Source organism: Salvelinus namaycush, chromosome 27 (assembly GCF_016432855.1).
Source record: "Salvelinus namaycush isolate Seneca chromosome 27, SaNama_1.0, whole genome shotgun sequence".
Lineage (NCBI taxonomy): Eukaryota > Metazoa > Chordata > Actinopteri > Salmoniformes > Salmonidae > Salvelinus > Salvelinus namaycush.
Window position 1 is genome coordinate 31,425,032 of NC_052333.1, and position 144,179 is coordinate 31,569,210.

The following is a 144,179-nucleotide window of genomic DNA, read 5'->3' on the forward strand; positions in this document are numbered from 1 at the left end:
CTTGAAGAATATAACTTATAAATGCCTCATGAACTTAGTAAGTACAACTGTCTTATCCCATCGTAACCCAAAATATTATGATTTGACGCCGTTGTTTATGTTTTGTTGTCATTTGAGCCCATAGCTTCAAGTTGCTGTCAACCCTTTAACAGTTTCAGTGAAGGCTGAGTTGAATAGTACATTTATATAACATTCACTCAGGGGCGGACTTAGTGATTTGAAGGCCCTTGGCAGAGGCCAGTCTGAGCCCCCCCCCCCCCCCGCGTTCACATACGAGATAGGAAATGTGCCACGTCCTTAAATTATCCGCCAATGATATGATGCCCACCAGCCCCACCTGTCCTCTTTAAAAATATATAAAAGGACTGAACTCACTGCAGCGCACACACCTACCCGCCCAATACTCTGCACCATGTTAGTGTTCCTCTGTGTCGTCTCTTTCCTTAGCCTTGCTTTGGGTGCTACTGTACCAGACCAGGAGGAAGAGCTATTCCAAAATTCCTGCCTCATGGGCTGGTATGACTTCAATGGACGTTGCTATAAGTATGTTGCTTCACCAGTGGTCTGGGCTAACGCTGAGTCCTACTGTGTGTCTGAGGGAGCAAACCTGGCCTCTGTGCACAGTGAGTCAGAACAACAGTTCATCTTAACCCTGATCAAGAGTTTCGACCCTGCGGAGAGACCAACCTGGATCGGGCTGTCTGACATCCACATGGAGGGGAGATGGATGTGGTCTGATGGGTCAAAGGTAGACTTTACCAAATGGTATGAAACACAGCCTGATGGTGGAGTGACTCAAAACTGCGTAACAATTCACTATTCAGGCCCAAAGTGGTTTGATAGAGAATGCAACAACAATTTGTACTCCTTTGTCTGTGCCAAACGTCTCTGCAAATGAGCTGTCTTTGGAGATGGAGGGACTGTCCCTGTCTGTCCTGAGACTTCCATCCTGTAGAAGAAACCTGGTTTTCAATAATAAATAAACATGTTTTATTGAAAATAATGTTGAATTGAAAATCATTGAAGATGAATTGTAACTAGAACTGAAAAGGGTTTGTGTTTGTTTCAGCTGTCTTTTTCTTGTGTCAAGAAACCCTGCACCAAAACTTGGCACAATAATTATGAGAAGAACACAGCTGGGTTATGTGGCAATACCCACTTTTCTAGAATGGCTGTAGTCCTGCCTTTGAATCACAGCTTATTCACACAAAGGTTATCCATCTGCAAGTGGCGATAAATGTCAATAAAAAAAGAATTACTAGCAAAGGAACTAAAATGATCCCGATTGGTTCTCATTCGCAAGGTTGAAAATATTAGCAAAACGATAGCAATACAACACTTCTTCACATCCTTGCAATGGATGTTTTTTGGATTACGATCAAGTAAGAAAGCAGTAGTTAGCCATTTCAGGCATTTCTAAGCAGTGTCCTTCAAAAACATTTACATAACATACACTCTGAGATGGTGAATGCGCCACGTCCTTAAATGATCCGCCAATGTTATGATGCCCACCAGCCCCACCTGCCCTCTCAAATAGATAAAGGGCAGGACACACTGCAGCACACCTAACTGTTTATCAGTCCCAGCACAAATAACCAGAGCTGCAGACCTCAGAACCATCTGAGAGAGAAACGTGTGTACCATGTTTGTGTTCCTTTGTCTTTCTCTCTCCTCAGCCTTGCTTTGGGTGCTGAACATGACAATCCCGTAACTGACCAGGGTGAAGAGCTCCCCTCAGGGGACTCGAATGCCTATGGAATGTGGTTTTCGAGGCATTTTCAGTTACGAAAGTATTGTATTTCCCACCAAAATAACACGACCTTAGCCCAAAAGTTCAAATATATACCAACGTATGCATTTATAGGGACATTGTTGCAGTTTAACATGTTATACAGAAGCAATATTTTACTTCTTCCTTGTTGGGGAGAGAGAGAGTGTTTTTTATTTTTCAATTGGGAGCATTATTTCGTATCAATAGCAGCGAAGGGATGCAATTTACAATTTCCTATTTCGAATCAGAAAACAAGACAATACAACATCTTAAATACATATAAATCAAATTATTATATATATTATAATGTCTTATAAATAATCCTAGTGCTGATGATAAGGTGGATGCTTGTAGTGGAGTTAGGATACAGTCAGACAACAAAGTCGCAGTAGGCATGACTAAAGTGGCAGTGTGCGTTGCTCACTGGTTACAAAATGTTGCAAAGGGGAGAAACCATCTCAGGGTAGCAAAATACTGACATCCCCATGAGAGACAGTTAACCCAATACGCTTAACCAAAGGGGTTGAGTCAGTTTATGTGTCCTAATGAAACCACAGTCGTCCATCTCAGTCGCCGTGAGTGACGACACATGCCGAGCCAATAAGCCGGTGAGTAAATAAAACCCTGCTGAATTGCTCCTATTCCACCTAAAGAATCGATCGTCGTCAAGGGCAACAAACCGGTACAGTTGGGGGCCCCAAGGTGTGCTCTCTGTTTGGATTAGTGGGTTGTCAACAGTGGCAAGGCCACCACATCCATTCTAGATGTGCATGGTTCGCTGGGGACCTGTATTCAACGCGACACCTGAAGTGTCACTACGGCTATTACAGTGTGTGGCAGTTGTGTGAATGGCTCTTTTTAGCTATAGCAGTCAGTCTTGTAGTGAAGTATGCTTTGAGCGATCATGCATATGGTTGGTTTCCGATGAGGTGATGCTATATGAAAAAGGTATATTTGTGATGATGTTTCAGGGCAGCTCGACCAACCAGATGGTGAAACAAGGGTAAGAGACTTTTATTTTGAGATTTCAACTAGTATTTGAACTCAGGCCTGGGAAGAACGTTACTGTGTGAGAGAAATAAGAATAATATAAATCATTCTGAAAACGTGAACATGTGGTCATTGAGGGAAATGGAACAATCATAATTCGGCTACCACCATCTACCAATGACAGACAAATTAAGTTTGTTTTGGACCTCAGACAGGCTTGGAAGGCTATGCATGACAAACTTACGCACATTTAAACCACCACTAACCTTAAACTCAACCAATTGTAATTCCTTGCCAAAACTTAACCAATCACACTACTTGCCCGAAACTTAACCAATCACATTAATTTCTGCTATCGAGGAAGAGCCGCCCTTATAACAAAGCTCCAATTTACAACACATCGGAGAGACATACTGTGTTTTTTAATGAGGAAGCGTAGTGGGGGGATTAAGAAAGTGTTCCTGAGAGCGACTTCTCTCAGCCTGTGTCTCAAATGGCACCCTATTGGATTGCCATTTGAGACGCAGGCTCGGAGTCTCTGAGTCCTCTTCCCTGGGAGAGAGCAGCAGTGATCAGATGCTTTACCTTCGGCTGTCTGGAGGCGAAGTGAGCCTATTGATTAAGCTGTAGTTGCGAGTGTGGGGCGGTTCGTTATTTGTCTTTGCTGTAAGCTTTTGAACCTTGCCTTTTGTGGGCTTTATATCAGTATGTGTGTGGGCAGCTTTGTCTCATAGACTAGACGTAACATAGTAAACGTAAATTCGGGACACTCAAATTAGTATGACATGTTCTGTTTAGTATGGTTACATAAGACAGATAGTTACTTAAGGCAAAAAGAAAGTAGGGTGGTTGAGGGTTTCGAGTTTGAATCTCATAACAGACAACTTTAGCATTTTAGCTAATTAGCAACTTTTCAACTACTTACTACTTTTTAGCTACTTTTTAGCAACTACTTAGCATGTTAGCTAACCCTTCCCCTAACCTTAACCCTTTTAGCTAACCCTTCCCCTAACCCCAACCTTAACCTTAACCCTAACCTTAACCCCTAGCCTAGCAAACATTAGCCGCCTAGCTAGAACTCTCTCTCTCTCAAATATAGTTCAGGCACCAGTGAGGTCAAAGTGAATATCTAAGTACTGTCCTACCATGAGACTCAGCTTGTGATAGACCAACTCATTGCCAAGAATAGGATTACCCATCAGCCCCTTCTCTTGGCATGTCTCTTTGTGATCACCTCTCTATGACCCCTAACCCCCTTCAGTGATGTAGTAATGAGTACGCACACGTGTGATGCATGCATGTGGAGAGATACATTTGCAGACATGATGTGCATTGACAAATATGCAGACACATATGGACACACACAAGTAAAGTAAACACCAAATACATGGACCAATAGCTAGCCAGCTAGCCAACCAGCGAGCCTGCCAGCCAGCCACACAAACGCGCCCACATCGCACGCACGAATGAATGCACACACACACACACACACACACACACACACACACACACACACACACACACACACACACACACACACACACACACACACACACACACACACACACACACACACACACACACACACACACACACACACACACACACACACACACACACACACACACACACACAGAGCCATACATAGAAACATGGCTCTATGTTTTTTTCTGTTTTTCTGTTCTCTCCCCCTCTGTCACCCTCCCTCCCCCTCCCTCCTAGAATATTAATTTGTGCATCTCAGCCTCACTCCTCCTTAACATGACTCAACGCGTTCCCCCCTTCACTCCTTCCTCCTCAGCTCCCCCTCTCTGTCTCTCCATCTGTCTCTCTCTCTTGGTGTAAGATGAATATGTTCAAGAAGAGACGTCACTCTTTCTCCCCTTATTCAGCCAACACCACACGTTCATGTCCTAGTTATTCTAGTCTATTCTATATTAACCAATAGTTTTATGACTATCAACATGACCGAATTCCCCAGCCAATGCTGTCAAAGCACTGAGCCCCATAGGGGAAAAGCCAGTATTCAATGTGTGAGGTTTGACTCGGCGCATAAAAGCAGTCACTGGGGGAGTAGGAGAGAGTCAGAGAGCTCAAGGACTCACCCATTGTCCTCCTGCCTCGCCTCCACACAATTGAATCACTGTCTGTGTTTATATGTATATTGTGGGAGTAAGACGAAGCGAGACGGAAGGAGGGAGGGGCAGAAGGAGAGGAAAAGAGCTGTACTGCATTGCCAGAGAGAGAAAGAGAGAGAGAGAGAGCGAGAGAGAGAGGGAGAATAGAGACATACTAGACACATTTATCACACCGTCAGAAGACACAGAGGATGTTTCCAGTTGACAGAATATGTCAACATTTCTGCTAAATGAGTTATACTTCAATGATTTGGAGTTGGGATATTAATGGCATTGAAGTAACTAGTACTTGCTTGTCATTATTTCAACGATGTCAAGTCTTTCCTTCCACCCCCCCCCCCCCCCCCCCCCTCTCAGACACATTGATTTACTGACTGACTAACTGGGGATGCTCCAGCATCGCGACGCTGCACTCTATCTGTGTCTCTCTGTGTGTGTGCCAGTGGGTTTGACGAAGGTAAGGAGAGAGAGGGAGCGGGCGAGACAAAGGCAGAGCAAGAGGAGAGAGAGAAAGGGAGCAAGAGAGTGAGAGAGAGTGAGAGACGTGCACACACGAGCACACACACACACACACACACATACGGAACGAGACGGGAGGAGAGAAGAGGAGTGGAGAGAATGCCTGGCGAAAGGGTGGCGCTTCCTCGCTTGCTGCTTCCAGGGCCTCTGTGAGACAGACACCATGGGCTGCATCGGCTCCCGGACCATCAGTAAGCAGACCCCATCTTTTTCCCATCTGCTTTCCCCCCAGTCACGAGAGAGATGGAGGAGGGTGGGAGTGGGGGAAGGGGGACTCTGGGGGGGACTCTGAATTTCTCCTCTGAAGCCGTAAGTACGTTTCTATGGAGACGTGTTGGTTAGCGGGGCTCGGCAGCGTACGACTGAGAGGCTAGACAGAGAGGAGAGGTTTTTCTTTTGCATGGTGAATGCTGAATGTGGGGAATAGGGAGAAATGGCAAGGCGACGGCGTGACAATGGAAGTGAAGGCAATTTCTAATGGACTGGAATACGGACCGACTCGGTTGACATTTCAAATGTATATGCCTAATGGACTGTACGACCATGTGCGCATGGAGATAGGTGCGTGTGTGTGTGTGTGTGTGTGTGTGTGTGTGTATGTGTGAGAGAGAGATATACAGAGGGCTCTGAGGAGACAGAGAGAATGAAATATGACAGTAGAGGTTGTTTACAATGATGTCAGGGGAGACATATTAAAGGAGAGAAATAGAGAGAGAGGGGGGAGAGAGAGAGAGAGGAGCAGAGACAGAATAAGGAATGATGTGAAATCCTGTTAGCAGTGTCTGCATGGTGTACTGTTGCACATATAAATAGTGATGAAGAGAGAAAAAAAAGGGAAAGAGGGAAGCAGAGAGAAAGAGAGCAGACCTCTGAATTTCATGATGGATGAAGGGATCGGCTCGAGGGATGGATGGATGAAGGGAAAGTCATGAGGAAATTGACTTAGTTTGACTATGTGTGTGTGTGTTCGCACTCCCTCTTGTTAAACCGCCCTCCTGCCATGACTTAGAGCTAAGGTAACCGCTGGCTGTGTATGAGCAAATCGCAAATGTTCCCCTCTCCTCCGTCGGAGTGCGTCATGACCGGCGGGTAATCAATTGAAGCATGTGTGCAGCAGTGCATTTCAGGTTAGGAGGTATAAAACGGAGACACACACACACACACGAACCCGGCTGGACTATGACCCGCATTGGGATGAGTCAGAACCGATCGCGGCAAACCCAGGTGTGAGCCTGGATGCGCTACACATGTAGGTCAATTGAGCAAAGTCAACGCTGCCAGTGGTTAATACAGCCGGCGTAGCTACGCTGAGGTGTATGGCTCAGACTAGCCTCAGTGCTGATAGTATCATGGAGCATACTGTAGACTGAATGGAATTTCATGGTCTGTGGAACTGGTACAGTCCATCTGGCTGTGACATAGGCAGTGGATGATTTCACTGAAATCGATCCGGCTCCGATGGGATTGGATATTATATAGTGTGTTATACTGTAGATAGTGTAACGGAGATTAACTCAAGCGTGGCGTGTCGTTTGTTTGGATTCATACGTAATGGAGAATGATTGCCCTCTTCTATTAAACACTTCATCAAGCCTTGTCAGTTCCTTCATGAAAACAAACGTGGAGGCTCGCGGTCGGAGATGAATTAAATAAATAAAGGGATGGATGAAAATTTGACCTTTGATTGTCATTGAGCCTGTAGAGGATGTGTAGCACGTGTTCTGACCGTGGCGATGAAAGCCAGCCTGGCGTTTTAGAGACAAATGAGTGTGTGAAATCAAGCTAGGGAAGGTGTTAGTGTGGATGTAGCATTTGGAGCAGGAAACAACACTAGAGTTTTCCCTGTTCGCTGTAAGGGAGTTTTCCCTCTGACAAGGTCTCTCTCAATGTAAAGTCACTTCAAACAAAGATAAAATCACTCAAGATTGATAAAGAAGTAGTTTAGTCAGGTCTCTCTCTCTCTCTCTCTGTCTTTCTCTCTCTCTGGCTCTCTCTCTGTCTCTCTCTCTGTCTCTCTCTCTGTCTCTCTCTCTCTCTCTCTCTCCCTCTCTCTCTGTCTTTCTCTCTGTCTCTGTCTCTCTCTCTCTCTCTGTCTCTCTCTTTCTCTCTCTATCTCTCTGTCTCTCTCTCTTTCTGTCTCTCTCTCTCACTCCGTCTCTCTCTGTCTCTCTCTCTGTCTCTCTCTCTGTCTCTCTCTCTGTCTCTCTCTCTCTCTCTCTCTCTCTCTCTCTGTCTCTGTCTGTCTCTCTCTCTTTCTCTCTCTCTCTCTGTCATGGATTCCAGCAAAATGCTGTAAAATGTGTTTTATAGAATACTATAGTGATACCAATAACAAGACATGGGCATTTAAGTGCATCTTATCACATTCAATTTGCCGTTTGTTATCATGTGTGAACGTAGGTTGACTCGCATCCAACAGCAACAGCCCATTGCTGAGAGCTCCCTTGTTATAATAAGCATATATTGCTATATATAGCTTCTGGTATGGAGTGAGGTTGATGGATGCGAGTGGAGAAGAGATGCTTAAAGTACACATGGGTCAACAGCATATCCCCGTGCAGTCTTTAGCTCCTCTGGGAAACATTCAGAGGAACCATGTTCCCCAGAGGAACCATGCCATGCCAACAAGACACCATGATCTGATTCTACTGTATTCTACTGTTTTGCCAGAGGTATTATTCCAGTGTATTGCGTAGAGTGAGCAGTTACCGGACTGTATTTATTCCTAGACTCCCTTATTTTCTGGGAGGAGAAAACAGAGTTCTCCAACTGTGGTTATTCAATATTGTCTTGGTTTGTTCTGTGGTTATATCGACGGAAGATGGGGATATCAATGTAAAAGTCAGCAGGTTAACATACTTAATTATGGCGCTTCGTAACAGGCCTTATGAGGCAGATTATGCCAAGAGGTTATTCCCTTTTTGTTCAATTGAACAATACATAAACTATGAACGAAAATGCAGTTCATTAAATAAATATATCCATGGCTTTTGAGAGATTCTACATTTTGACCTAAACTTAAAAGAAAATGGTCAGTGGAAGTGAAAGCAATGAGAAATACAACAGAGAAATTGAGGAATTACCCTTCATTCCATGTAGTGTTTTTCTGAGTGTAACCATGACATGTTTCCTGTGACCTTTTCCAAATATCCCTCGGCCTTCATCCATCACATATCTGTAATTGACTTCATTTGTGGCAGTGGCAATATTGGACGCTGATGTCATGTTTTCTCTTCACTCTTCAAACAGAGTTCAATTACTGAAAGCCAATGGATGTAGGCAATTTGCATTTTTTATAGTTTGTTGTAACCCTTTTAAGTAACCCTTTTAACACCGTAATGACTCATTACAGTAAATAAAATAATGAGTTGAAACCTGCATTTAAGGGTGAAATCATGTATTGGAAATATTGATGAATTAGCTGAAACTCTATGATGTACTGCATAGTTCAACATACAAGATACACTGTGTATTATAATGAGGTACTGTATATTTTGAAGTACCAGATCAGGTCTGTAGGTTTTTCAACAACAAAAAATAAGGTGATGAAAGTAGGCCTGATGTAATGCAGAAATGAGAAATAGCTAAGCCTACTCATAGTACCATTAAGTATAATGAAGAGGTGTTGTGTATTTATATTACTAGAATGTAAATTATACAGTGTGAAAATAAACTACTAGTAAATAGACCAACTGGATCATGGAAATGACCATGTCAAGACATGAGTGTGAATATTTCAGGAGAGAAGCCAAGGTCTGCTTATGGATACTGAAGGTGTTGATTTTTCTAATCTGTACTGAAGGTGTTTAGGTTTCTGTATACTGAAGGTGTTTATGTTTCTGTATACTGAAGGTGTTTATGTTTCTGTATGCTGAAGGTGTTTATGTTTCTGTATACTGAAGGTGTTTATGTTTCTGTATACTGAAGGTGTTTAGGTTTCTGTATACTGAAGGTGTTTATGTTTCTGTATACTGAAGGTGTTTATGTTTCTGTATGCTGAAGGTGTTTATGTTTCTGTATACTGAAGGTGTTTATGTTTCTAATCTGTACTGAAAGTGTTTATGTTCCTAATCTGTACTGAAAGTGTTTATGTTTCTAATCTGTACTGAAAGTGTTTATGTTTCTGTACTGAAGGTGTTTATGTTTCTGTATACTGAAGGTGTTTATGTTTCTGTATGCTGAAGGTGTTTATGTTTCTGTATACTGAAGGTGTTTATGTTTCTGTATACTGAAGGTGTTTATGTTTCTGTATGCTGAAGGTGTTTATGTTTCTGTATACTGAAGGTGTTTATGTTTCTGTATACTGAAGGTGTTTATGTTTCTGTATGCTGAAGGTGTTTATGTTTCTGTATACTGAAGGTGTTTATGTTTCTGTATACTGAAGGTGTTTATGTTTCTGTATGCTGAAGGTGTTTATGTTTCTGTATACTGAAGGTGTTTATGTTTCTAATCTGTACTGAAAGTGTTTATGTTCCTAATCTGTACTGAAAGTGTTTATGTTTCTGTACTGAAGGTGTTTATGTTTCTGTATACTGAAGGTGTTTATGTTTCTGTATACTGAAGGTGTTTATGTTTCTGTATACTGAAGGTGTTTATGTTTCTGTATACTGAAGGTGTTTATGTTTCTGTATACTGAAGGTGTTTATGTTTCTAATCTGTACTGAAAGTGTTTATGTTCCTAATCTGTACTGAAAGTGTTTATGTTTCTAATCTGTACTGAAAGTGTTTATGTTTCTGTATACTGAAAGTGTTTATGTTTCTGTATACTGAAGGTGTTTATGTTTCTGTATACTGAAAGTGTTTATGTTTCTGTATACTGAAGGTGTTTATGTTTCTGCATACTGAAAGTGTTTATGTTTCTGTACTGAAGGTGTTTATGTTTCTGTATACTGAAGGTGTTTATGTTTCTGTATGCTGAAGGTGTTTAAGTTTCTGTATACTGAAGGTGTTTATGTTTCTGTATACTGAAGGTGTTTATGTTTCTGTATACTGAAAGTGTTTATGTTTCTGTATACTGAAGGTGTTTATGTTTCTGTATACTGAAGGTGTTTATGTTTCTGTATACTGAAGGTGTTTATGTTTCTGTATGCTGAAGGTGTTTATGTTTCTGTATACTGAAGGTGTTTATGTTTCTAATCTGTACTGAAGGTGTTTATGTTTCTGTATACTGAAGGTGTTTATGTTTCTGTATACTGAAGGTGTTTATGTTTCTGTATACTGAAGGTGTTTATGTTTCTAATCTGTACTGAAGGTGTTTATGTTTCTGTATACTGAAAGTGTTTATGTTTCTGTATACTGAAGGTTTTTATGTTTCTGTATACTGAAGGTGTTTATGTTTCTGTATACTGAAGGTGTTTATGTTTCTGTATACTGAAGGTGTTTATGTTTCTGTATACTGAAGGTGTTTATGTTTCTGTATACTGAAGGTGTTTATGTTTCTGTATACTGAAGGTGTTTATGTTTCTGTATACTGAAGGTGTTTATGTTTCTGTATACTGAAGGTGTTTATGTTTCTGTATACTGAAAGTGTTTATGTTTCTGTATACTGAAGGTGTTTATGTTTCTGTATACTGAAGGTTTTTATGTTTCTGTATACTGAAGGTGTTTATGTTTCTGTATACTGAAGGTGTTTATGTTTCTGTATACTGAAGGTGTTTATGTTTCTGTATACTGAAGGTTTTTATGTTTCTGTATACTGAAGGTGTTTATGTTTCTGTATACTGAAGGTGTTTATGTTTCTGTATACTGAAGGTGTTTATGTTTCTGTATACTGAAGGTGTTTATGTTTCTGTATACTGAAGGTGTTTATGTTTCTGTATACTGAAGGTGTTTATGTTTCTGTATACTGAAAGTGTTTATGTTTCTAATCTGTACTGAAAGTGTTTATGTTTCTGTAACTGAAGGTGTTTATGTTTCTGTATACTGAAGGTGTTTATGTTTCTGTATACTGAAGGTGTTTATGTTTCTGTATACTGAAGGTGTTTATGTTTCTAATCTGTAACTGAAGGTGTTTATGTTTCTGTATACTGAAGGTGTTTATGTTTCTGTATACTGAAGGTGTTTATGTTTCTGTATACTGAAGGTGTTTATGTTTCTAATCTGTACTGAAGGTGTTTATGTTTCTGTATACTGAAGGTGTTTATGTTTCTGTATACTGAAGGTGTTTATGTTTCTAATCTGTACTGAAGGTGTTTATGTTTCTGTATACTGAAGGTGTTTATGTTTCTGTATACTGAAGGTGTTTATGTTTCTGTATACTGAAGGTGTTTATGTTTCTGTATACTGAAGGTGTTTATGTTTCTGTATACTGAAGGTGTTCTTGTTTCTAATCTGTACTGAAGGTGTTTATGTTTCTAATCTGTACTGAAAGTGTTTATGTTTCTGTATACTGAAAGTGTTTATGTTTCTAATCTGTACTGAAAGTGTTTATGTTTCTAATCTGTACTGAAGGTGTTTATGTTTCTGTATACTGAAGGTGTTTATGTTTCTGTATACTGAAGGTGTTTATGTTTCTGTATACTGAAGGTGTTTATGTTTCTAATCTGTACTGAAGGTGTTTATGTTTCTAATCTGTACTGAAAGTGTTTATGTTTCTGTATACTGAAGGTGTTTAGGTTTCTAATCTGTACTGAAAGTGTTTATGTTCCTAATCTGTACTGAAAGTGTTTATGTTTCTGTATACTGAAGGTGTTTATGTTTCTAATCTGTACTGAAAGTGTTTATGTTTCTAATCTGTACTGAAGGTGTTTATGTTTCTGTATACTGAAGGTGTTTATGTTTCTGTATACTGAAGGTGTTTATGTTTCTGTGTACTGAAGGTGTTTATGTTTCTGTATACTGAAGGTGTTTATGTTTCTGTATACTGAAAGTGTTTATGTTTCTAATCTGTACTGAAAGTGTTTATGTTTCTAATCTGTACTGAAGGTGTTTATGTTTCTGTATACTGAAAGTGTTTATGTTTCTAATCTGTACTGAAAGTGTTTATGTTTCTAATCTGTACTGAAGGTGTTTATGTTTCTGTATACTGAAAGTGTTTATGTTTCTAATCTGTACTGAAAGTGTTTATGTTTCTAATCTGTACTGAAGGTGTTTATGTTTCTGTATACTGAAAGTGTTTATGTTTCTAATCTGTACTGAAAGTGTTTATGTTTCTAATCTGTACTGAAGGTGTTTATGTTTCTGTATACAGAAGGTGTTTATGTTTCTGTATACTGAAGGTGTTTATGTTTCTGTGTACTGAAGGTGTTTATGTTTCTGTATACTGAAGGTGTTTATGTTTCTGTATACTGAAGGTGTTTTTGTTTCTGTATACTGAAGGTGTTTATGTTTCTGGATACTGAAGGTGTTTATGTTTCTGGATACTGAAGGTGTTTATGTTTCTGTATACTGAAGGTGTTTATGTTTCTGTATACTGAAGGTGTTTCTGTTTCTGTATACTGAAGGTGTTTATGTTTCTAATCTGTACTGAAAGTGTTTATGTTTCTGTATACTGAAGGTGTTTATGTTTCTGTATACTGAAGGTGTTTATGTTTCTGTACTGAAAGTGTTTATGTTTCTGTATACTGAAGGTGTTTATGTTTCTGTATACTGAAAGGTGTTTATGTTTCTGTATACTGAAGGTGTTTATGTTTCTGTATACTGAAGGTGTTTATGTTTCTGTATACTGAAGGTGTTTATGTTTCTGTATACTGAAGGTGTTTATATTTCTAATCTGTACTGAAGGTGTTTATGTTTCTGTATACTGAAGGTGTTTATGTTTCTGTATACTGAAGGTGTTTATGTTTCTGTATACTGAAAGGTGTTTATGTTTCTGTATACTGAAAGTGTTTATGTTTCTGTATACTGAAGGTGTTTATGTTTCTGTATACTGAAAGGTGTTTATGTTTCTGTATACTGAAAGTGTTTATGTTTCTGTATACTGAAGGTGTTTATGTTTCTGTATACTGAAGGTGTTTATGTTTCTGTATACTGAAAGTGTTTATGTTTCTGTATACTGAAGGTGTTTATGTTTCTGTATACTGAAGGTGTTTATGTTTCTGTATACTGAAAGTGTTTATGTTTCTGTATACTGAAGGTGTTTATGTTTCTGTATACTGAAGGTGTTTATGTTTCTGTATACTGAAGGTGTTTATGTTTCTGTATACTGAAGGTGTTTATGTTTCTGTATACTGAAGGTGTTTATGTTTCTGTATACTGAAAGTGTTTATGTTTCTGTATACTGAAGGTGTTTATGTTTCTGTATACTGAAGGTGTTTATATTTCTAATCTGTACTGAAGGTGTTTATGTTTCTAATCTGTACTGAAGGTGTTTATGTTTCTGTATACTGAAGGTGTTTATGTTTCTAATCTGTACTGAAGGTGTTTATGTTTCTGTGTACTGAAGGTGTTTATGTTTCTGTATACTGAAGGTGTTTATGTTTCTGTATACAGAAGGTGTTTATGTTTCTGTATACTGAAGGTGTTTATGTTTCTGTGTACTGAAGGTGTTTATGTTTCTAATCTGTACTGAAGGTGTTTATGTTTCTGTATACAGAAGGTGTTTATGTTTCTGTATACTGAAGGTGTTTATGTTTCTGTATACTGAAGGTGTTTATGTTTCTGTATACTGAAGGTGTTTATGTTTCTAATCTGTACTGAAAGTGTTTATGTTCCTAATCTGTACTGAAAGTGTTTATGTTCCTAATCTGTACTGAAAGTGTTTATGTTTCTGTATACTGAAGGTGTTTATGTTTCTGTATACTGAAGGTGTTTATGTTTCTGTATACTGAAGGTGTTTATGTTTCTGTATACTGAAGGTGTTTATGTTTCTGTATACTGAAGGTGTTTATGTTTCTAATCTGTACTGAAAGTGTTTATGTTCCTAATCTGTACTGAAAGTGTTTATGTTTCTAATCTGTACTGAAAGTGTTTATGTTTCTGTACTGAAGGTGTTTATGTTTCTGTATACTGAAGGTGTTTATGTTTCTAATCTGTACTGAAGGTGTTTATGTTTCTGTATACTGAAGGTGTTTATGTTTCTGTATACTGAAGGTGTTTATGTTTCTAATCTGTACTGAAGGTGTTTATGTTTCTGTATACTGAAGGTGTTTATGTTTCTAATCTGTACTGAAGGTGTTTATGTTTCTGTATACTGAAGGTGTTTCTGTTTCTGTATACTGAAGGTGTTTATGTTTCTAATCTGTACTGAAAGCGTTTATGTTTCTGTATACTGAAAGCGTTTATGTTTCTGTATACTGAAAGCGTTTATGTTTCTGTATACTGAAAGTGTTTATGTTTCTGTATACTGAAGGTGTTTATGTTTCTGTATACTGAAAGTGTTTATGTTTCTGTATACTGAAAGTGTTTATGTTCCTAATCTGTACTGAAAGTGTTTATGTTTCTGTATACTGAAGGTGTTTATGTTTCGGTATACTGAAGGTGTTTATGTTTCTGTATACTGAAGGTGTTTATGTTTCTGTATACTGAAGGTGTTTATGTTTCTGTATGCTGAAGGTGTTCTTGTTTTTAATCTGTACTGAAAGTGTTTATGTTCCTAATCTGTACTGAAAGTGTTTATGTTTCTAATCTGTACTGAAAGTGTGTGTTCATGTGATTGGTGAAACTGTCACTTTCTTACATAGGTCTCCTTCAATTACCCAGAAACAAACACACTACTCAACAGTCTGTTGAAGCCTGCTGTAGCTTGTTGTGCACTATTTAGCATCACTCGTCTTGTTTGTTATTCAGTTATATTGAGTGTCTTTGAGATATTGCATTACACAGGAATGCCCCCCCCAATATTGATTTCATTAAAAGTGCTGACAGACTGACGGACGGATGCTCTGTATTGAGCGGAGTACACTCGCTGTGTCTCACACACACCGCATGGCTGATGACGGGAGTTGACTGACGACTCGCAAGGTGACGGACATTGGGCCAAGGTGACTGGTCGGTGTAGTTTGCTTGACAGGTGGTCACGGTTGAGCTGCTCCTGACCTTTAGTGTGGAAGACTGCTAGTGGGCATAGGTGAAGAGGGGAGAGAGAGGGGCTCGGAGAGAGAGGGAAGAGGATGGGAGGAAGGGATTTGGAAGAGAGAGAAGAGTTAAGGTGGAATGGAGAGAAGAAGACAGAGAGAATCATGGGTTGTGCTATAGTTGGGCATCAATGGCTTAGGGTGGCTAAGTGTTAACTTTATCTCTGAGACATACCATTTGAATTAGTAGCATGTAGTTCTGGTTGTTTTATATCCAGTGATTTTTCTGCCATTAATAGTTTGGAATCGTTTTTTACCTCGTAGTTACCCACTGGGAACACCCTGTTTGAATCAACGTTATTTTAATGAAATTACATTGAACCAACATGGAATAGCTGTTGAGTTGATTTCTGTGCCCAGTGGGTATGTATTTTGGGTCCCGTGCTTTTGTAAATTAGGTTGACAGTATTTGTGATATCTCAACAGTTTTTTATCAAAACAATGTAGCGGTGTCCCGCTAGAACGCCCTTCGGCGCTGGTACTGGAGCTGAGGTGAGTCAGACTTTGCCCTTCACCCTGAATCAGTGTCAGGGCGCACGTCAGCCACTGTGCTTCACCACCAAGACGCCCCACTCGGCCCCAAGCGATCGCAAAAGACAGATGATGATGGTCCCAAACATTTCGAACCACGAGATCTGTCAGGAGTGATCGCGGCAGTGTCCGACGATGCTCCCTTCCCCCGCCTTTTGCTTTGACGGCCCTCGCGGCTTCTGGCTTCCGCTCGGTTGGTCACAGTAGGATAAATGCTCCGTAACGGAAGTCGCTCAGTGCAGCGAGCGGCGAGCCCCTGCTATTTCGCCCACTTTGTGAACATAGTCCTACCCTTCCCCAGTCCACACAATTGGTCGGAACAAAGCTTTTTTTCCCACCTTTGTAATTGTACAGTTGTATCATAAGACTCCTGTGACGGTTGAGACCTTACCTCTCCTCTCAAACGGTTCAATATCTGACTCGGATGTTTTTGTTCAACAACGAATGCGGGAAAGAAAATTCTCTACAACGAGACAAATTCTACAGCAAAGTGGAGGAGGCTTAGTTCTCTATAAGGTCAAGAGGTATGTCTGTCTAGTTTACTCCAAGCTGTTAGATGACAGCTGTTTACTCCAAGCTGTTGAAGACCTCTTGACAGGCCAGGGAGACAAGTGTGGGGTTAAGATGAGTGTGTTTTGACCTGTTTTTTATACGCATGTTTTACAGATGGACGGACCACCACACATGAGGTGGTGACATTCACCTTCTCATTCCATTGGTTAAGATGCAGGCTTGATAACATACTATAAAACTCACTGATACCATTAAAATACTGGTCTACTGGAGCGCCCCATCCTCCTCGAAGTTTTGTCCTTTTTTTCTCTACCCCATCTCAGTAAACCCTCCGTTTTTTTTTCTCCATGTCCTCCTTTCTGTTTTTTCTTCGAGTGCTACCACCTGTTCCTCACCCTCATTTCCCCTCGGTTATCTTGGAGTTCCATCAGCTGTAGACGTCTCTGGTGTGTGAATGTCTGATGGAGGAAAACGGCCTCCAGGTTCCCCTGGGTGTCAACTCAGCTGTAGTTAAAGAGAGAAGTGTTTCAATTCAGATCTTAGAACTCAATTTGACTTTCTTTTATGTTGGAGGTTGCTTGTTTAAAGGACACTTCCAAGTGTTAAAAGGGTTCACATTCAGACGGGGCCCTTAGATAGTCATGAAGATGTGTTTCAATTCAGAACTCCCCTTTTGTGATGGATACTGTTCCTTTATGTGTGTTGCCCTTTTAAATGACACTTTAACTGTTAAAAATATTAAAGTGAGATGTTAGGATATAAAACATTACAGACAAGTGTTTTAAGGATTTTGAACTCAACTAATTACTTTTTTCAGCTTATTTCTGTGTGGAGAAGAGGGCACGCAATGCAGTGTCAATTTACAGTATGTGCCAATATAATATTACTTTACTGTATTTTCTGTATTTTGGGTATAATAATATAATATGTCTTACTAATAGTTTAATACTAAATTAAAACGTAACAGTTTTTCAATGCATGATTTAGTAGGCCTACTATCAAATGCATCCTAATGACAATGCAGTTATATACCACACAAAGCTGTCATTCGAGACCTTTTTGAACACAATCAGCAGAGGAATCTAAAGATCGTGGCCAATAATGACATACTAGTTTTTCCCAAATATGCTAACAGCTGATGCAAATAATAATACAACGTTAGTGCTTTGTGTGAACGTCAGCGTAAATGTCCGACAGTGCTATCAGCTCTACTCAGTAAAGGTTGCATAAGGTTGGCTTCATGTTTTTCTCTCTGTTTTTTTCTTTGTTTATTTTCTAGCAGCGGACGCTGTTCCTGTACGGAAAGATGGGGAGCAGGTATGGATGACATTTCAATGTACGTTTTATCCCCCTGAAGTGAAATATCATTTGTCTGGATTTTACACCATTCCAGCTCTACCCTCGAGTGCATTCCTTCTTTATGTCCAATGGATCCTTGAGCCAAGATGGCCATTGAGGATAAGTGTAGTTTCATGTTTAAAAAAAAAAATCTAGTAGTTAAACTGAGCGTGTCTCGCTCACACTGCTCCCTATACTGAGAGTGCAATGATATAATGTTGCTCAGAAATGGTTTATATTGAATTTGTCACAAAGGCCACTGGAGCAGGTCTCGAGAGCCCAAACCATTATGTACTATATATAATCTCCCACTCCAGGGACATAGCATACAATCCATCTCACTCCTTTACCGCTGTTGCTGTTTTGTTGTTCTCTCTTTAAAGAGGCTACAAGGCTGGATTGCAATACACAACGGGGTCTTTTAAAACAACACAAATACCCTACACAATGACAACCAACAAGACCACCACAGATGTTTAAACATGAATAGAGCGTGTAGGCTACATATTCTACTATACTTAATATGCTCTTTGAATATGTTTTATGGGACCCCCATCCCCATTTCTGTTAGATGTCTGACAAGCAACAACAACAAAAATGTTCACCCCATATAGTTCTGGATTTGATGGATGGATATGGATGGACCAGGGGCCACCTATTTGTCTGAAACCTGTCAACACAGCAGTGGCAGCTGAGCTGAGGTAGATGCAGCCAGCAGCCTCGTAACAAATGAGGTTAGAGAGACAGTATGCACTCCTCTGGACTGGCCAGAGCTTGATGGCAACAACAAGACCACTGATGTCTGATTGGCCGATTGAGACAAAAGTGTTTCACCGGGGGAAACCTGTTGGCAGAAATCACTGGGCCTGTTGCTAGGAAGAAGAAGTTCCAAGGACACCGACGCCATGCTGCTCTTGCTCGCCCTTCCTGTTAATGCACATTGTAACCATGATAAATCATTTCTAGTGACGAACCCCACACCGCAAGCCCTCATAAATAAAGAGCAAGCACTGACCACGGTCACTTTTTCCGGTGAATAATTCAACATTTTGTGGGATTCTTTTTATCCATCCCAAGTAAAGCAGAAATCCTCTGGGCGGCTAGCTTGGACTTCATGGGGCTTAATCACTGTGACAACTCATGAGGTGTTTTGTAAGTATTACTATTAAAGATGAACTTGCTGTTGCAATACATGTTCCTATAGAAACGTCTACTTCTGCTCCTCTCCTCCGGCGTTCAACGTTGCCGGAACACTAACCACCAGTCCTGGGACTCATCATTATGATTCACATCTGGACCTCATTACCTCCCCTTTATAGGTCCCTTCCTTTTGTTCATTCCTCAGTTGGTATTGATCCTGTGTTCATGCTATTTTACTTCTGTTACACTGTCTTGTTTAAAAAAAAAATTTACTAGGCAAGTCAGTTAAGAACAAATTCTTATTTACAATGACAGCATACCAGGGAACAGTGAGTTAACTGCCTTGTTCAGGGGTAGAACAACAGATTTTTACCTTGTCAGCTCGGGGATCCGATCCAGCAACATTTCGGTTATTGGCCCAATGCTCTAACCACTAGGCTACCTGTCTGCCAGTTTGTGTTTGTTGTTTCGCTTGATGCAATGCTTGGACATCACATCCTTGGCAGCTGTTTGTGAAGCAGACAGAAGCAGCAGTACTCAACATCTTCCAAGGCCAGCCTTGTTCTTTCTGACAAAACGCAATGGTCAATGGGTTGGGCCAGTTGGGCCACTTAACTGGCCACAGAAGTTGCAGTTTCCCCTGGCAACTAGGTCCGAGTTGACTTCAAGCCTTTCCTTGTTATCATAACAATGGAGTATGATAGGCCTGAGGATGGGTCAGATTCTACACTTTTATGTCTAGTGTATACTCCCGGTTGGTATTAGATAGAACATCGCGGCCACGCCTGCCTTGGGGGGAAACAACCCATGGTTACCTTTGTTACTCCATTGGCTCACAGAAAAAACTTCACATTTTTCAAACACAGTTTTCTTGTTGTCTGCTTGTTTTAGCCAATTACAAAACTACATTTAAGAAAAGCACAACATGTCTAAATACTACTTTTCAACACTGCCTGCTCCTGAGCGTTCTCACTACTTAGAAACATGTAATATTATAGGGCTTCCCTCATGCCCCTTTTTATGACGGCGCTAGCAGCCACTTGAGTGCTAGTTAGCTACCGGCCCGGACATTAAGCTAGCCAAGACCAACAACACAAACATGCAGACTATACTAAACGAGATAAATGTCTTATCTGTGACAAAAATGTTTTCCACACACATAGCTACATGTAGCCTACTTGGACACCGGGTTCCCACAATTTCCCACTCTCCCACGCCGAATAGCCTGAAGCTACAGGGCTCTTCTCGCAGGGTCTAATTCCCTATGTTGGAGCATTTTGAACCGTAGGTTGGGATTTTTGACCTGATTAAGCTATCTTTCTGCATGTTTTGTTATTTCTGTATAACAAAAAATCAACGAGGAAGTTAGCTCTTTTACAATGAGAGTCAATGGAAAATACTATTTGTTTCCCCCAATTTGGGCGTGTGGTCAAGGGTAATTTCTTCTTATGAAGTGAATATCGACTCAAAGTATTTTCCTCACAAGGGGCACCATTTATGTAATGGATTGTCCTATTTATAAGGATGTGTTATGATACTATAAGATATTATTCAATTATGAATAATGAGTTGTATCCTATTATTGCGAGGGAAGCACTACAAACACAAACACTGACATCAATGGTAATAAACAGTACTATTTCGGTTTCGGTTTCCAAAGCCTATGGTCAAGCTGATATGAGAAAATCTATTCACACACAGACAGTGAATTCTCATCTCTATTCTATCCTCAATTGATCAGTATTTCAATCGTCCACCCGCCCGCATCATCCAAATCTCTCTTGCACTTTTTGTATTCCACCTTCTTTACTCAAACGCTTTCTCACGCTTTCTCTTCCTCCCGCCACCCAAATCTTTACTACTTTACGACTACTGGTTTCATCCTGTGTATCTTTTACACACCTTATTTGTCAGTTTTGTTGTTGTTGTTGTTGTTGTATGTGTTCTTCTTTTAATCCTATCCCCTCTCTGTTGCGTTCCCTTTTCCTGGCTCCTCTACAAACATACCTATATCTCTCCTGGCTTTCTTCCTCTCCCCCCTTCTCTCTCTCAGCATGGGCGTGCCGAGTTTTCCTGGGAAGGAATCAATGTAAGTCCTGTGCTAACCTCGTCCTCTTCTTCCTCAGTTCCGCCACGTAGTTTGGCTCTCTCTGTCTGTAGATAAGCCAATGTTTTTTTCCTTCAGTCTCTCCTCATCCCACCTCCCTCCCTCCCTCTTTCCCCATCTCTCTATCTTAGCGCTGCTGCTAATCTACTGTACTGCCTGTGTTACATAGTATCTCAGGCTGGGAGATAACAAGCTGTAATAACCTTACCTCATCTACAGTAGCTAACGCTAGCTGCTAGCATGATGCTCCTTTATGTATCAATCATATGAATCACAGGCCCCACAGGTACAGTACACTGACTGCACAGTGAACTACTACACTACTGTGCTGACTATCGCGGGTTTAACCAAAGTGCTGATATGATTTGTGATGTGTTGGATAATGTAATGTATCTTTTGCTTAATATGGTGGTAGTTGTATTTGATCATTTGTTAAGTAGGATTTTCCCCTATTTTATTTTATCGCATATCTAATCCTCAACCAACAATATTGTTTTACCCCCTCACAACAATTGGTCATTCCTCTCCCTTTTCCCCTCCACAATTATTTGTTTTTTTCTTTCTCTCCTCCCCTCATCCCTTTCTATAGCTCTCTATGGAGGACACTTCCTCCATCCTGCCTCGTCTGAAGAGGAACTCCAACGCCTACGGGATTGGTGCTCTGGCTAAGTCCTCACTGACAGGTGTGTCAGGTGTGTGTCTGTCCTGGTAGATGGTAAACCAGCCCCATGTTGGCTCCAGACAGGAAGAGGAGATGGAGCCAACATGGTCGCCCCTGTGGGTGCCCTTCCTGTTTCACTTCCTGCCTCCCCATTGATACCTAATGCACACATCAATGGCCGGTTATGGGCAATTGATGGAATCCAATCAGATTTTAAAAAATATATAACTTTTAAAGTAAGTGCAGAAACCCCAATGCAACTCCACAGGCATGCTGGGAAATGTAGTGTTTTGTAGTGTGGTATTTGTGGTGGTGGGGATTGTTTATTGTGGTGGCAAGGCAGTTTTATGACTCTGTGCTTGTTTGTGCACAGAGCCATACAACAGTGTTGTGGTTGTGTCTGGTGAAGTTGAGGTACATTTGATTGATATCGTGTTTGTGTTTAACAGTCAGATTATATCGACCTTGGAATAATAAAGACCCCAAAACCACTTTCCTTACTCTCAAAATAACTTTGCATAACATTGAATACAAATCTATAATGAATATTCTTTTATGAATGACATTTGCATTTTATGAGAAGAACAATATTTTTTTAACTCCACTTGAAATAAATAAGCAAGGCTTCATTCATCCCAGTGTATTTGCTATTGCCCAATGGATTCAGTTCACACTCAATTGATTTAATTAGATTTTTACTCTGAATGAATACATCCTTTGTTATCGTCAGATATTTGCACTTTAATTAAGGATTTGCAGTGGGGCCTTTTGAGAATTATGTTTAAAGCAAAGATAACTTTTTTCACATTTTAATTACAAAGAAATGCTTAAAGTCTAATGATTCTCATCTTCTTGATTAATTTGATGAGTAAAGACTCAGAATATTAATGTGGCACAATAAGTTCTGTATTTCACCCTTGTTGCTCACCACAGACGACTGAAAGATTGACCAAGTCAACAAGCCTTGACGAATAAATAGACAGCTTCTAATAATGCTGTAAGCCCCATCTACACCCCCTTCAATCTCCAACCATCCATAGCTCCTGAGACATGCATGAAAGAGGAAGAAGCCCTTTTGTACCGAATTCATATTCGGCTACTGTACCATTGCCTCCCAGAAAGAACACACAAGCCATTAAGCATTTTCCACAGTTCCCAGCCCATTTCACTTCCTGAGCCCAAATCCATTGTGGGAGGTGCCATATTCACAAATTGAATGTGTTGTGAAACAGTGTTCTCCCCCCATCTATTCGTTATTTAGGCGTGTCCCGTTCCATGAAGGATAAAGTAACTAAGCCCACTGCCATGGCCTCGGGCAAAGTGGCTCACATGATCGAATGGCAGAGCTGGAACACACCATCCACTGGGACTGAAGGGGCTGTGGTCACCAAAATCCCAACCTCGCAACGTGAGAAGGAGAGGCGGATGGAGAGCGAAATGTACAGTGAACTCAGTGAAGGAGAAAAGGAGGCCCGCTTCACTGCAGGTAAGAGTGAACAGAAGAACCAATTAAAATTCAACAAATCAACACGTCAATAAATGAGATTTGGAACCATGTATTCTACGCTGTTTACAAAGTCTCTTCCCTTGCTTCTCCCAGGATTAATGGCACAATTTGCCTTATCGGAGGCTACTTTGCTGGGCTGGAGATCTATGGAGGAAGATGGCCTTTGTGCTGGCTCCAAACAAGGCAGTGTGGCCCACCTCAGCGAGACCAACCAGGAGAGCATCACCAGCAGAGGTACAGGACTACAAACATGGCCACAACACACTACAAATAGGGCAGCCATTTTATTAGACCTTTAGTTTTTAAAGTGCAAACTAAATCTCAATGAACAGCACTCACTGAATCTGTTCATCCAATGCCATAGTGCTTTATTGTGAAATCGAGAAGGATGTAAAGGCAACATTTGATAGCATATAGCATTTAAAGCTGAGATTCGCAACAGCGACACTGGCCGCCCCCAGGAGCATTTGTTCATGTTTTTTGTTGTTGTTGAGGAAATGAGCATCCAGCACCGTGGTAAAAAAAAATCGTAGTACAACTTTGTTGTTCTATCGTGCGTGCAATGGTGTGCAATGATGTCCGAGGGGAAGAGACAGTGTTCATTGTTTGAAGTAGCACATTTGTTGTTGTAATATTGCAAAATTTGACATAGCCGTTTCACCGCTATGGATTCCAGCTTTAATGAATGAATAAAAACAAAAATGTATACTAAATTAAGCGTATACTTTTAAACAACAATTTTAGTTCCAAATGCAAAACCACATAACTTAGCTCTTATTTAGTTGAAGAGGGGAAGAGGGGTCGTAATTGACTTGTGAGCTCCACATCCACTCTGTACTGGTCTGTGCTGCTCCATATTTCACTGTCGAAGGCTTCCAGCCACTTTGATTGAGCTTATTTACTCCGGTTTGATTGATGTCCTTTCCACTTCGTTTGACAGGCCGGCTAGAGGTGCATCAGGGCTGTATGAAGAAATGTTGCGGAGAAACTCAAAATGGCCGCTGTGGTGTTTGGTTGGGTAGTGTTGTGTTGTGTTGTAACAGAAAACCCCAGGGGAGCTTGTAGGTTAACACAAATACTTAGCCTTGCTCTCATTAACAGCACCATACGGGCCTATTCTCTGCTATTATCAAGTCAGAGACCAAATAGAATCTGCTTGGTATAGACATTGTAATAACTAAGGCACGGTTTGCTCATCGTCAAGCGAGCTTTCATTTTCACCTTTAGATACGTTGAGCTTTAAGTAAGTTGCCAGTGTATTTCTTGTTGAAATGGTGATACTGCTGTAAATATCTTCTGATATCTGGTGATACTGCTGCTTCAAGGGCCTTTGCTGTAAAGGTAAAATAAGGGTTAAATAAAATAAAAATGAACTCTGTGATGCATCAAAGATCTTTGCTTTGTGCTCTGAGATTACAGTACACACTGAATATACAAAACAAAACACCTTCCTAATATTGAGTTGCTCCCCTTTTGCCCTCAGAACAGCCTCAATTCGTCAGGGCATGGACTCTACAAGGTGTCAACATGGATTCTGGCCAATGTTGCCTCCAATGCGTCCCACAGTTGTGTTAAGTTGACTGGATGGCCTTTGGGTGGTGGACCATTCTTGATACACACGGAAACTGTTGAGTGTGAAAAACCCAGCAGCGTTGCAGTTCCTGACATACTCGAACCGGTGCACCTGGCACCTACTAAAATGTCCTCGTTCAAAAGCAATTCAATCTTTTGTCTTGCCCATTCACCCTCTGAATGGAACACATACACAATCCATGTCTCAATTGTTTTAAGGCTTAAAACCCTTCTTTAACCCGTCTCCTCCCCTTCATCTACACTGATTGAAGTGGATATAACAACTGACATCAAAAATGGATCATAGCTTTCACCTGGATTCACCTGGTCAGTCTATGTCATGGAAAGAGCAGATGTCCTTAACGTTTTGTACACTCAGTGTATATCTTGTATGTAATCCAAAATGTAAACATATACTTCTCCCTTCATCCCTTCCTAACACAACAGACCAGGCGATGCATCACTCCTCAGCCGACGTATGGCCCAACACCTACGTAGCCCAGGGCCTCTACTGCCTTTCCTCCTCTGACGCCTGGGAGCCAATTAGCAACGATCCCTCGGGCGTGGCCTCGCCGGCCGCCTACGTCATGGCAGGTGGTGGAGGAGGGACGCCCGGTGAGGGCTACGGTGAGGTGGACAATGTGGGGGGCTACATCCAGCAGCAGCAGCCCCAACAGCTCACCCTGCAGCAGCAGAGCCAGCTGCAGCTCCAGCAGTTGCAGCAGATCCAGCTGTACCAGCACCAGCAGCTAATGCTCTACCAACAGCAACAGGTGAGACAGACTGGACTGGACTGCCTCATAGATCACTGTCACCTGGTGGACTTAGTGTTTCAGTGTCCTTGAGCTGTTCTTGTCTATTGATGTTCTGTATTATGTCATTCTGTATTATGTTTCATGTTTTGTGTGGACCCCAGGAAGAGTAGCTACTGCTTTTGCAACAGCTAATGGGGATCCTAATGAAATACAAATACAGTACAACGTGGAACTGTCTAACTGACAACCATTGTAAGACAGTAGTATGTTAGCAGTTTGCTGAGACACTAGTGTTATTAGCAGTTGTGATTTTAACATGTAAATCTTGGTGGGGGCAAACTCAAATAAATATAATTAGATGCATGCCAGCAAAGCCACTACACAACACAACACTGAACAATACATTAATTGGACTATAATGGTGACAAACGGTGCCCACAAACTATTATGGCCTACACAAAGCTGTTCCAACAGCAGAGTCCCAACACCTTACAACTGCTACACCTGGCTTTCAGCGGAGCCTTGTCTCGTAGCGAAACAGTTCATTCAGCCTCATTTACGGCCTCAAAAAAAACATAGCTTAAACAAATGTGGTTTCTACTGACAATTGAGACGTACAAACGACGGCATAAGGGGATGACGAGCGGATAAGAGGCAATCCGTAATTTCGACTAAGACATTAATGAGTGAGCTAGGACAGACATAGTCAATATAACTATTTGTTCAGCAATTTTGAAATGTACAGTGACAGAATTCAGAACATGGGCCGTTCTTACAGTATTCTCCCTGTACACCAAATCAGAACAGTAGCATAAATGAAAGCTCTTACAATATTTGATGATGACATTTCTCTAAAAGAGGCTATAGGCTACATGTGCACCACCAAGTCAGAACAATAGGCTACATTATGAGGGGAAAACGGATCAAGTTATTAGGGTGAGGCACATGGGCTACTAAAAAGCTTACCACACGACATACATTTAGTATTACTTTCTTAGCTACAGTATACATATCTCCCTGGCATAATACATAATTTATGCAGCAGCATTCAATACATTTTTGGACTCACCTTGTTGTGCTGTGCTAACTTGAACAGGAACGTGGTGCAGCGGTCTTTCGTGGCCAAATTTTGTCATCAAACTTTGTTTAGAAAGTCTGGCATTCTCTGGATTTATTGTGCTTTCAAGACAACTGGAAACTGAACAAAACAAGGTCAAATAAAATAAAATAAAATGTTATTAGTCACATACGCCAAATACGAGCCCCTAACCAACAATGCAGTTTAAAAAATAAAAAATAAAAATATGAATAAGAACAAGAAATAAAAGTAACAAGTAATTAAAGAGCAGCAGTAAAATAACAATAGCGAGACTATATACAGGGGTGTACCGGTAGAGAGTCAATGTGCAGGGGCATCGGTTAGTTGAGGTAATTGAGGTAATATGTACATGTAGGTAGAGTTATAAAGTGACTATGCATAGATGATAACAACAGAGAGTAGCAGCGGTGTAAAGGGTAGTACATTTCTATCAGCATGTTAAATGTGCAACCAGAGGGAAAAAATACTCTGGACCACCTTTACTCCACACACATAGACGCATACAAAGCTCTCCTTCGCCCTCCATTTGGCAAATCTGAACCATCAAACAGGCAAAGCGTCAATACAGGACTAAGATGGAATCGTACTACGTACTATCGGGTCATGGGGAGGTTTCTTGATTATGTTATTTTTTGTGTCATGAAAAAACTGTGTTCCCTATCTACAGGCAATGGAACACAGACTACACAGTGCAAACCACTCCCTCCAAGCCACACCCAACAGCACCATCCACAGTCTAGGCCTGCCCACTCACCCTCGCCTGGCTGACCTATGGGGCTCTGCGCAGGTGGAGATTGTCGGACACATGAGCGGGCCAATGGCTGACATGGTTGTTGGTGTGGTCGAGACCTTGGGGGAGGAGCCAGAGGAGGAGAGCGAATGCATTCCAGAGCAACAGGAAGAGGAGGAGACTAAGGTGAGCCATGTGGTTGAAGAAAATGTGTTGATTTTAAGACTAATGGTTTTTGTAATGTTTTAGATATCATCAATATTATCATACGCATTGATGCCTAATGGTACTAAGCATAGTCAATATTAACAGCAGGCCTTACAAGTAGGCATGGTTAAAGTAGGAAGAATAGATGTCATTGTTGTAAAAAGGTGTGAGTGTGGTACATTTACTATCATAATGTATTAAAATATTGAATTACTTTGACATATGTAATGATGTTATACAGTGCCTTGCAAAAGTATTCATCCCCCTTGGCGTTTTTACTATTTTGTTGCATTATAACCTGTAATTTAAATAGATTTTTATTCGGATTTTATGTAATGGACATACACAAAATAGTCCAAATTGGTGAAGTGAAATGAAAAAAGTAACATGTTAAAAAAAAATCTACAAATTAAAAAACTGAAAAATGGTGTGTGCATATGTATTCACCCCCTTTGCTATGAAGTCCCTAAATAAGATCTGGTGCAACCAATTACCTTCAGAAGTGACATAATTAGTTAAATAAAGTCCAGTTGTGTGCAATCTAAGTGTCACATGATCTGTCACATGATCTCAGTATATATACACATGTTCTGAAAGGCCCCAGAGTCTGCAACACCACTAAGCAAGGGGCACCACCAAGCAAGCGGCACCGTGAAGACGAAGGAGCTCTCCAAACAGGTCAGGGACAAAGTTGTGGAGAAGTACAGATCAGGATTGGGTTATAAAAAATATCAGAAACTTTGAAGATCCCACGGAGCACCATTAAATCCATTATTTAAAAAAATTGAAAGAATATGGCACCACAGCAAACCTGCGAAGAGAGGGCAGCCCACAAAAACTCACAGACCAGGTAAGGAGGGTATTAATCAGAGAGGCAACAAAGAGACCAAAGATAACCCTGAAGGAGCTGCAAAGCTCCACAGCGGAGATTGGAGTATCTGTCCATAGAAACACTTGAAGCCATACACTCCACAGAGCTGGGCTTTAAGAAAGAGTGTCCAGAAAAAAGCCATTGCTTAAAGAAAAAAATAAGCAAACATGTTTGGTGTTTGCCAAAAGGCATGTGGGAGACTCCACAAACATATGGAAGAAGGTACTCTGGTCAGGTGAGACAAAAATGTAGCTTTTTGGCCATCAAGGAAAATGCTATGTCTGGCGCAAACCCAACACCTCGCATCACCCCGAGAACACCATCCCCACAGTGAAGCATGGTGGTTGCAGCATCATACTGTGGGGATGTTTTTCATCGGCAGTGACTGGGAAACTGGTCAGAATTGAAGGAATGATGGATGGCGCTAAATACAGGGAGATTCTTGAGGGAAACCTGTTTCATTCTTCCAGAGATTTGAGACTGGGACTAAGGTTCACCTTCCAGCAGGACAATGACCCTAAGCATACTGCTAAAGCAACACTTGAGTGGTTTAAGTGGAAACATTTAAATGTGCTGGAATGGCCTAGTCAAAGCCCAGACCTCAATCCAATTGAGAATCTGTGGTATGACTTAAAGATTGCTGTACACCAGCAGGAACCCATCCAATTTGAAGGAGCTGGAGCAGTTTTGCCTTGAAGAATGGGCAAAAATCCAAGTGGCCAGATGTGCCAAGCTTATAGAGACATATCCCAAGAGACTTGCAGCTGTAATTGTTGCAAAAGGTGTGTGGAGGGGGGAGGGGGGGGGGTTATGCACGCTCAAGTTCTTTTTCTTGTCCTATTTCTTGTTTGTTTCACAAGAAAAAATACTTTGCATCTTCAAAGTGGTAGGCATGTTGTGTAAATCAAATGATACAAACCCCCCAAAAATCTATTTTAATTCCAGGTTGGAATGCAACAAAATAGGAAAAATGCCAAGGGGGTGAATACTTTTGCAAGCCACTGTATTACGCTAAGTTCCCTATGGTGGACAGAACGTGTTGCTACATTACACAGACTAACGTTTTAACCACACAAGAATTACAGGAAATACACATCCTTTTTACCTCAGTTTGGTGAATTTAGTATTTTGACACTTGGCCATATATCAAAAAGCCATGCCAACAGGAAGCAGCAATAGTTTTAAAAAATTTATATTTTAGCAATATGAATGGTACATTTAACATTAGATTTGAACAGGATTCTACTTTATCAGGTAAAACTATTGAATGATTTTATGTTTGTCTTGGCTACTACAAGTGTTTTACTTCAAAGTCCTCCAGCCACAAGATGTCGTTCAAGGGTAATACATGGGTTATGGATTTATGATGTACCCACAGGTAGTTCCTCTTGACTGATCCTCACAGTTTGGTAAGTACAGTATAGTCAGTAAACCATCCATTTACTGTTTTCATAGGACGATGAGGTTACGTTAACCTTAGAACCAACTTTGACCCCGTCCCCGCTTAGAGAAGACGCCACCCCGATTGGAGGCACCAGTCCACGACTAGCACGCCCAGAACCAATGGCAGAACGCATACCCTTTGTGGTCACACCCTGCATTGTCCAATCGTTGGAGGAGAAGGACGAAGAGGTGGCCAAGGGGTCTATTGTTGCCGTGGCGACCAATTGAGGGGGATAGTCCGAAAGAGTGACAAACAGGATATACTTATCCATAATCCACCAATCAAGCTATTCTACCCCACTTCCAGCTATTTACCCACTCTGGGACTGAGAAAAAACACAACGACTTTTCCTGGAAGAGAAAGTATTGGATACGACAATGATAAAAGGGAACTTTCAAGACAAATCTGTCATTTTGCAGAAACGTGAGGACTTGTTTTGCAGTAATATTGAACTAATTAATTAAAATTGAAAGAATGGAGTATAGAGAAAGAAAAAGGACATTACAGAGAATCACAAGACAACCAAAAGAAAGTGCATGCTTTTGAAAGTAATTTAACATTAATAGTAAACCGTATACAAAGTAATAATATATACACTACCGGTCAAAAGTTTTAGAACACCTACTCATTCAAGGGTTTTTCTTTATTTTTACTATTTTCTACATTGTAGAATAATAGTGAAGACATCAAAACTATGAAATAACACATATGGAATCATATAGTAACCAATCAAGTGTTAAACTAATCAAAATATATTTTATATTTGAGATTCTTCAAAGTAACCACCCTTTGCCTTGATGACAGCTTTGCACACTCTTGGCATTCTCTCAACCAGCTTCATGAGGTAGTCACCTGGAATGCATTTCAATTAACAGGTGTGCCTTGTTAAAAGTACATTTGTGGAATTTTTTTCCTTCTTAATGTGTTTGAGCCAATCAGTTGTGTTGTGACAAGTTACGGGGGGTATACAGAAGATAGCCCTATTTGGTAAAATACCAAGTCCATATTATGGCAAGAGCTGCTCAAATAAGCAAAGAGAAACGACAGTCCGTCATTAAGACAGGAAGGTCAGGCAATACGGAACATTTCAAGAACTTTGAAAGTTTATTCAAGTGCAGTCGCAAAAACGATCAAGCGCTATGATGAAACTGGCTCTCATGAGGACCGCCACAGGAATGGAAGACCCAGAGTTACCTCTGCTGCAGAGGATAAGTTCATTATATTTACCAGCCTCAGAAATTGCAGCCCAAATAAATGTTTCACAGAGTTCAAGTAACAGACACATCTCAACATAAACTGTTCAGAGGAGACTGTGTGAATCTGGCCTTTGCGGTCGAATTGCTGCAAAGAAACCACTACTAAAGGACACCAATAAGAAGAAGAGACTTGGGCCAAGAAACACAAGCAAAGGACATTAGACCGGTGGAAATCTTTCCTTTGTCTGGAGTCCAAGTTTTCGATTTCTGGTTCCAACCGGCGCGTATTTGTGAGACACGGTGTGGGTGAACGGATGATCTCCACATGTGTATTTCCCACCGTAAAGCATGAGAAGGAGGTGTTATGGTGTGGGGGTGCTTTGCTGGTGACACTGTCTGTGATTTATTTAGAATTCAAGGCATACTTAACCAGCATGGCTACCACAGCATTCTGCAGTGATACGCCATCCCATCTGTTTGGGCTTAGTGGGACTATCATTTGGTTTTCAACAGGACTATGACCGAACACACCTCCAGGCTGTGTAAGGGCTATTTGATCAAGAAGGAGCGTGATGGAGTGCTGCATCAGATTACCTGGCATCCACAATCCCGACCTCAAGCAACTTGAGATGGTTTGGAATGAGTCGGACCGCAGAGTGAAGGAAAAGCAGCCAATAAGTGCTCATTATATGTGGGAACTCCTTCAAGACTGTTGGAAAAGCATTCCAGGTGAAGCTAGTTGAGAGAATGCCAAGAGTGAGCAAAGCTGTCATCAAGGCAAAGGGTGGCTACTTTGAAGAATCTCAAATATAAAATATATTTTGATTTGTTTAACACTTTGGTGGTACCTAGATGATTCCATGTGTTATTTCATAGTTTTGATGTGTTCATTATTATTCTAAAATGTAGAAAATAGTACAAATAAACAAAAACCCTTGAATGAGTAGGTGTTATAAAACTTTTGACCGGTAGTGTAATTATGATTTTTTATAAAAACAAAAAAAGAAATAAAGTAATATTTATCAGTGTGTGTATCTGTGTGTGTGCGTGTGCTTGCATGTATGTGTATGTGAGAGTGTTCAAATGTATGAATGTATGTATGTACAGTTTGTATGTATTTATGTAGGTATTCAAAAATATATATATATTCTCGAAAAACATATTCTTGTCAGCAGTGGTATTGTGTGTGGTGTTCAATAGTTTTACACACAAACTAATCTCAGACGCACGTAACATAAATGGTACCGTAACGTCTTTCAACAGACTGTGGGATGCGACCAACAAGCAGCTTTGTCCAGATTTCTGTCACTGATCATTTTGGACAAAGCTCCTGTGTGACTCAGTAACGCATGGCTCTTGCAACACCAGGGTTGTGGGTTTGATTCCCACAGAGGACGAGTATGGAAAACTACTCAAATGTATGCAGTCACCACTGTAAGCTGCTCTGGATAAGAGTGTCTGCTAAATGACCTTCCCCAAAAATGTGATATAGATCTCAGAAGGGGAGGGGATATTTGGCCCATAGACTTATCTGAAACTTGCAGAGAGAGGGGGGTGGAGCTTCCTCCCCTTGTTGTAGTATATTTCCCCCCCAGAACTTCATTGAGTATCTTACACAAGATTTTACTTATTGGTTTCCGAGATTACACACTCGCACAAAAATGATGGATAATTTGTGACCGTTTCAGGACTACTTCACAAGAGAGGGATTTTAACATATCTTTTTTTGTTGATCAAAATGCGTTTTTGGGCAGAAATGCCTTCTGGAACATGTGAACTTTCATGTGCTTTAATAACAAACTTGTTATACCATCTGTAAATATGAATATAATTGTGAAATTACAAGTCTAGTTGGTTAATTAACAGAAAAAGGCAAGAACCTTCCCGCTAGCCTTGATTGGCTAAGATAATGGATAGGCTGGACATGCCGAGAGATGAGTTCGGATTGGTCTGTCATGTAGCACGCTTCTGTCTATAACATGAGCTGCTTAGTATGTGTAGATAGTCCTTGCTACCACAGCTTTTTTGAAAGATATGTTAACCATGGAGAACTGCAAAACTGTTGCTACTGCTCTCAACAACATTGCTGACCTGAATTTAGCAGGCGCTATCGCCAAAGATCAGTGGGAAAAAGTTGTGATGGACTACTTTCTGCACACGGTCAGTGTGAACCGGACTGACTTGACACAACGGGCCAAACAAGCTGTACAAACAAAACGGAAACGACACAGGATTTCTTACTTAGTTAAAGGGGTTCCAGTCTGCCATGAAGCTTTCATCCATGTAAAGGGTTAAGAGTCTAGTTACATTTTCAGATATTAAGCTACATTTTCGGATATTATAAGTTTCAAATTTAGTCAAAGTTGTTTTCATTGCAAGTTAAGTGTATGGTTAGCTAGCTAGCGAACATTAGCTTGCTGGCTCATTATCCTCTACCACTTCTCTCTCCCGGATCCGGGATCCTCCTCATCAAAAAAGCTGACTAGCATAGCCTAGCCTAACGGGACAGGGATATCATATAATATAATTTTCATGAAATCACAAGTCCAATACAGCAAATGAAAGATAAACATCTTGTGAATCCAGCCATCATTTCTGATTTTTTTAATGTTTTACAGCGAAAACACAATATGTATTTCTATTAGCTAACCACAATAGCCAAAGACTCAACCGCATATTTTCACCATGTTTCTACCGCATAGGTAGCTATCACAAAACCGACCAAATAGAGATATAATTAGTCACTAACCAAGAAACAACTTCATCAGATGACAGTCTTATAACATGTTATACAATACCTTCATGTTTTGTTCAAAAAATTTGCATATTTGAGGTATAAATCATAGTTTTACATTGCAGCTACCATCACAAATAGCACCGAAGCAGCCAGAATAATTACAGAGAGCAACGTGAAATACATAAATACTCATCATAAAACATTTATGAAAAATACATGGTGTACAGCAAATGAAAGAAAAAACATCTTGTGAATCCAGCCAATATTTCCGATTTTTTAAGTGTTTTACAGCGAAAACACAATATAGAATTATATTAGCTTACCACAATAGCCAAACACACAAATGCATTTATTCACCGCAAAAGGTAGCTATCGCAAAAACCAGAAAAAGATATAAAATTAATCACTAACCTTGAACAACTTCATCAGATGACAGTCTTATAACATCAGGTTATACAATACACTTATGTTTTGTTCGAAAATGTGCATATTTAGAGCTGCAAACCGTGGTTATACATTGTGAATATGTAGCATCGATTCACCAGAATGTCCGGAGCTATTTTGGACACTCACCTAATCTGACCAAAGAACTCATCATAAACTTTACATAAAAATACTTGTTGTATGGCAAATGAAAGATACACTGGTTCTTAATGCAACCGCCGTGTTAGATTTAAAAAAATAACTTTACCATAACAAACAGCTTGCGTTATTGCGAGACAGCGCTCGCCAAAACGGCGGAGAATAGGAATCAACATTTTCCACAGAAATACGAAATAACATCATAAATTGTTTTTACTTTTGCTGAGCTTCCATCAGAATCTTGTACAAGGAGTCCTTGGTCCAGAATAAATCGTTGTTTGGTTTTAGAATGTCCTTTTCCTGTGTCGAATTCGCGCCACAATGCTAGCCAATGTTGATAACGTTCCCATTTTCTCTCGACGCAAAGAACGGAAAACTCCAAAAGTCCCAATAAACGTTGAATAATCTGATAAATCTCAGTTTAAAAAACCTACTTTACGATGTTATTATCACATGTATCAAATAAAATCAGAGCCGGAGATATTCGCCGTGTAAACCGAACGCTTATCAGAAGACAATATCGAGGTGCTTTGTGCGCCTTGGTAGACAAAGGAAATTCCTGACCTGCCACTCCAAAAGCTCTTGTTCGACCTCAGATCAAGCTAGACACCCCATCCCACCTTCCACTGCCTGTTGACATCTAGTGGAAGGCGTACGAAGTGCATGCATATCGATAAATATAAGGCAATTGAATAGGCAGGCCCTGAAACAAAGCCTCGTTTTCAGATTTTTCACTTCCTGCATGGAAGTTTGCTGCAAAATGAGTTCTGTTTTACTCACAGACATAATTCAAACAGTTTTAGAAACTTCTGAGTGTTTTCTATCCAATAGTAATAATAATATGCATATTGTATGATCTAGAAAAGAGTACGAGGCCGTTTCATTTGGGCACGATTTTTTCCAAAGTGAAAACAGCGACCCCCTATTGACAAGAAGCTAGCTAACGTTACGTGTATGATCTGTGTAGTAATATTATTAGTATCTCAGAAAGTCATTTGCATTGCTAGTTATAGCCTAATGTTAGCTAGCTTGCTAACATTGAACTTAGTTGGTTAACTTTAGTGTTAGGATTGTGTATTGGAGGCGTGCAGGAGAGGCGAGTCAGGTGCAGGAGAGCAGAGTGTAGTGAACAGGCGCACTTTTTATTCCGGTCAAAATGACAGCACAAAGTAACATAAAATGTGCCCAAAACACGGAACATAGACAAAAAATAATGCGCGTAACAATATCCACAATATAAAAATACACTTAACACAAAACAATCCTACACAAAGACATGATGAGGAACAGAGGAATAAATACATATGAATTGATTGGGGAATGAAAACCAGGTGTGCAGGGAACAAGACAAAACAAATGGATACATGAAAAATGGAGCGGCGATGGCTAGAAAGCCGGTGACGTCGACCGCCGAACGCCGCCCGAACAAGGAGAGGAGCCGACTTCAGCGGAAGTCGTGACAGTACCCCTCCCCCCCCCCGACGCGTGGCTCTAGCGGTGCGTCGATACCAGCCTCGGGGATGACCCGGAGGGCGAGGCGCAGGGCGATCCGGCCGGCGACGGCGGAACTCACGCAGTAGTTCAGGGTCTAATACATCAGCCACCGGAACCCAGCACCTCTCCTCCGGACCGTACCCCTCTCACTCCACGAGGCACTGAAGGCCCCCCGCCCGACGCCTTGAATCCAGGATGGAACGGACGGAGTATGCCGGGGCCCCCTCGATGTCCAGAGGGGGCGGAGGGACCTCCCGTACCTCAGACTTCTGGAGCGGACCAGCCACCACCGGCCTGAGGAGAGACACATGGAACGAGGGGTTAATACGGTAATCGAGGTGAAGCTGTAACCTGTAACATACCTCGTTCACTCTCCTCAGGACTTTGAATGGCCCCACAAACTGCGGGCCCAGCTTCCGGCAGGGCAGGCGGAGGGGCAGGTTTCGGGTTGAGAGCCAGACCCTGTCCCCTGGTGCGAACACCGGGGCCTCACTGTGGTGACGGTCCGCGCTGGTCTTTTGAGCGGGTCTCCTCCGCGCGTCTGAACCACTCGTCCACTGCAGGAGCCTCAGTCTGACTCCGATGCCACCGTGCCAGAACCGGCTGGTACCCCAATACACACTGAAAGGGGAAGAGGTTAGTGGAGGAGTGGCGGAGCGAGTTCTGCGCCATCTCTGCCCAGGACATGAACGCCGCCCACTCCCCCGGCCGGTCCTGGCAATAGGACCGCAGAAACCTGCCCACATCCTGGTTCACTCTCTCCACCTGCCCATTACTCTCGGGGTGGAAACCCGAGGTAAGGCTGATCGAGACCCCCAAACGTTCCAAACGTCGACCTCCGAACGCCGCCTGAACAAGGAGAGGAGCCGACTTCGGCGGAAGTCGTGACATTTAGCTACCTACAGATTCATACTACAGCATTTCATGCATGGTAGCTAGCTATGACAATCTGTTTTTGTTTAGCTAGCTAGCTACATGTCTAAACAAGACTCCAATTCGCCAGATGATTACATGACCCATCAAGTTAGCTACGTGCCTCACATGTGAATCCTTAAAGAGATGGGTGGGCCTAAGGCTCAAGAGGGTGTGAATGATGCTGAATAATTGTAGATAAAGAATAGATCTCCAGTCGGTGTACCAGAACATTCAAGGTCCATTTTCTCAAAAGTGGGGTTACAAGTTTATCAACTTTCAAAGCAGAATTTTTTCCCCATTGTTCCTCAACTGCAGCGTATGATATACCATTTTGTAGCTCTGAGTCTCTACTTTTATCCAATGTAAAAAACACAATTTCAAATTTTGCCACAGACCGAATCGAGGTGGTTGGTCACATATACCATTTAAAGCTCTGGTGGGATGCTTTTTGGCCACTGCATGCCAGGGTTGGGCTCAATTTAGAATTTTGACTCCCATTCAACTCATGAGTTTAAATTCTATTTGAATTGGCCACATCCCACAGGATGTAGAATTTGAACTTGAGTTTGAGTGACAGGAAGTAGAATTTAATTCAGTGCAATTCAAAGAAATTCCACTAAATCATAAAACATGAGTTTCATTGAGTCTGACAGGTCACACTTACAGATACCAAAGAATATATCACTTTTCTCTGGGAAAGTGTGGTGCAGCGGTCTAAGGCACTGCATCTCAGTGCTAGAGGGTCACTACAGACCCTGGTTCGATTCCAGGCTGTATCACAACCTGCCGTGATTGGGAGTCCCATAGGGCGGCGCACAATTGGCCCAGCGTCGTTAGGGTTTGGCCGTCATTGTTTAACTGACTTGCCTAGTTAAAGGAATGTTAAATAAAAATACTCTTTTAACCTTAGTGCTTAGAATAGCCAATTCTATTTTCATGATTGATGTACACAATGTATTTTTGTATAGACTACACCAAATATAGAAGAGACATTTGAATTTCACTGAATTCAATTATATTTCCTTGAATTACTTTTTTAATTGCAATTCTGTATCCTGTTTACTACTTCAATTCAAATTCAATAATTTAATTGTAATTTATTAGACATTCTCAATTCAATTCTGTATGCTTGTCAGCTGGGTTAGGATTTAGAGAGTATACTGGGTCACTCACATCCACCATGGATAAAGGACAACTCAAATATCCCATTAATTCTGACATAGCTGAAAAGTATTAAAAAGGGAACAACATTTATTCATAGAATTTTGGAATCCATTAGTTTCGCCCACAATGCTATGAAATCTGGAGCATTACAGTCCTGTAAACAATATGGCTTTTCTGGTTTCGTTACTGGCGTCTTACTGTAAGCTTCACTACCCTCTGTCTGTTTCTTTATAACTGACTAATTGTTCTGTTGGAGGACATTGTTTTACTGCCTGTAACGTTGATTACAGTAGAAGTGAGAGACAGAAAAAGACTGGAGTGTGGGAGTGGAGCTGGGAACCACTAATTTGTTCACCAATTCATCAATATGACAAAGATGCCTCTATTGCTTTAAGTTAACAGGCATGTTGCTTAGTTTATTCAAAAAGCCTATGTTCATTTAATGTAAGTAGCATTAACTTTTGTTATAATAGTTGTATTAGTTGTTTTGTTCTAAATCCATATGCATTGAATAATCACAACAATAAATCATTTGGCAGATAAGTTTCTAACCTTTTATTAACTACATTAGTCATCGTTTTATACATTCAGAGAAAAATCGTCTCTACAAAAGATAAATAAATACACGACTAAAGACAGATAAACATACATACTGTACATTCAGACATTAAAAAACAGATTGACTAAATATAATAGAAATCCTTTTCATTTAACAGACAGCAAAGATTCCTCTGTCCAAAATCTGCAGGTTTAAAGACATAGGGAGCAACCTGAGAAACTGTTTGAAGTAGAGCGAGAAAGAGCCAGAGAGAAAGAGCCAGAGAGAAAGAGGTTCATTCATAATTCAACTACTTTTCACATAAAACCCTGTGTCATAACCGTGTCTTTTTTCTTCTGTGCTCAGTGGTGTCAGAAGAACATCGGGGTTTGTTCATTAGGGCATGCAAAGAGTAACATTTTACGATGTTTCGCAACGTAAAACAAATATGAGCATTTCTTATTTGCTGAGGTAGTCCCTCCTGTTCCAGTCCATTTTCCTCCATCTAGTGCCTAAAGAACACTCCCCAGTTTTTGTTGGGGGGGGGTAGGAAAATTCACCATCATAAAATCATTCAGCATGTGTTTGTTTTGTGTTATCATCAAGTGAGCGATTAATCTAAATTACAAAGGGGGATGGATGGTGGCTGTTCCGTTTGTAGCCATAGCATTAGTAAGTAAAAAATCTCTAGCATCATTACATCTGAGTTGGCTGTCGTCAGTCTGATTTAACACTGTCATCTATCAACCCAGCATGGTGATCATAGAACTCCCTCACAAGGTGGGCCTTGTTGAATTTTTAGCTATTGAAACACCACCGGTAGCCATTGTCTCCTGTTTAAATAAAGGTGGGTTAAATAAAGGTTACATTTTTAAAAAATTAAACCAATGATCTTTAAAAAGTCAAGTACTACTATGGAGCCCAGATTATTTCTCCTCATGGATTCAGACATCATTCACCGAGAGAGGAAAGACGGAGGGAAAGCTCGATAGTGAGAGAGAGAAAATAAAGGGATAGAGAAAGACTAAAAGAGAAATTCACACCATATAAAAAAAAACAAGTTATAAAAAAAACAGCACTCGTCTAAAAGGCTAGATGGGCTCCTCATCATTACTCTCGTCCTCCTCCACTTGCTGCTCTGTGGCAGCCCGGAGGGCGGGGAGGGGGGTGGAGAAGGCAGCAAGGGGGACGGAGAGGGCGACAGTGAGGGGAATGGAAAGGGGCGAGGTGAGGGGGAGGGAGAGGGGCAACGAGTGGGGTAGCGAAGGGCTACCGTTGCTACTGCTGCTCCCTGTTCCGCTGCTGCTGCTACTACTGCTGTTCACCTCCGCTACCTCCCGCCTCGTGCCCTCGATCCACACCGCCATCTCTTCCTCCTGTGTCGGGGGAGGTGGCGGTGCAGGGGCGTGGGGGACGACGGGAGCGGGGGAGAGAGGGGAGGAGGGTGCGGTGGGGGCTGAGGTTGTCTGGGGCTTGGATGACTTCCGTCTGATGTTGCGGAAGCTGGCCAGGGGGGGGCGTAGCCGGACCCCGCTATGCGTAGAGGCTTCTACGGCCTTCTGGAGCTGGGGGAGAATAGGGTAGTGGGGATAGGGAAAGAGAGGGGACACACAAGAACACAACATTGGATTACATAAAAATAGCATGATAAGTAAGACTCATAAGGCAATAACGACTCAACCCTTACTAAATTGCAAGGTTCAGTCACAAGCAAAAGAGAATGTAAAAACTGTAAAATAGAAAGAGAGAGCGATACAAGAAAGTGAAAATTAGAAGATGACATTTCCTTACCTCTTTAAGTGCCACAACACCCACTAGTTTTCCAATACTGGTGACATAGGCATGACTCAGGCCCAGTAATGAGAAGAGTGTGTGAGTCTGGGACAGGCATAAAAGGTCAGACGTAGAATTAGACCCCACTTCTAACTGCTTTAGGTTCAGCATTCTGCTATGGCTTCTGTTCTGAGCAAATCTCCTATCGGTTGTATTTCAGTTGTGTCTAGACATGATGTCAGATACTGCATCTCCAAATTGGTATGAGTTGGCAGCACTTGAAACCAACCTTGTGCAGTGAGGTCCTCTCCACCAGCTGAAAAGGGGAAGGATCTATTCGGATCTGATCAATTTCCATTGGCTTGTCCATCTCAGCCTCCTCCCATTCTTTGATCTGCACCAGCCAATAAGACACAAGGTGAAGAAACACAACACTGTAATTGGCTATATACACTCTAAAGAGCAACCTTCAACGTCAACTGCCTCCATAAGAGATTTAGGGTTGTTGACACCTTTTAACCTTCTCATGGGTTTCAACATATTAGGCCAGACTCTTTAGACAAGGACAAAAGTGTTTGAAAATGTACAAGGCAGCCTGCTCTAATCATTTGGTATTGCATCAGGGGATGTAAAGTTCTTGGGACCTCACAAGTGGGCCTGAATGAGATCAGTTACCTCTTCTGGTGTCATCGTATCGGACAGGAGAGGGTTGGCGCGAGGCTCCTGTTGAGAGAGAGAAAATAGCGGCGGGGGGGGGGGGGTGTAAGATAAGACATTTCCTGACTTACGTCATGCACACATTTTAGTTGACTCCCCATTTTCTGCGTCCCATAACCTAGCTGATTGTCGCGGTTCCAATCACTGTTCCAATCACTCATATTTGTCTCTTCTAAACATGTTGAGTTATGTACCGTATTTGGTTGAGTACAGTGTCAAGAACAACATGTTTTGTGTGGGCTGCATGTTCGTGGATATACTCTTTTTGTTTTTTTAAGCCTGGTTGTGTGTGTAACAGTATAACTTTAAACCGTCCCCTCGCCCCGACCCGGGCGCGAACCAGGGACCCTGAAACGCTAATAGCGCGTACCCGCTAACTAGCTAGCCATTTCACATCCGTTGCACTCACCCCCCTTTCAACCTCCTCCTTTTTCCGCAGCAACCAGTGATCCGGGTCAACAGCATCAATGCAACAGTATAACTTTAAACCGTCCCCTCGCCCCGACACGGGCGCGAACCAGGGACCCTCTGCACACATCAACAACGGTCGCCCACAATATATCATATTTGCAGTATAAATTGGTAATATGAAAAGTCAACCAGCCATACCAGGCAAATAATAACCATATTTGATATGCTGATTTCCATATGAGAGAACTTAGAGCAAATATGTTTGACTAGGGAGCCTCTCTGAACAATCTCCATTTGCAAGTCCTGTGAATTCATTTGTCACACTCAATTAGATAAAGAAGTGTGATTACATAAAGAACAGAGCCCAGTAATAAGATTCATCCCACGCAAATATAATGGATAAATATTCATATTTCCTTGAAATATGGTTTTCAATGGAACCGCCAAGGAGAGACGCCATCTACATCTCAACGGCTCATTACCTCAGTAATTCATTTGCTGTTCAAATTCTCGACTCCATAAATACTTTAGTGATCATTAGGAAGACCTTGGTGTGCATACAGTAGTGCTGAGCGATTAGTGCTTTTTGAGGTTGGTTTGGTTTTGATTCAATTATGAAAAAATTAATTGAGGTTTTCGATTATTATAATATTTCACATTAAATGCATTATGTGGGTTGAATGCTGTAACAACACAGACTAAAACAATTAATAAAAGTCCCATGATGACAGTGATGCCCATTTCACTGAGTGTACAAAACATTAGGAACATCTTCCTAATATTGAGTTGCACCCCCTTTTGCCCTCAGAACAGCCTCAATTCGTTGGGGCATGGACTCTACAAGGTTGAGTCAAGTTGGCTGGAGGTTCTTTGGGTGGTGGACCATTCTTGGTACACATGGGAGACTTGAGTGTGAAAAACCCAGCAGCGTTGAAGTTCATAAAACCTCTTAATAAGGATCCGCCCCATTTTCAATTTTCGCCTAAAATGACATACCCAAATCTAACTGCCTGTAGCTCAGGACCTGAAGCAAGTATATGCATATTCTTGAAACCATTTGAAAGGAAACACTTTGAAGTTTGTGGAAATGTGAAATTAAATGTAGGAGAATATAACACATTAGATCTGGCAAAAGATAAAACCTATAATTATATATTTTTTGTACCATCATCTTTGAAATGCAAGAAAAAAGGCCACAATGTATTATTCCAGCCCAGTCGCAATTTAGATTTTGGCCACTAGATGGCAGCAGTGTATTTGCAAAGTTTTAGGCTGATCCAATGAACCATTGCATATCTGTTCAAAATGTTGTATCAAGACTGCCCAAATGTGCCTAATTGGTTTATTAATAATAATAATAATAATAATTAATTTTCAAGTTCATAATTGTGCACTCTCCTCAAACAATATAATGGTATTGTTTCACTGTAATAGCTACTGTAAATTGGACAGTGCAGTTAGATTGACAAGAATTTAAGCTTTCTGCCAATATCAGATAGGGGGGGGGGGGGGGGGGACACCAATCCTGTAGAGGTTGGAACACACTCAAACCGGTGCACCTGGCACCTACTACCATACCCCGTTTAAAGGCATTTACATATTTTGTCTTGCCAATTCACTCTCAATGGCACACATACACAATCCATGTCTCAATTGTCTCAAGGCTTAAAAATCCTTCTTTATCCGTCTCCTCCCCTTCATCTACACTGATTGAAGTAGATTTAACAGGTGACATCAATAAAGGATCATTGGATTCACCTGGTCATGTCATGTCATGAACAGGTGTTCCTAATGTTTTGTATACTCAGTGTATATTACATTAGTTTTTTTGTTGTTGACTGTATTATAAAATTCCAAGTCATCTCATCTCTACCACATGGAGCGGACAAGTAGGAGCGCAATGGATTATGGTAATTGTAGTTAACTACCATGTTTTCTTGCGCTTAACTCAGTAGATTATTGGCATGTTGGAAACTAAAACTCCCCACTACGTCGCACAGTTCGGGCTTGATCTGATTTATCTCTAGAGAAAATGTGCATTGAACTCACAGAAAACAACCTGAACAAAATGAAATTATTATAGTTTAACTGAAGTTGGTCAATTACCGAAAAACAACCAACATTGTGGTTATTCGCTCAGCACTAGCATACAGTCACGCACAGGTACAGAAACAGACACAGAAATTCTGTACACACACAGTTATAGACTACCTGTGACTGTACCTCTGCCTGTTTGTCTTGGGAGGAGAATATATTCCACAGAGTTCTCCTAACGGACTGAAGAGGGCCCTTGTCTGAAAAGGACAGATGATAAAAGATTTGATGGACGAGGGTCAAAGTCTTCTACAAAGGTATCTTGATGTTGAGATTGATAACCTAATAATTCAAAGCTGTATAATAATATGAATATGCAATACGCTGAATAATAATAGGGGACTGTTGCCAGGCACCCATAGAAATATTGTTCCAGAGAGATGGTTCAACTCACCAGGAGCTGTGTGATTGGACGAGGGCTCCTGCGGTTTAGGGGACGGCAGGGGGCCATTTCGTTCTTCCTGAACTGGGGTGCTCTGGGAAATTTAACAAAACAGTAATTCATCACATTCACAGCTTGAATAATGACATAATACAATAAGTTCCTTGCCACATGACGCTTCAGTAAGGGTTTTCCAGCTTGCCCCCACAGAAGAACACTTTCTGGTTCCAGGTAGAACTTTGTCACCAAACAAAGAATCATTTTAGAACCCTCCGAATAACCTTCTTGGATGAAAAAGGTTGCATGTAGACCCATGTAGAACCTAGTCCCTGTAGAAGAACCCTTTCAGAACCCTATTTTGCTGCACCTGCGATAACATCTGCAAATCTGTGTACACAACCAATAAACTTTGATTTGATAGATTTTCTAAGAGTGTGTTTTTGATTCCCTATGAACATTTACCCTCTTGGTCTGACAAACCTTATCTCCACTCTCCTCATCGTCTTCATCCACAAAGGCAAAGGATTCCCAGCTGTCTTTGGCATACTGGTTCTGTTCCTGTAAACACTGTTCCTGCCTGAAGATACGCCTCTCTGCAGAGAGCCACCAATCACAGAGAGCGTGGAGCTCTGAGCGGTCGATGGAGCCCAATAAGATCATAGAATCTACGGGGAAGAGAGAGTCACATGACGAACCACTCAAGAAATGATTCGAAGACACTGAAATGTATCCTCACGTTCATGAAAAACGCATTAATTTTACCTGTTGAATCCACTAGTGGTATTGTTTTGAGAGAAATGGAGTCCAGGAGATATATCAACTCCCTGTAGGTGGACTGTAACGAGAGAAACTTCACTTTCCTAACCATGATGTCCTCCACAAAGATGTTGTACTGGCTGTAAGTCAGAAGGAAATGCCAATCATTCATTCATGCTCAACACTTGTGTACTTCTGGTGTGTCTATGTTGAAGAATCAAGCATGCTGAGGAGGCCATATTGACACAAACAACTCATTGTTTTCGCATGGGACACTCAATGCAACTGGGTCCCTCAGAGCCAACATGTCACCTCGGTTGCAGCTTCTCTCTGCACACCTGATGTGTCCAAAGCCCAGCTCAGGGAGGTAAGGCAGTTTCTTGATCTGGATGATGGAGTCGTAGAGCGAGGGCTGCAGGCCCTGGGCCACCATGTTGGCCAGGATCACCGCCACCATCATGGGCAGGATGTGGGAGATCTGGCCCGTCAGCTCGAAGCAGATCACCGCCGTGGACACCGTGTGGGTCACCGCCCCGGTCAGTGCAGCCGCTCCTGGGAGAGAGGAGGGGGAAGAGCAAGGAAAGGGGGGAGGCAGGGAGAAATGGAAGACAGAGGAAGGGGGAGAGAAAGAGAAAAAGGGGAGAAATAAATCATTTTCAGGTGGAAGGGATGTGTAGCTGGATGATCCACAGGAGAGGGAGAAATGAAAAGAGGGGGGGGGGGGTGATGGGTGGATGGGAAAACGATGGGAGTGATTAATGGGAAGAGGCAACACAGTACTGACAGTCGAGGGACAAGTACAGGAGGGAAAGAAAAGATGAGGCATGGGGTAAAGAACAAGGGATGAGGAGGAGAAACATCAGGGACTCGGGGCTGAAAAGCAGGGGGATGACTGATGTACAGAACGGCACGTGGGAATAGTGAAGGAAGAAAGGGAAAAGGGGATGGAATGAAAAGAGCGGCGGTAAAGAGGGGAGGAGGGGGATGTGTAGGGAGCGAGAGAGGGAAGATGAAGGAGATTAATGGTAGCGTATAAGTTTATGGGTCACCGAGACAGCGGAGGACAGGAGAGAGAGAACAGACAGTGACATTTCACTATCACACCAAAGGCGGATGACGGGCAGGCACTGACAGAGAGAGGGAGAGGAGGAGGTGGAAAGGGAGACTGACCAATGACAGCGTACCCTCCTGGGATGATGCGGTACAAGATTCCATCAAACAGAATCCCGTGGGGGAAGAGGGCAGCCATGATCTCCCCTACCAGTCGGCCGAAAGAGGCTCCTGGGGAGAAAGAGATGATGGTGGATATGAGAGGTGGAATGTCATGTTTAAGTTGCTATTATGTTGGCTATCAGACATTTATCCCCCCTCCTGCGACCACTCAATGTTAATTTGTTCTTCTTCTAAGCACTCATCTATCTCTGTGGCTCACTAATGATTTTACACTCTTTATATATGACATCTCATCCTTGAAGGTACACTGATTTAAAAACTACCCAGAATGCTCTACTTCATGATTATCCATGATGCTTTATACCATAGTCATGTACTGTAGGCCTACATTGGATCGCTCGATCAGATTATTTCACCACCGAACGATAATGTCAATTTCCATGAGACAAAATAAAAACTGATATGTAATTTGTGTTCATATTTAGACTAATGACATATAATGTTGCGCTTCTGTTTACCGAGTATGAAGACAGGCATGAAGGCTCCAGAAGGGATGGGCATCGTCGTCGAAACAGCAGACATCCAAAACTGAGACATGGGTGGAATTAAATGACTAACTGAGCAGAATTAATGCATCTTAGTATTTCCACCATAGTGTAGACGAATGATTTGACTTGAAAGGTATTTTTCACATGATAGACTACATTCCCGACCGCTCTATTCAATGACAGTTCTCCAATCCAACAATACCATTGCGACAAGATACAAATCTATTTATTCTCAATGGGAAACGCTAAACATACTGATGCTAACACTCACAGTATTGCACTCTTATCCTCCAGTACACACAGTGGAAATTTCTAGGCAACTATGTCAAGTGTGATACTAATGTATCTGTTGAGGACTACATCTCCACTACAGGGTTCTTCTCTGTAGGAGATTCTTATTCTACTGAGATGAGTGACTCAACCAGGAGTCTGTCATTGTCATTGAGTGACGCTATGTGCAATGTGTGACTATACTGAGAAACACTACTGGGTGGAGAAGGAAAAAAAACGGAGCAGGGGAATGAGGAGGGGTACCTTCATGACGAAGAAGAGGAGGAGGATGACGAAGACGCTGACGTCGGGGTGCAGCCAGGCAGAGGAGCGCCCCAGGCCGGGGGGAGGGGGGGAGCGCCAGATTTGAGTCCAGGTGAAGTTGTCGAACAGTGAGTTGATGCATTCTCTGGGCATCAGCTGCATGTGGCATGAAAGAAGGGAAAGGACGAGGGAAAAGTAATGGCAAGTACTGTTAAAATGTTTTAATGAAACATTTTGTTAAAAAGTGTTAGTGTTAAAAGAATTTGGGATAAATTGTTTTAAACCGTGTAATGAATAGTTTAAAATATATAGAGTGATATTTTTACAAAACCCAACTGTACTGTAGTCAGAACTTGTTCAAAATACTGCAGATGAAGATTGTTTTGTGTGCATCACATATGTCAACCCATAGGCCTATTCAATATATTGCCAGGTTTTTGAAATAAATGCCAATACTGTACTGTGAGCAGAATGGTCGGTTTCAGAAATACCTCTGCATTTTAGCACCGTAGAAACGGGGCACAAGTCAGATCTTAAAAAGGTGCTAAACATTGTAGCTTGAGGGTGAAGATGTCACCACACACAGGTGATTTAAAAACACACCTCATTCGCACTAACTAAGGAGGCTATTTTAAAGGGGTCTCAAAACACATGATTAACCTGGGGCTATTTCTACATAGCTGGGCAAAGAGGCTTCATCAATTAATATCTAGCTAATATTGAACTAGATTCTACCCAGTCCAGGGTTAGCCTGGGTGCCAACTCCTTGTGGAATTCTCATGAGCGCAGAAACATACTGGTACTGGCAGCCAGCCCACTAGGCACAGATGTCAGGGCAACGTCTAGCTTCGATTTACATCTGGTTGAGTTGTCAACTAACTTGAATTCAACGTGAGAAAAGAAAATGACACCATGTGATTGGATTTTGGCTAAAAAAATGTAAACTAAAAACGTAAACTAAAAACGTTGATGACTGTATTCAAATCCAATGAGTTTAACGTTGATTCAACGTCACCACTTAGATGTTTTGGGTTGAAATTACGTGGAGAGCTAACAATTCACACATTTTGGTAAATAGTTGTACTCTTTAGACGATCCTGTGAGTGTGTCTCTGCAGTTACCTGTTTCACGATTGAGAATAGTAGATAAGTCGCATTTTAGCCAAGCATAACAATATTTGTAACACTTTATAATAATATATGCTTATTCATGAAAGTGGTATAAAGTGTTACCGACGTGTTTGAAAGTCCCGATAAACCGGGTCTTCTACAGAGTATAGTCATTTTAACATAGTGACAAACAACAACAACAAAATGGGAAATCTGACCTCTCCAGCCATGAACTGTCCAAATCCAGGGGGAAAGGTCAAGGTGGCTATCACTAAGGTCACAACACCGGGGAAAATCAGTCGGCTGGTGAAAGAATAAGGATTAAAAACAGCCATTCTCTTTCTACTTTCAACTCTACGTTACAACCCTATATCCCTGTGGTTCTTTGTAGCTCAGTTGGTAGAGGGCGCCTGCAACGCCAGGATAGTGGGTTTGATTTCCGGGACCACCCGTACCTAAAATGTATGCACGCGTGACTGTAAATCGGTTTGGATAAAATTGTCTGCTAAATAGGATACACAGTGCCTTCAGAAAGTATTCACACACCTTGACTTTTTCCACATTTCATTGTGTTACAGCCTGAATTTAAAATGTATTACATTTAGATTGTCACTGATCTACAAATTATGTTTTGAGAAATGTTTACAAATTAATAAAAAATAAAAAGCTGAAATGTCTTGAGTCAATAAGTATTCAACCCCTTTGTTACAGAAGCCTAAATAACTTAATGAGTAAACATGTTTTTAACAAGTCCGATATTGAATATCCCTTTGAGCATGGTGAAGTTATTCATCTCACTTTGGAATCACTACAAAGATACAGCCGTCCTTCCTAACTCAGTTGACGGGTAGGAAGGAAACAGTTCAGGGATTTCCCCATGAGGCCAATGGTGATTTTAAACCAGTTACAGAGTTAGATGGTTGGGATTGGAGAAAACTGAGGATGGATCAACAGCATTGTAGTTACTCCACAATACTAACCTAAATGACAAAGTGAAAATAAGGAAGCCTGTACAGAATTAAAAATATTCCAGAACATACAGTACATCCTGTTTGCAATAAGGCACTAAAGTAATACTGCAAAAAATGTGGTAAAGAAATTAACTTTTTGTTCTGAATACAAAGCATTATGTTTGGGGCAAATCCAACACAACACCACTCTTCATATTTTCAAGCATGGTGTTGGCTGCATCAAGTTATGGGTATGCTTGTCATCGGCAACAGAGTTTTTTAGGATAAAAAGAAAAGGACTAGAGCTAAGCACAGGCAAAGTCCTAGAGGAAAACCTGGTTCAGACTGCATTCCAGTCTGAACACAGAGCAGGACAAATACTTACCAAGACGACATTGAATGTTCCTAAGTAGCCTATTTACAGTTTAGACTTAAATCGCTTTGAAAATCTATGGCAAGACTAGAAAATGTCTGTCAAGCAATAATTAACAAACAACTTGACAGAGCTTGAAGAATAATGGGCAAATATTGTACAATCCAGGTGCGCAAAGCTCTTACAGACTTACCCAGAAAGAGACAAAGAGCTGTAATCGCTGCCAAAGGTGATTCTCACATATTACACCAGGGGGTTGTATACTTATCTAATCAAAATATATTAGTGTTTTATCCCCCCCCCCCCACAATTTTTTTTTTTTTTTTCCAATTTGACAGAGTATTTTGTGTAGATCATTGACAAAAAAATGACAAATCGATTTTTATCCCACTTTGTAACACAACAAAATGTGGAAAAAGTCAGTGTGAATACTTTCTGAATGCACAGTATAACCTTTTCAATATAACTGCACTCTATGCCACAATACCCTCATCAAAAACGCCCTGCTTCTCCTCCTACAAGATAACCCCCCTCTGTCTCCCTGTAGGACAGGCCTAAGAACAAGCACCAATTGAACACTTTCAAAGCTGACAATATAATTACCCCGTCCTGCTCTCTGTTGGTCTAATTCCAGTGTTCCCGTCCATAATCTACAGTGTAAATATGTGCAGCTCTGACAAAAGCAGCTGCACTGGTTGCTGCTAAATCATTAATTTGTATTAGAGCGAGTGTGTGTAACTAATTTATTTCTCAGGGACCACAGATTGCTTATAGATGGATCGATCAATGTCTGGGTGATGGTTTGATTTTCTGTTGGTTTTTGTAAAATCTACCAGTCAGCAACAATCATTTATTTGGAGGAGGACAATGAATGATTCTATTCTATTTCTATTCCCATCTAAGTCCCTCTGATCCTCTCCAATTCAGGTGTGCATTTTTCTCAAGTGTCTCATCAAAATACCTCCCCAATCCCTGTAACTCACTGTCTGGTGAGGAAGCGTGTCATGGCATTGGGTTTCCTCATGAACAGCACCACCTGGCGGTTCAGCCAGACGAAGAAGGCCCCCAGGAACCCGCAGGAGATCCTGAAGAGACAACCACCAGGACCTTTACCTCACTCACTCTCAAGGTCCAAATAAGAACAAAAAAGGTACATTTTCTGAAGAATATACACCGAGTGTACAAAACATTAAGAGCACCTTTCTGATATTTAATTGAACACCCCTCACCCTTTTTGCCCTCAGAACAGCCTAAATTCATTGGGGAATGGACTCTACAAGGTGTCAAAAGCGTTCCACAGTGATGCTGGCCCATGCTTCCCACATTTGTGTCAAGTTGGCTGGATGTCCTTTCGGTGGTGGACCATTCTTGATACACATGGTAAACTGTTGAGTGTGAAAAACCCAGCAGAGTTGTGGTTCTTGACATAAACCGGTGCGCCTGGCACCTACTACCACACCCCGTTCAAAGGCACTTCAATCTTTCGTCTTGCCCATTTACCCTCTGAATGACACTCATACACAATCCATGTCTCAATTGTCTCAAGGCTTAAAAATCCTTCTTTAACCTGTCTCCTCCCCTTTATCAACACTGATTGAAGTGAACTTAACAGGTGACATCAATAAGGGATCATAGCTTTCACCTGGATTCACCTGGTCAGTCTATGTCATGGAATGAGCAGGTGTTCATAATGTTTTGTACACTCAGTGTATATGTGCTTGCTTCAGCTATTAATTTAGTTAGTGTTGATCTAGCCTATAGTATATCTATTTCTAGCTCTGTAGTCTAGGAAGCTGAAGCAAGCACACCAGCAAGCAAAACCATTCACAGCATCTCCGTTCTTGTAATAACTACCAACATAAGAGATTCATGGCACATAGACTGAGATTATGCATTCATGTTGGGTTGTGACAAAGAACTACACACAGTGTGGTCACCGTGCCCTCACCACGCTCCTGGGGCCCCCTCTCGACCCTTTCTCTCACCCGATGATGGCAAACGCTGGCAGCTCCTGGAGGTCAAAGGGGAAATCCATGCGGAACTTGGTGCGGAAGAGAGCAGTGATGGTGACTGTGGTGGACAAAAAGACAGGGGAAGAGGGAGATAGAGAGAGTGTTAGAATGTATACATGCCTACTATACAACATAGAAGAAACCAGAAGGCAACACCTAGCAGAATTTCTGTTTTCATTATCATACCGGAATAGGCCTAAATCATTTCACAGATACGGTTCTATGGGAAAGGGTTCCCTCGAGCCAAACATGTTTGTAGACAGCCGCCACAAAGTGTTATGTGTTTACCAAAAAGCTTGCATCCCATACTGATGTCATAGTACATTGACCCACCTGCATCTTTGTTGAACACAGAGAGCACTCTGAATATGAAGGCACTGAAGGTGGCGGCAAAATAACCTCTCCAGTAGTTCCTCACAGCAAAGTAAGTGGACGTCACCTCTATACTGAACAGCACCCCTGGTGGAACGACAGGATCAAAGAAAGACTGGTAAAATATCATTCAGATATGATATTACAAAATGTGGCATGCAGTCAAAGTCTAGATTGCATATTTACTATACACTGAAGGCTTGCTATGACCGTCACAAATCCATATTTTTGTTTAGGCTATTTCAGCACCATGCCTATATTGATTGTCAGAAACGTGACAATTGTTTCAGCTGACTTCGTAGCTTGCTTTATACTAGATGGATGGAAGGTGAATTGAAAGAAAGAAAAGGAATATAGTGTTGTACCTCCAAGAGGGGTACCGAAACAGCAGCCCACCCCAACTGCACAGCCAACTGTGAGGATGTCTGTGTAGCAGTATGGGCTCTACTGACACACAGAGAGAGAGAGAGAGAGAGGGGGGGGGGGGGGGGGGGGGGGGGTGACAGAGAGGTATGGTAGTGAGGAAGGGGAGAGGCCAATAGCGAGAGGAAGGGACAGACAGATTGAGGGAAAGGGATAAGAGGATCCCATACCAGTAAGGTACAGATGGAGGAAAAGAGAAAGTCAATGAAAAACGCCTAAAAGTATAATGCGAAGTGATCTGACAAAACTGTAATGTCCTCATTATTCTCAATGCTGGTCAAGTAACTGCTTACCTGATTGACTCCTGAGAAGAACATCATACACTTGCTCAGCACAGCAGCACAGATGCTGGCTATATGAACAAATGGGCCCTTGGGAAGCAATATGAAGGACAAATAGAAAGTTGTCAGAAACAAGGAAACTTTTAGTGGCTTTTTAGACAGCTGTAATCAGGGAATCAGATGTGAGTGTGTGTAACCCACCTCTTTCCCCACTGGCATCCCACTGCCCAGACCTGCAGTCAGACCAATGACCTTGGCAATAAAAGCCTTGAGAGTCAGATACTCCTTCAGCACTACGCCTCTGAGAATGGTCTTCAGCTCAGGAATACCAGAGCCTGAAAGAGAAAGACACACAGAGAGACACAGACAGAGAGCGCGTGAGACACAGAGAGAAACAGAAAGACAAACAAGGTGGTGAGATGAAAAGAGGTCAGGGAAGAGAAAGAATGACAAAATTGCTGTTTTACAGGAAAAAATATACATTTGACTCAACAACAATAAAAGGGTCATAACTCTAGATAGATAGTGAGGACATCAGTGTGTCAGGCCAGGGCTAGGTAGGTACACAAGCAGAGAGGGGAGAAAAATCAATGGATAACAGATTGCGGGTAACAGGTCATTAGGGGTGGCGGGTGATGGGGAAAGTAAGCAGTAAGCATTGAGCGTGTACACACCGATGGCTTGTGGGGCAACCAGGTGGCAGAAGGAGGAGGCGAACATGATGAGCACCATAGGATAGCTGACCCAGGCCAGGTACTGGAGCAGGACATTACCCCTCAGCTCCCAGTGAATCCACTTGTACACTGACATGGGGACAGAGGGAGGGACAGAGGGATGGGAGAGGAGGATTGAGGAGACGGGTGCAAGTGAGGCATGAGAAGGAATGTGAGAAAAAGCAGGAAGGTATTGGAGAAAATGACAAAAAAACAGAGGGGGGGGGGGGGGGGGGGGGGAAGAAGAGCAAGAGGGAGGAGGAAATGAGGGGGGAGACAGAACACGGGGTGAAGATCAGGGAAGAGGGTGGAGGATAAGGTAATGTAGGTGAGAAGAGAGGAGAAACGGAAGTTGGTTATGACAGGGCAGACACTGACACAGACAGTTACAAAGAAAATACACTTTAAGATGGGGTTTTCTAGGGTTAACTGTCAATCCATCTGGACTGACACATGTCTGTTTCCACTTGTAGACGTTTCTCTTGGCATTAGTGGTATTCTATAAGAGGGGCACTGACTTGTTGAGCGTCACCATGTTTCATTGAAATGTACACCGTAAAAAAAAGCTATTGAGATTCAGTCAAAATGACTCGTTTTGTCTAGCCAAGAAAACTACATTTATATAATGTGTTGGGTTGACCAAAAAATGTCTTAAATTTCAAAACGTATTAAATCAAATTGAGTTGGCAAAAAAAAGTATTTTTACTCAACTTAGAAATTCACAACCATGAAGTCAAATCAACAGAACCAACATAACAGTAGTGTTGACTGAACATGTCAAGTTCAGATGACTTATATTTATTTTGGGGGGCTCATTAGAATAATACCCAGCATGCTTTGCATCCGTGCGTTGTATATTTACATTTGGACATTTAGCGGACGCATTTATCAGTTAGTGCAATCAACGTAGGTAGATAAACAACCTCATGTAAAAAGAAAACAAGAAAAACGTTTCTGTCAGTAGCTTTGTTTCCATTAACTTGCCCAGTGATTTTTTTGTCGCCATTTAGAAAGAAAATAGCTTGCTAGCTAGCCATGTGAACTAACTAAGGCTAACATACAGTCATGTCAGACAGTACAGCCAACAGAGGAAACAGCACAGCTAACACAATCACTTCAAGCTGAAGCTGGAAAGACTGCAAACATCCTGCACTTCGTTTTGTTCGATATTTTTTCAATTTACATTTCTTTGTATAATATCCATAAAAATTATGCAAGCCGATTCATGATTTTCAACTGGCTGAGAAACGCTACCTGCCTGTCTTTCTGTATCGTCCCGACTCGGTCATTACTATGGGACAGCTGGAGATTGAATTTGAATATAGAAACAATGTTTCAGAGACAGACAGCAAGATTTATACAAATCTCCGCTGTCGAAAACTAAATGTTAGTCTAAAAGAAATCTGAGATAATGTGAAGATGCTTTTTATAGTGGAGATCAAGTTTATAAATTGCCTGGCTGGGCTGATGAGACAGTGGATTGCGCAGTCAGATGGAACAGAGTAAATAGGCATTTTAACTTCATAGGTTTAGCGGGTGGTAACTTGTGGAATTGACACCAGCTGGAATGCGGTTTTAACCAATCAGCATTCAGGATTAGACCCACCCGGTGTATAATTGACTAATATTTGCCATATTCTAATAATTCTCATGTGCCAACGTATCGCCACGGTCTGTCCCATGGTGAAAACTGCACTCCTGTAGATCTAAAACAATTGGATGGTGAAACTCGCCAGCCAACCAGAAAAGCAAGTTGAAGAAATTCAGGCACTCTTGAAAGTCAGGACAATCCTTGTCCTGCAAAGAAACATTATTTTTATAGTTGAAAAAATTAGATTTTGCAATCAGTAGGTATTTAGAATTAACTGTGATGTGGAGCTTTATAGTTATGTGGTGACATCACGTGCCCCATGTACCTTCAAATTATTTGTTTATCATCATTTAATCAGAAAACACAGTTTCCATCATCATTTGTCAGTTCGAAAAAATAAAGTTTCTCCTACATCTGCCGTTTCCACGATTTTTTTTGCGACATTGCTTTTGTCGAATAAACCTGGGTCAATGGAAACCTGCCTACTGTTACATTGTAGGTAAAGTGATCTGTTGGTTGGTTGAGTGTACTGTCAGTTTCGAAACTGGCGAAAAAGCTCACACATGAGCAAGAGACAGATGGGAGCATAATGTTCCCCACTGAAATATATTATATCATTTCAAAGACTTAGTCAGCTCTGAAATGGGTAATTTTCAAAGTAGTTGTTTCAACTGGAAGTTAACACAACTTAAGATTTTAAGGCAGCCGGGTAACAAACTTCGGTAAGTTAAAAAAAACTTAGTTTAGCTTTTCTGACTAGCAAATACTTGTCCTCTAGACTTAGGGAATTTGTCAAAACAACTTTAGTAGCTTTGTTAGCACAACTAAAAAAAAGGTATGAAGACTAAAAGTATGAAGTTCATTCAACAAGCTATTAAATCCACATTTGTCAGTTCCACTAACTTTACTAGGTTGAAGAAAAACTTTAACTCCACACAAAATCTGGACTGGACTTGACATGCAATTTTAAAGTAGCCTGGTGACAAACATTTGTAAGTTGAATCAACAAATATTTTTTTTTACAGTGTACAGATGTGTTGTCCAGATATCATTGAAAATTGATTCAGTAGCGGTGCAAGAACAGAGCCTGGAGAGACTCCATCATACAAACTTCACTAAACTCCCTAATATGGGTAATGACTGTAACCATTTCAAGCGTTTTGTAATGTTTGTTTTGCAAGATGATTTTTGCATATCAGGTTACCACGGAACCATTTTGCAACACTTCGATAACCACTCACCCTAACCCTCCGACAATAAGCAACCAGGTGTCTAGTGTAGATCATTATTTATGGTGTAAAAGCATTCATGCAACTGTATGATCTGCCGGTTCAGTGGCTCAAATGTGTTGCATTGTGGGTATTGTAGTACATTGTAGACTCTTGGCGCTGGTGTAGTCCATGGTCCAGCTGACCAGCGCCATTGAGACGCCCAGCAGCACCAGGAAGATCCAGTCCTCTCCCAGCTTGGTGACCAGGAACCTCTGTACCCGCGCTACACAGTCTGAGCAAACAACATGACAGACATGATTCACTTTAACACTGTTCGAGTTCATTTATCACCAGCGACTTGTGAAAGCAAAATTGCAAGATTATGTTATAATACGTTTATAACATCAAATGGTTGTTTTATGCAACAGAATAAGAGGTTGTTAGAACGCTCATCTGTGTGTGTTCTACTGAGGATGGGCATCTGGAAGATTTATGATGCCTTTGGGTGATACCGCATTCCAGAGCATGAGTTAATGTTTCTGTTCTAATGGATACCAGGGAGAGATGACCCCAGGGCCAGACCTTGGTCTCTACACAAGATAACTGTTTTTACAGCAGATAATGTCTGCAGTGAATTATAAGTATCTTTCATACAAATCTTAACCTTGTGACCCATTCCATACATCTGTTGTTTGTGATGTAGACTGAAAGGGGTGTATCTTGGCTATAAAATACCTTTGTACCTTTGTCTCGGGGCTCTCAACGAATCATCTGAGGGTGATTCGTCGACCAGACATCATTATTGTACAGCACTCAATCGATTCACTTTATGTGTGTGTGTTGTACTGACCTGTTCCCTTATTAATAAGTGAATAAAGATTAGTTCAAGTATGACTCTGACTTGTGTGATAAGTTTGTCTCTCCTCATTTGATAGTAAAGAAATTAACCACCACAGACTTTACGGAGCATGGACTCCTCACCTCTGCACTTTGAGTAGGAGCGGCGTTTCTTTATAGACAAAGGGTTGCCTTGCTCTGTAGCCATATGTGCAGGTCCTGCCTCATCCGAGTGATGCCGACCCCTGTGCCTGCTGTGGTGCCCGTGTCCATGTGTGTGACTGTGGGGGTGGCCATGGTGGTGGCTGTGGTGATGGTGGCCATGGCGATGCTGCAGATGGTGACCATGTTGATGGTGGTCGTGTTTCTTCCATTGTCTCTCTGTTAGCAGTCGGGTGGCCTCTCTCCGGCGGCCAGACCCACTCGGGTGCTCGCTGTATTCCCCATACAGCTGAAAGTGACAGGAGGAAGAGAGACTACATTACCCATATGTTTATGAGCAAAGGACAATGAAGACCCGCTGAAAATGTAGTTCAGGTAAGGTTAGAGGGGCAAAAATGTCATTTTAGGAAAATAAGAATAGTTTAAGATATTTTAATTTCACACCGAATGTGTATATTTTAGAGAAAATACATCATGTAGTATATACTATTATTATACATACAGTATATCTACACGTAACAGTTCATATATGTTTACAATATACAGACACTACCGTTCAAAAGTTTGGGATCACTTAGAAATGTCCTTGTTTTTGAAAGAAAAGCAAAAGAAAATTGTCCATTAAAATAGCAAATTGATCAAAAATACAGTGTAGACATTGTTAATGTTGTAAATGACTAGGGTAGCTGGAAACGGCAGATTTTTAATGGTATATCTACATAGGCATCCAGAGGCCCATTATCAGCAACCATCACTCTTGTGTTCCAATGGCACGTTGTGTTAACTAATCCAAGTTTAGTTAAGAGGACAAGTACATTAGTGTGTCTAGCTTGAGAAACAGACGCCTCAAGTCCTCAACTGGCAGCTTCATTAAATAGTACCCGCAAAACACCAGTCTCAACGTCAACAGTGAAGAGGCGACTCTGGGATGCAGGGCCTTAAAGGCATAGTTCCTCTGTCCAGTGTCTGTTCTTTTGCCCATCTTATTATTTTATTTTTATTGGCCAGTGTGAGATATGGCTTTTTCTTTGCAACTCTTCCTAGAAGGCCAGCATCCCGGAGTCGTTTCTTCACAGTTGATGTTGAGACTGGTGTTTTGCGGGTACTATTTAATGAAGCTGCCAGTTGAGGACTTGTGAGGCATCTGTTTCTCAAACTAGACACTCTAATGTACTTGTCCTCTTGCTCAGTTGTGTACCGGGGCCACCCAGTCTTCTTTCTATTCTGGTTAGGGCCAGTTTGCGCTGTTCTGTAATGGGAGTAGTACATAGCGTTGTACGAGATCTTCAGTTTCTTGGCAATTTCTCGCATGGAATAGCCTTAATTGTCACGCCCTGGCCATAGAGAGGCTTTTATTCTCTATTTTGGTTAGACCAGGGTGTGACTAGGGTGGGCATTATAGTTTTTTTTTATTTCTATGTTTTCTGTTTCTATGTTTTGGCCAGGTATGGTTCTCAATCAGGGACAGCTGTCTATCGTTGTCTCTGATTGGGAATCATACTTAGGCAGCCTGTTTTGCCACCTTAGTTGTGGGTAGTTATTTTCTGTTTAGTTTATGCACCTTACAGAACTGTTTCAGTTTTCCCTCTTGTTTATTTTGTTCGAGTGTTTTCTGATCTAATAAAAATCATGAACACCTACCACACTGCGCTCTGGCCCGATCCTCATTACGACGAGAGCCGTGACATCAATTTCTCAGAACAAGAATAGACTGACGAGTTTCAGAAGAAAGGTCTTTGTTTCTGCCTATTTTGAGCCTGTAATCGAACCCACAAACGCTGACGCTCCAGATACTCAACTAGTCTAAAGAAGGCCAGTTTAATTGCTTCTTTAAATCAAGACAACAGTTTTCAGCTGTGCTAACATAATTGCAAAATCATTTTCTAATGATCAGTTAGCCTTTTAAAATGATAAACTTGGATTAGCTTACACAACGTGCCATTGGAACACAGGAGTGATGGTTGCTGATAAATGGGCCTATGTATGCCTATGTAGATATTCCATAAAAAATCTGCCATTTCCAGCTACAATAGTCATTTACAACATTAGCAATGTCTACACTGCATTTCTGACCAATTTGATGTTATTTTATTGGACAAAAAAAAGTGCTTTTCTTTCAAAACCAAGGACATTTCTAAGTGATCCCAAACTTTTGAACGGTAGTGTATATTGATTGTTCCAGATTGTGGGAGAATTGTCATAATGTACAGTAAGCTCCAAAACTATTGGGACAGTGACAAATGTTTTATTGTTTTGGCTCTGTACTCCAGAACTTTGGTTAAAGTGCTCGGGCGGGAGGGGTGCAACTCAATATTAGGAAGGTGTTCCTAATGTTTGGTATGCTCAGTGTATATTACAGTATTCAAAAGTTTACTATTTGGTCCCATATTCCTAGCACGCAATGATTACATCAAGCTTGTGACTCTACAAACTTGGATGCATTTGCTGTTTGTTTTGGTTGTGTTTCAGATCATTTTTGCCCAGTAGAAATGAATGGTAAATAATGCGATTTATTCAGGATTATCCGTAATCATGCATCCACATTAATGTAGAAGTGTTTAGAAACATATTTTATTCTTATTTACAATAAAAGTGACTCCAAAATGACACTATGCATTAATTACCATAAATGTTCTACTGACCACAACACAATGGTAGCATCCACATTAATCCAAAGTGCTGGAGTACAGAACCAACAAACGTGTGTCACTGTCCCAATACTTTTTGAGCTCATTGTATTACGGCAGACGGGGGGGGGGGGGGGGGGCATACAGAAAGACAAAACTCCTCAACATGTTGACCTTAAAATCTCACTGAGCGGAAGCATGTGTCTACATTTGGATGAATTACAGCTGGACAGCATCCAGACATCTGGTAAAGAGAGAACTCCAGCCTGCAGCTCTCCCACACAGACATGCAGACACACGCATAGAAACATGGACATACTTTCAGAAAGACACACTAAAATCATTTCCTGTTATCTAGTAAATCTAATACTACATTACTTGGCTTTTATCATTTTGTAGTTACAATACATAGCTATCACTCAAAGATACATTCTATTACATGAATTTCTTATGAGGGTGGGGGGGGGGGGGGGGGGGGGGGTTGGTAAGCTACTATACCAACCAAAGATCAAGCCAAGACCCAAGGTATGTGATCCTCTATCAGACAAGACCAGCAGTTGGTTGTGGGTAAGTATTTCACACGCTTTGTAAATCATGATCGACACATTTCACTATCAAACTGGAGAGGTGGCAAATATTCCATTCCAATTCTAAATGGAAGACGACATATTCGAATTACTTGCATAAACGGTCAATTAAGTCTACTAATTACTATGATAAAAACACAATCAAAATGGCAGACCATCTTGTAAGGAATATGTTCTCCACTCCAATCTTTTCCACATGAACAGTTCAATGGTCTTCAAACCCATTTAAATAGATGAACCTTTGTCTATGTACATAATGATGGAATAACTTAATGAAGTTTGACACGTGAATAATGTCATAATACTGTATAGTTAATGTGGGCTTCCATGTAAAAAACACTAATTATTTTATTTTATCTATTCTTATACCTGCTGCACGCAAAGTGAAGGCCTACATTGCAACTCCATACTATGGCCTTTTCTCAATTGGATTTACTCAACCTCTGCGTCCTCTCTCCTCCATCCTTTCTCTCCTCTATTTGATAAAAGGTCAAAACTAATCGAGGAGAGGGAACGTGGACGAAAATGCGCTTGTATGAAATGAGACTCTCCTTCTCCACTCGCGCTACCAAGCAAATTACGTTTACAGGGGTGGATCCCAAAATAAATGTTTAAAGTGATAAAAACAAATTAAGTTAGTTGTCCAAGACATTTTATAGATAAAACGACGTGTGGCAGATTACAAAACTCTTTCAAGGACTCCGGTAGGAAACACAACTATCCTTGATTAAGGTGGCTGTCGCGGAGGGGAGGACACTCTTCTGTTTGCCTACTAACGAATTGACATCTTCTCGACCACCTGACCACTAGGTTTCTGGGTCACGGAGGAGGGAGGACAGAGAGAGGGTGGAGGATGGACTTTTGGCCAATTTAGAAAAGGCCTATTACACAGTAGATGGGCATATTGACACAAAACATCCTCCTGAAATCAAACGCACATCAATGTCAATGGGGTGCTGGGCTGCTTGGGACAATATGCAATATGGAGTAGAACCCATACATTCATATACAGTTGAAGTCTGAAGTTTACATACACTTAGGTTGGAGTCATTAAAACTCGTTTTTCAACCACTCCACAAATTTCTTGTTAACAAACTATAGTTTTGTCAAGTCGGTTAGGACATCTACTTTGTGCATGACAAGTCATTTTTCCAACAATTGTTTGCAAACAGTTGTTTATTTCACTTATAATTCACTATATCACAATTGCAGTGGGTCAGAAGTTTACATACACTAAGTTGACTGTGCCTTTAAACAGCTTGGAAAATTCCAGAAAATTAGGCTAATTGACATCATTTGAGTCAATTGGAGCTGTACCTGTGAATGTATTTCAAGGCCTACCTTCAAACTCAGCGCCTCTTTGCTTGACATCATGGAAAAATCAAAAGATATCAGCCTCAGAAAAGAAATTGTGGACCTCCACAAGTCTGGTTCATCCTTGGGAGCAATTTCCAAACGCCTGAAGGTACCACGTTCATCTGTACAAACAATAGTACGCAAGTATAAACACCATGGGACTACGCAGCCGTCATACCGCTCAGGAAGGAGACGCGCTCCGTCTCCTAGAGGAACGTACTTTGGTGCGAAAATTGCAAATCAATCCATGAAGAACAGCAAAGGACCTTGTGAAGATGTTGGAGGAAACATGTACGAAGTATCTATATCCACAGTAAAACGAGTCCTATATCGACATAACCTGAAAGGCCACTCAGCAAGGAAGAAGCCACTGCTCCAAAACCGCCATAAAAAAGCCAGACTACGGTTTGCAACTGCACATGGGGACAAAGATTGTACTTTTTGGAGAAATGTCCTCTGGTCTGATGAAACAAAAACAGAACTGTTAGGCCATAATGACCATCATCATGTTTGGAGGAAAAAGGGGGAGGCTTGCAAGCCAAAGAACACCATCCCAACCGTGAAGCGCGGGGGTGGCAGTATCATGTTGTGGGGGTGCATTGCTGCAGGAGGGACTGGTGCACTTCACAAAATAGATGGAATCATGAGGAAGTAAAATTATGTGGATATATTGAAGCAACATCTCAAGACATCAATCAGGAAGTTAAAGCTTGGTCGCAAATGGGTCTTCCAAATGGACAATGACACCAAGCATACTTCCAAAGTTGTGGCAAAATGGCTTAAGGACAACAAAGTCAAGGTATTGGAGTGGCCATCACAAAGCCCTGTCCTCAAACCCATAGAAAATTTGTGGGCAGAACTGAAAAAGCCTGTGCGAGCAAGGAGGCCTACAAACCTGACTCAGTTACACCAGCTCTGTCAGGAGGAATGCGCCAAAATTTACCCAACTTATTGTGGGAAGCTTTTGGAAGGCTACCCGAAACGTTTGACCCAAGTTAAACAATTTAAAGGCAATGCTACCAAATACTAATTGAGTGTATGTAAACTTCTGACCCACTGGGAATGTGATGAAAGAAAGAAATGCTGAAATAAATCATTCTCTCTACTACTATTCTGACATTTCACATTCTTAAAAGAAAGTGGTGATCCTAACTGACCTAAGACAGGGAATTTTTACTCGGATTAAATGTCAGGAATTGTGAAAAACTGAGTTTAAATGTATTTGGCTAAGGTGTATGTAAACTTCCGACTTCAACTGTATATACGCCCACTGCACCTTTATTGTTTAATGAACATTTTGATCAAGTGGTAAACGGATCTTTATCACATAATTTAGATACTGACGTCATACACCAGACATAATTGAATTTGTGAAACAAAAGCTTTTGTGGGAAACCAACAACCTGTTGAGGGAAGTCTGAAAACCTTCTGATATACAGTTGAAGTCGGAAGTATACTGTATACTACAAGTGCTCAGATACAAACAACATCTGCACAGTGCAGTTGACCTCTAGTCAACAATACCACACTAGGAATCAGTCAGGCCTAGCATTTAGGGAAAGGGGGATACCTCGTCAGTTGTACAACTGAATAGCTTCAACTAAAATGTGTCTTCCGCATTTAACCCAACCCCTCTGAATTAGAGGTGCGGGGGGCTGCCTTAAATCGACATCTACGTCTTCAGGCGCCCGGGGAACAGTGGGTTAACTCAGGGGCAGAACGACAGATTTTTACTTTGTCAGCTCGGGGATTCGATCCAGCAACCTAACCACTAGGCTACCTGGCGCCCCTTTTACGCTTTGGGCTGCCTTTCAATAACCTTTCAACACCTCGTAATTTAGTGTGCATGTACAAGTCTGTCTCTGTGGGTCCTAGAAAGAGTACTGTACGTCAGTCATACACATGGATATGTATACCGAGTAAAATCACCAACATATACATGAGCTGCACACACGCCATGACTTCCATTGGACCAGACATGTCACAGCTCGGCTTACCATGGGATACATTGACAATAAGTATCATACCTGTATCAGCTCTCAGTGTCCAACAAACCTCTTAATGGTTACCAACATGTTAATGAAAATAGGCACTATTATATACACTGAACAAAAATATAAATGTAACAATCAACAATTTTAAAGATTTTACTGAGTTACAGTTCATATAAGGAAATCAGTCAACTGAAATACATTTATTAGGCCCTAATCTATGGATTTCACATGACTTGGAATACAGATATGCATCTGTTGGTCACAAATACTTAAAAAAAAAAAAAAATTGAGGTGATGGCGGGGATGAATGGCCCGAAAATGGGACTCAGGATCTTGTCACGGTATCTCTGTGCATTCAAATTGCCATAGATAAAATGCAAATGTATTTGTTGTCTGTAGCTTATGCCTGCCCATACCATAACCCCACAGCCACCATGGGGCACTCTGTTCACAAGGTTGACATCAGCAAACCAGGCTGCTTATGGTAGAGAAATTAACATTACATTTTCTGGCAACAGCTCTGGTGAACATTCCTGCAGTCAGCATGCCAATTGCACGCTCGCTCAGAACTTGAGACATCTGTAGCATTGTGTTGTCTGACAAAACTGCACATTTTAGAGTGGCCTTTATTGTCCCCAACACAAGTTGCACCTGTGTAATGATCATGCTTTTTAATCAGCTTCTTGATATGCCACACCTGTCAGGTGGATGGATTATCTTGGCAAAGGGGTAAAGAAGAAATGCTCACTAAGAGATGTAATTAAATTTGTGCACCAAATTGAAGAGCAATAAGCTTTTTGTGTCATTGGAAAATTTGGGGAATCTTGTATTTCAGCTTATGAAACCAAGACGTTTATATTTTTATTCAGTGTACATTGAGCCAGACAGAATATGTGGGGATTTTCTTTAATCAACACCCACATAAAAAAATACTATAGTATACTGAAGCAATAACGCACAAAGGATAGTGGTATATCGCCAATATACCACAAACCCCCGAGGTGCCTTATTGCTGTTAAAAACTGGTTACCAATGTAATTAGAACAGTAAAAAGTAATGTTTTTTCATTACTGTGGTATACAGTCTGATATATCCCGGCTTTCAGCCAATCAGCATTCAGGGCTCGAATCACCCAGTTTATAATATGGTAAAAACACTAATATTTACTGTAGTGTTTTTGCTGACTTTACTGTCGTATTTACAGTTAACTTTAGTATTAATACTGTAGTAAAAGAACAGTGGTATTTACTGTAGTATTTACTGTAGTGTTTTTGCTGGCAATACTATACTGCAGTATTTATTGTAGTGTTTTTGTTACTGTAGTATTTACTGTAGTGATTTTGCAGACATTACTATAGTGGTTTAAAAAAAATTATCTTTGACATAGAAGTCGAGTCTCCTTCAGGAAATCTACTGGAGAAATACCAAAAGAGCAAATGTTCCATAACATGTAGGTAGGTAGGACTGGGGTCTGAACGGATAGTTCAGAGCTTCTGCTCTTTTCTATAACCTGTAGGGAACAAAATATATGGTCTATAATTGGCATGTAAGTTTCTCACTTCTGGGTGGCACAAATTGCGATATGGGGAAGGGGAATGGGCAGAGTTAAATACTGTAGAATTTCCTATAGTTAAACAAGTGTAGTGTTTTTCCGGACATTACTGTAGTATTTACTACAGTGTTTTTTGTTGTTGTGGATAATATTGTAGCATTTACTATAGTATACTACAACATTCTATCGTAAACACTACACGATCAAGGGATATAACAGTGGGTAATATAGTATTCGACAGTATATTACACAATTATATAGTAAGCACATCCCGATTGAGGGATCCAACAGTGTGTAGTATAGTATTCTACAGTTTACTACAGTAAGTCCTGTAGTATTCTATAGTAAACTGTAGTATTTTTTCTATGCGGGCACTTTCCCAGCTGTTGTCTGCAAATTCTGTGGACAGGATTTAGTGACCGTGAATGTTTTATAACAGTGTGCTGTTGGACTTGAAGGGCTAAATTCAACACAGTTATCAAATCAGTAGCAGGCTTCAAAGAGACGCGTCCACAAAATCCATATAGCTGTTGGGACCTGTTGGGAAATACTAGCCTCCAGAAAAGAAGTCAGAAATAATTTCAGTCCCCTGTAGTGCAGCAGTAAAGGCTTGTTATGTCACTAGTTCTACTATACCAAGGAAGAAGAAACCTCCCTCCACCAACTCGCCCCTGGCAACTAGTGCAAGGTGGCGTTAGCTGAAACACCAGCCTGCAATTGAGAGGGAAATCCTCTACACACCATACTCAAAAGATAATCATATTAATACCTGAGAGGAAAAAAATGTCTAATAATGTTTTATATAAACATTTGTTTTTATTCTAAGGAATTCCATACTGTATGTTAGATTTTTTTTTTTATCTGGGGGGGAATTTGAGGAAATTCTCCCCCTACAGATTCGTGATGAGGAGAGGCGTACTGCAAGACCCACTCCTTTCTCTTTTGCCAAACTCAAGGCTGTCTCTCACATGCAGGATATACTCTGGCAACACAACATCTTGGCAAACCACTGGGACAGGAAGGCAAATCTCTGATGTAAATTGGAATCTTAAAGACTTCACCAAATATATGTCTAGTAACACACAGAAATATTCAAACATTTACCAGGCATTTACTTAACTAGCATCTAACTGGATCTCACTCAGGACAGTCATGATATCAACTAACAGGTCAATGGATGTAATGCATGCCTATCATATGGCTATTCTACACAGTATACTATACTACTTACTTATTTTACTGCTAATATACTACACAACTTATATGCTAAAGGTTTTGTAACCATTGTAATATTATTACAAAATGGTTAACCTCACCATCAATTTGCTTGCCTATACATTGTGTCAGATTAGTCTTGTAAAGTGTCTGTATCAACACCTTATCAACAAGCTGGTTGATTTAAACGTTCAACATTTTTGAGCAGTCAACCCATTCAAATTTGAAATGATACCCGTGCGCCTGATCTACCCGTTTTATCACATACCATCACGTTGCTGCCCTCCATTAGTCTATTTCAGTCATCCTCTGCCTTTCCCTACCTCTGACCGTCCGTGTAATCCCCCTCTTTCTCCAGATTTCTCCTCCCCTCTCCAAGCCCCTCTCGCTCTCTTCTGCCTCTACACATCATGCACCTCGTACACACTTTCCCTCTCTCCCCCTTTCTCACCGCGTGTAACTCTACTCTGGGAGTTATATTTAGCACCGGTGGGACCCAACGTTCACCGCTGCACACCTCTTACTCTCTCGATCTCTCACTATCTGTCTGTCTGTCCGTCCCGCTGACCCTTAAGGACTTCTGTAAGGGGAGTTTGGTTCGTGTGGACGGACCGCGACACCTGAGCATGTTCGTCAAGTGGAAAGCGAGCGCGTTTATTATAAAGTATATAGAGAGAAATCAACAAAACGCCAGTGTTAGATTTGATCAACTCACTGCAAAACAGATTTAATCTCAAGGAATGTATCTGCTCGTAATCCTCATACCGGCTCTTTTTGTACTTCTCACAATGAAAACAAGTACCTGGACACACCTGTGAGATAGGTAGGGTGGATGAAAATCAGAGATAACAACATGAGAATAGATGAAGACTCCATGAGTGAGTTTTCTGTAACAGCGTCAGGCTGTTACTGATAGTTTCGATAGATCAAATACATAACGGTCCTGTTAAGAATAATCACTGTTAGCGGTTGCAGGGCCCTCCACTGCACGTCGGGCCTGACAATACCCTTAACTGTATTCACAATATTGCATGTCCTCAAGTGACAGCCTAATGGCACCAGAAGAGACAAATATAAGAAGCAATTGTAGTAGCAATAGTATTAGTAACAAATACGAATCTACCCATCTACTTTGCTAATCTGCGCTGTCTGTCTGCCTGCCTACCAGTCTGCTTTCGTCTGCCTATATGCAGGTCCGTCCATCTGCTAGTCCAGTTGTCCTACAGACACATGACATCTACAGCAATAGGTCACATGACGGGGAAGGTTAGACAGTGTTGTGTGTCACCGCTCTTATGTCATATAAAGTCAAATGTAATACACACGAAGGTCTTCGAAAATATCATCCAGTCTTACGGAGTATTAACCACATACATTCTCCACATGTCTGTCAACAACTCTCCACATAACTCTCTATTGTGCCTGGCAATGGCATCTAGTTCAATTGGAATGGGAGGCCCCCTTGTGATCTCACTTCTTGATCCTCCACAGCACAATGACAAGGAGAACAGAAACAAACTCCCGCTCAAAAAAAGTGACACTTCTCAATATAGCCCTGCTCCCCGGGCGACAGTGTAAACACACGGTTATCACAGTCCACATGGCCTGTACTAACACACACAGGTCATACAGTACATGCATACACTGGTGCGCACACAGACACACACAACCACCAGCATGTGGACACACAGGCTAACAGCCTATGACCTTAGCCAAAGGCCCACGGTATAGAACTACCCTGTTAAATACAATACGCCACACCAATTTCCAGCCGGTGTTTCTTACGAATCAAAAAAAAAAAATTACATACTGAAAGTCTAATGGTTTAAGTCCCTCCAGAAGTTTTGGAACACTCTGGACCCCGGGGTCATCTTAGACTACATGACGAGCGGAGATTAACAAATATATTCCACATGCACGATCGGGTTACCCCCTTCCCACACCACACTGCTGTAAACCTAGATTCATCTCCATGGATGAAATCCCACTTACATGCAAACACATTCCTCCCAGGTCTATCTGAGAGCATGGAGAGGCACTTACCACCGTACAATACCAAGGAGGTCGTTGAACAGCCATCTATTTCTACGTAAAAATGCATTATGTTTGTTGGTAATAAATGAAAGGAATTAAAAGGTGGAGAGGATAATGAACAGGTGGCTGAGAAAGCGAGAGAGAGAAAGAGCCAGACAGAGAGAAAGAGCCAGAGAGAGAGAGTTAAGACCCTGACGGAGACTGAAGGTGTGGGGTCCTCAGACACACAGACACCTGTTGCCACAGTCACGGACCTGCTAAGAGGTCTCCGGGACCACCGTTACCAGACAGTGTGTGTGTCCCCATGCTCCCTGTGCACAGACCGTAAAGAGCAGAGACGACCCGTTATGTCATGCAAGAGATTGTGCAAGATTAATGTCAGAGATAGAGACAGCCTGCTGCTGCGTAACGCAATATGAGAGCAAATGGAAAAAGATAAGAGGAGATAGGTAGTGAGAGAGAGAGAGAGACAGAAAGAGAGCGGAAGAGAGCGTGGGAGAAAGAACTGACCAGGGTCTGTTGGTATCTCAGAGCCTTCCTTTCCGACGCATCTGCGGCCATTGACACACTGTCACTGACCCAAAAATAAACCAGCTGTCTGTCTCAGCATTTCCAGCTCTGCGCCCGCGAGTGTGCGCAGGCACACACACACCAGAGACACACACACAGAGAGAAAAACTCTCACGCTCTCACACACACACATTCTCACACAGTGTAAGCGAGCCCTTGCAGCAGATCTCCCCACCACTCGGATTGCCCACCTCTGTCCCGGTAAGCAGTGCGTGTAAACTAACAGATACCTCACACATCCCTAACCTCCCCTCTCTCTATCCCGCTCTCTCCCTCTGTCATTAGATCTAGGCTAATGGCGTACCCACCCTGTTGCCTGGGGCAACCCCCTAAGACTTTGAGCACCTGTTAATTAGAATAGAGGTACAGCAGGTAAAATGGGAAAGACAGAAGGGGAGAGAGAGAGGTTCATTGTTGTGAGGGATGTTCCTCATTGGAGCTGGCACTGCAATATGATGAGGGCATAGCTATGGCACAGACTGTTCTTTTGGCTTCGTGGGTTTGGAGGATTCAGGGTCCAGCAAGGTTCAGGGTCTAGCAACTGCTACTGTCTGGGCCAGCAACTCTACTGTACAGTATTGAACAGTACACTATATAGAGAGCAGATGAGAATTGAGAAAACAGATGTTGATATGCGGTGCCTGTCAAATAGAAAAACATCCGTAACTCTGAAAAATACACTGCTCAAAAAAATAAAGGGAACACTAAAATAACACATCCTAGATCTGAATGAATGAAACATTCTTATTAAATACTTTTTTCTTTACATAGTTGAATGTGCTGACTACAAAATCACACAAAAATTATCAATGGAAATCAAATTTATCAACCCATGGAGGTCTGGATTTGGAGTCACACTCAAAATTAAAGTGGAAAACCACACTACAGGCTGATCCAACTTTGATGTAATGTCCTTAAAACAAGTCAAAATGAGGCTCAGTAGTGTGTGTGGCCTCCACGTGCCTGTATGACCTCCCTACAACGTCTGGGCATGCTCCTGATGAGGTGGCGGATGGTCTCCTGAGGGATCTCCTCCCAGACCTGGACTAAAGCATCCGCCAACTCCTGGACAGTCTGTGGTGCAACGTGGCGTTGGTGGATGGAGCGAGACATGTTGTCCCAGATGTGCTCAATTGGATTCAGGTCTGGGGAACGGGCGGGCCAGTCCATAGCATCAATGCCTTCCTCTTGCAGGAACTGCTGACACACTCCAGCCACATGAGGTCTAGCATTGTCTTGCATTAGATAGAACCCAGGGCCAACCGCACCAGCATATGGTCTCACAAGGGGTCTGAGGATCTCATCTCGGTACCTAATGGCAGTCAAGCTACCTCTGGCGAGCACATAGAGGGCTGTGCGGCCCCCCAAAGAAATGCCACCCCACACCATGACTGACCCACCGCCAAACCGGTCATGCTGGAGGATGTTGCAGGCAGCAGAACGTTCTCCATGGCGTCTCCAGACTCTGTCACGTCTGTCACATGTGCGTGTGAACCTGCTTTCATCCGTGAACAGCACAGGGCGCCAGTGGCGAATTTGCCAATCTTGGTGTTCTCTGGCAAATGCCAAACGTCCTGCACGGTGTTGGGCTGTAAGCACAACCCCCACCTGTGGACGTCGGGCCCTCATACCACCCTCATGCAGTCTGTTTCTGACCGTTTGAGCAGACACATGCACATTTGTGGCCTGCTGGAGGTCATTTTGCAGGGCTCTGGCAGTGCTCCTCCTAATCCTCCTTGCACAAAGGCGGAGGTAGCGGTCCTGCTGCTGGGTTGTTGCCCTCCTACGGCCTCCTCCTCGTCTCCTGATGTACTGGCCTGTCTCCTGGTAGCGCCTCCATGCTCTGGACACTACGCTGACAGACACAGCAAACCTTCTTGCCACAGCTCGCATTGATGTGCCATCCTGGATGAGCTGCACTACCTGAGCCACTTGTGTGGGTTGTAGACTCCGTCTCATGCTACCACTAGAGTGAAAGCACCGCCAGCATTCAAAAGTGACCAAAACATCAGCCAGGAAGCATAGGAACTGAGAAGTGGTCTGTGGTCACCACCTGCAGAACCACTCCTTTATTGGGGGTGTCTTGCTAATTGCCTATAATTTCCACCTTTTGTCTATTCCATTTGCACAACAGCATGTGAAATGTATTGTCAATCAGTGTTGCTTCCTAAGTGGACAGTTTAATTTCACAGAAGTGTGATTGACTTGGAGTTACATTGTGTTGTTTAAGTGTTCCCTTTATTTTTTTGAGCAGTGTATATCTCCAAGAAGTTTAACGTGGCAATATGTAACTTTTTGGGCGACCTGATCCAAATTCACAGAGAAATGTGAGTTATAGATCCATCATTCTACTTGAAAGCAAGTCTAAGAAGCAGTAGATATGTTCTATGTGTGCTATTTCTATGCTTCCCGTTCTTAAGTTTTGTTTTTGAGTCTTTTACTGGCGGTTTTGTACACCAGCTTCAAACAGCTGAAACAACAATATTTTTGGTTATGGAAAATATATTTCAGAGCGGTTTAGATAGTGTACAGTAGAGAATCATTGTACCATCTTGTTTTGTCAAACTGAAATTAGAGTTTTAGCAACCAGGAAATGGCAGAGAGATTTTTGAATAGTGCAACTTTTAGGCAATACTGAACTTCATTAAAAACTTGATTATCTTGGCATTTGAAATTAAATTGAAATGCCCAGAAAGGGGATAATTACATACTATGGTAGAGGCAGGGAAAGCACAGGAGTTTTCACATCACAAGATGTTTTCAGAGCATTTTAAAACAGCCCCTTTAGCACTGATGTTTTGGGTGTTTAAAGTAACTGTTAAGTGAAAATCTCACTTTTAAAAGTTCATATTCTATTAATAACTCATACCCAAATAATGTTGTTGACTCATTCTACACTCGTATTTGTAGCCAAAGCATAAGTTGGAGATTTTTATATATTTATTTAAACACACAAACATGTATATCAAATAGATCATTTCAAAAATGCTTGCTATTTCCTCAGAGTATGATGTCATACACCTGAGTTGGCCAACCAGCGGTCAACATGCATTACTATTTTTTTATGACGAATACGCCGACACCATTAACACAGAAAAGCTGCTTTTTAACATACTTAATTAACATGTTTTGGAAAGAAAACTATTTCACTGATATTTTAAGTAATTAGTAGTCATATTTCATAGAAATATGCAAACACTGGACAGTTACTTTAACAGTTAACAGATGGACAGCAAGCTGTTTCAATGTTTTTTTTCCGATGGTGTTGGAAAACTGGTGAGTGATTACAAAACACAAAAGAAACCCCAACATGCCATTGCAAAGCCACTCACCCTGTATACAGTACCATACCACTGTAAGGCAGGGCAAACTTCCATTGCCTCATTCATGAGCTACAGTGACAGTGCACCAAAAGCCTAATAGTACCTAAGTTACTTCCCCAACGCCCGCAGTGCCTGTGATTGTTGATAGGGGTGGATAGAGCAGTATCACTTTGAGAAAAGTAATGGAAATCGCAGGTGTTGACTGGCCACTTGGAGGCACTGTGAATCGACAACACCTTTGACCTTTGATGGACACCGGTGATTAGGAGGAGACTAAAATAGTTGTGAGGGCATTGCAAACCCACACACCGTAGCACTTTACACAATAAAGGACACACACACCAAAAGTCTAAAAACAGAACTCACCGTGAAGAGGTGATAAGGTTGAGGAGGAAAAGGTGCAGCAAAGGGCAGGGCTAACCTGTGAGAGTTACAAAGCAGAGAAACATGAGGAAAGAAACACACAACAACAGAAGAGAGAGATTGACAGAGAGGCTGGGAAAGTGGGAGATGGCAAATATCACAAACTGGATTTATCACATGGGGATTATAATAGACGATTGTTAACATCAAACGTGATTATACTACTGCTTCTTATGAGGAGTTAATATCAAACGTGAGTATACTAGTGCTTCTTATGAGGAGCTAATATCAAACGTGATTATACTACTGCTTCTTATGAGGAGCTAATACCAAACGTGAGTATACTACTGCTTCTTATGGAGGAGCTAATACCAAACGTGCGTATACTACTGCTTCTTATGAGGAGCTAATACCAAACGTGAGTATACTACTGCTTCTTATGAGGAGCTAATATCAAACGTGAGTATACTAGTGCTTCTTATGAGGAGCTAATACCAAACGTGAGTATACTACTGCTTCTTATGAGGAGCTAATACCAAACGTGAGTATACTACTGCTTCTTATGAGGAGCTAATACCAAACGTGAGTATACTACTGCTTCTTATGAGGAGCTAATATCAAACGTGAGTATACTACTGCTTCTTATGAGGAGCTAATACCAAACGTGAGTATACTACTGCTTCTTATGAGGAGCTAATATCAAACGTGAGTATACTAGTGCTTCTTATGAGGAGCTAATACCAAACGTGAGTATACTACTGCTTCTTATGAGGAGCTAATACCAAACGTGAGTATACTACTGCTTCTTATGAGGAGCTAATATCAAACGTGAGTATACTACTGCTTCTTATGAGGAGCTAATATCAAACGTGATTATACTATTGCTTCTTATGAGGAGCTAATATCAAACGTGAGTATACTACTGCTTCTTATGATGAGCTAATACCAAACGTGATTATACTACTGCTTCTTATGAAGGAGCTAATATCAAACGTGAGTATACTACTGCTTCTTATGAGGAGCTCATATCAAACGTGAGTATACTACTGCTTCTTATGAGGAGCTAATACCAAACGTGAGTATACTACTGCTTCTTATGAGGAGCTAATATCAAACGTGAGTATACTACTGCTTCTTATGAGGAGCTAATATCAAACGTGAGTATACTACTGCTTCTTATGATGAGCTAATACCAAACGTGATTATACTACTGCTTCTTATGAAGGAGCTAATATCAAACGTGAGTATACTACTGCTTCTTATGAGGAGCTCATATCAAAACGTGATAATACTACTGCTTCCTATGAGGAGCTTTGGATGCTGAGGACATAATACCATTACACAATAAATGAGAATCAGCCTTACACAGGGAGCATGCCACGTAGGTTGCCACAATAAAATGTGTGAAGAAATGTACATTTACGGTTAAAATAAAGGGTAAAATACATTGTCGGCTAAAATACAAGGTCCAATATATTGAAACCTAAAAGTTTAATGTTTTGTATTATGTGCTGTGTATGTGTGTGGGTTGTGTGCGAGAAATGCATGTCAAAGAGAAATGCAGCCAGGCTGGTTGAGTGACACACATACTTGTAAAGAGGTGAGGGAGGGGAAAACGGAGAAATGCTGTCAGAATGTGCTTCCTAACAACACTATGTGGAGGAGTGTACTGTGACCGCGACTCATTATAGTTACCTGAGGACAGTGACAGAAACAGGTGACAAAACAAAACACACCCTAAGCCTATATATAACTTGGTATAACCACATCCAGGTAGACAGTAGTAGAGTCAGGTGACTTTCAAGTGTTGAGTTCATCACTTTTCCTTGGATTTATCCTTCATCTAGACAGGTTGTGACCTGAAATAAAGTAAGGTGAGAAGGACATAGCATGCCTAACCAATTTGTTTCTACCATAGTCAACTTGTCGTCTTGTATGATAATTTGGCAAGACAATGATAACATTGTTGAGTAAATACAGGGCCCCCAAGCTAGGCAGCCATGTTGTAAGTAAAGGATGTTATTATAGTATTATAATCCTAAATATGGCTGCATAAACAACACAACTGGTTCTTAAGGTGACAGTGTATTTGATCAATTTTGCCATTTTGAACATTTACATTTTACATTTGCACAGCAGTAACTCTATCCTCAAGCAAGAGGAAAGAGAATTGGCCCAATCTCTGTTGTCTCAAGTTGATTCAAATTGTAGTTCCATCTAAGAAACAAATGTCCAGGGAACTGTCAATGGGACCTCTACTTGTTCCATACAACCGGTTGTTGTTTTATCTCTGTGGTGACAAACGAAAACAGGGGATGCATCTGAAATGTCACCCTATTCACTATGTAGTGGGGCCCATAGGGCTCTGGTCAAAAGTAGTGCACTATATAGGGCATATGGTGCCATTTCAGATACACACAGTCTCTTCCTACTATAGCCCCTAATAATTACTTGTCACATTGACCTGCCCTGAACCTGCCTACTAAATTAGGAAGAGGTTATCAACGATAACATTTTTCAAATGTCATGCCCAAATCATATGGAAATAACTTCAAACAGCAGTGTCATCAGAGAATGAATAGTGACCAATTAAAGTCAGACTGTGTGATGAGACTTAAAAATGGTGTAGTTGAATGTAACATACTGTACTGTACCCAGGCCTAAATACCACCAATGATGCAGCACCAATGCCCCGGTGTCATGTAAAAAAATCTTCCCAGCGTGAAATAGTTTCCAATTGTTCTGATCGTGTGCTGATTGTGACGTCATGCTGTTCAATTTCAGAACTATTTCACGCTGGGAAGATTTTTTACAGCATGACGTCACAATCAGAACTATTCCACGCTGGGAAGATTTTTTACATCACCCAGCATGCCCAACCCATCCAGGGTTTTACGTGATTAGGACACATCCCAAATACCAAGCGTGGTATAACACTAACCTTGCCATATTGTACGCCTCCTGCAGTCAGTGTGATTATACTATAGCCATAGTCACACTACTGTATCTTAAATTGCCTCAGCATCAGATCTACCCAGATACCATAGTTACTTGGGATTCCAATATCTAGAGTTAATCTAGGTTATTCATTCAGAAAGCCATCTCTCTGAGATTACATCAATTATACTAGCACAGTCAAAACATATGTACACAGAATAACGAAAACATGTACCAGGGTTCAAAATAATCACATTGTCATCATTATCGATTGGGGAAAAAAGTGCAAGACATGAGAATTGTATGACACTAGTACAAGTGTACAGTCTTTTTCCTTTTCCTAAAGTAGACATTGACTAACCTAGATCAGGGGTACTAAACTCTTACCCTACGAGGTCCGGAGCCTGCTGGTTTTCTGTTCTACCTGATAATCAATTGCACACCCCTGGTGTCCCAGGTCTAAATCAGTCCCTGATTAGAGGGAAACAATGATAAAATGCAGTGGAATCAACTTTGAGACGGAGAAAATGGACTCCAGATGTCTTTATGTGTCTTGTGTGACAGTCGAAGGTGTTGAATACTCCATGCTGTGTCGTTACAGCCGAGGGCTTTATGAGGCTGCTGACCGGTGGTAATCTAATGATGATATCTGTGTGTTTGCTCGCTCCCACTCCTCAGGATGTCGTCCTACTCTGATGCTGATAATCAGTGTCAACCGGGGGACACCATCTGTGGTAAGTGCTCCTCTCTCATGATCCTTTTTCTCTACTTCTCCTGTGTCGCCTTGTCTTGCACCTTCTACAACTTACACCCACTAGCTGTTGGGTCTCCAAGCCAAAGGTATTGACTAGAAACACTCCATGAACTCCATGGACTCTTTAGATTCGATAGAGCAGTGTTTCCCCACCCTGGTCTTCCAGTATCCCCAACAGCACACATTTGTATTGTGACCCTGGACAAGCACACCTGATTCAACTTGTCAACTAATCATCAAGCCCTCAATAAGGTGTTTGTCCAGGGTTACAACAAAAATGTGTAGTGATGGGGATACTCGAGGACCAGGGTTGGGAAACACTGCGATAGACAATGTTATGGAAATAATAAGGAAATGTTTAACCAGGTTACATTTAGCTGTCCACTGATATATTCCTGGGCCGTTTTGCTGATCTTCCCACCAGTGTAAAAAGTGGGCTTTAACATTCTGTCACAAACTGGTTGTCCATTTACTGAGATTCTATTTGTGCTGACATGTGATCGACATCACAGTCAATTTTTTACACAAGATCTTTGTGTTTTAACCAAACATACATTTCAAGGGGTATGCTATGTAAAGATAATTTGTCAAATTGAATAAATATGGCAATCTGGAGACTTGTTCCCTTTCCCAGCCTTTACCAAACAGAGATGTAGCAAAGGAGCTGCAACCAACACGATGAAGCCACTTCCAACCGTCTAGAAAACATTTTGGATACATAAAACACTACATAGATAGCATCAGACCTGTGAAATATAGATTAGAGGCACTGGGATTTATTAGGTACCAAACGAATATTTTAAAAAAAGGAAACAACTTAGATTTGTCCAATAAGAAACACAAATTTTCCACTGTGTGCCCTAATAAAACACTATACAATATTTTTTGATCCGTTATACAGAGATAACATAAATGTGTTGCATTTGCTGTCACAGTACTCATATCCAGCATGCCCACAAGACAGGCTGGGAACAGCACAGGGTTTGCCACGTTGTCTGGTACATTGTCAATCTACAGAGCAGCACAGGTTAGGGGAAAGATGGTTCAGACTCTCCAGAAGATTTTAAGCAACAAGAAGAATGAATAAAAACCAGACTGTTAACTTAACAATTGGCTTTAAGCATTCCAGTTACTTTGGATGGCGCACTGTAGGTAGACTTGGCCAAACAATCAAGGTGTGGCGCAAACATGTTGTACCACAATCTACACCTTTTTCAGTATGCTATTTCCATTGCACTTAAAGGCCCAGTGCAGTCAAACTAGATTTTCCAGTGCTTTAAAAATATATTTGCACACTACGAGGTTAGAATAATATTGTGAAAATGATGATAATGCCCTTTTAGTGTAAGAGCTGTTTGAAAAGACTGCCTGAAATTTCAGCCTGTTTTGGTGGGATGGAGTTTGGCCTGCCTGGTCACTTCACCAGGTGGTAAATTATTTAATTGACCAATAAGAGTTCCAAACCTCTCTGCCAAACCTCTCTTCCCTCTCCACTCAGACCATTCCCAGACAGTCCAAGCAAAATTCTTGCTTGAGAAATTGCTCTTTACTAAAAAGGTATTTTTGTTGCTTTTTGACCATTTTTAATTGAAAACAATCATAGTAAGTTACTTAATTGTTACCCAGAAACGATTTGATATAAAACCCACTGCATTTGGACCTTTAAATGAAGGCAGTGTACATATTGTAAGTAGCTTACGAAATAAGATGATATGAATGAGGAGCACGAAATCACCCCTGACAAACAGTAATTACGTGTCTGAAATACAGTACCAGTCAAAAGTTTGGACACACCTACTCATTCCAGGGGTTTTCTTTATTTTTTACTATTTTCTACACTGTAGAATAATAGTGAAGACATCAAAACTATGAAATAACACATATGGAATCATGTAGTAACCAAAAAAGTGTTAAAGAAATCAAAATCTATTTTATATTTGAGATTCTTCGAAACCCTTGAATGAGTAGGTGTGTCCAAACTTTTGACTGGTACTGTATTTCAGACACGTAATTACTGTTTGTCAGGGGTGATTTCGTGCTCCTCATTCATATCATATTATTTCCTATTGGCATGTACTGTTCTTGCTACTTCAAGTGTATCCTACTCATGTTTCTGACTATCAAAACAAATGCCAGACCACACCTGCTTGCTTTTAAATGGCATGTACTATAGTGTTGACAGAGACATTACAGAACACAAAGACCACCATTTCAGGGAGACAGACATAAAGAATAGTATTGAAAAATAAGCTTCTTCATAGTCATCCTCAACCATTTCCATTCTATACTTCTTTGGTTCTTTTTCACTCTATTGTTGCCCAATGTGATTCAGAAATATTGTCCTTTTGCAGCACAGGGTCATCTGTAACAGGTTAGACGTTAAGTGCCTTGTCAAAGTGCCCAACGGTAGTAATACTCTAACTCTGATATTGATCTCTCTCGCTCTCTGTCTCTCAGAGATCACAGTGTACAAACAGGAAGTCATCATCGTGCCCATCCTGCTCCTTGCGAGCTTCCTGGTCACTCTGCTAATCGTTCTCCTGATGAGGTTCTGCCCTGGAAAGGGAATCCGCGGACGACCCAGCGTAATCGTAGCCCGACCACACAGTACCAGAAGGTTGAGCAGACACACACAGAGGCAAAGTGCCAGACAGAACCTACAGGGCATTGAGGGTAAGTTGGTGTGCACATTGATGTAATGCCAATGAGCTTTACTGATGAGTCAGCATACTTTTATCTTCCCACTCTGTACAAGTCTTTCTAGACAGATGGGTTGCTTCCGGCAATGTATTGACGCTCCAGCTCAATACTTCTTTACAAGTTGTGTTGTCAGTCGGGACAGAGAGGATGAGTCAGAAATGGGATGCGTGTCATCGAAATGTCATAGAGAAGCCAACATCCTGCCAAGATCTTGTGTCATTGTTGCCTCATTTCAACATGGAAATGTGGGTAATATTTGGTTGAGACGTTGATCAATGAGATTCATCTTTATTCACCCAATCAAAAAGACAAAGAAGTTTGTTGAATTCCCTATGTGTTATCATTATGCTTTCAACCATCTAAAGGTATGACCAAATTCCAATGGAAAAACAATGTCAGATTTATTTGGTTTAGTTGTCATCTAAATGTGTCTAAATCACTGCACTTTCAACCATTTAAAAACAGAACAAAGTTCAAATGGGAATACAATGTCAGATATTTTGCATTTATACAACAACTTAATGTCTTTTCACTGTGCTTCATCTAATAGCACAACCAAATGACCTGGATTGCAGTTAAGATTACATTCAAATACAATAGTGCAAGTGATCAATGCTGCGCAAGATTCTTCACAGATTATTACAGATCTCCACAGACCTGCGGGTTTTGCATGCTATCTTGAACATGCACACTTTCTATCCTTTCATAAGAAGACATTTATAGGCTAACTTCAAACTGTGGCCATGGCTGTGTTACTCATTTTAAGGTTGAATAAATACTGTTACATTACGTTGTCAGATCGTGTATTACAAAAGTAATATTGAGTTGTGTTTGGTTGACAATGCAGCCAAATATCAACATTTTAAAGGATTTCTAAAGCTTGCATAGTTTCATCTGAGCCACTGGTTTAATCCTATTCTTTAACTTTTTTATTTTTGCTTTAGTTAGAGATGTGAATCCAACATTTCAATCAATCAAATGTATTTCTAAAGCCCTTTTTACATCAGCAGATGTCACAAAGTGCTTATACAGAAATCCAGCCTAAAACCCCAAACAGCAAGCAATGCAGATGTAGAAGCACGGTGGCTAGGAAAAAACTCCCTAGAAAAGGCAGAAACCTAGGAAGAAACCTAGAGAGGAACCAATATCTGAGGGGTGGCCAGACCTCTTCTGGCTGTGTCGGGTAGAGATTATATGCGTACGTGGCCGTACATGGTCGTAGAGGGTGCAACAGGTCAGCACCTCAGGTGTAAATGTCATTTGGCTTTTCATAGCCGAGCATTAAGAGGTCGTAACATTATTTGTTAACTTGTCGACTATTTAATAGGCTATTTACTGTATTGTGAAAATTTAATTGTGTATCAAATATCAACATTTGTATTGTAAGGAGATGTATTGTATCTTTTGTGCTACTGATTTAGTCTGGCTCTGATTAACAATGGATATGTTGGCTTCACCTCTCCACCTCAACCAAGAGTCAAAGTTATTTTCTACTTTAAAAAGCTTACATAGGCAGAGACTGATTTTTGTTTTATAATGCATGAGTTGCATCTCTTGGTCTGAGGAATTTCATATATATCATTTGATATATGCGTAATACCCATCTGTTTACCTGCAGCTCCTCCTGAGCTGAACCCACTGGAGCATGAGGTGTTACCGATGAGCACTCCGACCCGGCGTGACGCCCCAGACACCTTTTCTGCAGTACCGGAGATGCCCAGAGAGGGGCAGCATGGCTCTTTCAACCTAGTCACTCCGCTGCCCCTGTCCTTCTTTGTCAAACCGAACGACTCTGTCACCCTCTACCGGGCAAGGATGGACAACAGAGATGTGATTCTACGGACACTTAAAGGTAACATTCTTTGATATACATTGGAGTTATAAAGTAGACGCTCCCATCCAGAGACTGACAGTCAGTGTATTGTAAGACCTTCAGGCTTATGAGAATAAAACCTGACATTTTGGGGATGTTACCTGGTCTTGGTGTCACTATGACATCTTGATTCGATATTCAAATCAACAGACCTAGGCCAACCCATAAGAAAAATGACTACATTTCCCTTCAGTAGCCTACTGCCAGATGTAGAAGGCCTACTGCCAGACACATTTGGTGTGTTTGAGGGGATCAGTTTGAGCAAAGCGAGGCACAGAATCACTAATCTTGATAACATATTGAGTAGTTATGAGGGATGTTAGGTAATTTGTAGATCAGTGATTCTACGCAGTCCAACTGCAATGTAGTAAATCTCAACATGCACCTTTTCTCCCCCAGAGACAGCTGATGCCAGCGAGCGCCAGTCCTTCCTGGGCTTTGCCTCCTTCCTGTCTGAGCTGGGGACCCACTCCTTCCTGCCTTGTCTGATAGGCGTGCTCTCCCTACGTACCCCCCACATCACCGTGATGGAGGAACTGGACCACAGGGACCTGCTGGGGTTCCTATGGAGGTGTCGACAGGTATGGTACTCCCATAGAGATGGATAGAGGACCTCACTTTATATTTATGACCACATGTGCAGCGCCATTGAGGCTACGACCCATAGGAATCCCCACCCAGTTGACTACTTTAAAATGGGTGTAGCATGGTGGAAGCCCTCAATGGCAATGTCCATGCTAAAATGGCTTATATACATCTCTATGGGTACTCCTACATTGCCAAATAGCTGGGGATGTTCAACAGGGAGAACACTGTATAAAACAAGAGTGAAATGAAGAGGTAGCCTACTTGAACTTGTCCGAAGAAAGATTGTTTCACCAAAACGTTTTCCTACAGACTGGAGTATACTGAACATGATGATGATGTGTTAGGGACGGGTCATAGCCAGAGATCTGCCTTGCACAACCTTTACGTAAATCGTGAATTGTCGCCAGGTATGCCTGAACATTCGAGTTGTACGTGGATCTCAAGAGGCTGAGCAAACACTCTGTAATCATATAGACTACAGTGAATATGGACATGACCATTAGTGATAGTGTGAATGGAGACTCACAGTGCTGTTTCTTGGCAGGACACAGGTGGGGAGTCCCCATGCGACATCACAGAGAAGCGTATCTTCACCATGGGAGGACAAGTGGCTTCTGCTCTGGTTGGTCTCTCTCTATCTCGCTCTCCTTTCCATCCATCTCTGTCCGTATGTCTACAATTGAAAATGATAGTTCAAGTTGTGTGCATATGTCATGAAAATGTCGATCTGACGATTCCATCATTCTTATTCAGAACTGTGTAAGCACTTAGTGACAACTGCTGATGTAAAAGGGTTAATGCATGCATATCATTTTAATGTATAAGTAGGGCCAATAGTTTTACCTCATCAAGTTGTGTGTTTAGGAAAAACTCCTGGCCTTACCTACTTGATTCGTCTGTATGAATGGCTTTTACATGCTTGAATGTTCCATAGCCATTGTAAAACACAGCATCCTCTCTATTTGTGCATTCAGGAATACCTGCATGGTCAGAGCTGTATCCATGGCAACGTTGGAGCTCGGAGCGTGTTGGTTGGCAGAGACCTGATGGCTAAACTGTGGGGATTGGGTCCAGCATACCGCAGGAAAACACAAGCAGGAACTCCAGGAGAGCTGGAGAACACTGAGACGAGGAAGTGGCAGGCTCCAGAAGTATTGGCCAGGAGACTTGTCAGTCAAAGCAGTGACGTGTAAGTCGCCAATCTGATTGGACATATAATATGAAAAAGTCATGAGACTTTGAACTTTGACAGTGATCTCTCCAACCATCCTTTTTTGCAGCTGGTCTTTTGGTATCCTGCTCCATGAAATGGTGACACTCGGTAAATGCTTTTCTAAATAAATAATCTATCATTACTGGTCTGTTGAACTGTTACAACCATCACAAACTTTTATCCCACGGATATCATTTTAATCATGTATACGCACCCTAATAATCTAATTTATTCCTCCACTTTGTAGGTGACCCACCATTCCCTAAAGTCATGGCCGGTGATCTTCTCCAATACCTCCAGAGAGGAAAGACCCAGAAGAGACCAGCTAATTGTTCTAACTCACTGTAAGCGACCACATTAAGTAATAATCCGTTAATAAGGACCTAGTATACCACAGAAAACATATAACAGTACTAGTTCTTAGACATTGGTAGAAGTGGCCACAATGATCCCCACAAAACCAGTTAAAATTGGTTACAAAAGCTACTGTACCCTTTTCAGGTATTCCATAATCAAGTCCTGTGGCCAGTTCGCTCCACACGAGCGCCCTGCATTGGCTGAGGTGATCCAGAAGCTTCAATCAGGAGAGAAGAGTGCCAACAATAGGCCAGTTCTTCGAGTGCCTGGGCCACTGGACATTGAGAAGTACCTGCATGAGGCGGGATATGGAGAGGCCCACAATTACACTGTTCTCTGATTGGCTCCTGGGCTTCTTGTTTAAATCAAGGTCTTAAATTCAGTGTCGCTTTTTCACATTATCGTGAAGACTGCTGGAAGAGCGTTTCAAATGTCAAAACACCAAATCTTGTTTTTCTTTAGGTGCCATACTATCCTCAATACAATGTGAGAGACTGAAGAAACACTCAGGTATCAGGACATAACTATACTGAAAAAAATATAAACGCAACATGCTACAATTTCAACGATTTTACTGAGTTACAGTTCATATAAGGAAATCAGTCTATTGAAATTAATTAATTAGGCCCTAATCTATGGATTTCACATCACTTGGCAAGGGGCACAGCCATGGATGGGCCTGGGAGGGCATAGGACCACCCACTAGGGAGCCAGGCCCAGCCAATCATAATGAGTTTTTCCCCATAGAAGGGCTTTATTACAGACAGAAATAATCCTCAGTTTCATCAGCTGTCTGGTCTCAGATGATCCCGCAGGTGAACAGGCCAGATGTGGAGGTCCTGGGCTGGCGTGGGTACACGTGGCCTGCAGTTGTGAGGCCGTTTGGACTTACTGCCAAATTCTCTAAAACTACATTGGAGGTGGTTTATGGTAGAGAAATTAACATTAAATGATCTGACAACAGCTCTGGTGGACATTCCTGCAGTCAGCATGCCAATTGCACATGCCCTTAGAACTTGAGACATCTGTGTTGTGACAAAACGGCACATTTTAGAGTGCCATTTTATTGTCCCCGTCACAAGGTGCACCTGTGTAATGATCATAATGTTTAATCAGCTTATTGATATGCCACATCTGTCAGGTGGATGGATTATCTTGGAAAAGGAGAAATGCTCACTAACAGGGATGTAAACAAATGTATATTTTTGTTCAGTGTATATACAAAACAACCTGCTTTTTCCATGACAGACTGACCAGGTGAATCCAGGTGAACGCTATGATCTTTGATATCAATTGTTAAATCCACTTCAATCAGTGTAGATGATGGGGGAGACAGGTTAAAGAAGGTTAAAGAAGGATGTTTAAGCCTTGAGACAATTTAGATATCGATTGTGTATGAGTGTCATTCAGAGGGTGAATAGGCAAGACACAAAATGTAAGTGCCTTTGAATGGGGTATCGTAGTAGGTGCTAGATGCACTGGTTTGTGTCAAGAATGGCAATGCTGGGCCTCCAGAGTGGCGCAGTGGTCTAAGGCACTGCAGTGCTAGCTGTGCCACTAGAGCTCCTGGTTCAAGTCCAGGCTCTGTCGCAGCCGGCCGCGACCGGGAGACCCATGGGGCGGTGCACAATTGGCCCAGCGTCGTCCGGGTTAGGGGAGGGTTTGGCCGGCAGGGATGTTCTTGTCCCATTGCACACTAGCAACTCCTGTGGTGGGCCAGGCGCAGTGCATGCTGACACGGATGCCAGGTGCACGGTTTTTCCTCTGACACATTGGTGCGGCTGGCTTCCGGGTTAAGTGGGCATTGTGTCAAGAAGCAGTGTGGCTTGGTTGGGTTGTGTTTTGGTGGACGCACGGTAAGGAAGTTGCCGTGATGAGACAAGACTGTAACTACCAATTGGATACCACAAAAAAGGGGAAAAAGATTTTTTTAAGATTACAAAAAAATAAAAGAACGACAACGCTGCTGGGTTTTTCATGCTCAACAGTTTCCCTTTGTGTATCAATAATGGTCAACCACCCAAAGGACATCCAGCCAACTTGACACAACTGTGGGAAGCATTGGGGTCAACATCCTTGTGGAACGCTTTCGGCACTTTGTAGAGTTAATGACCCGACGAATTGAGGCTGTTCTGAGGGAAAAAGGTGTGGGTGCAACTCAATATTAGGAAGGTGTTCCTAATGTTTGGTATATTCAGTGTATGTATGTATGTATATATATTTATCCACTGTCTATATACTGAATATCTATGTGGCTCCAACAGAAAACCAAATGAACCTTCCCTGCAGGCTACAATGCCGGTGTCTTCCAAGGCCCTACTTGGGTCTCTATCCCACACTAGCAGATATATAATTGTACTTGTAAACTGTGGCCACTCACACTTTATCCGTTTAAACAACCACTGTGCCATCAGTCTGCCATTTAATCAAATAGAAATGACTGAGTTTCTCATCATAAAATCTAGCCCAGCAGGGAAGGTTAGTTAAAGGGAAAAATCCACCAAAACAAGCTTTTGGTATTTTCCCCTCCCCCATTAGTCCACATTTAATACAGTCCCAAGATGTTTTGCATGTCAGCAGTTTCGAAGATATTAAAGTGTCACCAGCCACATCCTCATGATGATGCATCGTACATGTATATCACTTGATTTTCCCTTTAAGGTATCTGTCGTACCACAAAGCAAAGTGATCCTTTATTTTCTTAGTTGAGCTGGGATCCCTGCCTACCAAATATGCCTTAAAACTCAGAAGTCTTAACCAGCCATAGGACTGTCACGTAAAAGAGCACTACTAGCGATTACACATAAGTTCAGTCTACACAACACTCATCACTTCAGTTGCAAAATAAAAGCACTACCACTTCTGCGTGTTGTCCTAGTAGTTCGTTTATTTTCTTTGCACGATATTGACCTAGCCTTCTTCAAGCTTTAAATTTAAAACACACAATTAGCAGAGCACCTAATCATAAGATTATTGATTATTCATAATAGCCACAGTCATTGCTACTGTGACAAGAGCCTTGGACAGGTGCAAGTTATGAGGAAAGCTATGAGGAATACCACAATCCAGGGTCATGTTCATTAGGGCACGCGGCATGAAAATGACTGATTCTTATTGGATAAGTCCAGGTAGTCCCTCTGTTTCAGTCAGTTTTCTTCCGTTTGATGCCTTAACGAGCACGACCTTGGTGACATTCTGTCCACTACTGTAAATAGCTCTTCCTGTGAGTAACACTGAAAAGACCTTACATAAGATTAAGGATGGGACCTTTTTTTCTCGTCTCGATTTTCGCCTAAAATGACATACCCAAATCGAACTGCCTGTTGCTCAGGACCTGAAGTAAGGATATGCATATTGATACCATTTGAAAGGAAACACTGAAGTTTGTGGAAGTGTGAAATTAATGTAGGAGAATATAACACATTAGATCTGGTAAAAGATAATACAAACCAAAAAACATGTGATTTCATTTTTTCCCTCTTCTTCATCTTTGAAATGCAAGAGAAAGGCCATACATTAAGATAGGATCCTAGGTGTAATTTAGATTTTGTCCACAAGATGTCAACAGTGTGTATGCAAAGTTTCCGACTGGTTCAGTGAAGAATTACCTCGCTACACAAATATTTTGCATCAAGTCTGCCAGGAGTTTTCCCAAATAGGTCAATTTATACATTCAAGTACATAACTATAGAGGACATAGAAAAATGCTATGGTAATAAAACATTTAAGTTTACACACTCCCAGGAATGTCATACATGATGGATCAAGACCCTAACCTTCACACATCTAGATGACCAGGCGGGGTGGTTGTGGTGCTAGAGACAGCAGTGGGGTCAAACTGTAGAAACCAGTTCCTACATTTGAATATAAAAATTGATTTCTTCAAACAAAACTACATTTTATCTCTGGGACCCTCAGGATGACAAATTAGAGCAAGATTACTGAATGTAAGTACATTATTTACCTTCAGAGGTGAATGTATCTTACCAGTTCCCGTGATAAGTGTTTTTTTGTTGTGCACTATCCTCAAACAATAGCATGGTATTTTTTTCCTTTAATAGCTACTGTATATTGGACACTGCAGTTTGATTAACAAGAACTTAAGCTTTCTGCCCATATAAAACATGTCTATGTCCTGGAAAGTTGGCTGTTGTATACAATGTTTTCTAGTCACATTATCGCATATCTAGCAACAACCGTCCCGGTTAAGGGATAACGATCCCGTTGAGGTTAAAAAAAAACAACTAACATTTCAAATAGGCAGGAAGGCATATAATCTGAAACATGTTTGGAAAACTGCAGTAGCCTATGGGATGGTATCACTTGGATCGGGTATCCCTGTACTTCAGATCCACATAGATTATTGCTGCCACTTCACATACATTTTAAAAAGGACGTTTTTTAATATAAATCCTGTGCACAAATTGTGAGTTACTTGCTCATTTCAACAGACAGAAAATGTCTCCCTATATTTATCAAGTTTCTTAGGCCAATATATTTGCTACTCCCCAGTAATGGTTGGCAAAGGCAATGGTCTATTGCTTAACATGACCCTACCATTCATAATGACTCGTAAAAATAAGAAATGATATGAAACACGTTTTTTTTTTTTTTTTTTTTTTTTTACGGACAACTCCGTTCTAGTACTAATTTTCGATCGTCGAAACTACTTAAAGGCCACAATTTCCACAATGATTTTCTACAGCGTAAACAAAGGCAGTCCAGCCAAAAGGTATATTTAAATATATAGGCAAATATTACACACATATAAAGGGTTTGCACACTCACTCACATAATATAACATAATACTCCACATTTAAGGTCCACGTTTTGTGGATAGAAGGCTCATTTTTTCCGCTTTTCATTCTGTTTGTTTTGACAAAACATAGTAAAATCAACAGGGACCCCACTTAATACGGTTCAAAAGTATTTCAAAAGCCATATTGTCACTTCCTTTCTCTCGCCATCACATCTTTTTCTCTTGGGAGTACCTCTCCTTTCCTCCGTTCATTCTTCCTCTCAGTCTCTCAGGTTGTGGATGTGGGCACAGATCTTGAGGGCGGGACCGAGCTTGATGTTCATGGTGGACATGAGATGCTCCTCTCGGAGTAGCAGCAGGGCCTGTCCGTCAATCTCCTGCGACAGGAAATGGTCCGCCAGCTCCTCACAGCCTGGGAGAGGAGAAAAGGAGGAGAGAGGGAGAGAAAGAGGGAGGTTGGGAGTAAGAGAGGGCGGGAAAGAGAGAGGGAAGGGGAGACGGTAAGCAAGACAATAACATGAATAGCATTTACAATGGTGAAAATCTAATAGCAATGGCCTGCTACCTCATCATAGAATAAGAGAGATTTAAAAAAGCACAAAAAAAAAAAAAAGATAACTAATTCCAGATTTCAAAAGCAACAGAAACACAGAGTAGCATTTGGGTGTTGTTGCATGACAACGCATGTCCTTCTAAGCTGATGGTATCAACCAATGATGTCTATAGTAACTGAAGTACAATATAGAGCTCATCTCTGTGGTACCAACCTTGCAGAGATGATATGAACTGAGACACTTCCTCCACACTCCACTGGGCGGGGCTGCCGGGCAGGAAGTGGGGCGCCTCCGAGCCCTCCAATCGGAGTGTGGGCGGAGGCTGGTGGCAGGAAGAAGAGGAGGCCGGAGAGAGGGACATGAGGTCGTCCTCTTCCTCCCCGCAGCTGGAGACGTCCTCCGATCGGCTGGACTCTGAGCGGCACTGTAGACAATGAACCAGTACTGTGTGAGAGGTACGTGTGCAACAGGGTAGTCACAACATGGCCACGCTTGAACACGACAAATATGGCATTACCGTCAAGCAGATTGAGGCTATTTGAGGATTGAAAGGTAAACGTATAAATTAGGGTTAGTGATTTAAACCCATCTAGAGAGCACCATACTTTTCACCCTTTCTAGTTTGGACAGATAGCGATACACGTGACAGAAGTCTCTTCAGTCATCCATGTCAGCTCACAAACAAGTGTACAACTATCAATGATCAACTGACCATTACCTTAACTGGTAAGGGTCTCCCGGCTATTTTGGCACTGGCGATTTCGGAGCTGGTCCTGTGGGGAACCCTCCTCCTCAGGACCCCGTCCTCGTCAGAGTGGGAGAGGTGACCCCCCTGTCGCAGGCGGAAGTGCTGGCTGCAGCTTACATTATACCTGGAGCAACATGGAGGAATATAGTAGGCATACACTGAGTGTACAAAACATTAAACACACCTGCTCTTCCATGACATAGACTGACCAGGTGAATGCAGGTGAAAGCTATGATCCCTTATTGATGTCACTTAAATTCACTCCAATCAGTGTAGATGAAGGGGAGGAGACAGGTTCAAGGATTTTTAACCCTTTAGACAATTGAGACATGGCTTGTGTATGTGTGCCATTCAGAGGGTGAATGGGCAAGACAAAAGATTTAAGTGCCTTTGAACAGGGTTTGGTAGTAGGTGCCAGGCGCACCGGTTTGAGTGTGTCAAGAACTGCAACGCTGCTGGGTTTTTCACGCTCAACAGTTTCCAGCGTGTATCAAAAATTGTCCACCACCCAAAGGACATCCAGCCAACTTGACACAACTGTGGGAAGCAGAGTCAACATGGGTCAGCACTCCAGTGGAACACTTTCGACACCTTGTAGAGTCCATGCCCCGGTGAATTGAGGCTGTTCTGAGGGCAAAAGGGGAGCAACTCAATATTAGGAAGGTGTTCCTAATGTTTTGTCCACTCAGTGTATACTGACATATAGTAGACATACTGCAGTGAATTTGTACTATGACTACCTCTTGGAACAGGTCAAGGAGCAGAAGCGCTTGGTCCCTCTAAACTGTCTGGCTGGGGCGAAGCTTTTGCAGTACTCACATTTCAGCACTGGGAAGAGAAAAGGAAAAGGTTTAAAGAACGATACCAATTGCAGTTTGTGGTCAAACCAGAGGCTTTGATAGAAACGTGACCTGGGACTGTGGTCTGAGCCGAACCTATAGCTGTATTCACAGTCTCAGGCTGACTAGCGTCTAGATTGTCCATGGCCAAATCTTCTCCAGCTGGCTCCTTCACTGGCCCACTCACCTGTCAATCAAAATACAGGAACAAAATGTGTTGTGTTCAACAATACTGATTACAGGGAATTGAGAATATTGTCTACAGTGCATGTCATTATTTATATCAGGTGGTATATATCCCCAAAGAGTATGAATGAATGTTGTATTGTATATGAGAGCTACAACTTCTCCAAAAACTACAAATCCCAAGGTGAATACTGTACGTACAGGGAAAGGTTCAGCTCCCTCCTGGATGACGAAGCCCTCTATGAGGTGGGTGAGGACGTGGGGTTTGACCACAGCCTGTTGAGGGGGGGCTCTCTCCCCCTGGCCACCCCCCATACGGGACATCGAGAGAGCAGTGGAAAGAGAGGGAGAGGGGGAGGGAGAAAGTGGACCAGGGCCTTGAGAAAAGAAGGGTGGGGGGAGAGAAAGGATTTTATCATTTCTTTTTGAACAATTTTAAACAAGTCTGCCTGGCCACAGTGGCTAAATCTGTGCAAACGTGAAGTTTTCGGAATCATGCATAGGTATTGATCCAAGGGGATTTGTCAGCTTGGTGGCTGGGCCAAGGTGGAATATTGTCTCCTTGCACTCTTATCCTTTCCTCCTTTCAGTGGTCGTAAATGAGAGGAATGAGAAAGGCAAAGTATTGATGACAAGTGGGCCCATTTATTAGCGGATTCCTTACCTGCTTCCATGGCGGAGGAGGAGAGGGCAGGGGAGTGTTCACTCATTGGAACAAGGTGGGGAGGAGGGGGACCATCTTCGTCATTGGCTGCGACTGACTCGGATTTCCTCTTCATCGACTTACCCTGAGAGGAATGTCATTACTTCACAAATGGAATCGACAACCACTACGTCGTTTAGAAACATCAGTAAATTGTAGTGTTATCAGTGCTATTAGTAATGAACAACTCACCTGGGGAGGCTGAGAACACATAGACTCTCCATTGGCAGCCACTACGGTGCTGCTCGCCTCAACCAAAGGCAGGGGTAAAGTGTGGGAGGAATGGGAGAGGGTGGGAGGAGAGATGGCTGCTTGGGACTGAGAGGAGATGCTGCTGGCCAAGGTGCAATTTGGATTTGGCTTCAGCCCAGGGCTCTGATTCTGATTGGCTTGCGCGTGCACGTGAGAGATGTGGGCCAATGGGAGTGCTTCCTGGGCTGATTGAAGGCTCTCTAAATTCGTCCGTCGGTTTATCACCCCTCCCTCTCTGGAAGTGATGGAGGCCACCATGGTGAGAATGCTGGCTCTGCTGGAACTACTCAGAAGAGTAGCTCCATCCTGTGAACAGGTGTTCCGGGCCTGGACCAAGGCCAAAGCCTGGGGGCTTCCTATGGAGCTCTGCCTGGCTCCTACTATTTGGACTGGGATGTGCGGCGGAGGCTGGGCGGCACCAGTCTGATTGTTGGCGGGGGGTGCAGGGAGGATGGGAGGCGGGTTTCGGGATGGCAGTTGCAGGGGCATACGGAGACCCTGTTGAGTTTTCGGCTGGATTGGAACGGGACCGTTCCCGTGCCCTCCTTTGTCATTAACAGTGCTTTTCTGCAGAGGCTGAACCACCAGCGTTTGAGTACTAACATTGGGCTTGATGGTGGCAGCAGCCACCTGGTAACTGTGGGACTGGGTGGGCGCATTGGAGGTGGGCACCAGAATGTGCGTCGCCGTGGCGGCGGAGGTTACCGTGGTGATAGCCCCGCCCCGGCCAAAGTTGGGTCCGGAGAGGAGCTGTGAGAGTGGGACAGAGGTGGAGGGTGAGGGGGCGTTGGAGTGGTGGTTGCCTGTCTTGAGGTTGAGAGAGGACAGGTTGGCGTTGGAGCTCTGGATGTAGGTGGGGATCTTGATGTGGGACTGTTGCTGTTGGGTTGGTTTAGTGGTAGACTGTGGAGTGGACTGGTTGAACTGCTGGTGAGATGACTGGATAAGGGAGTAGGTCGCTGGGAAAGAATGAGGAAGAAAATGAACAACTAACACGTAAGGAGGTATGCCAAGTAAGTAAGGCTAGGTATGCTGCGAATTCACTCCCCACCTGTTTCACCCCTCTCTGGGTTTTCAGTCTTGACCCCGACCCCCTTGGGACTGCCGACACATCGCAGAGCCAGGTTCTGTACCTGGCCCAGAGAGAAAGGGGGAGATGAGTGTATGACGATTGATGGAAAGAAGAGGCCAGAGAGAGGGATGCAAGAGAAGAAAAAGCAAGAGTTTCACCAATTTCAGAGCCCAATACTGTAGTTTGACTGCACAAATATTCAAGATTTTGCCTGGTCCCAGATCTGTTTGTGCTGTAATGGCCACAGGAACAGGCAAGACAGCACCAACAGGACTGGGAACGAGCTTTTCTAGATTACATCACTAAAGCAGGACTCACTCCAATGTTCTCAGTCACGAATACAAAGTTGATCCATACCTGGTCATTGTCTGATTGGTTGCTGGAGGAAGTAGGTGTATCTTCCCGTTGTTGCTGCTGCTGAGTCTGTGGCTGCTGCGTGACTGTTGCCATGGCAGTGGTTGCTGTGCTACCAGGCATAAAGATGAGCTGGGAGGAGAGGGGAGACCTCAGAGACCGGTTCACCTACAGTATAACAAAAGAGACTGTCAATCAAAGAGTCCTTTCATGGAGGCAAATGACAAAAGCTGATACTATACTCACACTCTTGAGCCAAGCCCAAACCAAACCAAGCTAAGCTGTACTAGGGCTGTTGTGGTGAACGTATTACCGCCACGCCGGCGGTTACCAGTCATGAAGGCAGTCAAATTCCATGTGACCGTTTAGTCACGGTAATTAGGCTTCTCCAAGCTCTGATGCTGCTGATGGGCATTAGTAGCCCACCAAACTTGCTAACTGCCTGGTACTCAGCACTCTATTGTCCCTCTAAATCACTCTGACATCAATGTAAATGTCATCGAAAATCTAATGAAACACTTAATGAGAGCCCATGAGCTCATGTTGCGCAACATTTCTATAGGCTATGCAATTGCGCGAGAAAACAGAGTGATGGCCTCTATTAAAAAGAGGAGGATCCCATCAGCTTTCCATAGGCTAGGCCTACTATATTTATTTCTCAACTTTCCTAATATTAAGCACATTGCTTATCTTTACAACAGGAGTATAGCCTACCTGGCTGCGATGAGTGTCCTCCATTCGCTATTTAAGTGCAGAGATGACATGTATTTTTTCCCCTGCCTCTGTTTCGAGACATGCGCATGATAATGGTCCATTCTAAATCAAAACGGATTTCACACATATATTATTTAGTATATGTAAAGACAAGATTAAAGAATAGTCTGATGGGTGACAATATTAGCTTATCACTTATGAATGATATATTATCACTTGATGCCCATCTTAAGACAAGAAACAATGCCTTTTTTTCTCTTCAAATCATAGTCCACACCTCATGTAGCCCATAGGCCTAAATGTTTTGATAAGGTTTGTATCACAACTAACGTGGCCAAATAGAGCTTAACTGGCATACATAAGCAGCATGAGTTTCGAGTTTGGGGAAGATAACCATAAAAATGCACCTTTATAATAAAAGCACTTTTAATAATGGTGTTTTCCCACTAATGGAACATTCACACTTATAGCTTACTGCTGTGTGCGCATTGCTGCGCCTATAATGTGAAGAAATAGCCAAATAGTTTATCAACATTTTAAGTTAAATGTTCTGATCTGTTGCGTCAGCCACATTGCATAAAACATTTTTTGATGCTAGCAGTTAATTAATTTGGCATCTAATCATATCCCACAACTGCCCCAGACTATGTTTGGAATATTTATTTCTCGCACAGAATAGGTCAACTTTTGTACTATGGGGAACAGTAGATTGATATAAGCTAGTGTTTTTTCTGTTCGTTAGGCCTACTCATCTTGTTGGCTGACGAAAAGTAAATGTGGACAGTTCTTCCAATATCTTCAATATGCACCCCAATGTGTCTGTCTTCACTTGTAGCCTGTGAGAAAGACCAGATCACATGATGGAGAGTGGTGTGAGTGAGAAGTGCTTCGGAACAGGCAGCACTCAGGGAGAAGGGGTGCAAAAGGCATGGATTTTTTTAGGGTGCATTATGGCCACACAAAGGGGATCCCGCCAGGAAATTGGAGGCATTATCAAGTGTTTCTCAAATTGTGAATGAGAGACTGACGAAGTGTGTACAGTCTGCGCAAAAAAACAAAGCAGAACTCATGCCTTTCAAGTGACTTTTTTCAAATCATCATTAGTCGCATCAAAACATTTAGTTGGTAGAACAATTAAAGATACATTAATAACTCTAAATTAAGCATATAGGAGTACCTATTTCTATGTTAACCGCTCAACAAAGAATAGTCGCATGTGCGCACTCCCTCAAATCCTTCGGCAAAAATATCCTTTCTATTTTATTCAGCTTTGTTCAATTGTATACTTCATACTATAAAATAATGCTATGGAATTCTAAGCAAATCTTGTCTGCTAAATGAACTAGTGTAGCCCACAGCCATATGGCATAGCCAGATCAGGGCCTAACATAAGAACAACTCAAGAGTATTAAAAGAAAACTTTTTACCCCCAATTTCGTGATATCCAATTGGTAGTTACAGTCTTGTTCCATCGCTGCAACTCCCGTACGGACTCGGGAGAGGAGAAAGTCGAGAGCAATGCGTCGCGGGATTGAACCCGGATCTGTAGTGACACCTCAAGCACTGCAGTACCTTAGACCGCTGCGCCACTAGGGAGCCCCTAGAGTTTGCCATTCTGTTCTTCTGAAATAGACTACATTTTCTTCATATCATGTTTCTTTAGACCAGTCTAAAATAAATAATGGATTTATTGTGAAGGTGTAGGCTATATTACATTGATTTATTAGACTTTTTAAAATGTAGATGTTCCAAAGGTCTGCCTCAGTGGCTTGTAGGCTATGTGTGGAAGCCAGGAGATGCTGGCTTTAATTACCGTGAGATCGACAGTTATTTGCTTGACAATCACCGGCTGACTAGATTTCGTGACCGTCACAGCCCTAAGCTGTACTGTGCTGACCTGGTTATGCATCCACCATAATGGAACTGGAACTAAGCCAGCAAAGTTTTGTTCGGGTCGGCCTTATAGTGTGAATCAAGCAATAGTGCATGGGTTCTCACTCTCAGATACATCTGTCCCTGTCCTGCCGCGTTTCCACCCAGCAGCACTGATTGGCTTATAGTGGATGTCGCGGAGGAGCCTGGGCCAATAGCGCGGGTGCTGGTTATGGCACCGCCCCCAGAAGTGGTTACATTCATCTGAAGAGGAAAGGAAAAAAAGTGGCTTTGAGAACAATCAAAGCTAACTGTATTGACTATTTTGGAGACAATCAAACAATGCAGGTGCCAGTGATTTCAAATATATAGAATGTCATTATCATTCTCAAACAGCAAATTGTGGTTTTAAGTAAATATTACTGGAGTGGCCTCTTTGAAGCTGTATTCTTATCAGTGATTTTGGGTAGCACGCCTACTAGTTGTCATAGATGTGTAAACGTACAGATGTGACTGTTGTGCTTGTGGTCTGAGAGGTGCTGTTGGCGGGAGGGCTGGACTGACGACTGGCAGCAAGGGTGGCCTAGAACAGGGACGACAGGGACTAATGTCAAAAGCCATACTGCATGGACAGAAGCTCTATCCTAGTCAAGTTTAGAGCAGTAAAAACGGACTATGTAGCAAACCTCATGATGATGTTTCAACATAGTGTACTGTCATCCTATAGCCGAAACATTCGCAACCTGACCATGTCAAAACAGCACCCATGCTGTTCTATTCTGAGCATGCATTATTAGTAGGGGTGGTTCATAAAGATGCTTCTTTACCTGTTGTACTGCAGCCAGGTTTTGTAGCTGGGCACTGTTGATCTGTTGCTGCAGCATCAGCTGCTGGAAGTACTGCGCTGCGTTGGGCTGCCTCTGCAGCGCCTGAAGGGCCTTCAGTTGCACAAGATAGAAAACAGGGAGAGGGAGTAATGCCATTGCACTGTCAATAGCCTGCAGGTTGATATACGAGCGCTTACACCGTGATAATGAGATAACTACACTACAGGCAGGATTACAGATGATCCGGTGTGACACTGAATACAATTTGGGATTGCCATGTCAGAAAAAGGCATTAGGCTATACATAATATCCCCATTCATATGCATGCACACCCACCCACAGTTACTGACCTGCACAGCCTGTCTCTCGTACAGGGACATGGAGTTCATTTGAGAGGGGCGGGAGTTCACCCCTGATGGAGTGGGAGTGGTTCCATTGGTAGAGCCCTGGTTTTGGTCCCCATCTGTCTCCATCACTGAGGAAAAGAAGAGAAGCGTTCAATCAAATGCTGACTTGAAAACAATGTCAAAAGACATGGCTATCAGTCACTGGTGGAAGGTAAAGGATTATTCACACTGCAGCTCTGTGGAGATGTGGAATATATCTGTCATGCCTGGATAACTAACATCTATATTTACATGTTGACACGATATTGTATCCATCAATCAAGAATGTCATGCCTCCTTTCACTCCTTCTCCTGGCTAAGCTTGCAAACATTTGATTGTCATGCAACATAAATTCAATAGCTAGTAATACATGCATTATTAGTCGCTTGCAAGGTAAATCATTATTAGCTAGCCAGCAACATGCTATACAGTTCACTTGTTGCACTATAATTAGAAGCAAGTTGAGTACTGCTAGCCATTACAGTAGTTTGCTAGCTAGCTACAGTACCTAGTTGCAGCCAGTGCTAGCACACAAGCTAGCTACTGTGACTAGTTAGCTACCCGTGCCCATCGTATGCTGCAAATCCATTTCTCACCGTGGACGTCGGTGTATTGCCACCTTTGTTTCTCTCTCGACTTCAATGCGTCGCAGTATGCAACAATTCCTTTTGCAGGACGATATTATAGTACATTCAATTAGGTTGTTGATATTTTGCATAAAATTGTGTGGAGGACAACGCCTCCTTTTGATGTTTGTCCCTTTCCGGCGCAAAGGAATGACGGCACACATGACCTATGCGTGCCAAAATGTTTAACAACAACATAGTTACAATGTAATCTCTACCTGCAATAGCAACACGGTTAATATGTCAGTAATTGCTACAATGTATGTGATGCTCCCTGTTACACTGTAGCTGCATCTTGAAAATACTCCTGCAGCCGTGTGCATCCGCTACTATGAACTTGATTACCCCAATTTTGCGATCATAAACACATTTCCCAGAAATCATTGTTTCATGTGTGTAAAATGAAAGAAACCGTTTTACCATCCCATGAACTAAGATGCGTTTGTAAGTAAAGCTACCGTTACGTTTTTATTTCAAAACGATGTTTAAAAATGTACTTACTTTGGCCGCTTTCCTCCCAAGCTTCAAGCTATAAACCTGTCACTCAAAATGGTCTCTCCCAGCATCACCTAGTCCGAGTCATGTTGAAATACTATTTCCAAATGAAACACACAAACAAACGAACAGGTATTGCGGTGTAAGGAATGCCAGCTGGTGGATGTCAAAAATTAGGTTAACAAAACATTTATCACACTTTCACACACAGACACAGTACATTGATTGATTAAACCAAGCAAGATGCTGACTTTGTATTTGCCAAGGATAGTATCTGTACAGAAGGTATCAGAGGTTGTGTGTTTGTTAGATGTGTGATATTTTATTTAACGACAGTATATTCATATGTACAAACACAAGTGAAACAAATACATGTGACATATGGGGCTGTATGGTTGTTGTTAGTTTGTTGTAATTTTTCATTACGTCTCATAGGGTATTTCAAAGCCAGATTTATACTGTTTGTGTGATACATTTTTTCAATACAGGAAAATGACAAAATGAATTCAATAGTGTGCTTTTCTGCACTTCACGTGATCTCGATATTTATAAATTAGACCATATTTTTCAATTCAATATCAACATTGATTATTTAATCATTTTAATTGTTTATGGCTGGGCTATAGACCTTGCTTAAATGCCCTTTGTTTGGTGCCTCATGGAGAATAAGAGTACAAGACTTAGGAAGCAGGAAGAACGTGTTCACACACACACATACAGTACACATTAGCTGAAGGAGAGGCACAAATAAGCAGCAGAAACAAGGAAGTCACAAACACAATCACTCAAAGTAAACGGAAGGCCATGGAACACAGGCCAGGAAAAACAAACATAAAAGCAATACCAACCGCATTGGTAAAAATCCATTTCAAAACAACATGGTTTTCTGATGTGAAATGGAATAGGTCTCTGTGACAATATAGGATACAATGATCATCGACTGAAAATAAATACACTTTTTTAGGCACACACTGGGGACAGCATAAGGTGGATACTGAACAAGTGGAAGGCATGTGGAAAGTGGAAGAGAGAGGGAGAGTGAGGGAAGCAGTGTTGTGGAGCAGTGGTAAGGGAACTGGGTTTTTTATTGTCCAGTGTCCATTTTGACATAAATAATACTTTAACCGAAAGTTAATAGAGCAATGTATATCAATGCTTCAGTGTATTACTAGGAAACCATCCAATACTTGTTCTCTCTTTCCTTCTCTTTTTCACTCATTGGACGATGGGCACCCCATAAGCCAGAACAAGCCCACATTCAACCACTGCAGTCAACATATAAATATCATTTTGAAAATACATATTTACAAATAAATACTCTCCTAACTTTGTACAATAAGTGAATGTGCATAAGGTAACTGGGTATGGTTCAGTTAGTAAAGTACCACAGTCTTGTTAACAGTAGTGAGGGAGGGCTGCCATTGAAGAACGTTTTTTCCTTGGAGGAGAGGTCAAATACTGAATACTACCATCAAAGGAATGTATTTTCCCAGTGCAACACATACATATATCCCAATATATTATATGAATAAAGAACAAAGCCATGACCCTGTCATCTTTCTAGGCAAAATAAATTGTGAAAGTGCTTGGAGAAAAATTACTACGTCTAATTTACACAACCACAAATAAAAAATACATATATTTTTTTGTAACACACATATATATATACTACAGTATATCTATACAATAAAATCTTTGAATAAATTTATATTTTTAAACATTTTCCACAAGGTTAATCTTCAGACAAAGTGTCACAAAGTAGAGTATAGACTTAAAATGGAGTCATTAAAAAGCATTTTGCACAAATCCTCACATTTGGTCACAACTAAAGTCCCATTGTGTTATTCCAAATACAGACTGAATAGATAAGCATCATAATCATATTCAATATTTTTTTATGAATGCTCTCACAGCAGAACAATTCAAAATTGCACTCAATACCACAGAGAAAACCGATGGAGTCCTTTGCTCTCTATGGTTGATTCTTATCGAATCCAAGTTCATAACATCGCGACTCATATCACAATCTATTATAATCTAATATCCAAAATAACTATCTGCATTAAAGTTACCCATCCTTCGAATAAAGTTGAACCCTTTTGAATTTGAAACCTCTATTGCAGTCCCCTTAGACAATATAGTTAATGCAATTCTACGCTATCCTAAAGTATTGTTTTATAGGCTAGCTGTAAAAGCACTCCCTCAGGTAAATATTTCTCTAATTATTCCCTATGTTGATTAATTTGCCATAAATCGTTTTTTGAAGAGTATATTAGCAATCATGGAATTTTAATTGATTTCTATTTGGGTAATAAGGTGCACCTAAAGCAAGTTAAAGTGAAATAAGTTCTCTCTCTCTCTCTCTCTCTCTCTCTCTCTCTCTCTCTCTCTCTCTCTCTCTCTCTCTCTCTCTCTCTCTCTCTCTCTCTCTCTCTCTCTCTCTCTCTCTCTCTCTCTCTCTCTCTCATCTGAATGTGATGTTTAGCAGTGGATTCTTACGTTGAGTAAGGTATAAGCATATTATTTTGTTCTCAAATACAACAACTGTTGAAATTAGATGTCAAGTACGATCATTCTGGGATTATTGGGTTATTTAAAAAAGCTATTCCTAAACCATGAAAGCCAACCAATGTAATTGACCCTAATCTACTGTTTCACTGTTAAAACTACTGTTTACCAGAAACACTATTGAGGTTGTTTGTTTTGACTAGACCCACTTTGGCTTTACTAAAAGCTGTTTAAATGATGATGCACTCAGTAAAAGAAGGCAACACAATTAAAATACACATTTTGACCTATAGGTTGAGAAATATATTCACAGAAAGAAATGTGAAAAAATAACACTAATTCATCCTAGCTACTGTATCCACCGAAATATGTGTGTTGTGACTTTCCATGTACACGAATGGTATATTTCTCTTCACGTCAAACACCCGTCCCCATGTACCTGAACTGCCAAAGAATTAAACTTTGATCTGTTTTTGAACCAGCTGACCCCCAACCCTTGACCTTTAACCATTGACCCAACACAGGATTCTACAAGCTCTCCTGTACAGTTGAGTTGGACTTATCCTCTGCTGCTGCCGCCTCCACCAATGGAACCTTCTCCTTGATGGGCGAGGCAGGAAGTGTTACGCTGATACTAGTGGGAGGAGCTTCCACAGAGGTGGCAGGGGGCAGGGGGTTCCCGCCAAACTCACGGGCGATCTCGTCAAAGGTCTTGCCCTTGGTCTCTGGGACTTTGATGAAGGTGAAGATGAAGAAGAAGATGAGTAAGATCATGAAGATGATAAAGACGTAAGGCCCACACAGCTCCTACAGAATTACAAACAAAGAGAGAGAAAAACAGTGGAAGTCAGTAATTAACCTAATTAGTCAGCGTATGATTAATTTACATTTTGACTTAAGTGGAAGTTAGGATTTGTCCCTAATGGGAAACCAAGAGAAACCTCTCACACCTCCAGTTTGGGGAAGCTGATTCCCACCAGGAAGTTGGCGGTCCAGTTGCAGCAGCCGGCCACTGCTATGGCGGCAGGCCGCGGACCCTGGGAGAAGAGCTCCGCCACTATGAACCATGGGATAGGACCAGGCCCCATCTCAAACATGGCCACAAACAGAAACACTGCCCCAATGCTCAGGTAGCTCAGAGATGAGTAGCCCTTCTACTCAGACAGAGAGGGAGAGAGAGAGAGGGGAGGAAGGAAGGAATAAGGAAAGAAAGATGGAGGGAAGAGAGGGAAGGAGGGAAGGAGAGAGGGAGGGAAGGAGGGAAGGAGGGAGGGAGGGAGATGGAGATAATCATCAATACTAGCAATGAAAATGAATTAATGTAATTAATGACATATCTGTTATGTTGAGTGACAACCAATAGAAACTGACACCCACCAACAGGAGGGCAATAGTCATGAGCAGGGCACTGACGGCCATTCCGGCCAATCCGACGAGATGCAAAGTCCTTCGTCCCACCCTCTCGACCAGGAAGAGCTGACAAAGACAGAGAAAGGAGTTACCGTACCGTAAACATACATAACAGAAACACAAAAACCCGAATATATGCAGCATGTTATACTTACAGATACCACAGTAAAGACAGTGTTAACAGCTCCTGCTCCAATAGTGGCATAAATGGGTTGGGTGACACCGGCTGACTCAAAGATACCAGTTGAATAGTAGAACACCTGAACAGGGTTGGTGGAGGGCGACAATAAGATTAGGTTCTTAATCTGCAACAAGGCCACAATCTATGAATAGGAAGCCACATCTTATCAAAGTGGTATTTTTTATCATACTGTAAAACGTACGTCCATTAAATCATGTTTAATCCATCGAATAATCCAAACAAATCTCCCAAATATGCAATCATTGAGAGTATAAGGCATGTTGAAAGCGGCTGGGTCGCCTTCATAAGGGCAGACCGTAGCACATCTTTTATTATTGGATAAATTCAGATAGTACCTTCCTGTCGCTGCCTTTTTTCTTCAGTTTCGTGCCTAGTGAATGCGACCCTGTATTGTTAAGCTGTCCTCTGAGATATCTTTGGTGACCTTTCAACTATTTAGAATGTGTTTGCACTGTGGCCTCCTAGGAGTCATAGTTCACTCACAGCATTGATTCCGGAGAGCTGCTGGGAGAGGTGGAGCATGACGGCGATGAGGAGCGGCTGCCGATAGGCTGCGGTGCGGAACAGCTCAGGGATGGTCACCTTCTTCTCCATGGCCATCTTGGAACTCTCCTCCTTCATCTCCTGCATGTCTTTACTCACGTCGTCGAAGCCACGCAGACGCACCAGGGCTGGGGGGAGAAAATGGCAGAGTGAGAGAGGCAGATAAGTTACACTTTAATGTGAAGGACATACAAGTTGTAAAAGGAGAGGATGTATTTGTAAAATCGTTAGGTAATGACAATATGTTAAAGAAAATATTGAAATAGTTTAGGTACATAAATATTTCTTTGTTTTGTACAGGATATCCTACAGATATCCTTTTCTTTGAGGAAGGAAGTAAGAAATGTAGCGCAAAGCATCTTTAAAGGCCCAGCGTGATCAAAAATGTGATTTTCTTGTGTTTTATTAATATTTCCACACTATGAGGTTGGAATAATACTGTGAAATTATGAAAATGATTAATATTTATGTTTATAACCCCCTTGTTCCTCCCAATTGGTAGTTACGGTCTTGTCTCATCACTGAAACTCGCCAACGGGCTTGGGAGAGGTGAAGGTCAAGTCGAGTCATGCGTTCTTAACACACTGCACGCTTAACCCGGAAACAAGTCGCACCAATGTGTTGGAGGAAACAACGTTCAACTGACGACTGAGGTCAGCTTGCAGGCACTCAGCCCACCACAAGGAGTCACTAGAGCGCAATGAGCCAAGGAAATCCCCCCCGCCAAACCCTCTAATTGTGCCCCGCTCTATGGGGCTCCCAGTCACGGAAGGCTGTGACACAGCCTGGGATCGAATCCGAGGCTGTAGTGTCGCCTCAGGACTGCAAAGCAGTGCCTTAGGCTACAGCATCACTCAGGAGGCCCCTAAATTGTGAAAATTATGATAATGCCCTTTTAGCATAAGAGCTGTTTGAAAAGACCGGCTGAAATTTCAGCCTGTTTTTGGTGGGATAGAGTTTTGGCCTGCCTGGTGACATCACCAGGCGGTAAATTAGTTAATAGACCAATAAGAGAGTTTCAAACCTCTATGCCAATAACAGCTCGTTTTCAGTTTTTCCTTCCCCACTCAGACCACTCCAAGGCATTCCTTGCAAAATTATTGCTTGAAGAATTGCTCTTTGCCAAGAGGCTAATTTGTTTCTTTTTGACCATTTTAATTTAAAATGGTCTTATCACAGTAAGATACTTAATTGTCAGACAAAAAGTATTTGATAATGAGATAAAACTGCATTGGACCTTTAAAAACACTAGTTGAGTACATTTTCTAGCAGACTAGCCAGTAGCACCAACACTAAAACCGGCCTGTGTTGTAGTTGTTTGTTCAGTAGCTGTCCATGGTCCTGCCAGTTCTTTCATTACGGTACCCATCACATAAAAGACTGACCAAAACATATGTTCCCTTTTTTATTATCTTATTCACCAAAGCAGTGTGTTTGAAACAAAACAGTGTAAAGGAGATTAGGACATGCACTCAGGTGACCCCCACAGTGTGAAATACTGTAGGGACCGATTTCAAAACCTGCTGTTGGCCTATGCTGTGCGTCAGTCAAGGACTCTTTTCTTGACTCAACAAGCTTTCGTCTCGCCTGGCCTGTCTAATCCTGTCACTGTATGCGTTAAATTCATGCCCAGTCAGAGGAAGGGCATTAATGCCACAGGCCTATGTTTGGCATGCACAATTCACATTCAAGGGTATTTAACAGACACTACATGACCAAAAGTATGTGGACACGTGCTCGTCGAACATCTTATTCCAAAATGATGTGCATTAATATGGAGTTGGTCTCTCCCTTTGCTGTTATAACAGCCTCCACTCTTGTGGAATGGCATTCCACTAGATGTTGGAACATTGCTGCAGGGACTTGCTTCCATTCAGCCTCAAGAGCATTAGTGAGGTCGGACTCTGATGTTGGGCGATTAGGCCTGGCTCGCAGGTGGCATTCTAATTCCCCCCAAAGGTGTTCGATGGGGTTGAGGTTATGTCTCTGTACAGGCCAGCCACGTTCTCCCACATCGATCTTGACAAACCATTTCTGTATGGACCTCACTTTTTGCACGGGGGCATTGTCATGCTAAAACAGGAAAGGGCCTTCCCCAAACTGTTGCCACAAAGTTGGGAGTGCAGAATCGTCTAGAATGTCATTATATGCTGTAGCATTAAGATTTCCCTTCACTGGAACTAAGGAACCTAGCCCGTACCATGAAAAAGAACCACTTACCATTATTCCTCCACCAAACTTTACAGTTGGCACTATGCATTCGGGCAGGTAGCGTTCTCCTGGCATCCGCCAAACCCAGATTTGTCCGTCGGACTGCCAGATGGTGAAGTGTGATTCATCACTCCAGAGAACACGTTTAAACTGCTCAAGAGTCCAATGGCGGCGAGCTTTACACCACTCCAGCTGACACTTGGCATTGTGCATGGTGATCTTAGGCTTGTGTGCGGATCCTCGGCCATGGAAACCCATTTCATGAAGCTCCCGACGAAGCTCTGTTGATGTTGCTTCCAGAGTAAGTTTGGAACTCGGTCGTGAGTGTCAGCAACGGGTGTGGCTGAAAAAGCCGAATCCACTAATTTGAAGGGGTGTCCACATACTTTTGTATATATAGTGTCCAATGAGGGCTTATTAGGTACGCCCATATAGTACTGGGTCGGACCCTCCTTTGCTTCCAAAACAGCCTGAATTCTTCAGGACATGGAAACATTGCTCAATTGTTATCAAGGGACGTAAAGTGTGCCAGGAAAACATTCCACACATCATTATACCACCTCCACTAGCCTGTACCTTTCACACCAGGCAGGATGGGGGCATGGACTCATGCTGCATGGACTCAAAATCCTGACTCAACAGGAACCGGGATTCGTCGGACCAGGCAATGTTTTTCCATTCCTCAATTGTCCAGTATTAGTGATCGCGTGCCCACTGTTTTTAGCTGAGTGGAACCCGGCGTGGATGTCTGCTACAATACCCCATCCGTGACAAGGACCGGCGAGTTGTGCATTCCGAGATGCCGTTCTGAACACCACTGTTGTACTGTGCCGTTATTTGCCTGTCTGTTAGCGTGCACGATTCTTGCCATTCTCCTCCGACCTTTCATCAACAAGCTGTTTTCGCCCGCAGGCCGGACGTTTTTTGTTTGTCGCACCAATTCTTGGTAAACCCTGGATACTGTCGTGTGCGCAAAAAGCACAAGGAGGCTGACCGTTTATGAGTTAATAAAACCGGCCTGCCTGGCACCGACAATCATACCACACTCAAAGCTCCTTAGATCACTCGTTTTTCCCATTCTAACATTCAGTGGAACAGTAACTGAATGCCTTCATGCCTGTCTGCCTTATATAGCAAGCCACTGCCACGTGACTCACTGTCTGTAGGAGCAAACCATTTTCATGAACAGGGTGGTGTACCTAATAGACTGACCACTGAGTTTTATTGTGACATACACAAGTATGTTAATATTGGCGTCTTTGTACCACTCGCCAAATTACTACATTCTACTACATTATTTCTCCTCAAATAGATACAATACCAGGTATCAAGCTAAAATAGGAGTGTTAAATGAAGCGTTTCCATTTATCCTCCTGACCATCCAGAGTAAATGATTGCGTTTGGAGCGTAGCTATAGAATTACTAGAATGTGCAAAGCCCCTCAAACCTCAACAATTTGATGGTTTCTATGGTTTGGAGCACCCACCTTTGCGGGCCTGCTCCTCCTTGTTCTGGTTGATGAGGAGGAAGCGAGGGCTCTCCGGACAGAAGGGCAGCAGAATACACTGCAGCATGGCCGGGACGACCGTCAGAGCCAGCAGCAGAGGCCACAACTTGTCCGACCCCAGCAGAGACTCCAAGCCAAAGATCTACAACACAGAGAGGTTTAGATAGGATTAACTTTACTACCAGGAGTGTTTCATTCACAGCACCACAGCTTACATGCAAACATCAATGGGATATACTGTACGTTGATGGGATGGGAAGCACTGATGGGATATACACTATGGTTGATAGTATTAAACAATACACTAATCCATTGGTGACATGGAATGGATGAGGCAGTTCTATAAAGGGATTCAAATGGAGAAGGTTTCATGACAGTGTGTGGGAGAAAATGAAGGGGAGGAATATTACTAATTGTATTCTTAGAGCAAGATGTAGTCGCCTATTAAAAAATTGTTGAATATTCATTCAATAATTACAATAATTAGCATATAATTAGACAACGACATTACTCCAATGTTAAGAGGCAAGGGTGCGTGATCAGAAATCGGAATGTCTGCCGGTTACAACTTAATCATATAAGCAGTGGTGTAGTGGAGAGTAAACGCAAGTAAACGTCGTTTACGCGCCTTTTTTTTTATTCAGCATGAGCATTTACCCACCTTTTGCGGGAAAATACGTTGAAAGTATAGGGGCCATAACTTTATTATTGCTAATGGCGATCAGTGTTTACCCACCAAATTTTTTACCACTGCATATAAGAATACTCCCAATACGCACATAAAACAATATATTCTTATATGGGGACTTTATTCCCAGCATCACAAGCAGACACATGGTATGGTACTGTACATGTTAAGACTATTCCTAAGTTAATGGGCAGAAATCAAGATGGCTGCCATCAAGGTCTGACCTGAGCCACGAGGATGCCAATCACCACGCCCAGCTGGTGCAAGGTGCCGAAGGCGCCCCGTAGAGGGGTGGGGGACAGCTCCCCCACGTACATGGGCGTAAGGCCTGTAAAGAGGCCGCAGAAGAGGCCGATGACGAGGCGTCCGGCGATGACCATCTCGTAGGAGGAGCAGAGGGTGGAGAAACCCATGAGGAGGCCTCCAATCACAGCCAGGATGTTGACCAGGAACATGGACAATTTCCTTTATCCCAATACCCCGAGACACACACACACACACACATACAGATTGGAGGGTTAAGAGACAACATGTAGAGTAAGAGATAGACAGAGAGAGAGGTTAAGAGGGAGGGAGAGTGAGATGTAGAGGGAAGTAGTGGGAGAAGGAAACAGAGGAATAGTTTAATAGTTTGCAGCGATTCCAATCACACTCCGCTGACTCCTTGGAGACTCATTGGTTCTGACAGCTTAGCAGAGGTAGAAACAGAAATAGACGAAGGAAAGGACCAGAACTGGAGAGTGACTAAATTCACTCCTAAGGAAAACATTCCCAATACTTTTAATAAACCTTATTCACAGCTGATTGTTGTACCATCGACAATGTGTGGGTAGCTGATAAATGGTTGTGTCTTTTAAAATCAGTGCAGATGACTGACAATGCACTGGCAATGTTATTCTAAGTATCCTGACTCAAATAATATTACATTGTGTGAAGGTGCAGTGGTTTTTAATCTACATGTCAACGTTTTTGGTTTTTTCATTGAGAACTGCACTTGCTACCCTGTTCGGAAATGTTAACATTAGAAAACAAACGATAGTCAGTGAAAAATGGCACCGGGGTGAAATAGGTGAATACTGGGTGACCCCTCACCTCCCAAATCTGTCTGCCATCACTCCGACGCTGAAGGAACCCACCATGCCGCCCACACTAAAGACGGCCACCGAAAAGCTCCACACAATGGTACACGTTCCTGGTTTGATGGGCTCGCCATACCTCTCCATCCACGTGTTGTTGAAGAAAGCCCGCAGTTTCTAAACAGGCGAGGGGTAGAAAGAGAGAGGGAGAGAGAAGAAGAGGGAGAAAGAGAGAGAGACTGTCACGCCCTGACCTTAGTATTCTTTGTTTTCTTTATTATTTTGGTTAGGTCAGGGTGTGACATGGGTGATTATATGTTTTTGTCCTGTCTAGGGGGTTTTGTATGTCTATGGTTGCCTAGATTGGTTCTCAATTAGAGGCAGCTGTTTATCGTTGTCTCTGATTGGGAACCATATTTAGGCAGCCATATTCCTTGAGTATTTCGTGGGTGATTATCTATGTCTATGTTTAGTTGCTTGTGTCAGCACTATGATTATATAGCTTCACGTTCGTTTTGTTGTTTTTGTTCATTGTAGTTCATTCCGTGTTCCATTGTAGTTCATTCCGTGTTCTTTCTTTATTAAAATAAGATGCATTCAAATCACGCTGCGCTTGGGTCTCATCGCTATAACGAACGTGACAGAGAATGATTAGAGATAAAGCGTTATCAAGATACTATCTCTTGATTTAACGCTTGATGAAGCGCAGTGCAATAGTACAATATCCACAAGCATGATGGAAAATGATTAAACATAACGTAAACATAACGTACAGTTTAACAAAACCAAATCCCACACATGCTTTCACTGTTATAAGAAAACACAAAATAAACCTCCAACCTGTTCCGGTGCATTAATGACTCCTGTGTTGTAGCCAAACTGCAGCGAGCCAATGACTGCAGTGGCCAGGGAGAACAGGAGGTATCCTGTCACCTGCTTTTTCTGTTAGAGACAGAATGGGGAGAGTGTATGTTATCAGGGGTTTATGCACAGTACATTTGGATCAAGGAGCCCCTACAGTGTAAAACTAAAACTCTGTCAGAGGCATTAATACTGTTGTACATGCACTGTCTGGAAATGACATCATACAGTTAAAGGTTAAGCTATTCTAATGTCTCTGGCCGGGTGTCAAACCCAAGTCATCTGCGGCCTACGTGACTTCATACAGCATTAGCTCACTGAGGTAAAGCCTAAACTTCCCGAAGTCTCAGACAAGTTTACACGTTTCCTGAACCACCTTTAGTCTTCTCTCGACCTGTACCACTACTGAATATTTCATTATTTATTCAATATTTTGCAGGATGAAATCTCTTGTGTCCAAATGAATAAAAATTATACTTAGTAGCAAGAATAATATGTCAACTATTGTCTAATAATAATAACCATGAAATAACAATAAAAACGTATATTGACAACATCAAAAAGTTGTTGTACAACTACTAATAGGCTTACAACTAATACAGACTACTGCTAAAACTACTAATACAACTAAGTACCTATAATATATACATACAGACAGGTATATACAATATTTACAAATATCTTCACATGGGGATGTTTTTATTAAGTTAAAAACGCAAACAGTTTGTTCTTAACGTTTGAAAAAGAACTTTCTTAAATTCACTGTGGGATTTGAATGCCCTGATTTCTATAGGTAAATTATTTCAGTCAGTTGGGCCTTTGTATCTGAAAGATCTTACTCCAATCTCAGGATGTACCCTTGGAATTTGTAATTGCTGCTGTTGTCGAAAGGAGTAGTGCGAGTCTTGTAAGGTTAGGTGTTCCTATACAGGGACATTTAAGTTGATACATTTAAAAAATAAATTGGTACCAATGCAGTTGTCTTCTGTTTGGGAGTGGCAGACCATTTAGTGCAATGATGTCTTAAAATGGCATCCAAGAAGGAATCTGCAAAAATGGTTATAAGTGACATCTAATTCACAAAGTAAGGTGTTGGTTGTGTTTTGATAGATAATGTCACCAGAGTCTAGGACAGGAAGCAGCAGTTGGATTAACTAAGGTCTTTTTAATGGATACAGTAAATCACGCTTATAGTTCATTGTTTTTCCAATATAATCAATATGCTTTCAAAAAGATAATTCAGATATTTCAACACTTTCGAGCATTGTTCCATGAATTTTGAAATTGTTAGCTGTGGAGTTTATTCTTTGCTGTGTACCAAACAGCATCATATAGGACTTTGTTGGATTTAAAACCAAATTATTTGCAAGAAACCATTTTTGTAAAGTGGTCAAATCATTTTGGAGTTGCTTGTTTGAATATAGAGAAAATAAGGGGGGGGGGGGGGGGGTCAATACTGAGCCTTGAGGTACACCTATACTGAGTACAAGACGTTGTGATTTATGTCCTATGAAAACACATTATTTTATATTGCTAAGATACACATGGAACCAGTTTAGTGATCTGTTAGTGAAACCGATGTTTTAAAGTTTTCCTGGTGAAATAGAATGATTGCCTAAATCAAATTCTTTTGTAAAATCAATAAAGATGGCAACAGTTCGTTTGCCTTGGTCAGATGAAGAATTGATATCATTAGTAAGTTTCATTAATTCTGTAGTAGCAGAATGGTTGGGTCTAAAGCCAGATTGGAAGGTTAAAATTGGGAATACATTAACTTCTCAAAGATCTTTGCTATTGAACAGATATTACTGATATAGGTCTATAGTTATTTGGGTCTAAGGTGTTTCCACCTTTATGAAGAGGGCTTACTCAGGGACATTTCTATACAAAAGGTATTTCACCAGTCTTTCACCACACTTTTTCTCCATCCCTAGCAAACACTACTGATTAATCAAATTGCATTCTAAACTGAATATCTTGATTAGGTGATTATTGGAGTCAGGTATGTTCACTGGGGCTGGGTCAAAACTGTGACACCAATCAGGCCCTTGAGGACTGGAGTTGCCCACCTCTGTTAGAGTATACATTATAACATTAGCAGACCACTTTATAGCCTTATGCATATACATAAGGGTACATGCTGGATACCAAAATGCAGGCCATTTACATTTGGCTGTGTTCTTAAATGGCCCTGTAGCCAGTTCTCAAATGAAACTCCTTGAAGGCCACATACATCAGGTCACTGGGTCTTTTCTGCTGAATCCAGTAATATAGAACTCTATGCAGAGACACTGCTGAGAAGGCATATTGTTAGAGGTTATGTGATACTGGACTGGCCATGCCTCACGGATTAGGTGCTCTTTGGTCCACCTATAGAGCTTGTGGTTGAAGAGGTGTTGAGAGAAGAAATGTGAGGGACCAGTATAGGAAATGTTAAGGCCCCAACTGTTGCTTGTAAATTGCCTTGTGAATACAATGAAATAATAAGCTAAAAAATGTGTCACACCCTGATCTGTTTCACCTGTCTTTGTGATTGTCTCCACTCCACCATCTCCAGGTGTCGCCCATCTTCCCCATTATCCCCTGTGTATTTATACTTGTGTTCTCTGTTGGACTGTTGCCAGTTCGTCTTGTTTGTTCGAGTCAACCAGCGTTTTGTGTCACACCTCCTGCTTTTTCTAGTCTCTCTTTTATTGCCCTCCTGGTTTCGACACTTGCCTATCCTGACTCTGAGTCCGCCTGCCTGACCACTCAGCCTGTCCCTGACCCAGAGCCTGCCTGCCGACCTGTACCACTGCCCCCCCTCTGGATTACCGACCTCTGACTTACACAGACCCTGAGCCTGCCTGCCGTCCGGTACCGTTTATTCGACGTGGTCTGCATCTGGGTCTTCCCTTCATACCTGATAGTACAAACTGGCCATGATTGAAAAAGCAGACCCGGGCCACCTGATCAACGCCATCTCCTCCCAAGGAGCCTCCATAGGTAGGCACGAGGAGTTGCTTCGTGGGCTGATGGAGGGGGTCCAAACGTTGGCTGAGTGCCATGACTAGGCGTTGGACATGCTGCGGGAGCAATTCCGCAGGTTGGCTGGTGGGCAGCCTGCCATGGTGGTAACTCCACCGCCCCTCAGTAACTCGGCGGTTAGCAGCGCCGCCCCACCGGCTACTCCTCCTTCCCGGGAGCCCCGGTTACCTCCCCCGGAACTCTTTAATGGAGAGTCGAGCACCTGTCATGCGTTTTTAGCTCAGTGTGCCCTCATTTTTGAGCTTCAGGCCTCCTCCTTCCCCTCGGATCGCTCCAGAATAGCCTACCTCATCACACTAATGTCTGGAAGGGCTCTCACCTGGGCTACCGCCGTATGGGAACAGCACCCGACCATATGCGTGAGCCTGAAGGTGTTTGTGGGAGAGGTGAGGAAGGTTTTTGATGCCCCGTTCTCTCCGAGAGAGAAGCTGCCCGGAAGCTAATCCAGCTCAGGCAGGACGCCCGCGCAGGGGCTGACTATGCAGTGGATTTCCGCACGTTGGCAGCAGAGAGTGCGTGGAACCCGGAAGCATTGTTCGACATGTTCCTGCACGGCATTTCTGAGGAGGTTAAGGACAAGCTTGTGGCTCGGGAGTTGCCCATGGATCTTGACTCCCTCATCACTTTGACCATCCGCATCAATGGGAGATTGCGGGAACGACGGATGGAGAGGGAATTCGATGTCACTCGCACGTCCAGGGATTCCACATCGCCTTCGAGCCATCCCGGAAGTCTCAGACGGTCCGATGTGGGGAATCGGGAGCTTCTTGTGGTGAAGATGGTATTGGAGGAATGGAGGCACTGGCTCAAAGGGGCGGAACATCCGTTCATTATGTGGACCGACCACAAAAACATGGAGTATCTCCGCACCTCCAAGCGCCTCAACTCCAGGCAAGCAAGATGGACCCTGCTGTTTACCCGGTTAAACTTTTCCCTCTTCTACTGGGGTCCAAGAATGTCAAACCGGATGCCCTGTCTTGCCGCTATAACCCTAAGGCTGCCACCCCGGAGCCCGAGACCATCCTTCCCACCTCGTGCCTGGCGACGGCAATCAGCTGAGGTATCAGGAAACAGGTCCGGGAGGCGCAGCGGTCCCAGCCGAACCCTGGGGGGGGGGGGGGGGGGGGGGGGGGGGGGGGCAGATAACCGGTACGTGCCTGACATTGTCCGCTCCGCGGGCCTGGAATGGGCCCATTCCTCCAGGCTTGCCTGCCACCCAGGCTCCCGGTGAACACTGGCGTTTGTGCGACGACGCTTTTGGTGGCCCACCATTGTTCCTGACGTCTCTGCATTCATCACCACTTGCACGGTGTGTGCTCAGAACAAGACTCCTCGGTAAGCTCCGGCTGGCCTTCTGCAACCTCTGCCTGCCCCTCACCGTCCCTTGTCCCACATATCCCTGGATTTCGTAATGGGTTTCCCCCGTCTGAGGGCAACACTGCCATCCTGCCGGTGGGCGACCGGTTTTCCAAGGCCGCCCACTTCATTCCTTTCCCCAAACTACCCTCAGCCAAGGAGACGGCCCAGCTCATGGTGCAGCACGTCTTCCGGATCCATGGACTGCCCGTGGACATGGTCTACGACCGTGGCCCTCAGTTCTCATTCCGGTTCTGGAAGGCGTTCTGCACCCTCATTGGGTCGTCGGCCAGGCTGTCCTTTGGGTTCAATGGGCAGTTGGAGCGAGCCAACCAGGCCCTTGAGACAACTCTACGCTGCCTGATCTCCGCTAACCCCACCACCTGGAGCCAGCTGCCTTTGTGGGTTGAATACGCATGCAACACCCTTCCCTGTTCTGCCACGGGCCTATCGCCCTTTGAATGTTCCCTGGTGTATCAGCCCCCGCTCTTCTCTGAGCAGGAGGAAGAGGTCGGCGTACCTTCTGCCCAGATATTTGTACGCAGCTGTCGTCGTACCTGGAGGACAAGCGGATCGCCATCGGACCCTGGCTCCTTGGTATCGTCTCTGACAGAAGGTATGGCTATCCACCCGGGATCTGCACCTCCGGGTGGAATCCCGCAAACTCTATCCCCTGTTTATTGGCCCGTTTCCCACCTTTAAAATGATTAGTCCCTCTGCTGTTCGTCTTCTGCTGCCCGGTACCCTTCGTATACACCCCAGCTTTCATGTGTCCCGAGTTAAACCTATTTCTCACAGCCCTTTGTCTTCCCTTCCTACCTGATAAAATGTTCTTGGCATCAGTATAATTTATTTGATCTTTACATCACTTTACATCTAACTATAGTTGAATGATGCAATTCTGGTCCATTATAAACACTGCCTTTCCATCTCTTCTCCTACTCATCACCATTTGTCAGATTTCCAAACATATTTGAATGGTATATATTTGCTGTGTTTGTACCTCTCTGTTTTGACGGGAAGGTCTCCCAAAGTGATGGGGGCTCCATTAAATAGTGGAACTGTTTTCACAAAAGCCATACAAATCTATAACAGACATCCCAATGAAAAACAGGAACTGAAGTAGGCAGGGATGTATCACAAGACAAAGTGTGTGTCCGCAAAACGTACACTGTGACAGTCTGTGGTATTTTAACACACTCTAAACAAACAGGAGCAATACACCGTAGCCCCCACCATACCCGCTCCCCCCCCCCTCTCTTCCCTCCCCCTATCACTCTGTTTATATTCTGAAGTGCACCTTCCACCACTCCCCATCTCTCTTCTTCTCTTACCCTAACCCCCCTCGCTACCTGTCAAGTCCCAATTACTCAGTAGAAACAAGCAGCCATGAGATGCATTCAAAACAGTGAACTAATCTGTAAAATTATCTTGATTAGTACAGTAATTTGATCAATATTGAATGCGTCATTTTAAAAGAACACCCAAGTCATGAAATAAGATTAGAGTTGAGAGAGTTTTCAAATAAGATTGTGGTAAAAGAGCTCTTCAAATGCTGGGTGTTCATTCCACGATTACGCACCGTCATACCTCAGTTATGTTTACAATGCAACTCTGTGCTAGTAGCCTAGAAATAGGGTTGTTTGCAAAGTGAGCAAATGCTCAGATAAAAATAAGCATGCTACAGGGTTGTAGTCCTTTTCAGAGTCACAGAAGTGGAACTTATTTATCTGATCTGAGTGAGCTGTACACTCTGATTCTGTCTCAGGGCTTCATCTCTCTGTCCCTCTTTTTGTTCCCCTCCCTTTCTTTCTAATGATATAATACACTACTTCTTCCACAGCCCCTCCCAGACTGCATCTCTTTCACCCTCCCTGTTTCTATGGATGCACACATGGCTTCTTCCATAGCCCCCTTCATCCAAGAGAATCTGTCTCTTCCTCATTGTCATAACAACTGCCTGGAGGTGACGGTTAAATTGGCACTTGCTAAAAATAGACCAAAAACACACAGCGATAAAACATGACATTGCTGCTCCTTGCACCAATGCATTGTTGAAGGGGAAATACCTCTCTCGTTCTCTCTCTCTCTCTCTCAACTAAATTAAATGACATCCAATTTGCATTATAGGAAAGGCATAACAAAACAAAAAATAGCTATTTCTGGACCCTATAATTCATAGAACAGTAAACTGTCCAATTCTATCACTGGTTCGCTCATGGAAACTCAGCATAGAAGATGAGGATGACTCACTGATATACAGCATCAGACAGTACAACACACACCACTATGAAATGGGTTTTGAACAGTCACATGACATTCTGACTGCATGCAACAGAATTGGAAATAATTTGGTGGATTGTACTCATAAAAAGGTTAAGGGACCTTTTCAGGGGCCACACATTGTATGGTCAAAGTATAGTATAGCTGAGTAGTGCGTGGTCAGCATATAATAACAGCAGCATAGGCTACTACTATGTCCACATTATTATATTAGGGAGCAGCACCTACCTCCTCCTCCACCATCTTCAGTGCAATACTCAATAACAAAAAGCCGCTCTTGATGAGAAGTTGACAAACAGGACAGGAGGACAAGAGAAAAGATCTTCAGGTGGAAAAGGCTTGCGGAACCGCCCAGTCTTCAAAGCTGCAGCCTCAAAAATAAGGAACTGATACGTCGCTGTCCTTGGTGCTGAAACTGACACACAAGTAGAACAACAACGTTACCCTGCTGCTTTTACGAATTCATCTCAAGTAGCCCTAAAATAACATTGTTTTATCATTTCATATCTGACTAGCTTACTTTATAACATCTTCATAGATAGCAATGTATTCAATCGTTTACGATTCCATTCAATGTGTTTATTTTATGTCCAGTTGTTAGGCTACATTGTTACAATGCATAAAAGACAATAATGAATCCGATAGCAGCAAACAATATACCTCGCTTAAAAATCACTACACTATGAAATGCAAAAAAAAGACTTGGCGGTCAAATGGAGCCATTACCACACGATGCCGGGTGCCTTCTTAACGGGCAAACAAGCAGTATACTTGACCTACTATCAATCCTTCATACGGACGATTTGTCAGCAATGCTGACATACATATGTTATATAATAGTATAAATCCAGCAATTTGCGCAATTCACCTGTCGTGACCAGACGTGCTATTCCCCTCTCACCCTTAACGATTCCACTGGCACCAATGCGGTACTATAAAAACAGCCTCTTGAAAATGTCTACGTTATTCGTTTCCTATAGCTCAGGTTCGTGTAGTGGATGCGCGACGTTCCCCTTCGACAATAGCCCAGCTTCCATCAACCTATGAAAAACGAGATGCTCTCTGCGTAACCAACCTCCTTTCTGATTTATCCGTGACTCGCTATTTTGCATCGCATCTCCTGACAGCTATGCCGTCATGGGCAAAGGCGTGATTCTCCTATTATGGTGGTGATGGTGAACCAGCGTTGTTTTAGTTGTTGGGGATGTAGCGGTCCCCGGGTAGAACCAGTGGATTCAGTGTCCTCCCCATGATGCTCTGCGAAGTCGACCTTGAGAGTGATCAGCTGATGTATGCTGCTGCAGCTACCCGTGTACCAAAGCAACGCATCACGCGCCTGTCACCGAACGCGATACGGCTAGTGATCCATCCATTTGGATGCGCTTTCGTGCGACCTTATTCTTCCCATCTAATATTTGTTTAAATGGATGAAGTTGTAACATAGGCCAGTTCGACAATAAGGTTTATAGACATATGCTGAATAAATTGACTCCCGTATCTTGTTCTCAAGCAGAATTTGTAAGAGCCAGTTGGACTGAAACTAAATAACTGTATTGGGTATTACATCACATGGCTGTCAGAAATCTCGTGTCCCAGTGTGAGGATAATAACAGAGTAGCCCATGCCTCAGGGTTATTCAGTCAACATGTACAAGCAGAATGAAACAAATATTGTTCATAAGTATTTACATTGTTAACTTGTAGGCTTTGTTACCAAATAAAGAGCAAAGCTCTTAGTAATTATTCAGACCATAGGCCAAAATAAATGCTCCCTTACGCAGTGCCCCATTATTCTCAATATAAAAGAAGGCCTACAATATTTTGGCCAATACAGGCCAAAAATACTTTTGACATGTGTGTTGGAGTAACATGGCACAAACAGTTGATGTTGCAGCATCAATGCTAATTGAATTTGATGGTACTGGCCCAGGTTGTGTCCTTTCATCATCCTGGTAATTTAATAAAGGTTGAGCCCAGTGGCGGTTCTAGAGTGTATGGCTCCCTGTCCGAACCCCCCCTTCAGCGCCCCCCAACAAACAAAAGAAAAGCACCATTCTGCACTAACTGTCATTTTTTTTCAGACATTTGGAACAACACAAATATATAATCATAACATTTAGAACTATATAAATATAAAAATATCTACAAAAATAAGACTCATAAATATCAAAAAGAAGTAACAAAGACAAATAGAAATGAATTTGTGTTGATTTGGCACTCCAGCATCAATACATTACACATCCCCCAACACTGTCAACCAAGAGTCAAGACTAAACCAATTCACCTTGGTGGTGTGCAGACTGGTTTTATATTATTCTTAACGATTTGGCACAAACCAGAAAAAAATGCAACAATATGTCTGTGAAACTATATATTCACAGTATTATGAATGAATTGTGGTTTATTTGGTAGCATTTGATAGTGTGACTGATTCTACTAATTGCATTATTATTGTACAAAGTTAGAGGTGCGCTATTTGATAGATTCCACCGCTCCCCCTACCTCGGGCTTCCAGTAGGGAGACCTGGGGTCAACCTACCCCCGCCCCCCTCCCCATCTCGTACTTCTGGGTGGGAGACCTTCCCAGGCACCCTGAATCACAAAGGATAAAAAAATACTCAAAAGCAGGAGCCCACTAAGCATTTGGGTTAGGCCTAGACTTAGGCTAATCCTAACAAAGCATTCCCACAGTTACCCATATCAACGCAGCAAAACCATAGGAACAAGTGAAACAACCGAAACAACTGAGCTGTCACCTATTGACATGAACCTACCTCTAGCTTTACCTGCTTTGGTTAAAGCTCAAGTTGAATTCAGCAAGTGCCATGGCAACCACCCAGAGTGGGCCTGGCACAAGAAAACATAGAGACTATTATCATTGTAACTATTGACTGGATTTAATGATAGCCATGTCATGGTGTTTTGATGATTATCGACGCTACAGACTTTCCTCGCAGCGCGTCCATGATGATTGGAAATCTAGGCTAGTGGGACGGGACGCGGGAGTGTCTATAGAAGTCTATGGAAAACAAAACTGTGCTGAACTCTCCTCACGTTCAACCTAACAGATAATAAACAAATCGACCAACCCTAGCCGAAGTTGATTCATTCTTCAAAAACCCTTATTTAAGCATACATTGGTTTAGCAAAGAAAATAACTTTGCCTGTGAACGTATGAGATGCCCGTGAGATGTATAAAAGTCTTTGAATATCCAGTTTGAATAAGGTCTATCGTTTGAAAGGAGAACAGCACTGGAGCCATATAGGCCTAGCCTAAACAACTCTGTGTACGGCGCTGAATGGCAAACAAAGGTAGAAAGTGTTGTGGTTATTACCCAGGTGATTCTGGAAGCAGTTTTGGGTCTGGTTAGTGTTGGGGAATCGGGCATCAAAAGGAGCCGTTCTGTAGTTTTTTATTTACTTTTCGATTACATCAGACATTTTGACTGATTTCAATCTGCAAAACATTCATACTAATCAAAACAATGATTTACACAAATCCCAACGAATTTCCATAATCACTCTATCGTATCAACCCTTACCCTAACCTTAAACCTTTAAACTAACCCTAACCTTAACCCTTTTAGCTAACCCTTCCCCTAACCCTAACCTTTTAACCTAACTCCTAAACACAACCCTAACTCTAACCTCTAGCCTAGCTAATGTTATCCACTAGCTAGAATTCGTAACATATTGTACGTTTCGCAAATTCATTACATATAATATGTATTGTAATTCGTAACATATCATATGAAATGGGTGATGGACATCCACATATTAATACATACCATATGAAACCTAACATGTCATACTAAATAGAATGCCTCAGATTTACATACATAATCATACGAAATGCTCTGAGACCAGGTTGCAATCACTTCGCTGGAGCTACGGCTAGAAGTTACTTTTCAAGTCCCTTCAGGTCGTAGCTGTATCGAAGTGGCATGTTTTTAGGGAATCTCAAACCAAGCTAATGCCAGAAACTTTTATTGTTTCCTCAGTCAGAGAAATAATATAAGTATATTTTGTATCTGAAAAGCTGATGATTATAGCTGCTTTGTTTTAGGATTGTTTGAGCAGATTTGGGCTTTCTGGATTAAGAAGTTAAAGGGGCAATCTGCATTTTAAACAATAACAAAGGCACGACCCCTCCACTGTTTTTGTAAATGGATAAGGGTTGGGGCTGGAGAAATGTTAGCACTTTCAAATTGATAGACAGAGCTATGGATGCAAGGACTGACCATCCATTATGCAAGGACTGACCATCCATTATGCAAGGACTGACCATCCATTATGCATGTAAAATTAAGCATATGTCGTTTTCTAGAGCTTGTAAAAATGAGGTTAATGATTTAAGCTTATGTACTTTAGATGATAACCACATTTATTGTGTTCTTGCTTACAAATATCTGGGCATGTGGATAGACCATAAGTAGTCTTTTAAAAAGCATATTGATAAGTTAGCTAAAATAACTGTCCAGTGAAAATTGAACTTTTAACCCGTACCCAAATAATATTGTTGGCCGCAACTAAAACTTTTATCTCAAATAGACGTTTTAAAAATGTTCCTCACAGAGGATGATGTCAATGGCCAATCAGCAGTCTACTTGCATGAATATTTTTTTATAAATGTTATATGCCCTCACCATTCCGACATAGAAAAGCAGATTTTTAACATATTTAATTACCATTTTCTTGTAATGAAAACTATTTCACTCGTATTGTAATGAATTATAAGTCATATTTCATAGAAATCTGGAAACACTGGACAGTTACTGTAAGAAACTGAGGATAAACATGCCCTTCTATAGAAATAGGTAATGACTATCACTAAATAGTAGAATGCAATCAACATTTCTTCCTGTTGTAGACTACGGTGACATCATTTACATGAAGGCAGTGTTTCCATAGTGCACTTCAATTTATCACAGTTGACAGGTTTTGCACTCACCACTACTTGCTCTATCAGTAAGTAGGTAGTCTCTTTGACGTTGCGTCGGAAACTCCCACAATTCCTGACATCTTCACGCACCCATAGAAGTACAGTTGAAGTCGGAAGTTTACATACACCTTAGCCAAATACATTTAAACTCAGTTTTTCACAATTCCTGACATTTAATCCCAGTAAAAAATCCCTTACTTAGGTCAGTTAGGATACCCACTTTATTTTAAGAATGTGAAATGTCAGAATAATAGTAGAGAGAAATATTTATTTCAGCTTTTGTTTCTTTCGTCACATTCCCAGTGGGTCAGAAGTTTACATACACTCAATTAGTATTTGGTAGCATTGCCTTTAAATTGTTTAACTTGGGTCAAAAGTTTCGGGTAGCCTTCCACAAGCTTCCCACAATAAGTTGGGGGAATTTTGGCCTATTCCTCCTGACAGAGCTGGTGTAACTGAGTCAGGTTTGTAGGCCTCCTTGCTCGCACACGCATTTTCAGTTCTGCCCATAAATTTTCTATAGGATTGAGGTCAGGGCTTTGTGATGGCCACTCCAATACCTTGACTTTGTTGTCCTTAAGCCATTTTGCGGTCCGGAACCTCCTGCGACGGTCAACGGTCCGGAACTTCAAGCTCCATGGCTGGAGCCTTCCCCTGCTCCGATGCCCAGTCTATGCACGGTGTCCAGTCCAGCTCCAAGGCCAGAGTCTTCTTTGGCATTGGTGCCCAGTCCAGGCACAGCAGGAGTCTTCATCTGCACCGAGTTCCAGTCCAGGCACAGTGTTCAGCTTGGGTCCCTGGCTGGATCCGTGGGATGAGCGGGTTCTTCGGCCTGCACCAGAGGCACCACCAAAGATGTTGGATCCGAGAGCTGAGCAGGTACTTCGTCCCGCACCAGAGCCGCCCCCGATGCTGGCGGATGAGCGGGTACTTCGCCCCGCACCAGAGCCGCCACCGACACTAGACACCCCCCCCCCCCCCCAAACCCTCCCTTTTTGTTTCAGGTTTTGCGGTCGGAGTCAGCACCTTTGGGGGGGGGGGGGGGGGTACTGACACGTCCTGACCATAGAAAGCCTATATTTTCTATGGTAGAATAGGTCAGGGTGTGACTAGGGGTTTTAGTCTAGTTTATTATTTCTATGTGGGGTTCTAGGTTTAATTTTCTATGTTGGGGTTTGTGTATGATTCCCAATTAGAGGCAGCTGGTAATCGTTGTCTCTAATTGGGGATCATACTTAGGTTGCATTTTTCCACCTGTGGGTTATGGGATATTGTTTGAATGTTTATGTTTAGTTGCCTGTGAGCACTGCATTGTCGTCACGGTTCGTTTATTCTTTATTGTTTTGGTTTTTTCTAAGTTTCACTTTCTGTAATAAAATATGTGGAACTCTACGTACGCTGCGCCTTGGTCCATCTCTACACACGAACGTGACAATTTGGAAGACCCATTTGCGACCAAGCTTTAACTTCCTGACTGATGTCTTGAGATGTTGCTTCAATATATCCACATAATTTTGCCGCCCCATGATGCCATCTATTTTGTGAAGTGTACCAGTCCCTCCTGCAGCATACCCACAACATGATGCTGCCACCCCCGTGCTTCACGGTTGGGATGGTGTTCTTCGGCATGCAAGCCTCTCCCCTTTTCCTCCAAACATAACGATGGTCATTATGGTCAAACAGTTCTATTTTTGTTTCATCAGACCAGAGGACATTTCTCCAAAAAGTACGATCTTTGTCCCCATGTGCAGTTGCAAACCGTAGTCTGGCTTTTTTTATGGCGGTTTTGGAGCAGTGGCTTCTTCCTTGCTGAGTGGCCTTTCAGGTTATGTCGATATAGGACTCGTTTAACTGTGGATATAGTTACTTTTGTACCTGTTTCCTCCAACATCTTCACAAGGTCCTTTGCTGTTGTTCTGGGATTGATTTGCACTTTTCTCACCAAAGTACGTTCATCTCTAGGAGACAGAGCGCGTCTCCTTCCTGAGCGGTATGATGGCTGCGTGGTCCCATGGTGTTTATACTTGTGTACTATTGTTTGTACAGATGAACGTGGTACCTTCAGGTGTTTGGAAATTGCTCCCAAGGATGAACCAGACTTATGGAGGTCTACAATTTTTTTCTGAGGTCTTGGCTGATTTCTTTTGATTTTCCCATGATGTCAAGCAAAGAGGCACTGAGTTTGAAGGTAGGCCTTGAAATACATCCACAGGTACACCTCCAATTGACTCAAATTATGTTAATTAGCCTATCAGAAGCTTGGAATTTTCCAAGCTGTTTAAAGGCACCATCAACTTAGTGTATGTAAACTTCTGACCCACTGGAACCACAGGGATGCTGACTCTGGAAATTCAGTGTGTTGCTACAGCGAATGGAAAAACAGCCTTTAGTTTCTATGCACCCCATGTATGGAACGATCTTCAGAGTTCCCTTAAGCTAGACACGTTGGCGCCTCTCAGGCAGTTCAAAATGTTGGTCGACGACTTTGTTGAAGAACGTGATTGTTTTTCCTGAGTGTGTCTGTAGTTTAGTATTTTTGTAGTCTCTTGTATTTTATATGGATATGTGTTAAATGTGTTACATTGTCAAATACAGAGCTCCATTGTGAAAGATACCTTGGTCTCAATCAGACTCCCTGTTGAAATAAAGGTTAAATTAAATCATATCAAAATGATAGTTTTCAACTTGTAGCTATGTTTTGCGGCTATAGGCCTACAGTGTTTGTTTATAATTCCATTGTTACAAACAATGGAGTTAAAAAACAAACTTATATTTTGGGTTCTGATGGGGTAGTTCAGCTCATGAGGCATTCATAAGTTACAATGCCTTCAGAAGGTATTCATACCCCTTGTCTTACTCAAAGCGTTGTTGTGTTACAGCCTGCATTCAAAATGGATTCAATAGATTTGTTTTCTCACCCAATACCCCATAATGACAAAGTGATTATATTTTTTTGAAATGTTTGCAAATTTATTGAAAATGAAATACAGAAATTAACATTCACATAAGTAGTGACACCCCTGAGTCAATACATGTTAGAATCACATTTGGCAGCAATTACATCTTTGAGTCTTTCTGGGCAAGTCTCTACCTGGATTGTACAATATGTGCACATTATTCTTTAAAAAATTATTCAAGCTCTGTCAAATTGGTTTTTGATCATTACTAGACAACAGATTTACGTCAAATCTGCAACTCGGCAACTCTTTTCTTGATAAGCAACTCCAGTGTAGATTTGGCCTTGTGTTTTAGGTTATTGTCCTGCTGAAAGGTGAATTCATGTCCCAGTGTCTGGTGGAAAGCAGACTGAACTAGGTTTAACTCTAGGATGCTTAGCTTCATTATGTTTATTTATCCTGAAAAACACCCCAGTCCTTAACAATTACAAGCATACCCATAACATGATGCAGCCACCACTATCCTTGAAAATAAGGATTTTCCCCAAACATAACACTTTGTATTCAGGAAAAAAAGTTAATTGCTTTGCCACATTTCTTGCAGTATTACGTTAGTGCCTTGCTGCAAACAGGATGCATGTTTAGTAATATGTTTTATTCTGTACAGGCTTCATTCTTTTCACTCTTGTCAATAAGGTTAGTATTGTGGAGTAACTACAATGTTGTTGATCCATCATCAGTTTTCTCCCATCACAGCCATTAAACTCTGTAACTGTTTTTAAGTCACCATTGGCCTCATGGTGAAATCCCTGAGAGGTTTCCTTCCTCTCCGACAACTGAGTTAGGAAGGACGCCTGTATCTTTGTAGTGACTGGGTGTATTGATACACCATCCAAAGTGTAATTAATAACTTCACCAGGGATATTCAATTTGCTTTTAAATTTAAATTTAAAAAGACTTTGGAAAACCTCCCTGGTCTTTGTGGTTGAATCTGTGATTGAAATGCACTGCTCGACTGAGGGACAGTGTGTGGGGTAAAGAGATGAGATACTGTAGTCAATTAAAAATCATGTTATTAAACAGTATCATTGCACACAGAGTGAGTCCATGCAACTTATTATGTGACTTGTTAAGCACTTTTTTATCCCTGAACTTATTTAGGCTTGCCATAACAAAAGGGTTGAACATTTATTGACTGAAGACATTTCCGCTTTCCATTTTTAAATAATTTGTAAAATGATTGTGTATATTCCAGTGACAAAAATATCTACACTTCAATCCATTTGAATTTTGGGCTGTAACACAACAAAATTTGGAAAAAGTCAAGGGGTGTGAATACTTAGAGAATCAATGGGTTTATATTCTTAATTTAAAAGTCCAAAAATGGATGTAGGCTAGCAATTTTACAGCAACTTAATTTTCAATGTGCAAACCCACACATCCACCAGCAAGAGAAAATGACAAATCATAGGTATTTCGTTATGTATTTCAGTTGTACATACATTGCATAATTACCAATACCATACATCAAAAGACAGTTAAAAGATATTTAATGCAACCAAACTGCACTGACTCTGACTACCCTCTCCCTTCCCCTTTCTCTCCTCTTCTGAGATTTGGTCTGTCACTGCAGGGTGCCCTGGGTCCTCTCACAGACGCTCTTCAGGCTGTTCTTGCACATGGTGGCGTACCAACTGGCCCTGTGGCTGTCTCCTGGCGACAGCCGGGCACACAGTTCCCTGGTGTCCCCCTTCTCTGGCTCATGATCCCAAAATATGTCCCAAAACCTGTAGAGGTAACACAGACTCCATCAGTTTGTGCTTTTTTTTTAAAAACTAAAAGACCATGTACTGTAGATACATTTGGTTACTTTGTCAAATAACCATCAAAGCAGAGTAATACATCAGTAATGCATCATTCATGGAATTTCATCAAATGAAATGGACATATGGCAATGAATACGCTGTCTTCATGAGCTTAACTAGTCCAATATCTCTTCAACGAGACCTCACACAGTAAGTATCCTCATATGGTACTGTGATTTGAGGTAATGTAATCCAGTCTCGATTCAGGACTCCACGCCAAACTATAGAATTGAGATCCAAACGTTTAGTTCAAGACTATCCTCAGAGGCAAATCTTCTGGAACTTTAAGTTAAGATTTTAAGTTACCCCTTCTCCACCGGGGAGTCGTCCACCCAGTGCCAGGCCCCGCCTGGGTTACCATTCCTCAAGCCGATCCAGTAGGAGTCTCCCTGGCTCAACTCCTTGGCTCTCTTCCACAGAAAAATCTGAGAGAAATGCAACACTCAGATGGATGCCTCGAATAGACACGGCACCACACTTTCGTATAACTCCTAAATCTATTCTTAACTTTAACTGAGGGGGTCAAATGTACTGAATTGCACAGTGAATGTCTAAACATGAATGACTGATCTTAGATTATGTTTGTGTCTGTATTAGGCCTACTGTATAGAGGAATACCGCAGCTTTGAACGACGGAGCAGCCTATTTATTGGCAATAGTTGCAGGTAATTGTCAGTAAATCTCAGTTCTCCATTTACTGCCAAAGCACAGGATTTCTGTGAGGATTTTGATTTATCATGATTTAGGTTCTAAATAATCTTTTGATTCAAATGAGATCCAAATGTGATATTACAGAATTGAGAAATAGGCTACAATACATTCCTCCAAAGAAACCTTAATATGTATCGACATCATTGGGTGATTGGGTTCATGGCTGTCATACTTGCTCCTCCTCACTCTTCACCATGGCAAGGTTGCCCCCTACAGATAGGCAGTGGTACTGGCTGGAAATCCAGTCCAGTCTGTCATGGGTGTAGAGGTAGCATCTCTCCCCAAAAGACTCCCATCCCTCTGGGCACGGCCTGCACTCACGTTCTGCGAAACAGGTGGAAGGTTACGCCAGAGCTTAGTCAATGTTATAGGGGTAAAGGTGAACAGGGGTGAAACAGGTCCCCCATGTAACAGGTTTTTACATCTCTATAGGATCAGCTGTATAAATAAAATATTTCCTAAATACACCAATAGAAATACTCTTAAAACCATCAAGTGGTGATTATATATTGTGTTACAATATGATCTGATAATAGCTAAAGCAATGCTGTTATTAGGATGCCAGGCCAAGAGCCTAGGCCTAGTGTGATAGTATCCAATTTGCACCACTCTTGTCATTATCGGCCATTTTGGAATTTTAGGTTGATCCTGGTGATCCTTCACCATCTTTTGTCTGCCTGTCCATATATCAAACAGGCCATTGGATGAGAGTATTTCCAGTAGGCCATCCTCCATGTCCCGGCTAAAAGCTCACAGATCGCAGGACTATGCAAACTCACGCAAAACTCTTCATAATGAATGGCTTCATAGCAAGAGTTTGATCAACCTGAACGTGTTCTCACCATTGGTGCTGCTATTGGTGATGGGACAGTACTGGTTGAGTGCTGGATACTTGTGGAAGAGGAGGAGGTAGGAGTGGTTCAGGGTGTTCAGCTTCTGAGTCAGGTCTTTGAGTCTGACCTCCTGCAAGGTGGACTGGGATTGGAAGACCAAGGTGATCTGCACCACTGCATCACGCCCCCCCACCCCCCCGCGACCCCATTGCGATGGATACAAAACAGTGAAAGGGCAATGTGAGGATGAGGTAGCATCGGGAGACAATTATAATTAAATGATCAAGTTAGGGTTTAAACCTTAAGTGTTGACCTTCAATAACAATGTAAATCAGTGGACTCCTATTTCTGATCCTTGAACCTGTTCAATTCAAAATGATGACCAAATAAAACTCACAGTAAAAGGTCTGTAGGAGTGTGGCCATGGTCAGTAGAAAACAGAGCAGGGCCAGGTAATGTGACAACTGTCTGTACTGGGTGTACCACCAATCTGAGAGGGGGAATAGTTCAGCCACAGACATTAATGTCACTATAGACATATTTCACACACAAAAAGTACAGCATTATGTCATTATGTTTAGACATCAAACAGGCAATAATCCAGACTTGAATTTGAGCTGAGCTTTTGTTTATGGATAAAAATGTGCTATCACTTTATGATAATGGCATCACCTCTCTCTGTTGACCCCTCCGTCTTTTTAGGATGTAGCAAGCCTGGTCCAGATGTCCCATTCTCCACTGGTCTTATGACTCCCATTCCCCCGAAGCAGTAGGACACTGCTGGAGACTGAAAATAGATCCAGCTCTGCTGAGTTCCACCTCCCAAATGAGCGTTGAGACGGTATGTCACCCTTAGCTTCATGCAAAGTACATTTGATAGCAAACCTGTTAGGCAGGAAAAGTTGGTCAAACACCCTTATTCTGTTGTGATGTTTGTGGACAACTTGTAAAAACTCTACATAGCTTGTTGTGATGTTTCTGTGAAGAATATCTGTGGTTCTCCAGGGCCCGTTTCCCAAAACAACTTAAGGATCCTATGGTTTAAACTGAATTTAGCCTTAAGATGCTTTTGGGAAACCTGGCCCTGGTCTCTAGGTGTTGTCAATTCAACATGGCGCCCAAAATAAAGAGGTCAGCAATCAGTATGTAGGCCATAACAGAATGCAATGTCCAGCCACAAGACTTCTATTCAAATGCCCTCCGTGCTTCGATAACTGCTATTGTTTTAAAATGCAGAGCTTATCTATACTTTGACACCTACAGTGTTGCATTTCAAAAAAAAATCTTATCCCTTTATCCTCAATAATCCATAATCATATCTGTTTCAACCGACGTGGCTTAGGTGCTATGTTATGCTTTTAAGCGGACCAATTTGTAGGCTGTATGAGAGTCTTGTTTTGCCAAATGATAATCACCAGCCAGTTAAGACCGGCAGCCACAGGATTTGAATTCTTCCAACAGCACGCACCCTCTGCACGCTTATCAGCTCTCGGGTTCTCGACACAGGCAAATATCAAGGCATAGGACATCCCTGGGGGTTTGAAAGTGCTATACGAAGAAAGAAAAACATACTTTACAGAGCTGAGGCTACAGTTAATATTGTGAGTTAAAATAGGCTACAGTTCATTCCTTAAAAAGATGAGGACCTGTAGCATTGTTATTCCAAACCTAGCCTATATTGTGCCCAAGCCTTGCCAAAAGTAAATGTATTTCGTATACTTTGTTCTTCTAATCTTGTTGATTTTATATGATATATGATCTTTGTTGTTGTGCTGCTTGCCTCTTTAAAGCATTCAAAACAAAGCTGCAGCGTTCTAACTTTGACTTTTATTGGTCTATAAACCGTCATGATGACATAGGCTACTGAACATACAGAACACCTTCCAAAGGCAACTCACACCCTCTTGTGGCCAACAAGGTGGACTTGATTGATCATCATGCCTCTGCTTCCTTTCTATGTAGGCCTCCCATCCTTTACCTGTTAGGTGTTCACAGATCTGTAAAGGGACTGGATATGTGTAAGCAATATAGCAGTAGCTGCCCTTCCCAGCATGCTCTGTATTTGGAAATCTTACCTTGACAGGGCTGGTGTGGGCGCAAGCTTTTGCTCCATCAAAGCAGTAACACATCTGATTCTACTAATCACAGTTTTAACAAATATTAACAGTCTTTATTCAATGCTTTAATTAGAAGTGTTACTGCTTGACTGGAGCAAAAGCTTGGACCAGCACCAGCCTTTGCAGGGTAAGACTGACCAGCAATGAAAGAAATTACATGAAATATCCATTCATGAGATACTCAATCATTTTATTCAAAATCTTGATTTTATTTAAACATATTTAACAGAGTTAATGCATGTATTCCTCATTTAAGTTTTACAATAAATTTGACATTTTTGGCTTACACACAAAGGAAAGGGACTTTTGACCAAACACACAAAAATTAATAAATAAAAGGTTGTTCAATATTTACAGACAAGAAAAAAAATATGTATTGAGTGTGTCTTTATGTACAGATTAAAATGTATACCAAAGGCGAGATTAAGCAAACTTTATCGAAGCAACACAGATCTTGGTTAAACAAATGCATTCAGTGCTATGTTTAACCTGAATTATAACCAGTTGTATTAGTATTCATTAATCAATAGTATTTTTTATTTGTAACAAATGAGAAACATCATTTTTATTTTTATTCACATACATTTGGCCCACTAACAGGAAAATGGAAGCATCGGTTTTTAATGCTCAACTTGGCATTATAAACTCTTAAAAAACAATCCAGACCACTATGTCCTCTCACATTAACAAATATCTACAAATGTAGATGTAACCCACTGTAATTGTTGTGTACTGTTATGGTTGTAATGACTATTAGTGGTCAGGGGGCATGTCCAGCCAAGTTCTATACTATCACCATGGCAACAACAGATGACCCTTTTACGATCAGCGTTCGTGTAATTCAATGAGACATAGCCATTCTGAACTTAATAGCCTACAGTGAAATGGGGGAGAGTGAGTAAATACAACTGAATCAATTCCTAATTTGAATGCTTTACAGACAGAAAAGGGATGGCCATAGTGAAAGGACAGTCAAGGAAAGGATGTGTTGTTGTGTAAAATGCCTTATATTTACAAAAAAAAAGAAATGGTTTGTATTTGTTTGTCATTTGACAGTTGATATTCAAGACAGGCTATATTTTTATCTATTTTTATAAGCATTTTACATGCATAAAAAACATAGGACCCAATTAATAAAAACCAACATTAGATGAGGTTGCCTTTGAATATAAGCATTTTAGAGCATTACAGATATGTTTTCCTTCCCCAAGCTATTTTGAGTGCATGTGCATTCATGTGTGAATGTATTTAAGAGCATGTGTATGCTATGACAACACGGAAATAGCCTGGATCTAGATCAGAGCTCCATTTGTCAGGTAAATCTTACTGTAAACCACAAGATACAATGGAGATGTCAGCATTACCTTAGACCTCCTGACAGGCAGTTAACCTGCATTTATGCGGGCTCATGTCCACAACTTCAACTCTGGTGTTTCATAAAACCTGTCAGCCATTGCAGACACACTGATAGAAATACAATCCAGTTGAATGTTGATCAGTTGATATTTGTAGAGCTAAATTGATCTGAAAAATAAAATGGAATGTTTATCAGTTGCACGTGTGTACAACACAGTAGTAAAAAAAATAGTCCTCTAATATTTTTGTGTGAAAGGTAGAGTTGGGACAGGCTAAAACCCCCCCCCCCAAAAAACTAAAACCATAGATGAGATCCTCCATCTTCATGTACAAAAAATACAATGTAGTACCTCACATTCATCACATTCAGTCATCAGATCATTATCAATGTCTTTTAACTCATACACTTGCCATCTGTGTGGCTGTTTTGAGTGCCTTTATGTTTGTTCATTCCATACTGTCCACAGTTGGTTTATGAGCATTCCGCCTCAGTGCGTTCCTTTTAGTCACTGGTATCGTCCTGCTCGCCAGTCAAAAACAGAAAGACGAACAAATAACATCTGCAGTATTAGGATTTTGAGAACCATATCCCGGCATAATATGTCCCAGTAAAATGTTATGATTCCTTGAACACCTGACTGATGAAGGGCTTTACTAAGGCCGAGGCAAACATGGGTGGACCCATTTAAAGACAGGGAATCCTATTACCGGTGTTGGATCCCGGGAGCAGCAGCGGTCATGGCCATTCAGTTAAAACCAGCCTTTGCTCTTTTAAAGTCTTCCCAGTTCCTCGGCCCAGCGAGGGGGAAGGCAGAACAGAGAGGAAAGGGATGGCAAAATTGCAGAATGGCTAAGGGCCAGCCTGGTTTGTTGCTAAGGGCCTGTCATGTGTCTGCAGCGTAGTGCACAGAGCCCTGCTGCCACACCAGACAGCTCGTTAAATAACATCAGGGGCCATTTCGATGAGGCAGAGTGGGGTAGTCCTTAGTGGCAGGGGTCGAAGGGGTATTTGGTGACCCCGCCGTGAAGCTCGACCACTGCCTCTGTCCAGGAGATGAGGTCACCCGCCAGGTGACCTCCGCAGGAAGCCTGGCTATAGATTTCATTGGGTGTGAGAACGCGGGACCACAACTGGAGGTCTGACATCTCGCCCACGAAGGACTGGGTGGCGTCAAATCGGCCACCTAGGGTATCCTGTTAGGAAAGCACAGGGTAATTGTTAAGACTAAAGACCCAGAAAATATGTAAAAGTACTAGATGTACCACAATAAAAGATCAATACACAATTATTTAAACAGTTTTGTCCCGTCTTTGAGTTTTCCACTTTTTCCCCCTTCAAAGCAAGGTTGGTTAACCGCCAACAACGTTCTAAAACTAGGCCGTTCAGATCAATCAACCTTCGTACTTAAACCATTTCATGGCCTAGTCTTATGGTAACTTTTTATTTGTGACCTAAATCATCAGTCACTTCCTGGAACTCACTAGACATGACATTTGAGCCCTGGTCAGAGTGGATCTCCCAAGGAAGACCAAACTGAGTGATGCATTTGAAGCATTAGCAACAGTTTAAGCTGTAATTAATATGTTTCAGAGGGATCAGTCATTTTACATTTACATTTGAGTCATTTAGCAGATGCTCCAACCTGGACTCAGGGGTAGACGTAACATAGTACATCTGCAACACTCCAATTAGTTTGATATGTTACATTTCGTATGGTATGAATTAATTTGTGGATATCCATCATCCATTTCGTATGATATGTTATGAATTTCAAATCATATGATATGTTGTGGCTAAAGATAGCTTGGTGGCTAAAGCTAACATCAGCTAGGTGGCTAACATTAGCTAGGCTATGGGTTAGGGGAAGGGTTAGCAAACATGCTAGTAGTTGCAAAGTAGCGAAAAAGTAGTAAGTAGTTGCTAATTAGATAAAACGCTAAAGTTGATTTCCAAGCTTAGTTTTTGGCAATAGCCTGTCTTCTCAGCACACAACTAAATGATAATCATCTTTAACATGATTGTATTAACAGCTTTTTGTCTTCTGCAAAGCCTAAAATCACCTAACAGGCAATTGTGACAGGCAATTCCCTGCTGGTAACATTTGGAGGCAGCAGTGGGATCCAGTACTGCTGTTTGAAATTTCAGTTCCTATCCCAGCGTTTATATGTTCTTCAGAACTTTGAGAATGCAAATTCATAGAGCGGAGATGTATAGTTGTACCTGTTCCTGGCCCAGAATAAAGACTCCACCAGGCTTGATGGGATGCCATGTAGATAGGTTCTCTCCAGACCCCCTTTTAACACCATCCTGGAAGGCCTCCCAATGCCCATCGTGTGTTGACCATGTCATGCACAGGTGGTGCCACTTCCCATCCGTCATTGCCATGGGCAATGTCACTGCCTGTGCAGAGAAATAGAGTCACTGGCTTGATTAACTAATTGCATGATTGGCTGATTGATTGATTGTCTCAATCCAAAGAGTCTAAACAAAATATTTCCGTGAGAGAAAAGGGCAAAGTTCTGTTGGGAGAAAGAGATTATTACTAGGTTAATTGATTGGTTTATTGGCTGACTGTAGTCTCATTGTCTTTGACATTTTGAAAAAATTCAACACAAATATTGTTTTTGTGAATAGGTACAAATAGCCATCGTATTTCAGGTAATGTAATTTCTTTCCTTTTGTGTCAGCTTATAACAACATAGCCTTCAGGTGCCATAGCTAGGCATCTCTCAGGTTGAACCACCAAATCTCCTCTTGTCTAGGAGAAACCCTGACTCATGCACAGGTATAGTATGGGCCCGGACCATGTGTCTATCCCCGCGTCCACCCTGTCATGGGACGCCTCTCCACATGATTGTGCTAGGTAAGCTGCTTGACCTTTGCCCTCTGAGGTCTTATGCCATTAGGGAGGATGATAGATGAGGACAGGGCCACTGTCTCTCAGGGGGAAAGACGGGGTGAGAGCAGGATCCAGGTGAACTGTAACTGTCACAACTGCCTCCTGCCTCGTTCCTTGAGGACAGGAGATAAATCGAATTCTGGTGCCTGATTGGATGAGAATGGAGTCACCTGCCACTGAAGTGTAAGCTTGCTTGTATTGAGGTGATTGATTTTCCACTTGTGCTGCCAATGGGACAACTGACTGAAAACATAAGCTTACTTAAAATGTTGATAAAAATGTTCAAACACTCCTTGCCAGAACCTGTTTTGCTTTGTTATTATGGGGTATTGTGTGTAGATTGATGAGGGGGGGGGGGGGGGGGGGGGGGAAACGATTTAATACATTTTAGAATAAGGCTGTAATGTAACAAAATGTGGAAAAAATCAAGGGGTCTGAATACTTTCCAAATGCACTGTATGTGTAAGAAGTGAGAATATACAGTATATCTTCACAAATTGGTCACTAGGGGCGCAATTTGAAAATATGCAAAATATGCAATCATGCTCTTACATTGTCGTTAACCAGTAGTTCCATGGGGTTGTTGCCCCATTCGATCAGAACCAGTTCGTTGGCCTGTCCTGGGACAGAGTAGGAGAAGGGCGTGCCGAGGCCAGGCCCTGATCCCCCTTTTATCCAGAGGCAGACAGTGAGGGCGAAGATTTCAATGAGTAGGGTCTTCTTTATCCTTCCATACATGTAGTTAGTGCGCATAGGGAAGCCAATCTGGAAAGCATCCGGACTCTTTGGCTTTTTCCGGGTACCTGTTGGAATACAAAACAGCAAAATATGAGCAACGAACAGCTGAGGTGTGAAATTAAAGTAATTTGCCAGTGTCTGTGTTCTTCGAAGGCCAGCATCCCGGAGTCGCCTCTTCACTGTTGACGTTGAGACTGGTGTTTTGCGGGTACTATTTAATGAAGCTGCCAGTTGAGGACTTGGGAGGCGTCTGTTTCTCAAACTAGACACTCTAATGTACTTGTCCTCTTGCTCAGTTGTGCACCGGGGCCTCCCACTTCTCTTTCTATTCTGGTTAGAGCCAGTTTGCGCTGTTCTGTGAAGGGAGTAGTACACAGCATTGTACGAGATCTTCAGTTTCTTAGCAATTTCTCGCATGGAATAGCCTTCATTTCTCAGAACAAGAATAGACTGAGTTTCAGAAGAAAGTTCTTTGTTTCTGGCCATTTTGAGCCTGTAATCAAACCCACAAATGCTGATGCTCCGGATACTCTACTAGTCTAAAGACGGCCAGTTTTATCGCTTCTTTAATCAGCACAACAGTTTTCAGCTGTGCTAACATAATTGCAAAAGGGTTTTCTAATGATCAATTAGCCTTTTAAAATGATTAACTTGGATTAGCTAACACAAGGTGCCATTGGAACACAGGAGTGATGGTTACATATAATGGGCCTCTGTACGCCTATGTAGATATTCCATAAAAAATCTGCCGTTTCCAACTACAATAGTCATTTACAACATGAACAATGTCTACACTGTATTTCTGATCAATTTGATGTTATTTTAATGGACAAAAAATGTGCTTTTCTTTCAAAAACAAGGACATTTCTAAGTGACCCCAGACTTTTGAATGGTAGTGTATATGTTTTTTTAACCTTTATTTAACTAGGCAAGTCAGTTAAGAACAAATTCTTATTTACAATGACGGCCTACCCCGGCCAAACCCGGACGATGCTTGGCCAATTGTGCGCCGCCCTATGGGACTCCCAAACATGGCCGAATGTGATACATACTGGATTCAAACCAGGGACTGTAGTGGCGCCTCTTGCACTGACTATATCTGTACCTGCAGCTACAACTTGAATGCATGATATAAATCGGAAAAGAGTATACAATGGCAAAGTGGGTTATTATCAGAGAGTTTCAATACCAGGGTTAGAGTTCCTGTGGTTAAGGTGGCTCAGCACAGTTTCCAGCTTGTTGTGTCCACGGCCAAGAGGTAATGGAGCTGGTGGCTTGCCGTTATAGGCTGGACGAGGACGATGGGCATGGTCATCATTGCCATGGTGATCATCCCCGTTTTCACGGTGGTCATCGTGAAGATCATCGTGGTGGTCGTCGTGATGATCATCAGGATGGTCGTCATGGTGATCGTCATGGTGGTCGTTATGGTGGGTGTCATGGCGGCCGTGGCTACGATCATAATGGCGGTCATAGTGTCGGTCATAGTGATGGTCATCATGGTGACTGTTTTGACGGTTGTTGTGGCGGTTGTTGTAGCGGGTTGGGGTGGGGGTGGGGGGGTGGGTGTCGTGATAGTCATCATGGTGATCGTCATGGTGACCGGGCCCATGGTGGTCATCGTGATCATCGTCATGGTGGTCATCGTGGTGACCAGGTTCATGGTGGTCGTCGTGGTGGTCGTCCGGATGGTCATCGTGGTGGTCGTCATGGTGGTCATCGTGGTGGTCGTCATGGTGACCATAATCATGATGCCCACCGTAGTGATTGTTGAGCTGCTTCTCAAGTGCATTGATTTTACGTTGCAGGAGGTCTCTCAGTGAGCTTGAATAGGAGCTGGAGGAATTCCTGGCCTGGAGAAAGAGAGAGAATTAATAATAGTTATAATAGGAAATGTTTGCATACCTCATTATTAGTCCATGTGCTTGGTTATGAACACTTTCTGGGGCATATCCATGGTAATTTATTTCCATAATAGGACTTTTAAAGAGCTGTTTTTTTTGTTTTGTTTTTTAGACACCTCTTCTACTTCAGCCCATTCCGGGTTGCTTACTTCGGCCATATTGTGCTACCCCTAATCTCTCCAAGTGGGCAGGTAAATGAAATAATAATCAAGTCGGCTCCTCCCTCCCTGGAAAACCTCCTTCCTTCCTGCCCTCCCTCTACTTCTGTCAGTGTCTCTGATCAAATCCGGCTTTACTCAGTGCCAGACCAAGATTATTAGCTCATCACCGTGGATGATGCTAATTGGCATTGAAGGTGTCTAGAACTCTGCAACACTTGGAAACCGGTTCGAGGCACAGACATCCTGTTATGTGACGGAACTCCAATCTCAGCTGTACTGTCTTTGTCTAACACCCTCAAGGGGAAGGTTTCTGTGTAACCCTTTCTATGAACCACCAGTGTTATTATGTGTTATTAATGCGTGCATAGGCTATAAGCCTATCTGATGTCTTATAGCAAGAATATTTGATAACAGTTTATTTTTAGAGCCTGACAAATATATAGTTTAATCTATAATATTGGCCAATATTGGCCTTTTACCGATATATCGATATAGTCCATAAACAATATTCAATAAATGGGGTGAAGAAAGTGAATCTCAATGTTATCTGAACACTTACGGCCATTCTCATGGTCATTATTGTCACAATGTAAGCAATCAACATTTGAAGCAAATTTTTGGACAACTGCTCTTTTGGTTGGCAATTTAAGAGAACTCAGTGTGAAAAATGTTCACTTTTAATTCTCCCTGCTGTAAAATATTTTCTATGAACCACCAGTATTAATAAGTGTTATTAATGCCTACACAAAAAATGGTTCCAAAAGGGCTCTTCGGCTGTCCCCATAGGAGAACCCTTTTTGGTTATGTAGAACCCTCTGTGTAAAGGGTTCTACATGGAACTCAAAAGGGTTCTACCTGGAACCAAAAATAGTTCTTCAAAGGGTTCTCTTATGGGGACAGCGGAAGAACCCTTTGAAGTTCTAGATAGCACCTTTTTGTCTAAGACTGTATACCAAGTCTTATAGCAAGTCTTACAATTCATTATGAAGTGCTAGAATCCCTTTAAGCGAATTGATAACACAGCTGGTTCATAATGAGAAACAGAATGCATTAGAATAAAAAAAAAATCATCTTTCATAATCCCCCCAAAAATAGTGGTCAATTAAATTGGATTTTTGTATCTATAAATGAACTTCATTAATGCATTGGGAAATTAAGAGTAAAAAAAAAACTGTGTTCAGTTGGTTGGTCATATGTCCTACAATCACTCAACAGGTCCCTCTCCCAGGCTTCATCAATTCCCATTGCATTAGTGCAAGACTGCTCTATGGTGAGAGTCAGGATAATTAACTAATCAATTTAGGTCTTCATACGCACACACGCGGATGGAACTTGGGCTGTAGGCCACTTATATCCTCACGGCGTGGGAGAAAGCCGGAACGCCCTTTGTCGTGCTTAATTTCAGGTCAGTAGCAAGACAAACAGTGCCCCGTAGTGATGCATAAGAGGACCTCTATTCACACAAATGGCAAATAAGCTTCCTATCCCTTTTCCTACTCATCCTTTGATCCTGTACCCACTCACCTGCAAGTTCTCCAGCCTCTCCTTGAGTGTCTGTAGCGTTTTCCTAGTCTGCTCAGGGGAGAAGGCCCCATGCTTGCTCCCAGAGTTATCCTTCCCTCGGTGGTGTGGGTCTGATCGGTGCCCATTGTTCAGTGGGTAGTGTGGGTCCCCGTGGTGGTCAGTGTCATGGTAGGAGTGATGCGAGCTCGGGTGATGGGAGTTGTGACGCGCGGGTCCATGGTGGTCGTCGTGATGGTCATCGTGATGACCCACCCCCCGGCCAAAGCCCTCACAGAGGGTCAGCTTGGCAGTCAGTTCCCTGATCGTCTCCCGCTGGTCTAAGATGGTCTCCTTTTGCCGCACCAGGCTCTCACGAAGGTGCAAGATGGTGGATTTGGCCTCGTCTGATATTCCTATCCCCATTCCCATTCCCATCGGCCTCCTGCCGTTACCATTGGGCGCCCCTGCAGCAGGTCCATGATGCCCATTACTGCTGGGTCTGTCGTGGACAGGTCCATGTGCTACCCCGCCTGGTGTGAAGCAGCTGGGGTCTGTGTCCGCTGGAATCGGGGTGCAAACAAACTTGGGCTGGGCTCCATAGTCATAGTCTAATCCCGGCAAACTAACAACAGCCATTGAGGAAGATATGAGAGTATAGAGGAGTAGAGAAAAAAGAGGGAAAGAGGGTAGGATGAAACCTGGAAGTACTCCACCCCAACGCATTTGCCCTGTAGACAAAAGCATCAGGGGTGGGATGGCGTTGTCGGCCATCTTTCGTCGACGTCTCGCTTCTCTCCTGTCAAGGGAGACTGTCATTTGGGGCGGCTGGCAAGCTGATTTGACACATGGCAAAAAAATCCCCAAATCCCCTGTCCTTCCTTTGAGAAGTATTCCAACACGTAGGACCTTGTCTCTTTGCTAAAGCTGTTAGTGCTTCATCACCGTGTCGCTGTATCAAACAATGCACGTTGGCTCCATAACGGGACAAATGGCTGTTGAAGTGTCCGCCTCCAGGTGATCCCTCTTGGCACAGCGTGCCTCTTGTGTTCGGCAGCCAAACGAATCAGTTTATAGCCGACTTCTATCCATCCATCTCATCTGGAAGGAAAAGACAAAGGCGATAAGTCATTAATTGGAAATACTAAGTCTTGGGAAATATGAATTATTTCAAACCTTATGCTATCACTTCAGTGAATAGACAACAACAGCAATATACGAGGACATGATCAGAAGTACATTGATTTACTGAACAGTACAGAGCAATTGGATGACGATGACAGGACGCGAGCACAGCAGTGGTGGGGAGTAATGGAGCTAGGATTATAAGCAATTCAACTACAATTATGTAGTCAATCAGTCACCGCTATTGGTTTTCAACAAGCCAGCAATGGCTTGGAGTGAATGACGCCAACAGCTGAGAACCCCCCTGGGCAGTGTAATTCGATTACAAGGCAGCCAGCAGGATGCAGTTAATGAATGATGGTTTTCATTTTCATGTGGACAGACAGGCAGTTTACTATGCAGGGTTAGGAGGTTATTCATACTGGAACAACGGGAACAGTTGTCTGAGACACGGGGATACCACCAAATAAAATATATTGAAGGAGACACAAATAGTCCTCATGTTATTGAGGAGGTGTGTACAGACTAGGATAGCACAGTAGCCCTGAGTTACAATGTAGAGTAATGGGAAAGAACTGCTCTTGACCAGGGATATAGTAGAATGCTGTTGATGCACCTTTTGATCTGGGGAACAGCATTTAACAATTAGCATAGTTAGCGTTAATATTTATGTATTTTGTTATGTGTGGTCAGAGATTGACGTTCATCAAACCACCTGACTGCAAACAATTCTAAGAGTAGGTGTAAAGCCTCAACTAATCCAACGGTTCCTGAATAGAGGGTCAGTGAGGAAAAACCAGGAGAAGGTAACAGATTTCTCAAGGACACTGCCTAATAAGCCTCTTACCCATCCCCATGGCGATCATCAATTCACCACACCTACCGATAGGCCTAGGCCTGCATCTTAAAATATAATCCCCAGTCCCATATTTTCATCAGATTATTGAGAGTTGATTGATTTGTCACATTAGTCATTCTTAATCCAATGTATTTAAAGGTAGTCTCAGCGAAATGACCACGCCGCAAGCAGCACCACGGACATTGAGATGGGCGAGATGCAGCACTTGGCTCTCACACAGTAGCCACGGGACCAAAAGAGCAGAGAAGTTGAGCCTCGCACATCAACGCTCTTCGCTGTTGAGGAAATTGACCCACTATGCTGTTTACTTTCTGCATCCACATCACATCACGGAGTATACCTTTAATCGGATACAGTATATTCTGAGTAATACATACGACTTTTATCAAGTTGGCAATTCTTGATATGTCAGCATGCTATATTTCAACTTCTAAAGTGGATAAAAAAAATTAAATGTGGTAGAATAAACGGAGTAGTTTTCCCCAGCCTGTTTTAATGAGGAATTCGACACTACTGGATGTGTGCGACAGATGTAGTCCATGGATGACACATTCATCTGCAAATGAACTCCCCGCCATCTGTTTTCACTCACTTTAACACACTAGCGTAACCAGACATGGCCTTTGAAGCGTTCGTGCGTCACACATGATTCGTGCGTCATCATATTAACAACCACAGAGTATTTCTTTCCTGAGGTAATATCACTGTTTGGATTACGATGCAGGGTAACACTTTACGTTAACTTGCTCTCAACTTGTATAGTAAGTCATGCTGCAGTTGCCCTAGTAACAACATTGTATTAACATGTTCTGATAGTCATTTGGTAATTGCTTTGTAATTACACATTCTGACACCTGTTGTTAAAGCAGTTTTTATTGTGGAAATAGGAAGATGTGAAATAACAAAAAACTCCCTTACTAGGTAATTACTAAGCACTTATTAAAGGGATAGACAGTAAAACATTTCCCTGTAAATGTACAGCATTATACTGGCACCAGAGTTGCCAGATGAAAACTGTAATTTTGCTTCACAGCCGTGATGCTGTGATATTTGACGGTATTATTTTCCTTACCGTAAAACATATTACAGCATCCCCTCTCTAAGGGGATGATGTAATGTTTTACAGTAAGGAAAATAGTACTGTCAAATATATGACGGCAAAATTACAGTATTAAGCTGACAACTCTGGTGCCAGTATAATGCTGTAAATGTACAGTGAAATTCTCCCTGAAAGCTACAATAAATGTAAGAAAAACAATACATTTGTGCATAAAATACATTTATTCAATTTGGTAACAACATTAACAGAATAGACAACAGAAGAACAGTTAACACATATTTAAACAAGTAAGAGCCTAATTAAAACACTAATTTAAAAACTATATTTTGTGTGGGGTGTGGGGGAAAGAGAGACAAAGAGAGAGAGGGAGATGGAGTTAAAACTGGGATTGGGTAAAATCCTAGATCTATGGTAATCAGGGCAACTATTTGGTTTAAGGGGGTTTAGAGGCAGTGAAACACAACACAGTGAAACACAATGGGACAGTTTGGGCAGGAGAGCATCCAGGAGAGAGAAGTCAGCGCAGCATCGGGTGTTCCTCATGGGGCGCCGTAACAATCCTCAGTTTTGATTTGTCAGCTCTTCTCACCCCTAAGACAAGCATAGAAAAAGAAAGAATAGAACAAGAGACAGAGAACACCAGGGCTGTTAGTCTGTGGGTAAAAAGATAGGTGACAAGGGACATATCAAGCAGGTATTGTGTGTGTATGTGTGTGTGTGTACTTACCTCACTAGAGGTCTTCAATAAAACTCAGTGAGGATTGAGAACAGCTCTCTTCCTCTGGGCCACCTTGTCATGTCCTTTGTCCCATCTTCAGGGGTCATCATCTTGGGTGGATTCGAAACAGTACAGCCATATATCCAATATAGCTTATGAAATCAATTGAGGCATTGAACAAATACAAATAAGACAGCTACATATACAGATGAAGTCGGAAGTTTACATACACTTAGGTTGGAGTCATTAAAACTCGTTTTTCAACCACTCCACAAATTTCTTGTTAACAAACTATAGTTTTGGTAAGTCAGTTAGGACATCTAGTTTGTGCATGACACAAGTAATTGTTCCAACAATTGTTTACAGACAGATTATTTCACTTATAATTCACTGTATCACAATTCCAGTGGATCAGAAGTTTACATACACTAAGTTGACTGTGCCTTAGACCAGCTTGGAAAATTCCAGAAAATAATGTCATGGCTTTAGAAGCTTCTGATAGGCTAATTGACATCATCTGAGTCAATTGGAGGTGTACCTGTGGATGTATTTCAAGGCCTACCTTCAAAGGTAGTGCCTCTTTGCTTGACATCATGGGAAAATCAAAAGAAATCAGTCAAGACCTCAGAAAGAAATTGTAGACCTCCACAAGTCTGATTCATCCTTGGGAGCAATTTCCAAACGCCTGAAGGTACCACGTTCATCTGTACAAAAAATAGTACGCAAGTATAAACACCATGGGACCACACAGCCGTCATACCGCTCAGGAAGGAGACGCGTTCTGTCTCCTAGAGATGAAGGTACTTTGGTGCGAAAAGTGCAAATCAATCCCAGAACAACAGCAAAGGACCTTGTGAAGATGCTGGAGGAAACAGGTACAAAAGTATCTATATCCACAGTAAAACGAGTCCTATATAACCATAACCTGAAAGGCCGTTTAAGCAAGGAAGAAGTCACTGCTCCAAAACCGCCATAAAAAAGCCACACTACGGTTTGCAACTGCACATGGGGACAAAGATTGTACTTTTTGGAGAAATGTCCTCTGGTCTGATGAAACAAAAATAGAACTGTTTGGCCATAATGACCATCGTTATGTTTGGAGGGAAAAGGGGGAGGCTTGCAAGCCAAAGAACACCATCCCAACCGTGAAGCACAGGGGTGGCAGCATCATGTTGTGGGGGTGCTTTTCTGCAGGAGGGACTGATGCACTTCACAAAATAGATGGCATCATGAGGAAGTAAAATTATGTGGATATATTGAAGCAACATCTCAAGACATCAGTCAGGAAGTTAAAGCTTGGTCGCAAATGAGTCTTCCAAATGGACAATGACCCCAAGCATACTTCCAAAGTTGTGGAAAAATGGCTTAAGGACAACAAAGTCAAGGTGTTGGAGTGGCCATCACAAACCCCTGACCTCAATCCTATAAAAAATTTGTGTGCAGAACTGAAAAAGCATGTGCGAGCAAGGAGGCCTACTAACCTGACTCAGTTACACCAGCTCTGTCAGGAGGAATGGGCCAAAATTCACTCAACTTATTGTGGGATGCTTGCGGAAGGCTACCAAAAACGTTTGACCCAAGTTAAACAATTTAAAGGCAATGCTACCAAATACTAATTGAGTGTATGTACACTTCTGACTCACTGGGAATGTGATGAAAGAAATAAAAGCTGAAATAAATAATTCTCTCTACTATTATTCTGACATTTCACATTCTTAAAATAAAGTGGGTATCCTAACTGACCTAAGACAGGGAATTTTTACTAGGATTAAATGTCAGGAATTGTGAAAAACTGAGTTTAAATGTATTTGGCTAAGGTGTATGTAAACTATCGACTTGAACTGTATGTCACACAGGGTTGTGACAGCTAAGGAGAACACTGTCCCGGTGAACACTGTCCCGGTTACCATTCATGCTCTCCTCATTGAGTAGACTGTATCACAGTGACATCTAGATGGCTACCAATATTATTATTTTTTTGTGTTGGCTGCTATCCTACTTGAAATATAATCCTGGGAGGAAAATAAATAGGCTTCTAGCTACCTCCGGTGACACTGTGATAGAGCTGCCCAGTGGTTGGCAGGTATCTTGATACAACACTATGAGTCTCATCCAATGGTCATGTCTTTTGAATTGCTAAAAACAAGCCATTTCTCTGTAGTAATAGTTGAAAACATAATGGGTCCCGCATCTGTGCTCAGTTTATTCTCTATTGCACTCAGAAGCTGCAGTACAGCAAAGCCTATCATCACAACAATTATTATCGGGCTGATTTCTTTCTAGGTCGCACACAGCAAGATATTTACGAGCCATTTAGAGCAGATCGAAAGGGCTTGTGTCAACATTAGCCAGCTAACTAGCTAGCTAGCTAGGTTAGCTAAGAAAATATGCAGCAATTCAATGTTGGTTAGCAATAAAGATACTTACAGTGCATTCGGAAAGTATTCAGACCCCTTGACTTCCTCCACATTTTGTTACGTTACAGCCTTATTCTAAAATGGATTAAATAAACAAAATATTCAGAAATCTACACACAATACCCCATAACGAAAAAGCGAGAAAAAAAAAAGCGTTTTAATTGTTTTTCGCAAATTAATAAAAAATACAAAACAGAAACACCTTATTTACATAAGTATTCAGACCCTTTGATATGAGACTCGAAATTTAGCTCAGGTGTATCCTGTTTCCATTGATCATCCTTGAGATGTTTCTACAACTTGATTGGTAACTGTGGTAAACTCAATTGATTGGACATGATTTGGAAAGGCAGACACCTGTCTATATAAGGTCCCACAGTTGACAGTGCATGTCAGATCAAAAACCAAGCCATGAGGTCGAAGGATTTGTTCATAGGGCTCCGAGACAGGATTGTGTCGAGGCACTGACCTGGTAGAGTGGCCAGACAGAACCCACTCCTCAGTAAAATGCACATGACAGCCCGCTTGGAGTTTGCCAAAAGTCACCTAAAGACTCTCGGACCATGAGAAACAAGATTCTCTGGTCTGATGAATGCCAAGTGTCACTTCTGCAGGAAACCTGGCACCATCCCTACAGTGAAGCTTGGTGGTGGCAGCATCATGCTGTGAGACAATTCTTCAGCAGCAGGGACAGGGAGACTAGTCAGGATCAAGGGAAAGATGAACAGAGCAAATACAGAGAGATCCTTGATGAAAACTTGCTCCAGAGCGCTCAGGACCTCAGACTGGGGCGAAGGTTCACCTTCCAACAGGACAACGACCCTAATTACACAGCCAAGACAACACAGGAGTGGCTTGGGGACAAGTCTCTGATTGTCCTTTGGTGGCCCAGCCAGAGCCCGGACTTGAACCCGATCGAACATCTCTGGAGAGACCTGAAAATAGATGTGCAGCAATGCTCCCAATCCAACTTGACAGAGCTTGAGAGGATCTGCAGAGAAGAATGGGAGAAACTCCCCA

General features: G+C 42.1%; 5 protein-coding genes across 5 annotated transcripts; 2 read left to right on the forward strand and 3 right to left on the reverse strand.

Annotated features, from left to right (window-relative positions):
* The first annotated feature begins 5,581 nt into the window (after nucleotides 1-5,581).
* Nucleotides 5,582-30,133, forward strand: LOC120022342 (TOX high mobility group box family member 3-like). Its single transcript, XM_038966236.1, has 9 exons — nucleotides 5,582-5,609; nucleotides 17,293-17,340; nucleotides 17,755-17,792; nucleotides 21,650-21,752; nucleotides 22,983-23,207; nucleotides 23,322-23,462; nucleotides 25,248-25,573; nucleotides 27,322-27,570; nucleotides 29,918-30,133. Exons 1-9 carry the CDS (start codon nucleotides 5,582-5,584, stop codon nucleotides 30,131-30,133), a joined length of 1,374 nt encoding a protein of 457 aa, XP_038822164.1.
* A 9,490-nt stretch (nucleotides 30,134-39,623) lies between these two features.
* Nucleotides 39,624-57,000, reverse strand: clcn1a (chloride channel, voltage-sensitive 1a). Its single transcript, XM_038966237.1, has 22 exons — nucleotides 56,937-57,000; nucleotides 56,116-56,247; nucleotides 53,115-53,243; nucleotides 52,642-52,775; nucleotides 52,453-52,530; nucleotides 52,102-52,180; nucleotides 51,698-51,823; nucleotides 51,338-51,422; nucleotides 50,336-50,437; nucleotides 48,248-48,332; nucleotides 46,921-47,076; nucleotides 46,357-46,426; nucleotides 45,836-45,946; nucleotides 45,004-45,217; nucleotides 44,672-44,805; nucleotides 44,372-44,574; nucleotides 43,922-44,003; nucleotides 43,645-43,727; nucleotides 40,981-41,028; nucleotides 40,595-40,699; nucleotides 40,324-40,410; nucleotides 39,624-40,097 (listed from the first exon to the last, which is right to left on the reverse strand). The coding sequence occupies exons 1-22, from the start codon at nucleotides 56,998-57,000 to the stop codon at nucleotides 39,624-39,626; spliced, it is 2,781 nt and encodes a 926-aa protein (XP_038822165.1).
* Nucleotides 57,001-57,027: 27 nt separating this feature from the next.
* On the forward strand, nucleotides 57,028-83,337 carry LOC120022344 (tyrosine-protein kinase STYK1-like). Its single transcript, XM_038966238.1, has 11 exons — nucleotides 57,028-57,175; nucleotides 76,077-76,143; nucleotides 76,191-76,246; nucleotides 78,724-78,939; nucleotides 80,585-80,818; nucleotides 81,239-81,420; nucleotides 81,972-82,049; nucleotides 82,402-82,616; nucleotides 82,708-82,748; nucleotides 82,888-82,984; nucleotides 83,142-83,337. Exons 1-11 carry the CDS (start codon nucleotides 57,028-57,030, stop codon nucleotides 83,335-83,337), a joined length of 1,530 nt encoding a protein of 509 aa, XP_038822166.1.
* A 4,229-nt stretch (nucleotides 83,338-87,566) lies between these two features.
* Nucleotides 87,567-97,007, reverse strand: LOC120022800 (polyhomeotic-like protein 1). Its single transcript, XM_038966797.1, has 15 exons — nucleotides 96,861-97,007; nucleotides 96,228-96,352; nucleotides 95,878-95,988; nucleotides 95,556-95,633; nucleotides 95,177-95,314; nucleotides 92,468-92,632; nucleotides 92,090-92,171; nucleotides 90,979-91,997; nucleotides 90,748-90,871; nucleotides 90,285-90,460; nucleotides 89,970-90,084; nucleotides 89,799-89,886; nucleotides 89,029-89,182; nucleotides 88,524-88,734; nucleotides 87,567-88,168 (listed from the first exon to the last, which is right to left on the reverse strand). The coding sequence occupies exons 2-15, from the start codon at nucleotides 96,348-96,350 to the stop codon at nucleotides 88,017-88,019; spliced, it is 2,736 nt and encodes a 911-aa protein (XP_038822725.1). The 5' UTR covers nucleotides 96,351-96,352; nucleotides 96,861-97,007; the 3' UTR covers nucleotides 87,567-88,016.
* A 3,414-nt stretch (nucleotides 97,008-100,421) lies between these two features.
* On the reverse strand, nucleotides 100,422-111,314 carry LOC120022346 (solute carrier family 2, facilitated glucose transporter member 1-like). The gene is made up of 10 exons (XM_038966239.1): nucleotides 111,294-111,314; nucleotides 108,371-108,472; nucleotides 107,547-107,707; nucleotides 106,679-106,919; nucleotides 105,746-105,908; nucleotides 101,989-102,176; nucleotides 101,459-101,563; nucleotides 101,271-101,369; nucleotides 100,844-101,047; nucleotides 100,422-100,700 (listed from the first exon to the last, which is right to left on the reverse strand). The coding sequence occupies exons 1-10, from the start codon at nucleotides 111,312-111,314 to the stop codon at nucleotides 100,422-100,424; spliced, it is 1,563 nt and encodes a 520-aa protein (XP_038822167.1).
* Between the last annotated feature and the right edge of the window lie 32,865 nt (nucleotides 111,315-144,179).

What these genes read in the sequence shown, in the direction of transcription:
- LOC120022342 (XM_038966236.1), top strand. Translation starts at nt 5,582, where the DNA reads ATGGGCTGCATCGGCTCCCGGACCATCA. An exon ending in CATCGGCTCCCGGACCATCA is followed by an intron (nt 5,610 to 17,292) that starts GTAAGCAGACCC and finishes TACTTTTTTCAG; the next exon opens with CTTATTTCTGTGTGGAGAAG. An exon ending in GGAGAGCATCACCAGCAGAG is followed by an intron (nt 23,463 to 25,247) that starts GTACAGGACTAC and finishes CTAACACAACAG; the next exon opens with ACCAGGCGATGCATCACTCC.
- clcn1a (XM_038966237.1), bottom strand. Translation starts at nt 57,000, where the DNA reads ATGGCTACAGAGCAAGGCAACCCTTTGTCTATAAAGAAACGCCGCTCC. An exon ending in ACACGCTTCCTCACCAGACA is followed by an intron (nt 48,333 to 50,335) that starts GTGAGTTACAGG and finishes TTCTTTCACCAG; the next exon opens with CCGACTGATTTTCCCCGGTG. An exon ending in AGGCAGAGGTACAGTCACAG is followed by an intron (nt 41,029 to 43,644) that starts GTAGTCTATAAC and finishes CTCTCTCAACAG; the next exon opens with GAGCCTCGCGCCAACCCTCT.
- LOC120022344 (XM_038966238.1), top strand. Translation starts at nt 57,028, where the DNA reads ATGCCGACCCCTGTGCCTGCTGTGGTGCCCGTGTCCATGTGTGTGACT. An exon ending in GTTTCTTCCATTGTCTCTCT is followed by an intron (nt 57,176 to 76,076) that starts GTTAGCAGTCGG and finishes CTTGTGTGACAG; the next exon opens with TCGAAGGTGTTGAATACTCC. An exon ending in GACAAGTGGCTTCTGCTCTG is followed by an intron (nt 82,050 to 82,401) that starts GTTGGTCTCTCT and finishes TTGTGCATTCAG; the next exon opens with GAATACCTGCATGGTCAGAG.
- LOC120022800 (XM_038966797.1), bottom strand. Translation starts at nt 96,350, where the DNA reads ATGGAGACAGATGGGGACCAAAACCAGGGCTCTACCAATGGAACCACT. An exon ending in ACCTGGCTGCAGTACAACAG is followed by an intron (nt 95,634 to 95,877) that starts GTAAAGAAGCAT and finishes TCCCTGTTCTAG; the next exon opens with GCCACCCTTGCTGCCAGTCG. An exon ending in GGCTCAGACCACAGTCCCAG is followed by an intron (nt 89,887 to 89,969) that starts GTCACGTTTCTA and finishes TTCTCTTCCCAG; the next exon opens with TGCTGAAATGTGAGTACTGC.
- LOC120022346 (XM_038966239.1), bottom strand. Translation starts at nt 111,314, where the DNA reads ATGGCCAGTTTGTACTATCAG. An exon ending in TTGGCATCCTCGTGGCTCAG is followed by an intron (nt 105,909 to 106,678) that starts GTCAGACCTTGA and finishes TCTGTGTTGTAG; the next exon opens with ATCTTTGGCTTGGAGTCTCT. An exon ending in TCAGCTTCCCCAAACTGGAG is followed by an intron (nt 100,701 to 100,843) that starts GTGTGAGAGGTT and finishes GTAATTCTGTAG; the next exon opens with GAGCTGTGTGGGCCTTACGT.